This window comes from Onychostoma macrolepis, chromosome 23, assembly GCF_012432095.1.
Source record: "Onychostoma macrolepis isolate SWU-2019 chromosome 23, ASM1243209v1, whole genome shotgun sequence".
Taxonomy (NCBI): Eukaryota; Metazoa; Chordata; class Actinopteri; order Cypriniformes; family Cyprinidae; genus Onychostoma; species Onychostoma macrolepis.
Genome location: NC_081177.1, coordinates 21,985,652 through 22,129,830, shown reverse-complemented (window position 1 = coordinate 22,129,830; position 144,179 = coordinate 21,985,652). Strand labels below are relative to the sequence as shown.

The window sequence follows — 144,179 nt, the reverse complement described above, 5'->3', positions numbered from 1 at the left end:
TTTTTTTTTTTTTACAATGAGTCGCATATTGTGTGTGTGTGTGTGTATGTAATATGCATATTATATTATACAGGTTGAGTGAGTGGTTTCATTTGAGTCAATTTTTGGTGGACTGATTAAATGATGTCAGTTATTTTTAGTAAAATTGTGATTCTTAACCCCCGCAAATTCTAACATTGTTGATTTCCAGATGGTTTGAATAGACTGTTGGCTTTGTTTGGCTGAAAGGAGGCATGGGCAGCTTGGATCACAGTAAGTCCTGGCAGAGGCATGCTGTCAGACTAAAGGAAGAAAAGGTCAGGACTGCAATATGTGAGGAAACATGTCTCTTGGAACACTGTGTGGGATTTCTAAACCATTTAATCGAGAGGAGCAAATGGCGTGCTGAAATAAATGACATGCAGGTTGCATTTGTGAGGTTGTTTTTAGGCAAATGCATAAAAAGTGACAGCTTCATTTTTGGAAACGCACAGCAATGAAGGCTAAAAAACAATATATGTTAATGCTAACAACAACAAAGCACTGGGAAATGTCAACGTGAGTTCAGCAAGTTGGGAAGATAATATCACATGGATTTTATGACATTATCTCCATCCTCAGAATGATATTATCCCATAATCACTCGCGAACCTCGTGATCTGCCGTCCCCTAATAACTCCTTTTATCATATTAATAGCTGGGCTCTTGTAGACAAAAACTGACCACATGTTCTAATAACAGTGGGATGAATAATTTATGAATGTGACGGGCTGAAGTAGTTCAGACTGGAGAAAAATACATAAATATGTAGAGCTGAGTGCATGCATCATGGCTCTAATGTCTTAGACATTGTTTGCATTGTAAATATGTTTCATTGTTTAGGATCATTCCAGTGCAGACATACTAATCTTTGCAAAATACCAAAATCTACACTAATATTATAATGAAATCAAATATTGAAATAATAATACTAAACACTTACAAAACCACAAGACACATACAAACAAATTCAAATTGATGCATATATTTAGATTCAATTAAACAGTATACATTTAATTAAACAGTACATAATTGTGTTCTATGGTGACAAATGAATACATAGACTACTGTTTGAAATCAGTGAGAAGAAATAAAAACTTGTTTTCAGCATAAATGTATTAAATTGGTCAAAAATGGCAGTAAAGACTTTAACATTGTTACATTGTTCAAATACAAAACTGTTCTCCTAAACTTTAAATCAAATAATCCGCAGACAAATTTTTTATTTTTATTTATATATTTTTTTTAATTAAGCAACTGTTTTCAACTTTAATAAAAATAATAATAATTAAATCACATCAAATCAGCATATTAGAATGATTTCTGAAGGATCCTGTGACACTGAATGGCTAATTAAAGTTATGCATTAATATATATTCAAATATAATATATTCAAATATAATCAATTATTAAATATCCTAAATTATACAAAGTTCTAAAAAATAACAAATTTGAATCTTATGTAAACATAGAAATTACTAAATGAGTGTAATTAAATAATTGCATGTCATTAAACAAACAAACAGTGTTATGGTGTGGTGGCATCCTTTAGACTAGGTCAAAGTCCTGCCAAAAACCAGCATAAATTGGGCCATGATACATGTGTATCAAACCCGTATCAAATGAGGTTTGACAGGGTCACTGATTTGTCAAAGAGGAGCGCTTTAAAGAGTTCAGAGGAGATGTGGGTCAAGTAAATCTCTTTATAGGCTATAGCTGTGCAAAGCATCTCCTGAGGAAGAGCTTAGCCTGAGGCCATGGGTGCTAAAGGAAAACGCTTCAGATGAACGGAGCTCTGTCAGTCCCTGCCCAGCAAACGTATGATAATGCCTGTGACGCTCAATGAGGCAGAGCTTCAGTAACGGAAGTAAAATACACAAAAAAGCAAAATGCCCTGAAGCAAAGCCGAGAGTAGGACAGGATGACAAAGTCTATTTAGTAAATTTAGTAAAAAAAAATTGGAGACGTATGAACTGCAAATATTTTATATATATTTTATATGTAAGAATATTGCATTTACTCTCACTCTCATACACACACACGCAGATATATGGAAGTGTATTTCTACCATGGAATTAAAATATTAAAAAGGTATTTGTGAATTTTTTGAGTTCTGACTTTTTTGGAACTTTTGAGTTTAAATATCTCAATTCTTACCTTTTTTCTCTGACTAATGAGCTTACACCTCACAATTCTGACTTTTTTTTTCTTGAAATTCTGAGTTTACAGATTGTGTCTTGCAGTTCAGGGTTTACAATTGCAATTCTGACTTTTTTTCATGGGATTCTGAGCTTACATCTCACAATTCTATTTTTATTTATTTATTTATGTATGTATGTATGTATGTATGTATGTATGTATGTGTGTGTGTGTGTGTGTGTGTGTGTTTGTGTGTACGTGTGTACCTGTTTTTCTATTCAGGTGGGGACTAAAACCTGAATACACACAGACGATAGGTGGCGATAGGTGTAAACCGAGCCCTGGGTATCCTGCTTCGCCTTTGAGAAAATGAAAGCTCAGATGGCCCAATCTGGAATCTTCCCTTTATGTCGTCATATGGGGAAAGGTTACCTCCCCTTTCTCTGATTTGCCCGCGCTTGAGAAAATGAGCTACTACCGTGTGAGGCGAGCACAATATTTTTTTTTCTTCGAGAGACATCATGGCTCGCAAACGAGTGAAGCATGGCAGTTGCTCAGTGTTTGGATGTACAAATGAACACCGAAGTATTTTTTTAGTTCCTTCATCCGAGCCTATGAAGAGTAACATGTGTAACATGACTTCAATATACGTGGACATGGGCAACTTTGTCATTAAAAAAATTATCCAGAGTACAGTCTTCTCTAAACTACAAAGATTACTGATATATATGCTAATACAGCTTTAGAACCATAGCAAATCAGAGCAACATGAAAAGCCAACAATGTATTGTTGCATTAGCTACATGATAATAACTGTAACAGCATACATAAACAAACCAACTAAAGTACCGTATCCAGACACAATATTTTAAACTAACCATTCGGAGACTCCTGCTGTAGCCGCTGAGTTGCAACTTCTTCATCCGGTGCTTCTCCATCCGGATCAGATTCTGAACGACTGCGTGTCATTGCAATACATCCACTGTCAACATTAGCGCATGGTAGCGCATGGTAGCGCAAGCTGGTTAAGGCCACACACCCACCCTCCACCTTGCCCCGCCTCTCTCCTCCTCATTAGCATTTAAAGCTACAGACACAGAAATGGCACGTCCTAAGGAAAGCTCATTGTGGGACTGGCTCATAGTGGCTGAAATTCTGCACCAAGGCTGAATTTCGGGAAAGAGACTTCAGATACAGTACTAGGGACCACTTAGGCCTATATAAAAGCATCCAAAAAGCAGCATGTCATGGGACCTTTAAGTTAAGTCAACTTATCACTTTTTACAGTGTAGGCTTATGTGTAGGGTTGGTGTAGGGCAATAGAATATATGGTCTATACAGCAGAAAAAGCATTACGCCTATGGAGAGTCCCCACAAGGATAGCAAACCAGACATGTGTGTGTGTGTGTTTATTTATTTATTTAGAGTTTACATCTTGCAATTCTGTCCACCCCCCCCCAAAATTTGACACCTGACCTGACCGCATACACATGCACAATTTAAAAAAAATGTTTCAGCTCAGAGGTTTTCATTATCTTCCACTTAAGAACAGGTGATCACTATTGCCAGTAAAGAGTATGAGTGAAGTGACCGCAGTTTCCCTTTCCAGCTCAAAGTGCTCTATAATGACTCCGCTCCCACTCCGCTCCATGTTTTACATTACCCTTGTAATTCATTTTGAGTAAACATTTGTAATTCTTCTCATGAGTTTGCACTGCTCACATATTCTGCACAATGTTAAATAAGGCATAACAGTATTTTTTGATGAAGTGGTTGAAAAACTTTATTGTTGGCCAAATTCTGAAGGCCATATATTTCTTAGAGCAGAGATCCATTTATTGGACCAGAATATCAGTATAATAAATGAAATGAGTCACATCACTATGGCTTACCAGCAAATGATGATTCTAATAATAGCTTTCCCCATTTATTTGTGATGTAAAATACAGTATGTTTTTGGATAAACATCCTCACTTTGCCCTGGTACGGCAATCCAGTCAACCAGGACTCTTTTTAGGTTTATATATGTGTATTATGTGCTTTCTCTTTTTAGATTTAGAAAACTCATTATGCTCCTGTGCTTTGCACATTTTTAGGGTTTTTGTTCTCTATTGCGTAAGTCACTAAAACATAGACAGACGGAAATATAAAAGCACTAAGAACAACAACAACAACAACAACAAAAAAAGGAAATTAAGAAAGAAAACGAAAGAAAAAGAAAATTGTTGGTTCACAGCACCCGAAAAATCACTGAAAGTTAAATGATATTTAACAGACCATTTCACTTCATGTGACATGAAAAGGTGCTGAAATATTTCCAGCGTCTTTTCATCTCTGACGATTTTCTCAGACGCCCATGCAAGTTCACCTTCACACGTAAGAAAATGTAGAGAAGCTTCAAAATAGCACCTAACAACTCCTATTGAAATAGTATGTTACATAACCATGCACCAACGGAAGATAAACCTGTTTCATGAGCTAAAATAATTCATTTGATTGGTATTAATCTTGGATTAGGTATCGCTCTACAGTGCCTTTATGTAAGTGATTATATCCCTGCTGATGTCATTTAGACACATCACAGGGTCAAGAGGGATCTCAAATCTATCTGTAAAAGTTAGTAATAAAGCAAACTACTTGGGTGCATTTTCAGAACTTTTGAATATTTCAGTTCACTCCAGTTTTTCCCAAATGAGAGAATCATATCTTTTTTTTAAATAAAGTGGATAATTCTGACTCTGAAATTTCACATTCAAAGCCATCAGCAGTGTGTGGTTTCACATAATTAAGGCATTTTAAGTTTAAACTGTCACTTCTTGCTAAAATTTAGTCCATAATCCATAATAACGCTTCCTCCACTGAAAAGTCCATCCCCTGTTGTCCTCTCATTTCACAATCCACCCACATATTTGTTTAGAACTGTTCTGGACTGTTTTTGCTTGTAAACGATATTTGATCTGTGCGTATTTTTCTCCTGTTTCAGATGACTTTTTCACTAGAGAAAGCAATATTATGGATAGTCAACTCATATTTTACCCAGAGGCAGCTGTTTGAAGTTAAAACCGTTTAATGATGGATTTGTTTCTTACAAACAGTCTCTAATTCTGACGGTACCCATTCACTGCAAAGGATCCATTGGTGAGCAAGTGATGTAAAGATACATTTCTCCAACTCATCTACATCTTGAATGGCCTGAGGGCGAGTTTTCAGTTTTGGTTGAACTATTTCTTTAATGCAGCAATCTTTTAATAATTAATATTATTGAACATATCGGTATCGTTTATGCTACCGCTTGTAAAAACAATAAGCCATGTAAGGTTGTGAGAAACAAAATGGATTTACCATGGTTAAGGGGGTTTAGACACTTTACATTGTTCCTTGGATCATGCAAATTTCACCTGTACAAAATAACTATAATGCAGAGCCTCTTTTGCTGTAATACAACATGCTGTTCTCACAGAATTAAACAAAAAGCATCCATTATTTATGTTGTGCATGAGACGCAGAAGCATGGCTCAGTGTGAGAGCTCTGCCGGGGCAGCCTAAGGTTTCAATGAGTGTGAGCTTTACCTTTGATGTGTGTCAGAGTGCTATGACAGTAAGCTTTGATAGTGACAAACTCAAATGATCCTCCCTCCACTGGGTGGCATGTGAGGAAGAGGCCATGATAAAAAGACAACATGTGAAAAGCAACGTGGTAAAAGGGTTTAGGAACGTCAGAGACGACATAATGAGGACAATAGGGTTCATTTGCTATGCCGCTTTAGTGAGAGCATAAGGCAGAATGCCAAAAGTTAGTTGAAGAAACCTTTTTGTTTTTATTATAGTTAACGATTGCATTGCTACAGTGGCTTTTAATAGGTTTTAAAGCTTTATAATTATTTTTTTAATACTGCGTTGTAAATAATCTGTAACAATTATTGTCTATAAAGGATGTGTTGGATTAACATACATTTTCAAAAGCGCTTTTAATGTTGTTGGCTTTATGTATGTTACACTTAGAAACACAGAAAGGGTGGTGTAGCAGTTAGTGAGATTAAAACATTAAGCTGTGGTGTGCATGTCATGTGCAAGTCCACATCCCATTTTCTTTCTCTCATGTTCTATCACTTTCCATTATATCAGTCTGATGAAAAGGCAAAAGCTCCCACCTAAAATTGAAAAGCTGCTGGTAAAGGTTATTGTTCAGAAGCTTAGATGCTAATTACTGGCAGCATTTGCCCCATTGACTTTTAAAGAGTTTGAGCCTTGTGATGTTTTAGAATAGATTAAAGTGTGATGTGAACTAATGGAGTGCTCTAGTTAGGTTAAAAAATAAAAAAAAATTGTAAGTAAATAATCACTTAGGGCAATAGTAAGTGAACACTGAGTCATAGTCTATTAAGATTATTTTGTTCAGTGGTTTGCACATACTTGAACTACAATGTAGCCTCTTAATGTTATAAAGCCTACTATTTGATACACACATTTCTTAGTCTTCTAAATGATCAATATGATAAAAACCTGCTGTACACAACCTACTACATGCCTTCTGTCGTCTGATTGATAGTTTATACTTTTTCACTAAGTAAAAGGACAATTATTTAGTATAATTGTAAAAATGTCCACCTTCATGGTACATGACTTTTTGCGGCAAAATTTTTAATGGCCTTTATAAAGTATAGTAACATCTTTTATATTGTTAGTAATCTAGATGAACTGGAGTCTTTACTGGACTGAAGCAACTTATGTTGACTTGATTATCCATAAATAATTTTTAGAAAACTTGTGTTAAAGTGTATCAAATGTGACACATCAGGAACTTTTTTAGATTATGTAATGTGTCAAGGTTAAATTATTTATTTTATACATTTTTTTAAATGTGAAGTAGTTCCTTCACCACTGATAATAATAATAATAATAATAATAATAATAATAATTATTATTATTATGAAAGAAGTGAAAGTGTAAGAAAGAAACTTTCACATAAAGAAATGATTATTATTATTATTGTTGTTGTTGTTGTTGTTGTTGGTGGTGGTGGTGTTAATTCAATTTACGTTTATTTGTATACTGTATTGATTTTCACGATTCACATTGTTGCAAAGGAGCTTCACAAAAAATGAAAGTTCCTACATTACCTCTAGAAGTAGTTTATCAAAGTGATATCCAAATAGCAGAAATGTACAGTTCTAGTAAAATCATGTAGTTAGTTGATGACATGTATTGAAACAGAAACTGTGAACACGATTAATGGCAATGATTATATGTTGAGATCAAACTTATAGTAATGTAAGGAAAACTTGGTAGTTTTATTTGTTGGTTCAAGGTTGGCATCATCTGAGGTCCTCGGAGTAGACGTCATCTCATAAATGTTGGGACATTTCAAATCTTCATAAAGGGCTGGATCCTGCCCGAAGCGCATGTAATTATTATTATTATATTGAACATTTTCTGGCTTCCTAAACACTGATTCTCAGCTGTCATTGGTCAAATAACAGCCATTGTTCTCATGCCATTGTTTGGGTCAGTGTTGTTGTGGTGCATTTCCCAAAAGCATATTTCTATCATGACAACAATCAAATGATTTAGCATGGTTATATATATGACAGTGTTAATGTGTTTGGTCTTGGCGGAATAAATCTGCTATGCTGCTGCGGCAGAGCAAGTCATGCTACTGCCAACACATCCACAACATGCTGCTGTGAGCATGTAAGAATTACTGCTGCTGCACATATAACATATATGAAATGCCCCATATATAGTATACATGATCACCTCGTAGCAGATCTATACAGGTGGAGCTGGGGAAGGTGGAGAGTTTCTGAAGTGCGCTGCAACTGCTACAGCAAGCACTAGTTGAGTATTTGAATGTTGAGCAGCAAGCTCATTGGCTGCTGATTCAAAAGAGAACCAATCAGCTGCGCTATGTGATAATGATATCATTATGTCAGACTGAGTTAGACCTATCAGACTGCGCCACCTAGAGTTTCATGACAGAACTTTGGATTTAGCCAACTAAAGTCACAAATTCTGTTGTTATCAACATATTTTAACCATTTTGTATTTACCAAATCCATACTTCCAACAAACATTTGCAAACATTGTTGGAACTACAGCTACCAATATATTTTATGTTCGTATGACATGTGGACCTAAAAAAAAAAGGGAGATCAACAATAGAGAAGTCCTCATATAAAATGTTTGTTACAGCAGAATTTTTGCAGAAATTATTGCGATTTTGAATTGATTCATTTGTATAAGTTATTACTCCACCCCCTGCGCATGTCTTTTGGTAGTTAAGTAGCAAGTTCAACTTTGAATTTAAAGTTGCCTCTGCATATTAAGCTGGGATACAATAGAGTATGTTGACGAAGATGAATGTGTCTTGGTAAAAATATTTTTTTCATTGGCATACTTTCTGGCAGTGGAGTAATATATGATACATCTGTCAGGTCATGTTGTGTAAATATCCATGTGTACCATTCTGTTAAGATAATCAATAAAATAATCTGTTAAAATGATGAATGCCTATCGATCTCCCAATAAAACATTTGTCTTACTGCTTTTATTGGATGCAGTCTCACGCAAATGAATAGCTCTCTGCAGCCAGTCAGCCACATGGTTAACATCACAAATCCATTTTTCTCTTTCTTATCCTTTGATTTGTGTCAGTGGTCGACTGACTGCATTTCCTCAGAGGAAAAGAGGCAGAATCAGGCTGTATTTGTTTGTTCAGCAAAACCTCGCTGTGCCAGTCCTCCACTTTGACTGCTCTGCTCTCACCTCAGGTTTCTGTCAGATAAAACAAGATGGAGAATTACCAAGCCACACAATTCAAAAAAGAAAACAAACTCAAACTGCTTCATTCTTATATCTGTCATTTACACACCGTTCCTGAAGATAGAAATATACCTGTCACTGTGCCCGCTTTGGTTTATTTTCAGCTTATTTGTTTGTAAAGGCGGCATTGTTTGTAAATGTTATGTCAAGCAAAATGTCTAAACAAAGAAATGTTCATACAACATCCAATGATTAAAAATATAAAAATGCACATACAGTATTCGCTGAAATGGTAAAATATCATTAAATGAAAGTGAAGGCTTTTATTTTTAATTCAACAGGTGTGGAGTATACTATTTTTTTTTTTTTTTTAGAAGAATGTTTCTTTCAAGTACTTTGTTCTTTTGAGACAGAGAAATTTTATCCATCAAAAAGACATGGCCTATTTCTTTTTGCTTAAGGTTTGCTTTCAACTAGTAATCTATTTTTATTTTCTAGTTGTCAAATATAATTCACATCAAATTAATATGTTTTCAATATCTGAAAAAAGTTAAATCAACTACTAATTCAACCAATGTTAAAGGAATGACCGCAACCCTTCATTTAGTATTCTGATAACTTTTTTTTTTTTTTCGTCTTTTGACTAATTGCCATGTGTGAACCATTTGTGAATGTTCTACAACACAAGATTCAACATTTTGGAACTTCAAATTCAGGTTTTTGAGGCAATGAAGCAAATCTGGCTCACATGAGTGATTATATGATGGCACTGATTGATGATGTTGATGGCAGCTGAAAGGGACCGAGGGAAAGTCTAGACCATTAAAACTGTGTTAGATAAAAGCTCTCTTATTGCAATTATTACAGTAGTCAGTCACATCTCTTTGTCCCATCTCGTTTGTCTCATGCTCAGTTCACAAACTCATCATATGAGGGTTTGGATTGTGAAGTCAGATGACAGATGTAGGGCTTATTTCACTACAAAGTTTCCTCATTTGACACCAGAGGTGACAGCACATCATATTTCTGTTTGACAGTTCGATTACGTTAGTGTGGAGGAGTTTCATGGTAGATGTTTAAGTTTGTCTGTTGTTCTCATGTTAACTGTCTGATGCTGTCGTTATGACTTTAAAACAAGCAAACCAAAAACATTATATACAAAATAGTTCCCAGATCTTTCTTTATGTTTATTCTATGCATTCATTTATTTGAGAACCAATGCTTAAGATGAAGGGTTTACTGTAACAATTTATAACAACTTTAACAAACATTATTGCCTACTTTAAAAGGAATAGTTCACTCAAAAATGAGAAATTCAACAAAATGTACTTACCCTCAAGCAAAACAAATCTATCATTCATTTGTCATTATGGACTATGGACTGGTATTGTGCCTATAAATTATGGTTTAAAGTTAAAACGTCTTAATGATGGATTTGTTTCTTACAAACATGCAACTTTTCGCTTAACAAGATGTTAATTGATGGACTGGAGTGGTGTGGATTACTTGTGGATCATTGTGATGTTTTTATTAGCTGTTTGGACTCTTGTTCTGATGGCACCCATTCACTGCAGAGGATCCATTGTTGAGTAATATAATGCTATTTTTTTTCCAAATCTGATCTGATGAAGAAACAAACTCATCTAAATCTAGAATGGCCTGAGGGTGACGAAATGTTTAGCAAATTTGTATTTATTAGTGATCCATTCATTCAATGCTCATCAGCTCATTAATGTACAACATATATTTTATACAACATCTTTAATAAACAATGAGACCAGACTGTATGACTCCATGCAGCCACTCACTGGACCCCTGGCTTTATGATTATTGAGTAACAATTACAACCAAACTAAAAGATCAACTTTTTGACAATTTTTGCTGAAATGGTTGACCTTTTGATGAAAAGTTGCTTTTTGACTTATTTAAAATGTAGATGTTCAATTAGCAAGTAAAATGACATTTCATCTTATTAAGGTTTCCAATTTAAGATTCCTAAAATAGCCTGAAATCTGACATCTCACTCTGGAAAGAGTTGGAAGTCCCAGTCTATTTTCACATGTATTGGAACTCTCCAAGCTAAATCCGTGATCTATTTGACTAAGCCTTCTTAGTGTAGAGTACTCCATAAGCCTCCATCTGCAACTCCATGAGTAACATTTCTCCCTGTCACAGCAGATTTTTTTTTTTTTTTAATCCATATGTCTAGTATGTTCCACTGAGGTCCCATCAAGTATCATCTTCCAGTAAATGGTTCTTATACCTGCACAATTTTCCTTAATTGCTCATATAATCTTCAATTCTGATTGACTTTAGCACTGAAAACATTTGGTCAGGCCTGGCATCTGAAAACGGTTTAAACTTTTGATTTTCTCTAAACCTTTTCACTTTATTGCATTAAGTAACATAGGTTGTGGTATACACACACACACACACACACACACACACATATATATATATATATATATATATATATATTATTATTATTATTATTATTATTTTTTTTAATTATATAAATACAAAAAGTTGTGGAAGAAATGTACATGACTTTACTTGTGCAACAACTGTATAAAAACTCCAAAACAAGCTTTCTGACTTGAATAAATCTTCTGAAGGAAGGTGATAATGACTGCAAATCCATCTATACTGTAAAGATAAAAAATGTTCCATGTCCTTGACCCCAGTACATTGTAATATGTTTTTAATCAAGAGTGTCACCACAGCTGTTGATAAAGAGACAATGCTAAGATTACTCATGCACGCTACTGTCGATCTCACACCTTCTATGGGTAATTACATTAATATTTTTAATTAAATAAAATACACCCACTCACATCTTTGTAACTAGGCCACTAATAAAAAGAGATTAACTATTTAATTGCCAACTTAAATGCATTATTACTCCATCTAATTACTATTGAGTCTTTTCACTTGCAACTTGTGCTCGAATGCAGTGATAATTTGAATTTTTTTGTAAATCTTGATGGTCTGACATTTAGGTCAGTGTCTTTACTTCTATCACTTCTATTTACTTCTATTTATCAGCTCCATCAGCAGTTTGAGAAATACATTTATAGCTGCATTTAATTTGATAAATATTTTGAATGGATGAGACACAAATCTTCCAGTATATTTCTCATTTAAAGAGTTAGTTCCAGTCCTCGGATCTGATTGGTCGATAGTGCTCAAACATTGCCGCTACAGACCTATAGGATTTCTCATTTTTTGTATCACTCCACTTGCTTTTTGCCTTGTCAGTGACTGTTTTTGTGGGTTACGTCATTACATCAGAAGGTGGAGACAAGTGTGTTTTTGTCTTTGTGTGAAACCGTGGTCACACTAGACTTTGAGCATGCAAAGTTTTTTGGACGCTACAACGCTTGTGATATGACATCATGCTCTGCAGCATCTTTTGGAAACATAAATTCAACACATAACAAATAATAGTAAGCAAAGGAAAGGATGTGACGTATGGCGTCCTATACTAGGAATTTGTGCTCAGCATTTCACCGATCCAAGTGCACACACACAGCAGTGAGTAGTGAACAACCACACACACCGTGAACACACACCCAGAGCTGTAGGAAGCTGTTCATTCAATCCTCCCACCTACAATCACTGCCGGTACCGAGACTCGAACCTGTGGGTTACAAGCAGGGCCGTTTCTAGCTATTTTGACGCCCTAGGCGAAATCCCTATTATTATATATATATATATATATATATATATATATATATATATATATATATATATATATATATACATTGTGACGAGTCGGTTGCCTCCCCCCTTATTGTCATCACCACCCCGTCCCTTATTCGCCGCCCTTCACCAGGCTCCCGACGGGAGTGGGTGCGCGAGAGAGGAGGGACGTGGAAACAGCGAGGGCTGGCGGCGTGTGATGAGGCACACCTGAACTGAATGGAGCCTCATCACCGCCGCTGTTTAAATGCTGAGCGCGCATCTCCTCGAGAGACCGGTCTCTTCCCCCGTGCATGCACGCTGGTGTCCTCGCGGGTCCAGGAAGGGAGCGTGGAGGGACTTCCGTTCCGCCAGAGACGTGAGCTGCCGGACCCCCGGTCCGGACGAAACCGCACCCGTGTTACGGCCATCGGGTCAGGATGCTGGGCCGAACAAGTCCCGCCGAATGTCGTGGACCAAGAGGAAGAGCCGCCGCTATGATGAAGCCGCCGCCCATCGCGCCCTGGACCCGAGTGGGAGCGCGTGCGGCCGCCGGACTCCGCCCCTTACCTGGACCCTTTCTTCCAGAACACTGCCCTCCTTCACAAGCCCCGCAGCACGACGAGGACACCAAATCCCCTGTTTATTTTGGACACTTTATCCCCTTTGGACACTTTATTTTATTATTTCTGTTTAATAAAAGCCTCTCCGAGGCGCCACACCGACTGTGTCTGTCGTTTGCTCCTCCGTCACAATAAATATATATATATATATATATATATATATATATATACAATTTATTTTTCAGACATCAGTTTCTTGTCACATTTAAATTGGTTGTCATAGTAACAACACTAATTTGTGTAAATTCAGCACATTGTGAGTTCCACAAATCTGAACGCATTAGGCCTATTTGTAAATTGACTGTTAAGATAAAATATTTTGCACAATTTATTATCTGTGATACCATTATAGCCAATGGATGCATGTATAGCTCTATGTAACAATCCCTAGTTGCTCAGAAATTGTCATCACACATAAATTAATTTTATTACATTTGGATTTGGATACATGTTTAGATATTATCAATGGCTACTTTTTGACTTTATCTTTTTTTTTATCAATTGTTTTGTTGTTGTTGTGTCAGTTATTGCAATATTATTTCAGTCAAACCTATAAAACCCTTTGCTACCCTAAACTACATAGGCCTATAAAAGCCTGATTAGTGGCATAAAAGTAATCAGAAAGCAGCTACTTGTTCTTTTATTACTCACTGACGTGTGAACTTCCCCTTTAAATAACGCGACGCTCTGCCCTCTGTATGACGTTCCCTTTAAGTGCTGTTGGAAGCGAATTAATTATTTTTTGGAAGCGAATTAATTGATTCAGCATTTCAACACTTCCATAAGGATGCATTAAATTTGACAAAGCGGTTTAAGTATGTATTGATTTTAATTGTATTGATTTTAATTGGCTGTAAAAGTTTTATATGGGAATATTACACTACACACTGAACCTTTAACAATGCATTGGCGCAAAAACGCACACCTTTTACACCAGTTTCACATGAAACATGATTTCTCGACTGCCACAAATACTGCCTAAACAAAATACTGATTCTGTGCACTTTTTATGTACCGATATTTTAAATTGACCTTTGAACTTGCATGGCAAAAAAAAAAAAAGCCTTACCTTGCCAAAACGCTGACAGAACCCATTGATCTAATGGCGTTGTTGAGCGCTCCAAATCCAAATGCAAACTTTGCATGCATCAATCAGAGGCAGCATTGACAGCGCTCTGATCCAATGGCATACAGGCATCATCAGAATGACAGTTCTCTAGCCCAATGATGTTGGGGGATCCAGTGTGGGCGGCAAGTCAGACTCTCTAACCATTAGGCCATGACAAAACATAAATCCAAAATGTAAGAGCATACATCTACTTTACTGCAGCACTGAGGTTTCAAATTCATGTTCTTTTAATTCAGCTATGAGGTCATGCAGTAACGTTTCGATCTTCTGTTTGTCACACAGTTTCATGTGATATGAATTCGCAGGTCAGAGTTCACCAAACTTTAACTTTGGAATGCAGTGAAATGCAAAACAGCTTTGCATGTGTATGAATGGAAGTCAATGGAATTAAAAGTGTAGTGTGACCAGCAATTGTCTTTAATTCTGTCCCCACCAGAGTTTGTTTTATTTATTTATTTTTTTTTAGTTGCTAGCCAACGCCAGCATTTTGGACCATTTTCACATAAGTTTAATGGCACCCAGAATATTTTGTTGTATGAATATCTGACCATGCAATAATGTCAAAACAAAGAACAGAGCCGCTGCTTTAAAAATTTATTCTAGCTTCATGCAATAATTATTATTATTTATTTTTTTATCAACGCTTGAATGTGGGTAATTTCATGAAAAAGGCAACACTTTGAACAAAAATATGAGAAATTCACGTTTTTGAACATGATCGATGATCAAAATTTAGATGCAGTAGATCGCTTCCTTCAACACCACCAAAGCTTGCATGGTCCTATACCATATCCTGGGGTGTCATTTAATTTGGCAAAATTATTACATTTTGATTTATATGCTGTTTAATGCTTAATTTTTGCATTATTTTACATATGCATCTACCTACATAAGCAGTCGCTTGTTTCTGCTTGATGTAATCCAGATGTTCAATATTCTTTCAGAAGATGTGTAATAGCGCCTCCTACCATACACCAGTGAAAACATGGAAAGCTGGAAATTTCTGTCATTGGCGGGAAAAGAGTTAATAATGAATCGTTTGAATCATTCACTCTAAAGAATTGTTCAAAATATCTGCATTCAAGAACGAATTTATGTCACTGAATCATTAATTCAACACATTTGTAAAAAATGCCGATTCATTTAGAAATATTTGTTTTTGTTGGAGAATCTGATATTGCAAATCAGCAGTTATATATATATATATATATACATGCAGGCAAGACTAAATTAATACCCTGTGGCTCCTGACAATATATTGAGGTCTTATGAAGCAAAATGATCTGTCTGTGCAAGTAACTGAACATTATTTACAACATTAAAACATACAAATAAGATTTTGAATTCATAGCCACCATTTCACCAAAACACACTAAGCTAGACGACATGAATAACTGCTTGTTACTTCCTTGCTTCAACTCATGGAACGACTCAGGTGTCGTCTGTAGATCCACCAAATCCAAATGCACTGTTGAAAAAAACATGTCCACAAGATTGTGAAATCCATATCAAGGACTACACACACAAGGTTGTAATGTATTTGCACCTTCAATGTCACCATCTGTTCATCACAACACTTTAAAAGCGATTTCCCCTTAGACAGTGTGTTGAACATCTAATCGGATCTAATTTTAGCATAGCAATTTTCAGTGTCTTCCTCGCATTCCCCTGCCATTACACAGTTATCGCAACCTTACAACCTACATTTAATTAGCTGCTGCAAGTCAATTAGTGTCCTGGAGAAATCACTATGTGCTTATCAAAATTCTGAACATTGAAGGAAAAACTGAAAAGACTGAAAATACATTGAGTGGAATTATGTCAGATAAAGAGGGAACATAGTCATGAATGTGAAACAAGAGGGGGGAGTTTGATATTCCCCAAATGGGTCGCTGTTGTCTTCAATATCAGATAAATAGGAAGGAAAAATTATGCATTATGCTAGAGGCTTTGTCATCGGATTGCCTGCCAAAATCATGATAAGCACAAGCTTTCAAAGTAGGAGATTTGAAACAAATACTTAGCTTCATGATTTAATCATTTGCTCTATAAAAATCCAGACATGTTGCATAACATTGTGCAATAATAGAAATTGTCCAGACAACTTTGTAGGATGCATCTGACAGCTTTATTTTTTTTTTTTTTTAGGATGAATTAACTGGGACAGATGGCTCAGACCTGCACTAAGCATGAAATATCTCAAACATGTTTTTCTATTACGAATTAAAGAAAATGTATGATAAACAGAAGCAGCACAGACAAACCATTTGCTCCATATTTGCAGACCTAAAGGAATAGTTCTAAACTATGTATAATACATTTAAACTAAAATAAATTATTTTATTTAGTACAATTTGTGAATTTAAGCACCAAAACTTTATAGTGTAGCAAATTAGCTTAAAAGGGAATTGTGATTAATTATAATTATTTATATCGGCTGACAGTAATAACTGTAGTGGAATAAATTGCCATCAACTGATCTGTCCGTCCAGCGAACATTCAGTGTAAGTTCATATCAACTCTAAGAAAGGATATTTCCGTGGCCACAGAAAATACTTTCCTAAGTATTAATGCATTAGAGCATGTAGTAATAATCAGAATCGTAAAGAGACATTAATTTGCACGGCAGAACCAGAAACTCATGTAATTTGTGCACAAGAGTTTTATTAACTAAACACTAATGCAAACTAGTCTAACAAACAAACAAACAAACATACAATCACTCATACATGGGGAAAGGCAAATGAGAGTTGATGGATAAAACCATCATGAAACCAGAGAATGAAGCTATGAAAAGAGTCAGTTAACCACCTGAATAAAACCATCAGCGCCGTTTATAACGGGGTCTATAACATACTAAACCTCTGTTTTGTTTAGGTAAATGTATGATACTTGCATTTCCTTTGTGTCCGGATGCAGTCTCGGATGAAAGTTCTGATGGTTTAAAGGTTTGGTGGTGTTGGAGGTCTTCAAGTTCTTCCGGGTTTGAAGGGTGATGAACTCCAAAAGATGTTATTCTGGCTCAGTGGTGATTGGGAGTTCCTTCCCAGATAGAAAGTGAAAAAAGAGCTAAGAAAGAGATCTGCTGAGGTCCGAGAAGCTTTGGTTGAATGGAAAGTCAAGGCCGCAAGGCCTGGCACAAAAACTTAAGGGTCCAGAAGAGTTCTAGCTCACATCCTTCTAGGATCTAACAGATTCGCATACTGAGGGGCGTCACTGATGTGATAGCTTTGTCTGCTATAGAGGTCGCACCTCTGGGGTGTCAAAGAGCCAATAGTGTCTTGAACTTTTGGAGGGAAATTTTATGACTCTTTGTCTCTGAGCATGGTAATTTGCAAAGGGGTTGGATTAGAAGTTGATATACAAACTATTAAAGATTCTTGGGACACTATGTTGCAGGTATCAACATGTAATATTCACTCTCAATTAGATCATCCGAAGACGAATTGATAGAGACCAAACATGGTATGAGTTAAAGTGATATTAACAAGCGATCTATCATAAGCATGCATAAAACAGTATACAATACGCAAAAACATATACAAGAACAGTAATAATATACACAATGACCTGAATGATATGTGTGTTCATTCAAAGAAAGGTTTTTCTATTAATTAATTAGAGAAGAGTCCATTTTAATGGCATAATGTCTTAGGAAAATAGTAGTGCGAGTTGCTCTGCTTGCATTCCTTTTAGCAATAAAACTAGTGTTATCTGATGGGTTGCCATGGAACCGGGGGCCTGAAGTCATTGATAGACATACTGGCACCAGAGTATGTGTATTGAGTGAGGGGTCTGTGACTATTTGTTAATCTAATAACTAATTGATTTGTTAAATCAAATGCAAAATTGTGTGTCTGATTGGTTCAAATGTTACAATAGTGTCCTCACTAAGTCTAAGGATTAAATGAGTGTTAGATGACGGCAAACTAAAAACAAATTAAAAACTGACAAATTAAAAACAAATAATATCTGATATGGTAACCAGTATGGTACTTCTAAATTGTGCATCTCTAATTTTTGGTTTAACATTTAAAATGCCCCTATTGTGGATTTTTGAAAATTACCTTTCATACAGTGTGTAACACAGCTCTAAGTGAATGAAAACATTCCGCAAAGTTTTAAATCTGAAAGTGCACCGTGTATAAAGTTATTGTCTCTCAAAAGAAACTCTGAATCATTGAAAGGAGTCATTTTTAAAACGAATCTTAAGCCGTTTCATGTTGTCATCAACATGAAACATTAGCTTTTGTTATGCATATTAACGTATGCATAGCACTTATTGGGCTTTTCACATTGGTCTGAATGAAAATGCAAATTCATTCTTTGCCACTATCCACAAGTTTCTGGGGGGCACTACTGTTAAAAAGAACATGGGTAAAACTTCTGGTGAGGCGGCGGAAGTAGTATACCAATGGTTTTTTGTGTGCTAATTAGCAAAGAGGCTAACCCTGTGTCCCAATGTTCATACTATCCATCCTAAATAGTATGTGAGATTACAATAAATGTGTCCCAAAGCATAGTATGTTGAAAAGAGTATGCCAAAAGTCCCCGGATGGTCTATTTCAGGTCGATTTTTGAATTGTGGATCCGTGCACACTCTAATAGCTAAAATTGCCCACAATCCATTGCACTTTGGCTAAGCATTTGGTCCAGAACTACAAACACGAATAACACGAGTTAGAAAAACTACAAACGTGGCGGATGCGCGCGATCGACCATTAGGTAGGTTTACAAAAAGGGGTTTGAGTTACTAATAATCAACATTTAACCTGGTAAAAATTATTTATTGTTATCCGTGTTATATTTCATCTGCAACAGCAATGTGAACTTTTATAAACATCCATTTGCTCGTTAACTTTTAAATGCATCATTATGCAGAAAATATGAGCAGAGTTCTCAGCATGAAAGACCTGCGACTGGCAGATCAACGAACTACTTCTTTTCTCTCCAATACGGTAGGAAGTTAAATGAAATGAAATGTGGAGGATGCTAACTGTGACAAAATGATTGACAGGCCAGTTTACAGTGACAGGGTGCATGTAACTGTGCGACAGAGACCGTTAAAGACCAGTTGTGTGACGTGATAGTATGTCCCAAAGCTTGCCTACTCTTCTACTACACACTCAAAAGTGTGTACTTTTTCTTCACCAAAAGAGTACATACTTTAAGGCCGTAGTATAAGTAGGCACATTGGGACGCAGCATAAGTGTTTTCGGGTCTTTTCCACTGTCGGGCCAGTGCGAGCCAGCCAGTATGTTTTCAGTAGGCTGGGCGGGGCTAATAGCCTCGGACCTGTAGCACCGAGCCCAAAATCACCATGCGTTTCCACCTTCAGGCCAGAAGCTCCGTAGCGCTTCACTAAAACCCACCCTTTACACACCTCTCTGGAACAGCAACAGGCAACCCCATCATTTCACCAACAAAGAGAAGTTATATAAGAAATAATTCACTGGAACTAGCGAGATCACAAAACGAACGTGATAAAAGCAGCCGTTTGTTTGCGTGTTTTGTTGTTTAGATTTAAAACCAAAGCGATTTACCAGTTTTACAATAATAAGTTCTGATTAATTAGTTTGTGTCAGGATTGATAATTAGTCACACAAAAATAAAGTGGTATTTAGCATTATATCACAAAAGAAAGACACACATAGCCTGTTATTCAGTTGCATCTGTTTCTGTTTGTTTGTAGTCACAGACAGTTTAGGTCTACATCACAGTTAGAAAGAATGATAATTTCTTATCATTTTCCATTAAAAATACACAATGAGTAGCTTTAGCACTCTCTCCAGTCCCAATGCATTGTTATATTTTCAGTCAGAAAAAGAGGGAGCTCCCGAACAAAAACTAGGTTAATGATTTATGACATACGCAGAGCTATCAGGTAACGTTATAAAGACAGGAGACTTATTGACAGATAAAATATATAAATAAATACATCACTTGTCTGATTTTTCAGGCGGTCGTATTTACTATGTTTAATGCGTGCATAGTCTTTTGCATCGCATATTTCTACTTTGTTGATAATCTACATAAGATCTCAAACAGAAGTTATTTCAAAAACTCGCTGCAGTCTGAAAGTGAGTTTTGAGCTAAAATTAGTCTTTAATGTTTATGTTAGCTGGTAACTATATGAAATGATCCGTGGCGCTGACGCTCTCCAGATGCAGAGAAACTCCGACAGTCCCGCTTGTTTACTTAGAACCGGAAGACACTCCCACTTTTGACACAAGGCCTCATGGGGCGTAGGAAACTTGTGGATAGGTGCCACTTTTGGAGCGGTAAAATAGCTGTTTCCCCAGTAACGCTGTACACAAATCAGCACTGTTCTCACAAACACTGCTTTATCAGGCATTACAGGCATGAAAGGCAGGCATGAAATGAAAATGAGACCAATCACCTCAGATTAGCATCATGCAAAGGAGGGGTTTGGAAAAATGAATCGTTGAGCGAATCGTTTGGGAGTCGTTGAGAAAATAAATGCATATTATAAGACAATGAAAGTGTTTTTTGACCTTGCATGCATGTCAACCTGTTGTTGGGGACTCCCAAAACCAAAATATGAACCTTTCATTACCCATTATAGGGGCACTTTAAAATGTATTTCACTTTAAAAATGTTGCATGCTGCATGCAATAACATCTTTCTGTTTGTACTCTCTCAGTATTCACACTCACTCTTGGGACTTATTTATATTCTTTTTGTGCCACTTTTTTGAGATTGCAGTGTCCATAAGAAGACATACAGAGGAACCATCAGACCTTTTACTCTCACAGTGAGCTTTTAAACATGCAATCTTGTCTTGAATTTTATGACGCAAAACAATTTCTTACTCACACAATATGAAGTATTCAGCACAGAGATTAAAATATAATAACGGAACGTCACACATCTCTACTCCAGATGTCACTTGTACATATCTAGGATACATTTATGTTTCTCAGAGGACACTGCTTTCATTTTACTCCAGCACTCTGCAGTCAGACTTTCCTCTGCTTTCCTTTAGATTTCGAGCTCTTGTGTTCTGAATCGCATCTAATTTTATAACGGGAGTCCCAGTGAGGGATGATCATCTGAAGTGTCCAGCTGTGCTTACACCCTACCCTGCTCGCTTATTAACGGCCTTGCATCAATTACCCAAATGCACAGTGGTTTTATGAAATATTGAAGTGAAGCAGAAATCCTTCGCGGTCTCAGGCCTCTTGCCCATATGTTTCACAGCTTGCACATTCAGCTTCTTCAAAAAGCTTTGCTCTCACAAACAGTTGTGCAGATTGTAGTGGACGGATGGCTGCTGATTAAATCTGATTGTACAAAGGTCTCTACCTTGTTATTCATGAGTGTTTTACATTTGAATAGCCTCGCTTTTCTGTTGTAAATAACAATGGCTCATGTGATAAATACGTTTGATGGAGAAATGATTGTGGTTCATTGGGCATAATTTCTCCAACCGAAAATAAAAATACACCACATGCCTAATAAATAGCAACTGAAATGCTCCATGTTTTAATGTGTATTAGAGGTAGGGATTAGTGGCGATGAGTCTTTATGAGTGAGTCATTTGAATCATTCACTCAACTGGTTCGTTCAAACATTCAGATTCATAAACACTTACTCTAGAAGGTACTACATTTGATTTGAACCTTACTTCATGACCATTAAAAAAGTATATTCTATGTAGTATGAATCTGGCTTGTATAAATGTAATTTTGCAATGCGGTCTTGGTGATGTAACCAGGGTAAGTTGCAACTCTTCACTGCCACTCACAATTCTTTTGCACCATGGCAAAATAAAGTGTTCATCAGATGTGCACTTCAGAATATTTGTTGTAAATAGTAGGTAATCTGGGTTTAATTGTTTAAATAATGCTAAAAATTAAGACATACTGTTTTTCATCTCACGAGAAGTAGGCAAACTTTATAAATATATCACTGAATCATTTACTCAACCAATTTGTTCAAAACTCAGTGAATCATTTGGAAACCAAACACTGCTATGCTGCAAGGCTCTTTTGTGGCCTCATTCAAACTATTTTCATTGGTGGCCCGAAAACAAACTGGCAATGTTATGTGTAAATGTAAGTTACTCTATGTTAAGATCTTGATAATTGATCTGTTGTACAAAGTAAAATCACACAAAGCGCTGCCTTCTTGCTACTCCTCTAACTTCTCATGAACAGCTATTTTTGCATGTTCTAATGTGACAGCTATCAAATTAGTAAGGGCAGAGATGGAAACTACTCACCTTTAGGAAACATTCGGTCAAAATCGGTCACTTACCTGGTTTGTGCATGTCCAAAAAGATTGTTGTTTGGGCCAGGGGTTAGTAAGTGGATATTACGGACCAGGGCCCGTATTCACAAAACATTTTATCTTACCACTAAGAGTTCTCCTAAATAGCAGTAAAAGTTTTTAGTTAAGCGTTTTCTCTTAAAACCTATCCACAAAGCTGCTGAGACAAACTTTTACTAAGGAATAGAGAGAAGTCTTAAGCTAAGAGTAAGAGCGGGGTTGACCTCGTTGCTATAGATGATGTCAGCATGCTTACTAACTATGTGATCACAGAGTGATTGGCTGATAGTCTGATAGATTTATTCATAGAAATATTGTAGAGCACAATATTATGTTTCCATATCCAAATAGAAGTTTAAAAATAATGTTAATTGCCACATTCAAATAAATATTTTAAAATGCAGGCTAAGTATCACTAATTAAACAAGTATATAATTGTCAGCCTCTTACATGTATGCTTCTCGTAGCGGATATGCATAAACCTCCTTTTAATTAACAGAGTAGAATAATCATGCCTGATAGTAAGACATGCAAACGTAAAAGAAAACCAAACTGGACTCAAGAACAGCTGTTACTTCTTGCCCAACTGGTTAATGAAAAGGATATAATCAAAGAAAAATAACCTCCAAAACCTAAAGGTGAAGCCTAAAACCTTTTTAAAAGCTCATTATCGTCAAATGTTTTTAAAATGTTTATTTTCCAAGGCAGATTGCCGGCAACAGCCATTTTAGGATAGTTGTGAGTTGGTCTTAGTGACTTCATTTCATTTCATTTATTTAATCAGCGACAATGCACATTAATAATACATACAATATGTAAAATGCACCAGATTTAGCCAACACTGGCTAATTTTCATCTGTATTCCCTTTTGGCAAGTTGAAGTTAAGGACAAAATTTTAGGAGTCCTTAGGAGTTAGGAAAACTTAGGAGTCCTCTTCACTACTCCTAACGTTTCACAGATTTAGGAGCTAGTTTTAGCGCTAAAATGCTTTGTGAAATACTCTTTGAGCAACAATTTGGGAGTCCTAAATTTAGGACTGACACGCCCACTTTTTTTTAGATTTTCTCCTAAATTGGCAAGTTAGGAGCTACTTTTAGCCTTAAGATGTTTTGTCAATACTGGCCCAGATTCTTAACACAGAATAGTCTGCACATATTTCACTATAGCAGCAGCCAATTATGTGCCTGACAAGCACACTTCTGACTGCAGTAGCAGCAAATCGCATGCCAGATACGTACACAGCTGACAACAGCAGTGGCCAATAGTGTGCCTAACAAAAGTGTGTCTGACTGCAGCAGCAGCCAATCACATGTCTGATAAGGGCATGTCTGATTACAACAGCATCCAATCACATAACTAACTACAGCAGAGGATACACAGGGAACAAGGTTTTTGATTGATATATGAATATTTTTTTCAAAGAGATAAATATATAATACAACATGCACAAAAACAAACATAAAGTTGATTTTTAAAGGGATAAATCACCCAAAAATAAAAGTTCTGTCATTAATTACTCACCCTCATGTCATTCCAAACCTTCATTCATCTTCTGAACACAAATTTAGATATTTTTGCTGAAATCTGAGAGCTTTCTGACCCTGCATAGACAGTAATGCAGCTACCACATTAAAGGCCCAGAAAGGTATTAAAGACAACGTTAAAATAGTCCATTTGACATCAGTGTTTGAACTCTAATTTTATGAAGCTATAAGAATACTTTTCGTGCGCCAAAAAAACAAAAGAGTAAATAATAATAATAATAATAAAAATAAATAAATAACAACTTTATTCAACAATTTCTTCTCTTCCGTGTCAGTCCCCCCCACACTTTCAGGTACCATGACATGTAACAAATTGATTATGTAATAAAAAAGAACATTTCCTAATTGTGAGTGCAGAATATTTGATAATAAAAATATTGTTATTTTATGTTAGGCTATGTATTATTATTATTATTATTATTATTATTATTATTATTATTATTACTACATGGTTTCCTTTGAAAACACTTCCAAATAAAATAGAGCGAAAATATTATATAAAATATTGGCTTAATTGTAATTCATTAAACATTGCTTCAGTCATAGACTCTTAAGAGTTGTTTTTTTTGTTTTTGTTTTTGTTTTTTGTTTTTTACTGTGTGTGAAGACGAATATGAGCCAGTGAAACAAATTTAAAAACATGCATTGTTAGATCATTAAATCCTATAAACAAATATGAACTTAAAGCTCATTCATCTACACAAATTCCCCTGGATCCATAATTGCTTTACCTTTTCACAAATCATGAGTTTGCATTTGAAGACTTGAAGATCCTGAACTAATGAACTAACGAATATCCTGAATCAGTGGCAAAAGATAGTTGTTCCACACACAAAGAGGCTTTGGGACACTTATGAATTCCTGTTTATTTACATATTTGCACATATAACTGTCATACAAACAAGCACTCTTGCTTGTGTGATATTACTTTACATTACTTTTAAAGTATTTATTGTTACCATTAAAGCAGTTTTATAGGCATTCAAACCATAACAGAAATGATGATGACTACATGCCCTCTCTCCATCCCTTGTGTCAAAAAGGTTGCCGCATTGCTCAAGGGCATGTGGCTTTGATATTTCACTATGTAATTATAGTACATGACTCAGCCTAGCTCTTCTTTGAAGAAACAAAAGTGTCATTCTCAGACTTAATTAACCTTTGGTTGCGCTGCACATTTACCTCATTACGAGCAACAAAGCATGACAGGTTCCTTTTCTGATGTTCTTTCTGAATGTCACTTTTTGTTTTTCCCAGTTCATTCGACTTGTTTAGTTTCCTAACGAAGGTAATTCCAACCTATTTTCAGTCACAAGTTCATAATTCAGATTCCGATTCTGTTTCAAATAACTTTCAGTCCAAACGAGAGCTACGTTTTCTATTATTAACAAAGAGAAACTAAAACCATGTGCAATAAAACTTTGAAATGGCCATTTCAAAATCGTCTTAATAAGCTCTGGAGTCTTTCGTATCTTTCGCATGGCCTCCAGGGACACGTCACGTCGAGATCTACTGATCTTCGGCAACATGCGAACCAGCACAGGGGGAAAAAAGCCCAGCATCCTCCTCTGCAGAGCTCAGAGAACAAACACACATACAAATCAACTCGACTCAAACCGAGACCCCAGGGACACATGAATCATGGGCAAACGGCCGCCCTGCCTAGTGTTTTCTCCTTGCCTATGGCAATATTTGTGTGACTGAGTAAAAGTCTTATTTGTAGATCTATCATAACTTTATATAGCCGGCACATACAATCCTACTGCTCTTTTTGGAATTATAACCATAATAAGAGTGGGTGTTGGCTTTTCCTTCCATGTAATCAAAGATAACTGACCTGTGTGCAGTACAATCACGCTCGGCCCATAATGGGCTCTTCACATATCTGCCAGTATTGGAGCAGATTACAGCATGGCGTTTTAAAGGCCCTACCTGATGCAGTCATTTGCTCGGTATGATGGGATGCAGTGAAAGGAGCTAAATAAGCATTGAGAAGCAGATACGGCACATTAGGTTTATAAATTGAAGTGCGGTAATGATGAACTGAGCTGAGGGCGCCTGATGGACAGTGATGGCTCCCCTGAGTGAAGGCTCTGCTGAGTTTTTGTTGGTGTCTATGGCAGTGATTGAGGGTGTATCGGGCCTTTGTTGTTAGAAGATCTCATGCTGCATTGAGAGAATGGGAGCAGGGCTGAACATTGATAGCACTTAAGTAGCTTATCGCATCTGTGGAGCGTTTTAGCTGATGCACAGTGAAAGAGGGCCCCAAGAGCGAACACTTATCTCACGCTCCAGTGAAATATTGTCGTAGCTTCCTCACTCAAGGGCTTTCTTACAATAGATCACCCCGTTGCCCTCTTTTCATGGTGTTTGTAGTATTGACTGACTCTAATTTAATATGAACCTTGTCATAGAAATGTAAAACCATATTTCTTTCGTTCACAATGCTCAAACTGCCTTTAAAATTCAGTCCAGATTCAAAACTGCAGATCATTCTGAAATGTCTATGTTGTATTTATGAATGTACTAGAAATGAGCAATATGTATGGTATGTAATTATATGCTGATTAAACTGGTTATTCTTTATTAAGTGAATAATTACTCAATGATTAGAGGGACATTTCTCCCAAAGCAGCCCAGTTTTAAGTGCTTTACTTAAGGGCACAATGGAAACTCAATTTCATGGATCATTCTTTCTGGGATCTGAACTTTGTAGATTGCCATCTTTAACAACAACTCTACCATCAGTACTGTATACTTGTAATGCATCACAGGGTTGTGCAACATTCAGAATTTAACTTAGACTGAGAATTTGAATTGATTTAATTGGATTTTTAATTGGGACTGAGGATCTGATTTTTTTTTTATTATTATTATCAGTTTGCAGAATCAAATGTAAATGTAAGAACGTGGAACTAAATTTTAATATTTCATTTTTAAAAATATTAATGTACATATTATGAAAGAATGGTTTATTTGCCATTGAGTTTTTTTTTTTTTTTTTAGTTAATGTTATTTCCAATGTTTGCCTATGCATTATTCAAATCAATAGTTGTATCTGTAAACATTTAATGGATTTAAATAGTGTAACAAATGTATTGCTCATTGTTAGTTACTGTTAGTTAATGCATGAACTTAAGTTAACTAATGGGAACTCACTGCACTTTCTAAACAATAAAACAATAAAAAATAATAATTTTCACTCTAATTTCTAGTACATTTTAAAATTCAAACATGATTTTTGTATTTTAATCAACATATTTTTTATGCTTCGATGAAGGCTGCAACACAGAATTCCTATCTGACACTAAGTGCCTTGTACAAGTGTTTGTTATAAATATAAAGATATCTGAAAACAATTTGGTAGACATTTCAAATTAATTATATATTTTATTATTTATTATTTATTTTATTTTTATACAGGGACAATGCACAACAAAACTGTTGTGCCAGAGTTAGCTATAAAGCTAATTTGCATCTGCAGTCCCTGGGCAGGATGTTGTTACAAAATTACCAAGTTCAATCAAAACAATACAATACAATACAATACAATACATACAACACATACAATATCACATCATACTCCATTAAATAAAAAATCAACTCAATGATCACATATTTGATTTTCCTTAAGCCATACTTTAAGCGTAATTTTAAAAATACTAAATGTTGCACACGCTCTAATATAAACAGGTATTAAATTCCATCTTTCTGCTGCTCTAACTGAAAAAACTGATTGTCCAAAAACAGTTTTCTTAAATTTAGTTGAACAATCACCTCTAACTGATGCCCTAGTCTGCCTGATATTGTCCTTACAGAAAGTCACACATTGTTTAAGAGACGGTGGTGCAAAATCATGAAATAATTTATACATCAAACACACATCAGCAAAAAATTTAAATTAGCAAACGTCAATAATTTATCATTTTTAATAATATTGCAGTGATGATAACTCCTTGGCTTTTTAGCTAAAATTTTCACAGCTCGTTTATAGATAGTATATAATGGTTTTAACGTAGTTATACTTGTATGGGACCAACTTGTAGCACAATAAAATAAATGAGGGAGGATCATTGTATGCATAAAGAGTTTAGCAGCAGCCACAGGTAATTGGTGCCTAATTTTTTTTTTTTTTATGCATTTAGCAGACGCTTTTATCCAAAGCGACTTAAATTGCATTCAAGTTACAGATTTTACATTTTATCAACTCTTGCTTTCCCTGGGAATCGAACCCATGATCTTAGCGTTGCTAGTGCCATGCTCTACTATTTGAGCTACAGGAAAGCCCCTGATATTTCTGAAGATCATCAAACTTGCTCTAGTACTTTTAGACACCTTTTTAATATGTTTTTTAAAATTTAAATTGGAATCCATAATCATACCCAAATATTTAAAATGCTCAACAATATTTATTACCTCTCCTTTAACTAAAATATCTGGACAACACTCATCAACTTTCCTGATCGAAAAATACATTCCCACAGTTTTACTCGTATTAAGAGTGAGGCAAGAATGACATAGCCAATCTGAGACTTTGTTCAATGCTGCAGTAAGTTTGATAGCAGCTTGTTCTTTTGTCTTAGCATAAGTATAAACAACTGTATCATCTGCATACATCTGAACCTGGACCTCTGGACAAACTGTAGGCAGATCATTAATGTATAATCTGAACCAAATTGGTCCAAGAACCGACCCCTGTGGGACTCCAATATTACAATCAAGAAATGGTGAGCATACATCATTAATTCTTGTACATTGTTTTCTTAAACTTAAGTATGACTCCATCCATGTTAATGTATTAGTAGAAAAATTTAATCTTGATCATTTAGACAAAAGAACACTATGATTAACGGTATCAAAAGCCTTTTTAAAATCAAGGAAGACAGCACCTACAACACCTCCCCTATCAAGACTGGATTTAATTTGTTCAACAAAATAACAGTTTGCTGTCTCTGTAGAGTGATGTGCCCTACATCCAAACTGCATAGGATGTAATGGAAAATGACCAAGATTTAAATGCTCTACTAACTGATTACAAACAACCTTCTCAATTACTTTAGAAACAACTGGTAAAATATTAATATGTCTATAGTTAGTTACATTAGCAGGATCACCAGTCTTAAATATAGGTGCTATTACTGCTGACTTCCAAGCACTTGGAAAATAACACTGCTCTACTGACAAATTAACCAAATGGGTAATAGGTGTACTAAGAACATTTGCATACTTTTTAACTAATACAGAATCACAATCAAAAACATCCTTGGCCCTAGAACTCTTAAGTTGGCTTAAAATTTTTATTAAACAGGACTCAGATACTTCAGAAATATTAAAAACAGGAAAATCATGATTTGGTCATATAATATCCTTGCTTCTCACACTAAATCCTTGTGTTAAATCTTGGACTGAATCTATAAAAAAATTATTAAATACACTGGTAATTTGATGTTTATCTTGAATTAAACTTCCATGAACTTGTAATTCAATGCCTTTATAATCTTTATTATTTTTATTTCGTACTCTATTAATATTCTCCCATACTTCTCTACTATTCCCCTTAGCATCATTTATAAGGTCAATAAAAAATTTTGCTTTTGCTTTTCTCAATTCCTTTACAACTTTATTACGTAAGTGTTGAAATGTCCTTCTATCATGAGCTAACCCTGATTTAAGCACTATTTTTAAAGCATGGTCCCTCTGCCTCATTAACTTCCATAATTGTTCATTTAGCCAAGGCAAATTCTGCTTTTTTCTGGAAAAAGTGACATTTTTACTAAATTCACCCTTAATCTTGTTAATTGTTACCATTAAACACTCAGAGGCAACTTCTAAATTATCAGTAGAGAGAATCTCATTCCAATCTAGTTTTTTAAACTCCTCTTTAAATTAATTTTTAAGTCTTTTCGGTATAATATTTAGCGCATTTTCTTTGTCTTGTTGATATAAAAACCTACGTTTTGTTAATTTTCTTACCACTAATATAAGATTATGATTTGATAGCCCTGTTAATAAATTTATTGACTTAGTTATTCTTTCTGGTTTGTTGCTAAATATTAAATCAATTTGAGTTTCAGATGATGAGGTGATTCTAGTAGGGCCCTGAATTAACTGTACTAGGTCAAAATGACTTACTATCTCCTGAAGCTTTTTCCTATTTGACTTCTCATTCCAATTTATATTAAAATCTCCAACCAAAATTAACTCTCTATTTCGATCAAAACCCTTAAAAAGATTTCTCAGATGATCAATAGAACATACTATTTGATGAAGGAGGTCTATATATGCCCACAACAGTAAATGTCATACATGGAGATAAAACAATTGTTACAGCAATATATTCTATATCCACTAATGTATTAAATTCAATTTCCTTACATTTAATGCAGTCCTTCACGTACATAAGCAGTCCACCACCTTTCCCAAATTGTCGATCCTTTCTGAAGACTTTATATCCCGGGACCAGATATGCAGTGTTTGGTGATGACTCTGTCAGCCACGTTTCTGACAAGCATAGCAAATCAAAGTTCGAATTTATAAGTAGCTGTTCCAGTTGTTCAGTTTTTGAGGCAACGCTTCTGATGTTTAAATGCCCCATAAGTAATCATTTGGGCTTTGAACGCAAATCCCATAAAAGTTTCTCATGATTTACTGTTTTAAACAGATGAAAATCCTTTGTCTCATTATGTGCTCGCAGTTTGAAAGTACCTTGTAGTCTGTTAACTCCAAAAGGCTGTGCATCGTCTTTATTAAAATTAGGTCCTGGATTTTGATGAATGTCACTCGCCAGAAGAAGGGTGATGGCTAAATAGCTGATTGTTCTCCGAAACAATTGAGATGGTTTTCTTCTCTCGATAGATCGCAAGTGCTTTGTTGGAAAAGCCACTTTTCCATCATTTAATATAACGGAGAAAGAAGTGAATTGGCTGCATAAATCAAAGGTAGTAACAACAACTTGCGTGTCTGTCCACCGCTGATGTATATTTGTTTCCCAACAGCAGCGTAATGATAGAAACAAAAGGATAGCAATATAGCCAATAACAATGATTTTCTTTGTCCTCTCAGCAGTATTTTGGCTTTGATTGACTCTAGTTTTAAAATCAAAGTAATACATTTTTAGTTTAGAATTGGCAGCGTTTACACCTGCAGCTCCTGCCCTGCCGCCAGTGTGCGCTGCCATTTTCCCTGTCTGAGAAATGTTTGTGAATATTTAAATGAAATAATTATCTTAGTAGGTTATCAATTAACTAAATTCTTCTTTCTAAATTCTGAATTAAAAGTGAACCAATTCTTAAATTATGTATTTTGTCCAACTGTGGTACAGTGTGCATCATTTAAAACAGCATTTTTATGTATTTCTTTACAAGTTTATAACTTTTATGGTTTACTGAAGCAACTGGTTTGAAATGTGCTTTGATAGACGTTTTAAAGACCAGAAGCCATTACAAGCATGTGTGCTGCATTTGCGCTGAACTGTGCATTTCAGAGTGATATAAAACAGCCTTAGTCCACCGCTTGTGTCCATGGACATCAGTCTTATTTGTATTTAAATGCAGCTCGCTCTCATTTACTGTGACTCTAAGGAGCTGTGACTCAACCTCGACAGACAGCAGAGCTGACTTACTGTGAAAGTGGAAATGGCACTTGTGGGGCTTTGTGCAGTATTTATACTGCAGTATCCTGCGCTGGGTTCATATATTTGCGTCTTCCTTAGTGTCTGCTCATTTCATTGGCCCGCTTAATGCAGGTAGGTGCATCCGTGCTCTGTTTATAATGTGGATATTACTTCTGATAGATGTGTTATGCTTTGCAATATCAACAAAGAGGGCAATTTTTGCAGACTAGCGCACAGTACAAAAGCACAGTAGGTGTTTCATGCTGCGCATTACAACAATGTTTAATGTGACGTCACTCCATTTTGCCTTCAGTCCAATGCTATTTCAACGAATGAAGTATTTCAGTGTCCTTACATTGTAAAGTTTCGACCAGACAGGCTATTTTTAATACTTGATTGTAGCAGGAAAATCACTTGAATTTAAAGGAGTCATGAAATGGAGAATCACAATGTTTTGTAGACAAATAGGAAGTTACTCTACAGTAAAACATACTGCAAGTTTCAGAACTAACTCCCCAGTTTAAAATATTAATTATTTTACCCTTCTGAAACACCCAGATTTGAAATCAGGAGAACTGTGTTGTCACAATTCTCCTCACCATTATGTAATCAAGGATCAATGTTCTAAACAAATCATGCCTGTGTCCAGGTAAAGAAAGTTAGGCAAGGAAAGACCTGTTAGGTAAAGAAAGACCTTTCTGGTGCAAAAAACGTTGCAAATTTTATAAACTAACATTGAAAAACATAATATAAAAACGACCTGTGATTGCATGAAAAGGCTCAGAAACATTCTTGCATAAGAGTATTAAGCCAGTGACTAAACAATCAACTTTACACTGTTCCTGTTAATAGCGTGAAAACATCTGTTATCTATATCGTGATTATTTTATATACAGAAAGCGATCAAAGATCGTTGTCAGTCGATTAAAGATCACAGTTTATCAGTGATTTGATTTCTGCATTTTCATGAAAACTTCCATTATAATCAATGGCACTGTTAACACTGCTCAAAGAGTCTCTTATTTACATCATGCTTTAGTTATGATGAAAATATTGGTGAGACTGCAGAATTATTGCAATAAGGAGATCATTGTGATTATTGTGTGCTAAGTAGACATGAGTGTGTTCGGCTACAGGGCAGCATGAATATGCCATACAATTTCGGACCGTTGCTGCAGGGAACGGCTGGAATGACGAGGCCCTCATGGTGTGTTTCCTGAATGGTCTGTCTGAGGCAATCAAGGATGATATGGCTACAAGAGAACCGGCTTGTGATCTCGAGACCTTCATGGATCAAACAATTCGGCTGGATAATCGCATGAGGGAGAGAAGCCTGAACCATCTGTTTCCACATTTTCTGCCAGTCCAGCTCTTGCTCAAATGCTACCAGTTCCCCAAGATTCTACGGAACCCATGCAATTGGGTAGGACTAGGCTTTCCCCATCAGAACGAGACCGTCGTATGAGAGAGCGATTTTGTCTATATTGTGGATTGTATGGTCACTTTCGCTCTGCCTGCCCCGTACAGGCAAGTAAGGACTGTAACGGGAGTTACACGCACAGCTTCACCTTACAACTCTGGGTTGTTCCTTCCCATCACACTCACTTGGGGAGATCAAAAACACCAACTCCAGGCATTGATTGATTCTGGCGCTGCTGGGAATTTCATGGATATTTCCCTTGCCAAAAGTCTCCAGATCCCTACTAATTCCTTTCCTGCCCCCCTAACTGTGATAGCCTTGGATGGAAGACCGTTAGCTCCAGGGAAAATAACCCACCTCACCTCTCTCCTTTGTCTCGTCACTTACCGACACCAGGAGAGAATGTGCTTTCACCTTATACAGTCTCCAGAGTTCCCTGTTATCCTTGGTCACCCCTGGCTCCTCCAGCATAATCCACACTTTGACTGGTCCACTGGCGCTGTTCTCAGTTGGGGTCCCACCTGTCAGACTACATGCTTGGCCCAGAACACCCCTGATCCTGTTCTCGAGTCCCAAGAACCCCTAGATCTGTCTCAAGTCCCTGCTCAGTACCACTACCTCAAAGCATGTCAATGACCCTAAGCACACAGCTAAAATAACGAAGGAGTGGCTTCACAACAACTCCGTGACTGTTCTTGAATGGCCCAGCCAGAGCCCTGACTTAAACCCAATTGAGCATCTCTGGAGAGACCTAAAAATGGCTGTCCACCAACGTTTACCATCCAACCTGACAGAACTGGAGAGGATCTGCAAGGAGGAATGGCAGAGGATCCCCAAATCCAGGTGTGAAAAACTTGTTGCATCTTTCCCAAAAAGACTCATGGCTGTATTAGATCAAAAGGGTGCTTCTACTAAATACTGAGCAAAGGGTCTGAATACTAAGGACCATGTGATATTTCAGTTTTTCTTTTTTAATAAATCTGCAAAAATGTCAACAATTCTGTGTTTTTCTGTCAATATGGGGTGCTGTGTGTACATTAATGAGGAAAAAAAATGAACTTAAATGATTTTAGCAAATGGCTGCAATATAACAAAGAGTGAAAAATTTAAGGGGGTCTGAATACTTTCCGTACCCACTGTATATATAGGTTTTGTAGCCATAGACTCTTGAAGAGTGGAGGCATTGGCTTGAGGGGGCCAAACACCCATTCCAAGTACTCACGGACCACAAAAATCTGGAATACATTCAGCAGGCAAAGCGACTCAACCCCTGCCAGGCACGTTGGTCCTTATTCTTCAACCGATTCCAGTTCATTTTATCCTACCGCCCCTGCTCTAAGAATCTAAAACCAGATGCATTGTCCCGGGTATATGTAAACACTCCTCAGGAAACTTCTATTGCATAAATTATCCCCAGGGCCAACCCACACTCCTCTCTTGTCCCAAAAGTGGTCCACTTCCAGGCCCTCCAGTGGGGACACTCCTCTCGTCTCACTTGTCATCCTGGTACTTCTCGCACTCTTGATTTCCTCCAAAGACGCTTTTGGTGGCCAACTATCAAGGAGGATGTGACAACATTTGTAAACGCATGTCCCACGTGCAACCAAAGTAAGGTCTCTTACCGTTCTCCTCAGGGGCTATTGTGCCCTCTCTCTATACCTGATAGACCTTGGTCTCATCTTTCCATGGATTTTATCACTGGACTTCCACTATCACAAGGCAACACTACTATCATGGTCATAGTTGACAGATTCTCCAAGGCCGCCCGATTTATTCCTCTGCCCAATCTACCCACCGCTAAAGAAACTGCTGAATTGGTTATTGATGTCTTTGGCATCCCACAAGACATCGTCTCTGATCAAGGACCCCAGTTTTCCTCCTGATTCTGGTGGGCATTTTGTCAATCTCTGGGAGCTACAGTGAGTTTATCTTCTGGGTTCCACCCGGAGTCCAATGGGCAAACGGAGACGCTTAACCAAGATCTTGAGACTACACTGAGGTGTATGGCAGCTAACAACCCAACCTCTTGGTCTCTCTTCATCATGTGGGCAGAATACGCTCACAATACCCTTCACTCCTCTGTTACAGACCTGTCCCCTTTCGAGTGCTAGTTTGGATACACCCCTCCACTATTCCCTGAGCAAGAAGTGGAGATTGCTGTTCCCGCTGCTCAACAGTTTGTAAAAACGCTGTGGCCAGACATGGAAAAAAGCCAGACTCAAGCTCCTTAAGGTCTCTCAGCAAGACTCTTGCACCATAGACCCAAGTTCGAATCCCAGCTCTGACACACATGTAATGCTCATATCATATGCAAAGATGTTAGCCAATCATAGCAGTGGGCTTTAACACTGAAGTCTCAGCAGACACGCCCCTTCCCATGGATCGTTCAGATCTGAGGGATTAAAGGGTTAGTTCACCCAAAAAATGAAAATAAGTCCATGTTTTATTCGCACTCAAGGCATCCTAGGTGTATATGGCTTTCTTCTTTCAGACGAAAATACATCCTCTTGGCTTATATCGAAATCTTTCGACATCTTTCCTTACAAATCCTCGTTTTGTGCTTCTAATTCGTGACCGGCGTTTTGTTTTGTTCTCTCTCCGTCGCGCTTCGCGTTTGCCACTAATCACTGGCGCTTATGCTACGCATACATCCCACGTTTCTGCGTAGCGTAAGCGCCGGTGATTAGTGACGAACGCAGAAGCGCGATGGAGAGAGAACAAAACAAAACGCCGGTCACAAATTAGAAGCACAAATCGAGTGTAATAACTTTTATTAGCTCTCATTTCAGCTTTAATCTAAATTTTGCTTTTAGGGAATCGAGTCTTGAAGACTCGGTCTGATTTGATTGAATTCTTATTTATATAATTGATAAACAACTCGTCCAGCGAATGGTTAAAATCAGCATATCTTAACAATTTTGTTTATCTTACTTCGTGGCCAACTATCAAAACAAACAAAATCGTAATTTATTAATTTTGAGCAAGGTAGCAAGGGCTCGACAGCTCAAGGCAGTAACTGATCAAATATAAAACAGAAACACTGCTCTGTAAAATGAAACACGTTTATTTTCTATTCTACTACAGTACTAAATTAAAACGCATACACACACACAAACATACAAACGTTTCGGAAATTAGTTATTGCGATTTGAAGAAAGTTTAAGGTTCTAATGCTCTCTTCCAAGAGTTCAGTATATTCAGCCTGAGGAAGTCACAAGAAGAGAATTTTACTATCTTTTCTTTTAAAGATTAAATCAATCAGTTCCCAGCAGAATTATGGAGAGAGAGTTTGTTACTTTCTCTGAGTTGAGTTAACAGCTGGCTTGCTTTGGGTGGCTGCATGAGGGAACCCCGAAGGCTGATTGGCTGCTGTTGTTTCGTTGTCACGTGACGTCTGTGACGTGCCTCTGGGCCCGTTCTATTTTAGCCGGCTGAGGGGCGGGACTTGGGGTGTAATCATTATGTGAAACACCTGCAGAGTGGTTTAAAAGGTTTTTTGGACCTCTGTTTACCCCTCTCTGGTACTCTCTTTGGTTCTTGTTAGGTTGGGCTGTTTTGTTGTGATTATTTGTTTGCTTTATGTATTAGTTTAATTTAGCTTAGCTTTGGTTTTGTTTAGGTTTGGCAGGCCTGTTGGATTGTGATTGTTACTTTGCTTTAACTGAGTGTTATTTTATTTATTATGAGTTGTAATCTTTATTTCTGTGAATAAACATTTGTTGATACATTTCGCGTTCTCGTTGCCTCCCTCATTTGTCGTGGCTTGAGCCGGCCGTGACAAATATGGGGGCTCGTCCAGCCGTTGTAATTAGGAACACCGGTTTCTTCTTTGTCATTAGTTCTGACTCCGTAAGCGAGTGCTCCGCGTGTGTTGTGTAGTTTGTTTGGGAGGCTTCGAGTAGCGATTGTTTGGGAGGTAAAGTAGATGTTTGATTTAGGAAGTTGAGTTTTGTAAGCGTTTGAATTATCGTTGTGTGTTGTTTGAAACGTGTAATATGGTAAGTTACATGAATTGAATGCTCATTGAATGTGTAGAATATATAATGTAGACATTTATCAGTGTGTTTTGTGGATATTAGAATTTTATTCGTTTGGTAATTGGTTTGAGGTAGCAGAGATATAAATCATGACCTCCAATATTGAAGAGTTTATTCGTAATCCGTCAGAAGATCTTTTAAATGAATATTCGAAAGATCAATTGTTAGCGCTCGCGAATCATTTTGATGTAAGATTGAAAGAGAGCTTGAAATCGATTTTGATATCTGCTTTGGTCGAACAAAAGGTACTTCAGGCTGAGCAGATGTCTACTGTTCAGGTTAGTAGAAACTTATGAGCAGCAGAAAGATTTATTTTTGATAGAAACAAACTCGAAGGAAAAAATCGAACAGAAAAAAATAGAAGTAATGTTCGAAATTGAAAAGGGAAAATTAGATCTGGAGCGCTATAAATTGGATTTGATTAAAGCAGGGAAATTTTCTAAGGAAACTAAAAGATTGTCGGCTGAAGGTAATGAGGATGATTGGCATGATTTTGATGTGGTCACAAATTTGCGACTTGTACCCAAATTTGATGAAAAGGATATTGATACCTTTTTCTCTTTGTTTGAGCGGGTAGCTGATGTTAGAAGGTGGCTAGATTTAGTGTGTACTTTATTACTGCAGTGTGTCTTTACGGGAAGAGCTCAGGAAGTTTTTTCTTCTCTAGATACTCGGGATTCAGAGAACTATGATTGTGTAAAATCAGCTGTTTTGAAAGCTTATGAATTGGTGCCGGAAGCATATAGACAGCGATTTAGAGGTTGGCAAAAATCGGAAAAACAAACACACGTGGAATTTGTGAGAGAAATTCAAACTCATTGTAATCGCTGGTGTACTGCTTCTGGTGTGGAGACTTTGAGTGATTTACGGGAGCTGGTAGTGTTGGAGCAGTTTAAAAATTCAGTGCCACCTCGTATTGCTACTTATGTAACTGAGGCTAAAGTTCATATAGCTTATGACGCTGCAGTTCTTGCTGATGAATTTGCTTTAATTCACAAAAATCAGTTTGGACAAAAAATGTTCAAAGATAGGAGACGCGAACCATATGGGTTTGCATATGATAAGAGTAGGGAAAATTTTGATCTCTCTAGGTCAAGGTCGTTTCGTTCTCCTGGGAAAAGTGATTTAGCAGATAGTTGCAATTACTGTCAGGCTAAAGGTCATTGGAAAAATGAATGTCCAATGCTTAAAGCTAAAGCTCAATATTCAGTAGAAAACAAGAAAATAAAAAGTACTGCTTTAGGACTGAAGTCTGTCGTATTGGTGACGTCTGTTCAGTCATCCCTTGAACTGGCTGTGGAAACTCATTGTGAAAGTCAGAAATCTAGCTTTTCACCTTTTATTACAGAGGGTTATGTTTCGCTAGTGGGTTCTAATCAGAGTAAGCGAGTAAAAATCCTCAGAGACACAGGTGCAATGGAATCGTTTATTTCTGAGACTGTCCTGCCCTTTTCTAGTGAATCATATACTGATGGTAATATCTTAAATAGAGGAATAGGACTAAATGTAGTATCTGTTCCTCTGCATAAAGTGTTGTTCGTTTCAGACTTGGTGCAGGGAGAGGTAACACTTGGTGTACGTCCCTGTTTGCCCGTTGTGGGTGTTGACATTATTCTCGGAAACAATTTAGCTGGAAGTAGGGTTTGGTCAGGTGGTTTGCCAGCTTTGGTGGTGTCTCCCTCTTTATCTGCGTCAGATGGGTTTGATGAGAATGCCAAGAGTTTTCCAGAAGTGTTTGTTTCTTAGGTTGTGACTCGGGCTGGAAGTAAACTTTTGTCTGTGACTCCGTCAGATGTTAAGAAAGAAGTACTGACTAAAATACCATCAGTTCTGACTATTTCGCGTAATGACCTGGTGAAAGAACAACGAGAGGATACATCGCTTGTTGACTTATTTGACAGAATTCTTTCTCCAGAGGTGCTGTCAGATACACCTTCGGGGTATTATTTAGATGGAGAAATGCTGGTCAGAAAGTGTTGTAAAGACTTTGTAGGAGACCCAATTGTTCAAGTTGTGGTTCCAGAGAAATTTCGTGATCTTGTTTTGAAAACGGCGCATGATTCTTCAGGCCATTTGGGTGTAAAAAAAACCTATCAGTTGATTTTGAGAAGTTTCTTTTGGCCTAAGCTAAAACGAGATGTGTCTGCATATATTAAGACCTGTCATACTTGTAAGGTGACTGGCAAGCCGAACCAGACCCTGAAACCTGCACCACTTTTTCCAATCGCAGTGGTGAACCAACCATTTGACTATTTGATTGTGGATTGTGTGGGCCCATTACTTAAGTCTAGGACAGGCAGTAAGTATTTGCTTACAATAATGTGTCAGACAACGAGGTTTCCAGCTGCTTATCCGTTACGTTCAATCACTACAAAGACGGTGTTAAAAGCTTTAACGCAATTCATTGCTCTGTTTGGAATTCCTAAAGTTATACAAACGGATCAAGGTTCGAATTTTACTTCGAAAATATTTGCGCAGACGTTAAAACAGTTGCATGTTAAACATCAGAAGGCCAGTGCTTACCATGCTCAAAGTCAGGGGGCCCTAGAACGCTTTCATCAGACGCTGAAGTCTCTGTTTAGATCGTATTGTACACAAATGAAGGGTGACTAGGAAGAGGGTTTGCCCTGGCTTCTTATGGCTGCTAGAGAAGCTTCTCAAGAAAGCACAGGGTTTAGTCCAAATGAGCTTGTGTTTGGACATTCTGTGCGTAGTCCAATGTCGCTTTTGTCTGAGGATTTGAAGGGTGTGGATCCTCCAAAACACTTGTTGAATTATGTAAGTGACTTTCGCAGGAGATTGTATGAATCTTGGGAGCAGGCAAAAGTGAAGTTGGGGCATTCACAAGATAGAATGAAGCAGTTATTTGACCGTCGAGCAGAGGTTCGGGTTTTTCAGCCTGGTGATCAGGTGCTTGCTTTCGTGCCGGTCGTGGGTTCTCCTTTTCAGGCAAAATTTGTGGGCCCTTATACGATGTTACGGCAGGTTTCAGATTTGAATTATTTGATTGAAACTCCTGAGAGGAGGAAGAAGACACGTGTGTGTCATGTGAATCTTTTAAAACCCTATTTTGCACGTGATTTTGTGAAAAACCCTAATTCTGTTTTAATTGTTGAGAGTCCAGAAAGAACCCGAGTGAAACCTGTGCTATCGGCTAGCACAGGAGGAGAAACCTCTTTAGAAGGTGTTCCTGCAACGCCTGTTTCTGATGACGAAGGGTTGGATCCGGGGGAATCAGTTACACAAGGTTGTTTAGCAAATACTGAAGCCCTTAGGAACTTAGGGGTGATGTTGAAGCATCTTTCTGACGTTCAACGTCTGCTTTAATAAATTACTATGTGTTTCTTTTTCCTGATACTCCCACACAAACAACTCTAATTGAACATGATATTGATGTGGGGGACGCTAAACCTGTTTGTCAGCGTTACTATCGCGTTCCTTTAGAGAAAAAGCAACAGTTGGAAACTGAGATTGCATATTTGCTGGAAAATGGTTTGGCTGAGCCTTCTTTTTCAAGTTGGGAGTCTCCGTGTATACTGGTTAAAAAAGCTGATGGATCTCATCAATTTTGCACAGACTATAGGAAGGTAAACGCATTAACTAAACCTGATTCTTACCCTTTGCCTCGAATTGAGGATTGCATTGATAAAGTTGGCTCTGCCACCTATGTTAGCAAATTTGATTTGCTAAAGGGTTATTGGCAGGTGCCGTTACCATCTAGAGCTCAGGAGATCTCTGCATTTGTCATTCTGTCAGGCCTATTTTCTTATAAGGTTATGAGTTTGGCTTAAGAAATGCCCCAGCTACATTCCAATGGTTAATGAATAGAGTTATTGCAGGTTTGGAAGGTTGTGCAGTTTACTTGGACGATGTAGTCGTCTATAGTGACACTTGGTTGGAACATGTATGTCGAATTAGAGCTTTGTTTGATCGTTTTGCTGGGGCTAACCTTACGGTAAATTTGAGCAAATGTGAGTTTGCTAAGGCCACTGTCACTTACCTTGGAAAAGTAGTAGGTCAAGGTCATGTACGTCCTGTTCGAGCTAAAGTGACCCCAATTGATCAATTTCCTATTCCTACTACAAAAAAGCAATTAATGAGGTTTCTTGGGATGGTTTGGTTTTATAGGGGGTTCTGTCAGAATTTTTCTACTGTGGCAGCTCCTCTTACCAACCTCCTTCAATTTATTAAATGTTACAGTCCAAGTGTATATATAAATGCCTCATTCATTCAAGTAAATGCATGGGTAATTTTACAATAAGTTAAATATTTTATATACACATTGTATAACTGCTGTTTTTTTGCTGTACTTGGTTTTGTAAATAAATTGTTGTGTAAATAAATTGTCCTCATGGCAGCTTGATCAAGCTAGTTCTTTAATGGACTTTAAAATTACTTTCATAATAATATGATGTTTATAGATTTGTTAAGTCATGTTATTTATGTATTCTAATCTATATAATTAAAATTAAAGTAAATGTTTTGGCTAGGTAACGTTATCAAATTTAAATGAAATATTAATGAACAGTACAGTAACTATAGAAATGAAACTGGGCTAAGTATGGCATGCTGTGCAACAAATCTGGCAGTGAGTAAACAGTCATCCAGTTCGGGTAAGGCAGATAGGTAAGTCTCTGGCAGGTGAAAATTTAACTGATACTGACCCGAATGTATGGAGAGGGATTGTGTATGAGGTAGTTGTAAATATCAGCAAACGTCAAATTGGTAAGTTTTCACTAGACTTTAGTAGAGTCAGCAGTTCGCTTGACAGTAAATAAGGATCTAATCCTAAAGTATCTATATATTTAAAAAAACAAACAAACAAACAAACAAAAAAATGTTTTTCGTTGTTGGCGAAGTGTTATTTTGGTTTACGATAACCAAGGAGAGGCTATGCATTAGTACGCAAAGTCCTAAAGATGGCGGCTGCAACAAAAAAGTCACGTGACTGAAACCCATGAATAGGCTACCTATATAAATAACTACAAGTCAAGCTGCAGTACCAAGCAGGACCACACGGAGACGCCAACAGACCACTATCTCAGTCGCCTTAGTTATATAAATATACACGGATCTGTATTCAGAATTATTAAACATAGCAAAGCACAAATTAAAAAAAGTAAATAAAAACATTATGAATTTTTTGAGTGTGGTGATCTGAAGGCAGCTCAACATAACCGGTGAACAGTTCCTGTGTCAGAGTGAATGTTGATACACCACTGTACATAGCAAACTCCTATAAAAACACCCTTCTTCAGCGAGTGTCCATTACAAAACACTTGCCAGACATGCAATCATACTGAAATGTGCTCATAAATCTATCAGAGAGTGCACATACATGGTTTGTTTATTTGCACACTAATAATAACGGACTTGCGCACATCTAATAATGTAAGTTACGATTCATGTATATCACTGATTATAATAGTCTTTACCTCTATTACAATAGTCATCCATCAAAACTTCACTGGTAAGATACTGGTTTGCTTTATTCAGCCCATACAGACTTCATATTTCTTCTTATTTGCGGTATGTTGGTTCCGACCAATCACTGCACAAGTTAAGGTTACGCATGATGACGAAAGCACGTTAGTGCTATCCCTCCCGGAACCCATAGAGATTGCATTGCAGTGCCTGCAGTTTAAAAAAAAATTTTTGCATGGAAGTCTATGGGAACGCTCGGGGCGATTCTCAGTCTGACAAAAATTGCCCAAAAAGGGGCGGTACTACATAGAACGTGACTCAACTCTGATTGGACTATATTTCCAGAGGCAGAACAAACAGTAAAGAAGAGTGAAAGCTAGGATAACACTGTGATTGAGTGTGAAAGAAAAAAAAATACCTCCCTTTCGCGCTTTAGTGGTGCGTCGCCCGATCGCCCTAATGGAGAAACCGCCCCTGCACTTAGGATGCCTTGAGGGTGAGTAAAACATGGACTAATTTTCTTTTTTTTGTGGGGTGAACTAACCCTTTAATTCAGTGTAGAAAATGACTATTTATATCTAAATTATGACTGTTTGTGAACATATTAAGATGAGTGCACCTCATGAAAAATAAAATAATTTTAAAAATGCTTTTCATGACATTCTTTAATACATTTCCCTGCAAGTTTTTAGACACTGCATCTCAATAAACTGTTTTTTCCATCATGTCTACCTGCCAGGACTTTTTCCCCCCATCATAAACAGGCATGAATAATGTTTGTGCATGTTCACAGAAATGAACTGCAGCTGAATTTTAAAAACTGCTATAATTCACTACTTTCCTCTTTCTTGGTTATGTTAACAAGAACATGAAAAGCTCTCAATTTGCTTGAGATAAAATGGGATACAGTATATTGGAAAAGTATTTCACGTAGAGCTAGCTGATGTAAATTCATATCTCGCCTCCATGTAAGCCACCTTTTTGAAGTTCTACAGCTTTAAGCATAATCAATGAAAAGGCTTCGTTTTGTACCAAAATGATACTTTCCTCTGGGGCGCTGCAGACACGCTGGGAGTTGTATTACCATTTTGCTTGAGAGTATAAATCATCCAACACTTGTACATTCTTTCCAATACTGCTGATGAATATTTCATGAACGAAATTGCACTTTCACTGATATTCAATTGTGCCAACCTTCCCCCTCCCCACCCCATTGATCTCATCCACTAGGACTGAAGAACACCTTCCTTCAGGCCAAGGCTAAACTCGTGGTGAGTTTGCTGCTGTACATCACATCTGATGTAATCAGAATCCGAAAACTTTATTCTCCATTTGCACATTTGTACCTTGCGGTCAGATCTTCTGACTGCTTTCTGCATGGTGTTTGTCATTATTGTGGATGATAACTGTGGTGTCATCAGCGGTTTAGTGTGCTTCTGCTGAGTGTACGGTCATAAGAGTTAATACAGGCAGGGTGTTAAAAACCGCCTGGAGGATTTCGAGTATTTTGAATCACTACCATGAGACTTTATTACCCATTACCCATTTAGTAGTGCTTATGGGCTACCAGTCTGACAATCCTGTTTAAACGTTTAGACAGTATTGCACACACTGAGATCTGAGTCTGACGACGATTGCAGAGCCTGTGTTGGTGTTAAAAAAAGAATCACAGCCAACCACGACATCCTGATATAGATGTGTCACTTACAGTGAGATGTTCATACAAGAGAGTTGACATTATCTGCAGATATCTCTGTGGAGAATAAAACCAAATACACTCTGACTAGAAACAGTAGTGGAAGGTCAGCTATTGTGTCGCTTGGGATGGATTTGAGTTGGAATTTGGCTCAAAATAAAGGATTTGTAAGATTTATATAGATAGATGTTGTGACTTTTGAATCTTGTACCATTGAGCTCTAACCCCAGGACATGACTCGCAGGTCTCTCGGTTTAAGGCAAAACATCCTTACAGTATAAGCAAACCAAGCCACTTAACTCTGTTATCCCCTGTTGCCACAGCGATTCTGTGTCACATAAAAACACAGTGTGACCCTGCACTCAAGTCACCACTTTTCTGGATTTTGGATTTGTAGGCAACTAAACATTACTAAATACTAAACATTCATTTTTTTTTTTTTTTTTTTTTTTTAATTTTTTTGGGCCATGCCAAGCAAACATAAGCATTTCATATAAACATGTGAACATAATAAACAAAAACAAAACTTCTGGATAGGTTTCCTGAAGTACTAGAAAGTTAGTAGTGTGAAAAAGGCTGGTCAGTGGTCACACTGTCGTTCCATTGACTTCCATTCATACACATACAAATGAAGGAAAGACAATCTCATGTGAATTTTGTTACGTTTCAATTTTGGTACACTCTGCCCTGCGAATTTGTATCACGTGAATATGTATGACCAATAGAAGATTGATATGTCATAGATATGATATGTTACCTGAATTAAAATAATGCAAACCTTAAATCTGCAGGATTGCAGCACTGCAGTAAAGTTAAGTAGACTGAATATTTGAACATTTTGGATGTATTAGGTGTTAAATTATAAAAAAAATAAAAAAAAAATATTAAAAAAAAGATGCCAGATACTGTGACATCATTATATGACCATGTTTCGCATGCTCAAAGTCTAACACAGTTTAGGGTATATTTATTCTGGCAGTTTTCCAACAGTAATAAACTAACATGAACAACTTAAATAGATTGTTCCATTTACTTTCACAATGTATTGAGGAAAAGGGACACTTCAAAGCCAAATGATTAATGCACTTCAAAGCCATTGTCTGAAATTTATATTCCAGACAAAAGGGCAAAAGTTTATGGATGCCTACTTTGATAAGCATAATTACAACACAGAGCAAATATTCTGGTCACACTTTATTTTGAGGTCCAATACTTGCTATTAACAAACCATTAACTACGACTTTTGCCTCAATAAACTCCTAATGTAGTTGTTAATTTGTATTGGGTAGGATTAGGGATGAGAATATGGTCATGCAGAATATGTGCTTTATATGTACTAATAAACAGACAATATGTTAATAACAGGCATGCTAATAAGCAACTAGTTAAAAGTGAGAATCTGTCCCTATATTAAGGTGTTACAGATATTCTTAATAATAATATAATATCAATATATTTACACTTTTATATAAATATAAATATATTTCCCAATAATGAGATCTTGTAACAGTTTTTACTCCAACCTAAAACCCCACATGGATGATATGCATTTACCTAGTGATCTACGCTATATATTTGAGCATTAACATTTCTGAAACCTAGTCTACCAAAATTATTTTCTTACTATATTCAGTACTAATAACTTGTCATCAAAAGTGATATGCAATTTTGTGTGTGTGGGTGTGTGTTGAGAAGCAAACTATTGGAGATTTTGAGTGAAGCCTTGTTTTTAGTTAAGGCCTGAAAGCTCCTGTATACCTTTAAGTTATTAACAACCTTATTTAAGTGACAGTTTTGGGGGAACAGTAAAATAACACACATCTTTAGTGAAGATGATTTGAAGAGAAGGAGTTGCAATGTTATCAAGAAACCCAGACTCTTTCAATTAACATATCTCTAATTAACATATGCCGCAACTCATTCTGCTTATTCGGTCACTTTCAGTGCTAATGCCCCAATATATATTTTACAGTTACAATTAATGTCACTGCTAAATTGTGATTATTTATGAAGGAAAGACTTACAAACTAAACAAAAGAGATTTGTGTTGTCACTGTATTCATTTTTCTGACATTATCACATATTGCATGATATTTATGTTGTGATATTGGTTCAGCATTGCCTCATCCTCAATGTTGAACATTAATGTCCATAGCAAACAGCTAAACTTTCTGTACGTCCAGGTTTTGCTCCAGGTTTAAAAGTTTGGGTTAAAAATGCCCAGAGTGGCATAAATCCACAGGGATATTTACAATCATCTGCCAACGTTAAGAGCTTTCTTTCGGGTCTCATTCGGTCTGACAGATGCTCTTTTAATTCCTGTGGCTCTATCTCCTCAGAACAGAGCGAATCCTTCTGCTGCAGTCAGCGGCTTTGGCACCTCATTTACACTTTGAACCCCCTGCAGTAAGTCTCGACAGGTCTCCGTCCCGTCCGCTCAGATAACTCTGTCTTTCCAGCCATTGTCTACACATGAGTACTAACTGATTTCAAATCCTCCGCAGGATATAAGCAAACAGGCCCTCTCCAGGCTTGATGCAATAACTGAAAGGTTGATGAATTAAACATGAACATCTAGGCTATGTGCACTGTAAATATTTCAGTCTCATCCAGGTTGTGAGACTGATTGTATAGAAATTCTTTTTATCTACATAATAGATGTTAGGCTATATAGTGCTTTTTGAGTCACAGAAATACTTTGAATCTACATTAAAATGTATGTTAGACCTAAATTTGTTCTGTAAACAAAATGTTTTATTTATTTAATATTAATAATATAATATCTATTATAATAAAATATAGTATAAATATAATTTTATTTATTTATTTATTTATTTATTTATACATATAGTTTGGTCTAGGGGTATGATTCTCGCTTTGGGTGCGGGAGGTCCCGGGTTCAAGCCCCCAATTTATTACATACCTCCCCATTCAATACTGTTGAATGTGAGCTCCCAGCAAGTCCTGCAGCATGAACAGGCTAAATTATTGTTCTGCATTTTCTTGTTGTCACCGTTAGAGATTTGTGTGTTGATTGCTGAGGTCATGTGTGTTTGTATTATAATGCATTTATGTTCTTTTCTTCAGAAGCTGTGTTTACTTCATATATTAATTGTTTAGTGAACATTCTTGTTGCTAACTGGTCATTATTTGGACTAGAAATATAGTTATTGTGACAATAATTTATGATGTTAACAAGACATTTTGCATTCAGTGAATAATCATATTGGCTATGTACAAAGTAGCATTAACAGAAGCAATTATTAAAACAGTTGAACTTATCATGCCTTGCTTTTTTAATTTTAATTGTGTAAACAGAGGCACAACCTTTCAAGGTCAGATTCACTATTTTATGCCTCCAAAATAAATAAATAAATGAAGTCTTTTTACAAAAGTAGCATTTAACTGATCAAAAATACAGTGCATATTATTATCTGTTTAATATAAATATAAAGTACATGTAAATGATTTACTTGTGATGGCCCCATTTTCAGCAACACTGACTCCAGTATAGTAAAAGAATAATGTGTTGCATAACCCTTTCTCGTGTGCTAATTTAGTTCTCATGAGACCTTTCGTATTGTTTTAACACAGCTGTGCTGCTTAACGAAGTGTGGAAATCACATACAATGCCCTTTTCAGCTGATGAAGTACATGTCAAAAGTCCAATTTTGATTCCAAAAATGGACCTTTTTTTTTTTTTCTTTAATTTGTCAGTTTTTTGTTCTTTTAAGCAAGGCTATTTTGCAAAGTATGCATATTCTGTCTTGAAAGAAAAAAGCAAACTGGATTTAATCAGGACAGCAAAAGAAATCAGATGCACAACTTTGTAAGCAGACAAATACTTCAGGGTCTCTAGTTTGAGAAACAGATGCTCAGCAGGCAGCTCCATTGAACAGAACAGAACACAACAAACATCAGCTTCATCTGCAAAAAATCAAGAGAAGACACTAAGAATCTGGCAAATAAGAAGAAAAGGGTTGGACGGGTTTGAAAATAAGTTGAGTATTATTGAGTGATAAAAGTTTGAGGTGTCGTGTTGTTGTGGGAACAGTTTCGTTAAAGTCTGTGAAAATTGCCCAAAAAGGCAATCACACCTATGTGAAAGTGCTGCGAAAAGCATGAGAAAGCATTCAACTGAATGCCTTCTTAAAATGCCAGAATCTACAAGATAGCAACAAATACAGTCATTTATATAATGTCTTTACAGTCATTTTGATCAATTTAATGCATCGTTTGTAAATACAAAAGTTCATTTAAAAAACATAATTCTTGTAGTGATTATATTAGAATGATTTCTGAAGGATCATGTGACACTGAAGTAATGATGCTAAAAATTCAGCTTTGAAATCATAGAAATAAATTACGTTTTAAAATATATTTAAATAGAAAGCAGTAATTGTAAATAGTAAAAATATTTCACAATATTACTACTTTTGCTGTATTTTGGATCAAATAAATGCAGGCTTGGTGAGCAGATTTTTTCAATCTTTCTGTTCAAAAACTTTTGACTGGTAGTGTATGTTATCTGTTTCAGTGACACTTTAAAGCACTATGAAGTTAAATGGGATGATACAACCCAATCTAATGAGAAACAATTATTTTACAAGTTAGTGATTACAAATGCATTTGTTTGATTTTATTTGTTCTGAAAAGATTTATAACACGAAAATATTAAAAACAACAACAACAAAAAAAAAAAACATTTCATGAATAGCTGTACTTATGCAATAAACCATAGCGACAACAATAACATTGCAGCTGTGATTTGATTGCAGGTTTTTGCAAAGTAAAGAAAAACATAAATAAAATATCTATGTATAATTTCAAACATAAGACGCATCTAGAATAATTTCTGAACCATAACCGAAAAGAAGACAAGGGTGGTGGTTATAAATCATCACATCAAATCAGATTATGTCAGACCTACTTCTTGTATATGCCTTGTAAAATGCCTTCATCTGACTCTTTAGTTTGGCAACACAAGTGAGCACAAACACACATAACAGCGTTGTATCGATTGATTCTGGCAAGCTTTGGGTGTTCCAGAGTAAATCTGTGGGAAAGTAGTTTGTGAACAACCAAACAGTTATTGAGTGTGATAACCGAATAGGACAGTGGTGCAGTCAAGCTTATGGTGGCTGTAAGTTACATCAGGGGACTAATGCTGGTCTACATTGATGCTCAACTACAGTATAGACAGTTATGAAAATGTATAGTGTATTCAAATAGACGCCTTCAGCAAATGGCACTGTGAATAAATAGCTCCAGTGGGTTGATCATCACTAAAAGCTTTTCAGAAATGCTACACGGTACAGCTTACTAAGAAGAAGAGAGAACGGCACGCTTCCTCAAAACGCCTTTCTGCAGCCCACATGTCTGGTTTTCTCTCACGCTGCTTGATTTAACCGGAGCTCAGCAGCTCTAGAGATTGAACAGTCAGTTGAATCTAAATGTTAGGTGACCGTCATATAACTGAGAATGTTTTAGGGGATAGGCCCCTTTGACCTAAAATATTTACTATAAGTGCCATCTGAGATTTTAACTTTTTTTGATTAAAAAATATCCAAAATCAATATTTGAGCAAGTACATAACCAGTCAGTATTCAAAACTATCACCATACTTTAGCCTGATTCACATGTTTTCTAACTTGAGTGGTACGGGTAGGTTTTCGCAGGAAATTCAAGCATGGCACTGCGTCATTACGTTACGTCTGTAAACATAAAGAAGTTGTCCCGACTAGGCTATCGCATGTGAGAATGCTGCAGGTGGTGGATCGTTTATAGCCTTTTCTCACAGCAGCTGGAATAATTCAATGTCAAAAAATCATTTTGATGGCAGATTGTAAACCAGCAAGGATTATATGAAACTGACATTAAATTATATTCCAGTTTTAAATGTGCTTCTGATTACAGATAGCCTGGGATTACGCAAGATTTGTATTTTAAAGAAAACCAGTTCGAAGGGAGCATAGTTTGCTTTTTGGGTTAAAAGAATTTCTTAATAGGAAATTCGAATGGTATGACAATTAGAGATTAGACTGTACATAAATTGAAATCTGCACGCTACTACACACTATACTCATATTCACGCAATGCTGATGTTGTTAACATTAATAATTTGAGAATAAAGTATAACAATAATAATCATTTGCACATTTTGATGTGATATGAGCTAATCAATGGTTAGATTAAATCACCATTGGTAGCGCGATTTATTGTAATTCTTTTTTCCTCAGTTGGTCAGAACAAACGTGGCAGACTTGTTACTTACTTGTTCAGATGGCAATAAATGGTGAAAATTCTTATTTGGGTCACATATTCCATGACATAGGCTAGAATCTGTGATTACTAAATACAGGATTCACACCGGCTCGGTCACTGACAGCCACACATTCACCTCAAAACATTAGATTAATCTGCGCTGGACATTTGAACATTTGCTGAACATTCATTAACCATCAGGTCATCCAAGATGTAGATGAGTTTGTTTCCCCATTGAAACAGATTTGCAGAAATTAAGTATGATATCACTTGCTCACCAATGGATCCTCTGAAGTGAATGGGTGCCATCAGAATGAGAGTCCAAACAACTAATAAAAACGTCCAACATAGGCTCATTGGAACTACGTGCCTCCACCTACATTTCTGCAAAACTCAAAAAAACATAGGCTACCTATACATACGAATCACTGCAATTTCCAGTTGAAATGAACACTAGAGGCAGTAAAACTAAAACAGTAACAACTTTTATTCCTTTTCACACCAAACATGATTTGCAGGTCCACAGTTTCGATTAATAAAGCATAATTTTTGCATAATTACTTGAGGAATATATTTGGAATTCAAAACTGATACTTTTGAACATTGTCGTCACATATACAGCTTCACATGCATGAGTTTTCTAATTCAGTAGGTTTGTTCGGTAGCTCACGCGATACAGCGTTGCACTTGAGAGAAGAGCTCCGGTATGAACCCCGGATCGACAAAACAGCTCAAATCCGTAAAAGGAAGTTAAAATAGCACGGCTAGATCAACAAATGTATTTTTATATCACTTTTGCATTTGTTTTCACTATCGGGAAGGTTTATGGTTGGGTTTGGTGTAGGGGACATTTTCAACACGATATAGAGCATTAACTTTTAGCGACACTCATCAGATATTTGAATTATGAACCATCGCAATACGTACCTGAAGCAGCGTAATAAAAACACAGCAATATGTGCCTATATCAATGTAACAAAAGCGTGCCAGGGTAACGTAATGAACCCGCGTTTTAATATCACTCACTGGACGTTTCAATCTGAAACTGCCGCGAAACGTGCAGTAAGGAACGTAATAACAGTGTTGTAGAAATGTATTTAGAGGCACGTATTTCGAATGAGCCCGGAACGTCACAATAATCCACAAGTAGGCCTAATCCACACGACTCTGTGACGTTTACTGTGTCGATGAACACGCATGAAGATGAAGGTTTAACAATCTTTAATTAATCCACACACAAAGGTAAAGCCACACAGAGGAAATAATGGTGACACACACTGACGTTAAAATTAGCATTAACAATTGACAAACTCAAACTGAAACGACAGGAACTTAAGTACACAGACCAAACGAAGATAATTAACTAGACACACCTGAACTTAATGAACTCAAATCAGAAACCATGACCGCTAACTAAACCGTGAGCAACGGAGCAAACAAAGTCCAAACAATGCCATGGTGTGACAGACTCCAATCCATCAGTTAATGTCCTATAAAGAGAAAAGCAGTGTGTTTGTAAAAAAAAAAATAATAAAATCTTATTCTGACGGCACCCATTCACTGCAGAGGATCCAGTGATGTAACTCAAAATTTATTGTATTCTGATGAAGAAACAAACTCATCTTGGATGGCCTAAGGGGGAAATATTCAGCAAATTTTCATTTTTGGGTTAATTAGTAAAGCATGGTTGGAAAAATCAAATAGATGGATAGATAATACTTTGAAAAAAGGTAAATAAATCTGCAATTCTTTGAAAAAAAAAAAAAAAAACAAGAAGAAAAAAAAGGCAGGTTTCGAATTATCATGCTACAGTCTATTGATGTTGCAAGCATGATGCAAAATGAGTCTTTCCTGAGCAAATGTGGCAGATTTTTAAGTGCTTTGTTAGCAGCATGTGTGCCGAGACAGATTCACAGTGACTCATTTTAATGAGTCAACCTGCCATAAGGAGATTTGTTCTTTCTAGGTATTTTGGGCCCAGTGTGTCACTACTGTAATGTTTTCCTTATTGGCTCACACATGTTTGAAGTGGGTGACCAGAGAATGCTCACCAAAGGGACTCTTGTGGTTTCTCCATCAAGCAATCATTGTATATTCATGCTTACATGGGAAGTCCTAGGTGCGCAGAACAGAATATTTAAATCTGTGGTATTAACACAGAGCCCTTTACATGATTTTAATAACTCTGTATTTTCAAGAAATAATTGTGCAGTGATACAGACAGTGGAACGGTAATCCAGTGTTGTACTAAATATCAGTATTCTTGGAACGCGCTCGACCAATCAGATTAAAGGGAACTAAATGGAACTGTTGTATAACGTCTCCTTATGATTAGTTCTAAAGAATATTAGAGATCTCTGTGGTTTAGTTTATTAGTCTTCACTGGATGATATTATATTGAGAATGACTGCTACATTTAAATGTTAATTTTGCATAAGGATAAATGAAATTAGAGCGACTTATCATCTGATTCTTCCTAATGTTTCTCCCAATACTTTTTTTTAATTTATAGAACAGGTTGAGAATGGTGGGTAATTCCTACCACGCAGTAAAATTATAATATATAGGATGAAATATTAAATTCACAAGCTTTACTACTTTGGTTTGAGCAGATGTTGAGTTTATATATGAAATAAAAGTCCTTAATGATATCATCCTTCAGGAAGTGACATCAATTTAAAACATCCATCGTGTTTGATAAAATTACAGAAATCATGCATTTATATAAAAATTTCAAAAGATGGTTAACGATGATTAGAATTAACTTCAAGTTGACGTCCTCATGTATATTCTCAACCCTCATCAACCAATTGTTAACTTTAGCTCTTTAATTCCATCATGTTAATCCTTGTAACTTTCTTTCCAATTTGTAAATAGTCAGTTATAATTATAATATTAAAAAGTGTGAGAGCTTCATCCAGATTTACATGCAGTGTTATTTTAGAACCATTGATGTGCTTTTATAAATGTTGGTAATATTTTGAATTAGATTTTTTTTATATTCTCTGTTTTCATTTTAGTTAAAATTTTAGTATCTTTTGTGTTTTTGACATTATTTATTTTAAATATGTTCATATAGTATAACTGAAGTTTTAGTTTTTAGTTTTATTTGTTTTAGTACTTCAACTTAAACTAAAAAACAGAAATAAAAATTTGAAATGTACTGTGGTTGAAATAGTTTAAGTTTTGTATTTATTATATTTCAGTCAATGTTTATTTAATTAGATGTTTTTTTTGTTTTTACTTAACGATAATAACCCTAGCTTGATCAAAGCATATTCAAATTCTGATATATCCACTTATATAATAATTCTTCCCTAAATTACACAAGTTAATTCAAAATTCACTGCACAAAAGCAATGGTGCACACAACACAATGTCTAACATCTGTACACAGGAGTATCACTTTATTTTTGTTTACATCTGGAATGTGTGTTGACATACTGTACAATGCAATACTGTAAAAATGTGTTAGATCAAGTGGAACATTATATAAGGGGAAAAACATGTCCAGTGGATGGGTTTTGCACAGTTAAGACATTACATGTGGGCATTTCAGTGCCAGACAGAGGAGTGAATCATTTATAGGTGTTATTGTGAGACCATGAAGGCTGTGTTTCAAAGGTAAATGCTTTTTGACGGAGAGAGCTTTGCGGGGAAGATTGTACAGACCCTATTACTGCGTTTTAATGGGTGACAGTGGTGCAATTAACTGCATTTTATTCTACCTCAACATTACAAGCAGTGAATCCCTACGTCTCTGATCCTATTAAAACTGCTGGAGTGCAGTAGATTTAAACACAGCCGGCCAATCTGTTATTAATCTTTTTGATTAAATCTCAGCTTTGCTGTTTTCCTTTCCCTCCTCTGATCATCATGACATTTCTCCAATATATAACAAATTATTCCATAACTATTCTGAACCCACAGGTTTCTAGTCGGTGTCTAAAAAACTAGACCACAAATTGAAAGTGTTAAAAAATACACTAGCAATGCTAATCCTGAAAGGGAGAGCATTTTGAAAGTAATGTAAGCTCATAAAAATATAAATAAATAAATAAATAAATCCAAAGTCAGCATTCTGAAGACACTAAATATCCACATTACGGTTCTTTAGTCATACAAGACTTATTTATTTGACCATTTGTCTTTTCTGTTTTATGTTCGATTGTGCAATTTTATTTTCTGCTCCCATTTCCCCATTTACCTTGCTAACCTCAGCCACGTCAAATAAACCAAATATATAATGATCAAAAGTTGTGCTTTGCGTCATATGCAAATGATCGTGTTTATTGATGCCTTCATGCATTTTTAATGAATGTTATCTGCAAACGCTGCATGAAATATCAAAAATGCCTGCATGCATTCAGACTTGAACACTCACATCTCATTGTAGGATATATATCGTAGCATAACGTTTTCCTCTCTCATTAGTGTCTGAGGCACTTTGAAGTAAACTCTTTTTCTTGTAATCTTCTCATCGTCAGATCTCATTAGGTCCTGTTAAGAGTGACCACATTAAAATGGAATATTGGCTCGTCCATCCAGCCCCTTGCTGTTGAGTATTTTTAATTAGCCAAACACATTTTGGCAACTTTAGTATTTGTTAATTTGCTAGCGGTTGCTCTGTGAAAATCTGCTATGAATAGTTCACCCAAATTTTACAACCTAAAACCATCCATGATGTAGATGAGTTTGCTTTTTCATGGAAACTGATTTGGAGAAATTCAGCATTACATCACTTGCTCACCAATGGATGTTTTTTGCAGTGAAGTTTATTTACTAACTTCTGCCACTTCACTCAAAGTTGTTTAACTCTGATTTTATTCATTTTTGTCTGTATTTCTTCATCGCAAACTGCATACATCTATAAAATAGTCATTCTTGAATTCAGTCCCAACATCAGTGCTGGCGTGCGGCTTATTCAGGCGGTCAGGGTTTGGCTGTTAGTATGGACATGGTTAGCCCAGCTTTTTCTAGAAGACTGATCGCATGTGTACAGCAAGGTTATTATCGTTAACTATAACTAAAAGTAAAACCTCAAAAAAATGTATATGTAATATTAATATTTCAGATTCTCATTTTCGTTTAGTTGAGATACTAAATTAGCTAAAACTGAAAATGAAACTAAAACTATACAGAAATACTTTTATTTTTTTAATCTAAAACTATTAAAAATGACAAACACAAAACTAAATTATTAAAGCGTTTACAAAAATTAAAACTACTTTAATTCAATACAAAAATATACTAATACAAAAAAAAAAAACTAAATAAAATAGAATTGAAAATATTAACAAAAACTATAATATTTATATCAAGTAGTAATAATAGTATATCAAGGCTACTAAATTAAACTGGTGTGTTTGGAGGGGAGGATATCTCGGCCATGGATTAAGAGTTTGTTCACGTTATTCATGCTATTTATTAAGTTGTGGCTATGTTTTATTTTCTCAAAAATAAGGCCTGTTTAACAAAACATTATTTTCTGTTTTCTTTTAGCCTTCAGTGTATCCAAAAGCAGTGAAAGATGCACAACACGTGCTTGTCCATACTGTGAAGTACCTCATGAATACTGAATGAGCGATAAACAGTGATAGTAGAGGTTCTCACTCCATTACCCAGTCGTGCTATGTAAGCTTATTAACATCGTTCGGCTCTCATTATTTCTTTCATGGCTGAGAGTTTCCTCGTTCCTGCTGATGCCACAGCGTTCACTCTGATTGGCTTGCTGACATGTGCGATCACGCAGTCACTATCTAAAGTGTTGTACCAGGAAGTAATGACTTCTAACAGGCGTCTTTGCATAATTGCCTTTCTAGTGGGACAAATTAAGTTTCAGTCTAATGTGAGAACAGGACCAACAGAGGGACTGAGATCCCTAAAGGATGTGGATGTTTCTGTAGGACACTCTTAAATGTCACCCAGGCTCTATTCTAAAACCTTGTGAGCATTTTAAGATATTATTGGCACTCCTGATTTAAAGCTTATGGATGATGTCTTCTAGATACCAGATTCTGAGACATTATCATATATCTTTTGCAGAGGAGGCGATTCTAATGCATCGAAACTGTGAAAATGAAGTGCGCTTAATTGTATTGAATGTGCACTTGCAGAGTGCTTCAAAACTTAAGTGTATATATATATATATATATATATATATATATAAACTATGCTTGCAGATACTATAATATGAATGTACTTAAAGAGAGTTCACTTTCATGACTTTGTAATAAAGTCAAATTAAATGTTTTACTTTAAAGTACATACGTCATTGTTTTAACAGTAGTTTGTCATGCTTTAAAGAAGTACACTTCTTGTGATGCGTTAAGATGCATATTAAAGCATATGTAAAGTACATGATTATATTTTAACTGTAATGTGTTATTTGATTTAATTTTACATTTTAAATTAATAGTTTAAATGTACTAAATAGCACAATTGTCTAATTGCAAAAACAGTATATTGAAATACATTACATACATGTTTAGACAGATGACATTAAAGCATTTTAGTTTAAGTGTTTGTCAGTAGTTCAGCAGTACACTTACCATATTCCAAACACAATAGAATAAAGAAATTACATACAAGAATGTTCTAAATTCCTACTTAAGTGGGTCAAAAAAGCACTCTAAAATTGATCTAATTGCATTTAATGTAAATTAAAACAGCATACAATTCCATTTAATTGCAAATGCCATTAAGTTTCCAAAAACATTAGATTCAGTTTAAGTATATTAAGTACTTTTTTCAAAGTATGCTAAAGTGTACTGCTTTTTCACAAGGAAAGGTCTTTGAAAACATCCATTAAAAGGATACTGTACCAAAAACATTGTCATAATTTCCTCACTGTCATGTTTCTGACGGAACACAAAAGAAGATATTTTGACGAATGAAGATCAAAAAACTGTTTTAGTCCAAAAATGAAGGTCAGTGGGGTCCAAAACAACATTGTCCCCATTGACCATCATTGTATGGATAAAGACACATTTTTCTAAATATCTTCTTATGTGTTTCATAGGCAGCAGCCTACATAGACAGCAAGGCAGCTCACTTCACTATTTTATTTTATCATATCGTATCGTATTTTATCTGTTACAATTGTCACCATCATTGACTTTTCATATTTCACTATAAAGAGATTATATCTTCCACATTTGTGTCAACTGGCTTTAAATAAAATATATTTATATCTATTTATTCTAACCAATTATTAAAGGTGCATTAGTTTGGTGTGCGAATTTAAAAAAAAAAAAGGATTTACATAAATGGTGTTTTAGTTTAATGATGTAGTTCCCCAATGATGGTAAGTAAGTATTAGTGAATAAACAAGCGGAATATTAGTGAAAAAAAGTGAATTTATTATTGTGAAGACTGATCTCTAAAATTGACTATTATCAGCATAATTTACATAAAAATCAGAGATGATCATGCTGATCCACTTCGATATTTGGTAGTGCAGTATCAGTACTTAAATTACTCTGTTTAATGATAACAGTGAACAGCATCTGTAACCATATGACTAAAGTAAATATCAAAGACGGCAACTTTTTATAACACCAGTTAGTCTTATTACAACTGACCTGCTGTTATTTAACGAGTCCAATTAAGGCACAAGTTCATCTGTCTCACATTACCGAAAATGTGGTTGTAAGCCCTCAAAATGTAAGACAGTCAGTTTGGTTATAAAATGTGGTTGTTATCCTTGTTTATTATGTGTGAGCCTAACATTTAGGACTCCAAAACAACACTGGCAACCATATTCTGCAGCTTTGTGAACAAAGACAATATTCACTACGGTTTTCTCACTGAACTTGACAACTTGACAGTTTTGCTTGAGAATAGTTCTCTTAAAAGTCCTCTGTTTTATTAACAAAGCAACTCAGGAATCTTGAAATATGACACCTGTCATATTTTACCTCCCCGTGAACTACGCGTTCATTATTAATAAAAACTCCATAGCATTGTGTCCTCCACATTTTTGTACACTCCGTGACGGCATTGCTGCTCTCTGGAATAATTGGTCGATCAAACCTCGTCTTCAGCAAGCCCTGGTGTTTTTATTTACAAGCCGATTTCTTTCTTTGTTAAAGCTTTGAGAGCTGCTGCATCTAAATCTAATGGTGTTAGGGTCAGGGTTAGGGTCTATGTTTATGTTCGACGTGTGAAAACAGTGATTGTGTTGACCAGAGAGAGGGTCATTGTGCATTGGCTCAGGATCACCTACTGCGGTACTTCCTAAAACATTTTAACTACAGCTTTATGTGTGGTAAGCGTAACCTCCTGTACCTGATGCTATAGGGCTTTCACAGCATCTGTTCACATGGTCTATGCGCTCACAAGTTTCCTTAACCTTGGTGCTTTCTTTTGAGACAGCTTTTGCATTGAAAGTGCTTTAGATGGTATGTTACACTTTTGGGAATTTTTCCTTGTTTTATGACATCTATGAGAGCAAATACTCAAGCTTGACCATGTATTTCCGTAATGTAATTGACCAAACAGTCCAGCTACATGTTAATATCACTCTTTTGTGGTATAAAAACCTTGAGATTGCCTGGGCTTCTGTGATTTCATGTTCTCATTTATCAGATCTAACAGAAATAGTCCATCAACAGTGTCAAGTTATCAAGTGTCATGGACAGGAAAATAAAGGCTAAAGATTGAATGAAGATGTAGGTATGCACCACTCTCACTATTGCTAATACTAGAAGTATTAAACCTTCATGAACTGTTTTTTCTAGTAAATGTGTTGGGAAAGCTAAAAATGCTTAGAAAATAGATAACAGTGCACTGCTACTCTAGCATTCAGAGATCAGAAAATCTTTGTTTTTGAAAGAAGTATCTCCTTAATACAAATACAAATTTCTTTTAAAAAGTCTTAGTCTTACTGACTGTACATAGAGTACGTTTGCTATACTGAAGTTACCTTTTTCTGTGTGATATATAAAAAATTGTAAGCTTAATTTTGTTCAAATGCCTGTTTATTGCAGTGTTGGTGAAATGCATTACAAAGTAATTAATAATTAATTACTGTTTATTTTTCCCGTGAAAAAGTAAAGTAAGGGGCTTCTCTTAACCTATCTGTAATTTAATTACAGATATGATATAATTACATACTGTATAGACTGTAATAAAGTGTCACCACATAATTTTATACAGTGTAATTATACATTTAAGTACTGAGTAATATTAATTAACTATATATACTTACTATATGGTTTGAGTTAGGATTAGGGTTTGGCTTGGGACTACTTGCATTTAATAATGCTTAATTTATTATGTAAGTGCATGTTAATGTGTAACAAGGACACCTTAAAATAAAGTGTTAGCAACAAATCTATATGAAATAATATGGAATTTAGAAAGTAATTAGTAATAAGGAATGCAATACTTTTTAGACAAAGTAATTAGTACAGTAATCCTGTTACTCTATTGAAGATTTAATTAGTAACTAGTAATTAATTACTTTTTTAGAGCAACTTACATGTTTATTATAATAATAAGAGTTTCAAACTATTCTGAATTGTCACTTGAGTGAGTAATTTGTTAAAACTGACTGATTCAAACTCAAAATAATTTGTGACTTGATGATTCATGCCTCATTGAAATGAACTGAATGAAAAGTGATTAATTCATGCCATATCTGACATTGCTCTGATTCTGATTGCTCATAAAATAATCCAAATACCAAAGCACAACTCACATGTTCTTCAGGGGAAAAAATAAAAATAAAAATCTAGTAAGTCTCAACTCAAAATGACAACTTGTGATTTATTGATTCATGCTGGTTTGACCGATCATTGAAATTAACTGAATCAAAAGTTAATTATTTATGCCATATAGGACATTCATTGATTGTTCTAATTCAAAACATCTGGTAGACTTGTTGAAGAGAGGTGTGCTATTATTTCTCTAAGATATTAAACTTTTGAATTTTACCTTGCAGAGGAAAACAAAGAAAATAATCCCAATCACCAAGCACACATTTTCTTCAGGAAAAAAAAAAAAAAAATCAAAATTTAGTCCATCTCAATCCTAAAAACGTGCCTGTGGTAGTCAATTACATCCATAACAACTGAGCAAAGCATATCACCAAAAGAACTGGAAATGGATGGAAATATTATTGACACGGGTTAACAAAATTGAGATTTATGTCATGTATAATTCAGGTGCACTGACTTTAGGTGCTCACTGTGTTTCACTATGGACTTACACCTGTGTGTTACATGTTGAATCTGATAGCCTTAGACGAGACGATTCATTTTGACAAGGCCAAGGTTTACTGATGGGTGATTGGGTGTGGGGGTAATCTTTTGTTGTTGTTTAGTGGGTTTCATTGCTCTACAGAGAAAGCAATTTTAGAAAGGATAAAAGAATAATCCAGCACGAAGCAGGGATTATCGCTGTGAATGACCTTTATTTCAGCAGTAAGCATTGGGTGCTTTTCAAGTGCTTTAGCCATGGAGTCATCTGATTATAGCTGGATGCCTATTTAATCTTGAAGAGCTTTGGATGGAAGAAGGGCAATTCACCTGCAAAATCTGCATGAGATCAGATACTCACATGGCTAGAATAGATGAATACAACTGAGGTCATTTTCACTCAGAAATTGCTAGTAAATTTCACAAATAATTACAAAGAAATGGCAAGTAACACAATTAAAGGTAGAAAGATATGTATCCTGTGGAATAATTATTTTCATAGAATATAACTTTCTTGATTTTTGGGGCAAACTTTAGTTTGGGGACCAATTCTTTACTATTAACTGACTTTTGCCTCAAATTCTTAATTTGCTGCTTATTAATAGTTAGTAAGGTAGTTTTTGAGTTTTGGTATGATTAAGCGATCTAGAATATGGTCATGCAGAATAAGGCATAAATACAGTCATGCCCAAAAATATCAGCACCCTTGGTAAATATGATCAAAGTAGGCTGTGAAAATTAATCTGCATTGTTAATCCTTTTGATCTTTTATTTAAAAAAATCACAAAAATCTAACTTTTCATTGGATAATAAGAATTTAAAATGGGGGGAAATATCATTATGAAATAAATGTTTTTCTCTAATACACATTGGCCACAATTAATGGCACCCTTTTATTCAATACTTTTTGAAACCTCCATTTGCCAGTTTAACAGCTCTAAAGTTTCTCCTATAATACCTGATGAGGTTAGAGAACACCTGACAAGAGATCAGAGACCATTCCTTCATCCAGAATCACTCCAGACCCTTTAGAATCCCAGCTCCATGTTGGTGCTTGTTCTATTCAGTTCACTCATTTTCTATAGGGTTCAGGTCAGAGGACTGGAATCGCCAGCAGAAGCTTGGTTTTGTGCTCAGTGACCCATTTTTTTGTGTTATTTTTGCGATTTGTGTTTGTATTATTGTACGGTTGGAAGATCCAAACATGGCACATAATAAGACTAACAGAGCCAGTCATTTATTAATTTTTTTATCTGTTGGTATTTGATAGAATCCATAATGCCATGTGTCTAAACAAGATGTCCAGGACCTCCAGCAGAAATATAGACCCACAACATCAAAAATACAGCAGTATATTTCATTGTACACATGGGGTACTTTTTATCCCTGCGTTCACCAAACCCATCTTGAGTGTTTGCTGCTAAAAAGCTCTTTTTTTTTTATTTTCATCTGACCATAGAAGCCAGTCCCATTTGAAGTTCCAGTCATGTCTGATAACTGAATATGCTGGAGTTTGTTTTTGGATGAGCGAGGAGAATTTTTCTTGAAACCCTCCCAAACAACATGTGGTGATGTAGGTGCTGTTTGACCATTTTCTTTTTTTTTTTAAATGTTTTCTGACCCCGAGACTCAACTATTTTCTGCAATTCTCCAGCTGTGGTCCTTGGAGAGTCTTTAGCCACTCAAACTCTCCTTCTCACCGTGCATTAGGACAATATAGACACACGTCCTCTTCCAGACAGTTTCGTAACATTTTATGTTGATTGGAAATTCTTAATTATTGCCCTGATGTTGGAAATGGGAATTTTCACTGCTCTAGCTCTTTTCTTAAAGCCATTTCACTAATTTGTGAAGCTCAATTATCTTTTGCTGCACATCAGAAATATATTATTTGGTTTTTCTCATTGTGATGGATGATTAAGGGAATTTGGGCTTTGTTTTCCCTCCTGTTTATATTTCTGTGAAACAGGAAGCCATGGCTAGATAATTTCATGTTCATAATCACCCTGAAGTGCTCAAAATTGTGAATATGAATGGGAATATACTTCAGAGATATTTTACTCATAAGAATTTCTAGGGGTGCCAATAATTGTGTCCAAAGTGTATTTGAGAAAAAACATTTATTTCATAATGATATTTCCCCCCATTTTAAATTCTTATTATCCAATGAAAGGTTAGATTTTTGGGATTTTTTTTTTTTTTTAAATAAAAGATCAAAAGGATTAACAATGCAGATTAATTTTCATGGCCTTCTTTGATCATATTTACCAAGGGTGCCGATATTTTTGGCCATGACTGTATGTGCTTTATAATGAACAGCCAATATGCCATGCATGCTAAGCAACTACTTAGTGAGAATTGGTCCTTAAAGTGTTACTGATTCATTTTTTAAAAAGCCCATATTGTATTTTAAGACAAATTTTAAGATCTTTAAAATTTTTGACATTTCTGTTTCTAATTTATTTATTTTTTCAGTATGCAATGGTTCTTTTTGAATTATGTTTCTCATTTTTTTTACTTTAGCTGTGACACTTATTCCAGCCTGACCATAGAAACCGTAGGGTGGATTTACTGTTGACAGCTTCCTTCTCCAATATCCAGCATATCCACTTTGTTAGAGAAATGAGTCACCTCTAAGGGTAACAAGAACATTGCGAAATTGCCCTTGACATTTCTTTGAAATTGGGATTTGTGATGAAGGGAAAAGCATTTCTGTGATTTAAAAAAACAAAATAAAATGAAATAAAAATAAGTAAGGGCCATAGCAGGTATTTTGCCTTATTTCCGTTGTCATAAACATCATTAAATTCCCATAAAGTAAAAGTCTAAGACACTGCAGTAGGCAGAGGTTACCATGACGGTTTGACATAGTAAATCAAGTATTTATGCACTGAAACACAGCAGAATTTATTTAATCCTGGACTCAGAAATGTAATTCTCAGTCCTCTGTCGTGTGTTTCCCACCCTCTTGTGTTCTTATATGGGTTTTTCTGTCCTTGTTAAGTTTGATTATGATTTCGTCCAGCTGTGTGTCTTAATTATCTTGTGTATTTAGTTCCTGCCTGTTCCTTTTCGTCTGGTCTACTCGTTACTCCCGGTGTTCCTGTGTGTCTGCCCTGCCTTGTCTTGCCTTTGTTGGATTTTCATTAAAGACTGTTATTTTGAGCTCATCCTTGTCTCCTCGCTTCCCTCGTGTGTGTGCGCACCTGTCAGCCCCGTTACAGAATACTTGGCCACACAAGGATCCAGCGGCTTTCATGAACAGTACTGGCCAGGTATGTACACTGCAAGACTATTATTAGCCCTCAAGCAGGGTAGGCGATCACTCGAGGTCTTTATTCTAGAATATCTAGACATTGCTAATAATTCTGATTTTCCGGACAATGTCTTGATAGATTTTTTTTGTGACAGCATTAATCAGCCACTAAAAACTAAGCTTATTTGTGAGGGTCCACGTTCCTCACTCAGTCTGTTTTTGGATTATGCCCTTCTGTGTGTTGGCTCTTCATTTACTGTGGGTGTCGCGGAAGAGGAACGCAAAACCGCATCTGTGACTGAGATGGCGCACGCACCAGAATGCACTCACAAGATGGCGGACGCGACGATGCCCCGTCATATCATTACTGCCATTCATTAGCCAAGTCATGTCACAGTCAATCTACATGAGCTAAGTCAAGTCACAGGTGATCTTAAAGGGCCAAGTCAAGTCACAGCTGATCTTCATTTCGCAGTTGATCTTCACGAGTCAAGCCAAATCGCAGCTGATCTTCACGAGTCAAGCCAAGTCGCAGCTGATCTTCTCGAGTCAAGCCAAGTCGCAGCTGATCTTCATGAGCTAAGTCAAGTCGCAGTTGGTCATCATGAATCGAGTCACGTCTCAGCTGATCATCCAGAGTCACTTCACGTCTCAGCTGATCTCCTAAAATCAAGTCACGTCACAGCTGCTCGTCCAGAGTCACAGCAGCACGTCACAGCTGCTCGTCCAGAGTCACAGCAGCACGTCACAGCTGTTCGTCCAGAGTCACAGCAGCACGTCTCCGCTGACCTTCCAGAGTCGGGTCACGTCTCCGCTGACCTTCCAGAGTCGGGTCACGTCTCCGCTGACCGTCCAGAGTCTCGCCAGGCCTTCGCTGACCGTCACAGCCCGTCACGGCTGATCTTCCAGAGTTACGTCACCTCCAGGCTGACACACCCAGATCATCAAGGTCAGTCTTCCATTATCCCGGATTGATGTCTAGTTTGAGGGATGTACCGCTGGTGTCTGCACACGCAGCTGGTATCCCCAAACCCACTCACTCTAACCCTCCTGTTCTTATGCATATTCCCCTGTCCGAAGCGCTTCCCCTGATTGGAATCGCTTTGTGTTGCGTTTGGGCTGCGTACACCACAGCAGAACTGCCCGAGGTGGCGGCGCCCGCTGTAGCTTCTCCAGAGATGGTGGTCCATGCTGCAGAACCTCCAGAAGCGGCGGGGCTCGTGTCGGCCCCTTGTATGGTGGTGGCACCCAGCAATGAACTCTCCCTGTGTCCTGAGTTAACCACTGTAGAACCTCCAGAGGTGGTGGCACATGCTGCAGAACCTCCAGAAGCGGCGGGGTTCTCAGCCCCTTGTATGGTGGTGGCGCCCAGTAATGTACTCTCAACCTGTTGTGTTGCGGTCGAAGAGACCGTTACTAAGCTCTCCCTGTGTCCTCAGTTTACCGCTGTAGAACCTCCAGAGGTGGCGGCAACTGCTGCAGAACCTCCAGAGGTGTCAGCGGTATCCGTCTGTGAACTCTCGCCCTGTCCTGTCACGGCTATGGAGGCCGTCAATGAACTCTCGTTCTGTCCTATCACGGCTATAGAGGCCGTCAATGAACTCTCGTGCTGTCCTGTCACAGCCACGGAGGCCGCTTTTGAACATTGGCCCTGCTTTGAACCGGCCGAGGAGGCCATCTTTGAACATTTGCCCCGTTCTGAACCAGCCATGGTGGCTGGTTGTGAACTACTTGCCTGCTCAGTTGCCACCAGGGAAAACGTTAATAGACTTCCCATGTTCCCTACCTCAGTCCTTGTGTCTGTGCATGTTCTGTCTCCTCCTTGTGTCTCAGTTTCCCTTAGGTCCCAGTCTCTGCTGTGGGTTCCTGATCCATCATGGTATGCTCCTGCTCTGTCTGCACTGCCGTGGAGGTCTTCTGCCCCGTCTACTCCGCCCTGGTCTCCGCCTGGGTTCTCTGCTTCGCCGGTTCTGCCTGGGTGTCCTGCTCTGCCGGCTCTGCCTCAGTCCCTGGTCTTCCCACTCCCACGTGGACCTGGCCCTCCGTCCCTCCCCCTGTTCTGCCTCCGCTCCACCACCCTCCTGGATTGTGTAATGTTTGGAACGTCTAGAAGCCGCTCCTTGGGGGAGGGGCTCTGTCACGAATCCGGTCTATGAACTTCCATTCACTCACCACCAGAGGTCACTCGCTCACCACATTGACTCTCACAGCACACAATTTCCCATCATCCATTGCACTGATTGCACACACAGCTGATTGCACTGATCACACTGCTGATTGCACTGATCACACACCCTACTTAAGCCATGGACTTTCTCTCCCTCTCCGCCGAGTATTGTATGCACGTATCCCTCTCCTAGTGATAGCTACTCTACGGAGCCCATGTTAGTTATCCATGCCATTCCGTGTTCCTGTGGAGTTCCTGTATATTCTAACCCGTGTTTCCTGGATTAACCCTTTCCGTGCCATTCCGTGTTTCTGTTCCGTTCCTGTATTGTCCTGCGTTTTTCACTCCCCTAGTGTCAGCTGCTTTATGGAACATTTGTTATTTTCTAGTCTGTGTTTCCCTGTATTTACCCCTGTCTCACTGTTCGGACTCTGTTTATTCCATTGGCTGGATTATAGCCTGTGTACCTGGATTATCTCTCTGCCTTTGCCCTTTTGGATACTGTTCGCCCATCATCGACCTTCGCTTGCCCTAGGATTACTCTTTGTCTTGTCCCTGCCATACCTGTTTGCCATTGCTCGACCCTGCCTGTATTTATGACCATGCCTGTAAATAAAAGCTTGCACTTGGATCCGCACGTCTCACGTCTCGTCATCCCCGTTACAGCACCGAGACGGTAATTAAATGTGACTTTATTTTCTACTTCGTTGCCATTTATATTAAATTATATTGTATAGCTCTATGTTCTACTTCCGGCTTTGCTACTGTTCGGACGCTCCTGCTTATTGCTCTGCGCTTCGCTCCCTATTTATGCACTTTTCTCTGATTTCTCTAAGATTTTAACTTCAGCATATCAGCACAGTGCTCAAACAACACAGTTTTTAGAAAAAGACTCTTTGCCTCCCACTGCCACCAGTTTACATTCCGGAGACAGGAAAACACAGCTACCTACATTCAAACAGACGGGAAAGAAAATGCCCCCTGTGGAATCTACTTGCTGCATGAACTGCCACAGACTTCTACAAAGGATTGCGGTTCTTGAAACAAAGTTACTTGCTGGACCTCCAAAACAGGTGGAACACACAGCAGATCGTCATCACGGACCCCCGCAGCATACAGCCGGTGAGTCCTATGAATCTAGTGAATCTCAACAGCTTATACAAAGTGTAGAAGAACAAGCTGATCGACAGACTAATCGATGGCACAAACAGGGAGCGAGACCCAAAGGCACTCGAAACATCAGATTGTCACGAGTATCTCGTATTGCTGCGGTAGCATCCTCTACCCCAGATACGGCTATGACAAGACTTGTAAACACTGGCATTTTACAACCCCCTATACTTCTTGAGAACCGATTTGAAGCATTAATGAATGTGGGTGAGGAATCCCCAAATGTGACAAAACATGGATCGTGTCAGCCAGCAGCTAACATTGCTACTAACAGACGCTCGAGGTTGAGCAGACAGCGGCACACAGCTCAGAGCACAGCCGAGCCCAGGACTCTGATAGTGGGCGACTCTATTATCTGAAACCTCAGTAGCAGGACTACAACTACATGCTGCTTTCCTCAAGCAACCGTCTCTGATGTGAACAAGGAACTTCGGAACATTCTGATGAAGCACAAGACTGCAAATCGAATCATCATCCATGTGGGGAAGAACGATATTCGGAAAGAGCAGTCAGAACTGCTTAAGAAGGATTTCAGTGAACTCTTTGAAACACTTCAAAGACTTGAAGTTCAGTCGTTCATCAGTGGACCACTCCCAGCAAGGGGAACTAACATGTTTTCACGGCTGCTTGGGCTGAATACATGGCTACAAAGAACCTGCAGTACAAAAGGAGTCAACTTCATCGACAACTTCAGTATTTTCTGGGGCCATAGACAACTGTTTAAACTGGCCGGCTTCCACCCAAACAAACTTGGTGCGAGAGTGCTAAAGGACAATATCTATTTCTCCCTCCGTCATCCTTCAGTGGTGTGTGCCAATCCACTCGACCTCAATGGCACACACACACCTGGACAGAATATGAGTGACCACAGGACTTCATGTCAGCCTCAGAGTCATCTTGTGGTTGACACATCCCACAAGGACACTGATAACACCACGCAGCCAAAACAAAGTTTCCTCATGGAAACTATCCCAGCTGAGCCCTGCCCAACGAGCTCTTCACAGACAGACTGTGATGTACTACAACAGCTCCAAGACTCAGCACCCAAGGACAACTATCTGGAAAACAGCCAGGGAAGCCAGGACAACATTTCACAGCCACCGGAAACACCAGAGCCGCTCACCAGACACACTATCCCTCTCTCCAGAATCTCCACTTCTAAGCTTCTCACAGAAAATGGAGGAACTGGTGTATGCTGGGACCAAACTCTCCCACTCGTTCGCTGCAAGCCCCCAGATATCAACTAAAAAACGGCGGGCCCCACAACCACCAAAGACAGCAGGCCCAGGTCTCCCTCCTCCTCCTGTGAGAGCTCTCCGACCGCTGCCACAACGCCAGGGCCCAAACCCTCCTCCATCGGCTGTAGGTGAACCAAAAACAACTGATAACAGCTCTCAGTGATATGTGTCGGGTCCCCGCTATATTAGCAGCAACACTCCCAAATGTTTACAGAACAAGCGGGAACCCAGTGTGCCTGTAGCTTTCTATATTTCTGTTTTATCACGTGATAGAAAATCTAAGGCCTTCTCAAGCCGTACGGCTGACCCATCTAATCTGCGGCCTTTAATGCACCAATCTAAGATTGCTGTAGAGACAAAATGTAATTCCATCAAGTTAGCATTTTTAAACATTCGCTCACTAAAAAATAAATCATTTCTGATCAATGATTTTATAACCACAAACAACCTGGATTTTATGTTTCTAAATGAAACATGGCTTGAAGACAGCTGCAGTGCAACAGTCCTCAATGAAACAGCCCCTCCTAACTTTAACTTTACAAGTGTCTGCAGGACTGTTAGGAGAGGTGGAGGTGTAGCTGCTCTATTTAAAGATGTTTATCAATGCAAGCAAGTGTCATTTGGTTAGTATTTGTCCTTTGAATATCTAGGTATTGTGCTGAAAGGTGCTCCACGCATTCTGTTTATCATTATTTACAGGCCTCCAAAATACTCTCCAGCCTTTGTTGAAGAGTTCACAGAACTGTCATCAATGATTTCCTCAGAGTTTGACTGTTTTACTATTGCAGGGGATTTTAATATTCACATAGATAATGCAGAAATCAAAACTGCAAAATAAATTATTACTGTTTTAAACACTTTTGATCTGATCCAGCATGTGCATGAACCCACACACAACCCTGGACACACTCTAGATTTACTCATCAGTAGAGGTCTAAACATTTCATCCATTGTTGTTAAGGATGTAGCACTATCTGATCACTTCTGTATTTTCTTTGATATATTGATCTCTGTTACCACTGAATCTAGATCTGTCTCTGTCAGAAAGAGATGCATTAATGAGAACACTAGTGCGCTATTTATGAAGGCTATATCTTTAACACCAAGCATTTCTGCAGACTCTGTTGATCTTCTCCTGGATTCTTTTAACTCAAAAGTTAAGAATGTTATTGATGATATTGCTCCGACAAGGGTCTGCAAGAAGAATGGCAGACAAAAATCACCATGGAGAAAATCAACAGCAGTTCAGAGTATGAAAAGACAATGCAGAAAAGCTGAGCGGATGTGGCGGAAGACAAAACTTGAAATTCACTATAGCATCTATAAAGACAGCCTTCATGCTTTCAATGTGGAACTAGCCACAGCTAGACAGACCTTCTTCTCAAACCTTATAAACAGTAACTTAAACAACTCTCGCACTTTTTGTGCTACTGTGGAGAGACTGACAAACCCAGTGTCAGATACCCAGTGAAATGCTCTCCGACAGTAAATGCAATGAGTTTGCTTCCTTCTTTTCTGAGAAGATCAATAATATCAGAAAGGAGATTGGCATATCTACTTTTGCAGAGGTCACACAGATTCGACCGCAATTTCAAAAGAAGTGACTATGTCTGTTTTTGAAGCAATTGATTGCAAAATTTTGAAAGAAATAGTACAGCACCTTAAATCATCAACCTGCTATCTTGACACACTTCCCACATCTTTTTTCAAAAGTGTGCTTAACTGTTTAGAAGCAGATCTCTTAGAAGTGGTGAACGCTTCACTTCTTTCTGGGACTTTTCAAACTCCTGAAAACTGCAGTTGTTAAGCCCCTTCTGAAAAAGCGCAATCTTGATAACACAATGTTGAACAACTATAGACCAATATCAAATCTTCCGTTCATAGGTAAAATTATTGAAAAGGTAGTTTTAATCAGCTGAACAACTACTTAAACTTAAATGGATACCTGGACAATTTTCAATCTGGTTTCCGAGCACATCATAGCACAGAGACAGCACTCATTAAGATAATAAATGATATTCGCTTCAATTCTGATTCAGGCAAAATATCAGTTCTGGTACTACTAGATCTTAGTGCTGCGTTTGACACTGTTGATCATAACATACTTCTAGAGACTGGAAAACTGGATCGGGCTTTCTGGGATGGTACTCAAATGGTTCAGGTCATACTTAGAAGGAGAGGTTATTATGTGAGTATAGGAGAGCATAAGTCTAAGTGGGCGTCCATGACATGCGGAGTCCCACAAGGCTCAATTCTTGCACCGCTCTTGTTTAGCCTGTATATGCTCCCACTAAGTCAAATAATGAGAAAGAACCAAACAAATTTTAATATTCAACAAAGATATGCAAGTAAATACAAAATGCAGTTTTTAAATTATGATTTCATTTATTAAGGGGAAAAAAGCTGTCCAAACCTACCTGGCCCTTCGTGAAAAATTAATTGGCCCCTCCTGTTAAATCATGAATAAACTGTGATTAAGCACATTATTTTAGAAAGCTGAGTTAAATTTCACTAGCCGAACCCAGGTCTGTTGACTCAAGACCTGTTGACATGTTGAATCAAGAAATCACTTAAATAGAACCTATCTGACAAAGTGAAGCATGCTTAAAGAGCAACACATCATTCTGCGATCTTAAGAAATTCAAGAACAGATGAAAAACGTCACGTCGGATGACCGACGAATTGGGATCTCGCCAGAGAGACCAATCCACTTCGAGTGTAACTAAACGAGCCAATGGACATTAGCATGCGATCATTGCATCCAGCTGCCGCTGATCGCAGCGTGAGTATAAGAGGCAGCGGGTGCACCGCATTAATTCATGCTTTCGCTGAGGAGCCGAGCTGGTGACCCGGCCGCTCAGCGGTGGTACAGCGACTGTGGCGACGGGACGTGACGTCTCCGTTCCCTTCTTCAGGGAACGAGGGTTACATACGTAACCGAGACGTTCCCTTTCAGTCGGCCACTCCGAGTCACGTCGGATGACCGACGAATTGGGATCCCTACCAAAACGCCACAGGAGCTGCCCCTTCCAGTGCTCTGTGTAGGCCTCCTGATCCTTCCTATAAGGTAGACGATAGGACCAGGCTCTACACAGAGAAGGTCAACTACTGTTGTTCCTTGGACAACCCAGACAGTAGGACTTGGATAACACTGGGAAGTGTGCCCTTCCATTTGGAAGAGGCACACTGCGGAGTCACCTCCTCCCCGAGGGGGTTAAGTGGCATTTAGACATGTGAAGTAACCCCGTAGGGCCCTATTGCACATGGAAGTCTCTGAGATGGCACAGGCTGCATCATTAGAGATGGCAGAACGTGGCCTGCCAGGGGAAACACGGCTCTAATAAGCATACCGTGGAATACACATATGGTATCCCGGCAGGGTCTCTCATATGGGCACTAGCCTCACATCAGATTTCAAGAATTCATTGGCTGAAAGGCCTGGCGCTGGACGCTCCGCCACATCCGGACGCTGGAGTGCTGGAGGACTCGACAGGGTTTGCCTGGTTAAGGGACTCTCTGGAGAATTAGGCGAAAGAACGCTGCAAGCCGACTCTGAGCCGGGCCTCTCAGTGCCACTATCCGTTTGAGGTGAGAACACAGGAGGAAACCGGTTCGACACGTAGGCTATAAAACCTAGCGAACGTGTTAGGAGTCGCCCAACCCGCAGCTCTACAGATGTCTGCTAGCGAGGCACCACGAGCCAGCGCCCAGGACGATGCGACACCCCTAGTGGAGTGAGCACGCAACCTGAGCGGGCAGGGCACACCTTGTGCTCCATAGGCCAAGGTGATGGCATCCACTATCCAGTGGGCCATCCTCTGCTTGGAGACAGCCTTCCCCTTCTGCTGTCCTCCGTAACAGACAAAGAACTGTTCTGAGGTCCTGAAGCTCTGAGTTCTATCCACATACTGTCGCAGTGAGCGTACAGGACAGAGCAAAGCTAGGGCTGGGTCTGCCTCCTCCAGGGGCAGCGCTTGCAGGTTCACTACCTGGTCCCTGAAGGGAGTGGTAGGAACCTTGGGCACATAGCCGGGCCGGGGCCTCAGTGTTGCACTGGAGTCAGCCGGCCCAAACTCAAGGCACAATTAAATGGGCCGAAAATGCCTGCAGGTCCCCAACCCTCTTGATCGAGGCCAACGCAGTCAGGAGTAGGGTTTTCATGAGAGAAACTTCAACTCGACTGACTGCAAAGGCTCGAAGGGGCAGTTTGTAGGGCTCTTAGCACCAATGCCAAATCCCAAGAGGGTAAGGAGGGAGGCCTAGGAGGGTTTAACCTCCTGGCCCCCCTAAGAAACCTGACAACCGGATCGTGCTTCCCCACCGACCTCCCCTCTACGGGGTCGTGGTGAGCGGAAATAGCAGCAACATAAACCTTAAGGGTGGAGGGGGACAGCCTACGCTCCAACCCTTGTTGCAAAAAGGAAAGCACGGCTCTGATCGAACATCTCCGGGGGTCCTCACGGTGAGAGGAACACCATTCGACGAACAGGTTCCACTTCAGCGCATAGGCCTGTCTTGTGGACGGTGCTCGTACTGAAGTGATAGTGAGAGCTACCTCCTGGGGCAGATCACCTAGAACCTCCGCGTCCCGTCCAGGGACCACACATGGAGTTTCCACAAGTCTGGACGCGGGTGCCAGAGGGTGCCCCGTCTCTGAGAAAGCAGATCCTTCCTCAGAGGAATCGGCCAGGGAGGGGCTGTCGCAAGGAGCATGAGTTCCGGGAACCAGGTCCTGTTGGGCCAATATGGAGCCACTAACAAGACCTGCTCCTCGTCCTCCCTGATCTTGCACAGTGTCTGTGCTAGCAGGCTCACTGGGGGGAACGCATATTTGCGCAGGCCCTGGGGCCAGCTGTGTGCCAGTGCGTCCGTGCCGAGAGTTGCCTCGGACAGGGAGTAGAACCACTGGCAGTGGGTGGTTTCTGGAGATGCAAACAGGTCTACCTGAGCAACTCCGAACCAACTCCAAATCAGCTGGACCGCCTGGGGATGGAGTCTCGCCCTCCGATGCAGCGATCGACATCTGGTCGTCAGAGGGGGCACCGAAGGAAACGCGTGGTGCACTCTGTCCAGCAGAGGGCCCAGCGCGCTCCTTCGGCAGCTCCACCGGCTGCGGAGTGCTTTAGGGGTGAGTAACTCCTCTTGGGGAAGCCCTCACTGTCACCCTCAGATCACCTCTGACTCCACCGGATACAGCGCCGCCCCAGGAACGAACGCTGGATCGCGGCAGAGGCAGAGGGACTCCGCCATGTTTGACATAGCGGAGTCTATTATGCAACTCCGAGATGGTCATGTCCCCACAAGAAAACATGAACCATCCACGAAAGCTTCCTCAGCGTGCTGAATGCCCAGACACGTGAGGCAGCGATCGTGACCGTCCTGAGGCGCCAGGAAGCGACCACACCCAGAAACGCACGGGTGATAAGACATCTTTAAAAGACGCGATCACCCGTGTTGCTCTTTAGAGAAATTTGCTCTTTATTAAGTGCTGAAGCACGCAGGGAGCTGGCCACCACACACTCCTAGTGTGACTGTCCTCACGGAATCGACCTCTTCTCCCGTGAGACCGCGACCACCGCTGCTGCGCTGTAACGCCCGCACTCGCTCGCTCTTCTCACTCGCAGGATAGGAGAGCAGCAGTGATTCACCACCGCTCGGCTCCGAAACGAAAGGATGAATTAATGCGGTGCACGCTGTGATCAGCGGCAGATGGATGCAATAATCGCATGCCAATGTCCATTGGCTCGTTTAGTTACACTCGAAGTGGATTTGTCTCTCTGGCGAGATCCCAATTCGTCGGTCATCCGACGTGACTCGGAGTGACCGACTGAAAGGGAACAAAATAGTTTACATGTATCAGTCTGGAAAGGGTTATAAAGCCATTTCTAAGGCTTTGGGACTCCAGCGAACCACGGCCAGAGCCATTATCCACAAATGGAGAAAACTTGGAGCAGTGGTGAACCTTCCCAGGAGTGGCCAGGCTATCAAAATTACTCCAAGAGCACAACGACGACTCATCCAGGAGGTCATAAAAGAACACAGAACAACATCTAAAGAACTGCAGGCCTCACTTGCCTCAATTAAGGTCAGTGTTCATGATTCAACAATAAGAAAGAGACTGGGCAAAAACAGCATCCATGGGAGAGTTCCAAGGCAAAAGCCATTGCTGACCAAAAATAACAAAGGCCTATCTCACATTTGCCAAAAAATATCTTGATTACTTGAAGACTTTTGGGCAAATATTCTGTGGACTCATGAGACAAAAGTTGAACCTTTTGGAAGGTGCGTGTCCCATTGCATCTGGCATAAAACCAACATAGCATTTCATAAAAGAACATCATACCAACAGTCAAACATGGTGGTGGTAGTATGATGGTCTGGGGCTGCTTTGCAGCTTCAGGATCTGGACGACTTGCCATAATTGATGGAACCATGAATTCTGCACTCTATCAGAAAATCCTGAAGGAGAATATCTGGCCATCAGTTTGTGACCTCGAGCTCAAGTGCACTTGGGTTATGCAGCAGGACAATGATTCCAAACACACCAGCAAGTCCACCTCTGAATGGCTCAAGAAAAACTAAATTAAGGTTTTGGAGTGGTCAAGTCAAAGTTCGGACTTAAATCTGATTAAGATGCTGTGGCATGACCTTAAACAGTCCTTTCATGCTTGAAAACCCCCCAATGTGGCTGAATAAAAACAATTCTGCAAAGAAGAGTGGGCCAAAATTCCTCAACAGCGATGAAAGACTCATTGCCAGTTATCGCAAACGCTTGATTGCAGTTGTTGCTGCAAAGGGTGGCACAACCAGTTATTAGATTTAGGGGGCAATTACTTTTTCACGTAGGGCCAGCTTTTTTCCCTTAATAAATGGAATCATCATTTCAAAACTGCATTTTGTATTTACTCAGGTTATCTTTGTGAAATGAAAATTAGTTTGATGATCTCAATCTTTTAAGTGTGACAAATTTGCAAAAAAAAAAAAAAACAGGAAGAGGAAGAGGGCAAACACCTTTTCATGGCACTATATATATAAATATACTCTCTACCTAGGTCTCCAAGCTTTTTCAGTACAAGGACTCCCTGGTTTATAGCGAGATCCATATTGTATAAATTGAGTGCTGAATTTTAAGCTTATTGTATTTTATGATGCACTTTAATGTACATTGTTACTGTATATACTATACATCATATTTTTATTTTACTTATTTTTATGTCAGAGAGACAATGAAACATTTTGAAACTTTAGCATATATAGTATAGCTTTGGTTAAAATGATTAGTTTTGTTTTGTATACATTTGTTTTTTCACCCCCTTTTGAAGATTTCTGATCTATACACTATTACAAAAGTATACCAATATGCATACCAATATATGCAAAAGAATATTGAATGGCTAAACAATGATCAAGCTAATTACTGTCTACTTCACTGAGTCTTGGCCAGTGTGTTTTATATGTAGTAATCCTGATCTGCTGACCCTCTTATACATGTTTTAGTTCTTCCCAGTCAAATTGGGCGTGTTCAGGCCCATCAGGATATGCTTTAACACTGGCTCTGATTGTAGAGGTTGTGCCCTCAAAACCACTGTGTGTCTTTTAATTGGTACGCCGCTGTATTGTGGAGACGTGCAAATTACAAGGTCAAAGGTCATAAGGTACTCTCCATAAGAACGTGTGTCAGCTTATTACTAAGGAAAAATCTTTATCCACAACTCCTTTACAAGAAACAGTTTACCTGGATTTCTGATGCATACTTCCTAGTTGTGCTGGAATCACAAACTGCTAAATGCTAATAGAAAAAAATCTCTATTACTGTATATAGAGCCAAAATGTTTCTATAAAATGAAAAATGCTTCTATAAATTACTTAAAAATAATTTTTATTGCCCTGTGTGTTTCTGTGGTGAACACTGAAATCATTTAGGTTCATTGTAACAAAATGTGTCGTGATGGTCAACATTTCATTGTATCGTGCATGACAAATATAGCAAAACAGCAAATGTGGGAGTAAACATTTTCAGGTCTGAAGATACAAGGATGAACATTTTGCACAGAATATACTATAACAAAACCTCCTGAGTCTTTAGTATAAGCAATATTTCAGGAAGAATGAAATGCAAAGTAAAAATGCAAAAAGAAAAAATTACAAAAAATATCTACAGATATAATATACAGTGCAAGAACAGAAGAGCATTTTAAAAATAAAACGGTCTCTACAGTGGAATCTCTCAACTAAACCTTTCTAAAAATAGAAAAAAGAAAATGCATGTCATATATCAGCAGAAGGGCTCTCTTTCTCTCAGTAATAATAAATATGTTAGCGGGATTTCAAGTTGGATTTACATTACACTGGATTGCGGCCCAGAAAATATATATTTTTAGGATGGATTTTGGAGACAAAACAGAATTAGAAAATGTAAAGGATTTGCTGAAGACATCAAAAGTATATTGAAGGACTTGATCATACTCAAGTCTTATAGTTTCAATAAGCTAATAAGGCAATCTCAGTACATTATTGATAACCTAATCCCCCTTATGGCGGTAGCTTGCATGCACTAAAACATATTTTTGCATATTAGTGCAAGTAGAAAATTATGGGATCTAACCATTCAGTGTTGACCTTTCTAACCGACTTCTTTCCCATGGCAGCGCCAATGTCATTTTTAATCAAATATGTGGTTAAACAGAAATATGTTTTTGTAGATATACTGAAGAGTCAGAACATAATTGTTTTGTTTCATTGTGTCAGTATCTTGCTGAGAGGCGTGCAGAGAGGTTACGTGATTACCCACACAAGCGAACATGTAACCGAAAATTGTGCTGTCAAGATATCAGTTTTGTGACAGGCCATGAATTATTTATTTATTTTTTCAGCAGGAATAGTGAAAACATTACCTAATCCAACCGCAACCATGCAATCCGCATTAATTCTAAGGTGCACAAACCTGATTATTTTCTTGTTGGGCAAATAATGTTTCATAAAACCAAAAATGATGAAATTATCTGCTCCTCCAACAATGTATATTCTGTCTTCATCTACTCACCGTCAAGTAAAGCTGTATGACTTCTCTCATCATTGATATAAATCCTGCCGTGATATGTTTTGTCGTGCCATATTTGAATATGCACAAATGTGAATGAGATTTGAGAGGTGCAGGAGATAATCAGTGAGTAATGACTTAAAATGTCATATTGTATTGAAGACTTTGAATACCCTTGTGAAAAAGAAATGTGCTTAATTGTAATAAATGTGCACTTGTAGTATACTTCATATCTTAAAAGTACATTTAAAAAAAAAAAAAAAACAATTCTTTAAAGTTACATTTAAAGTTAATATGTTTTAAATATATTTAATTACAACTTTATCATTACAAATGTGTAATTACAAATATATTGAAATACATGACAAACAAGTTTCAAAGGAAATGACATTAAAGTACATTTTAGTTTACCATAAATGCTTGTCAATATTTTCAACAGTACACTTTAACCATATTTCAAAGAAAACAGAACTCTGAAATTACATAGAAAGATGTACTACTTAAGTGGGTCAAGAAACACTCTTAAATTTAAATAGATTTAATATAAATTTAAACTAAAACACATTTTATTTAATTGCAAAGAACATAAGTGTCCATTACAAACCATTACAGTCAGTTAACACTTAAGTATTCTTTTAAAGTATATTATTTGCCTAGTAAGTACTTTTTTAAAGTATGCTAAAGTGTACCCTTCTTTTTCACAAGGGTATAGACATATTTTTGTCCTTTTTTTGGAGCTTTGCAGTCCTTGGTAACCATTTATTTTTATTGTAAGAAAAGAGCAGCATGAACATTCTACTAAATGTTTTAAAAAGTCAGTTGTACCAGTTTGAAAGAGCATAGTGATGAGTAAATGATGGCATAATTTTCATGTTGGCCGGAACTATAACCTGTCATCACCCTTCATATTAATACTGTAAAGAAGTGGTTATTCATGCAAAAGCAAACTCTGTAAAAAACATAGGCACATTCATGGCACATCTTACAAACAAACTTTTCATTCTCGCTGTAAAATAGTATAAAAGTTCCTAAGGTTGAACCAGCATTAAGAAGTCACCGGGCCATGTCCGTTCACCTCTGTGGACACCCTACGCTTGTACACAGAGTACTCGCCAATGAACGACCCGTCTTCGTTGAACTCGCAGTCATCGTCCTCCGATATCACAGAGCTGTCCTCGCTGCTATCATCCGCTTTGATGTCTGTGAACAATTGCTGGCTGCTCTTCAGCGGCTTCTCATCATTGTCACTGTCAAACAGCAAGAAAAATGAGTCAAATTCAGCGCAGAGTGACTAGAATGATGATACTAGTCGAGGCTGGCAGACAGAGCGGGTGGGGAAGAAGGATGCAAGGGAAGGATGCAATCACTGTTTTCTGCTAATTACTAATTGCAAAGACTTCAAGGCCTGATGGCAATTCTCAAAACTAGAGAGAGGGAGAAAATTGCAGTGCGCCGGTCATGCCAGCCAATGAGAGGACCGACTTAAGAGACGCTTTGTGTGCCTGTAGACAAACAGCCTGTCAGGTTACTTTAGTCCCTAAGGAATGATGGGACAAACCAAAATTAGCTGCCAATTTGAGAGCAGGCACACTGCCAGCAAGCAGGTGTCTGTAAGGAGACAGGGGGTCACCTCGTAAGCTCCCAATTACTATGAGATGCCACAACATCTCGGATAGCGATAAAATAAATCCAGACAGAACATTTATTAGGATAAACTGACATTTTGTCCTCTCTTAATTTTGGAAATAATAGTCCTGCTGACCACAAGAGAACAATTCACAGCAGGGAATGTATTGCACCATCTCTCCAAAATATTTAGAGTTAACAACGTGTAGAAATGAGATGCTTTTGCCAATTAATTGGTGCAGATAAAAACTAAAATAATTTTAGCAGAACTTGTCATTAAATATCTCTTATGCTCACCAAGGCTGCATTTATTTGATCAAAAATACAGCAAACATAGTAATATTGTGGAATAATACTATAATTTAAAATAACTCATTTTAAAATAACTCCAATTTAAAAAAGTTAAAAAATATTTTTTCTCATAATATGCTGATTTGCTGCTCAAGAAACACTTCTTCGTATTGTTGAAAATTGCTTCAAATTTTTGTGAAAACAATGATACAGTTACTGTACTATTCAAAAGTTTGGGGTCATCAATATTTGTTTGTTTGTTTGTTTATTTTTGAAACCAATACTTGTATTCAGCAAGGATGCATTAACTTGACCAAAAGTGACAGTAAATGATTCATTCAACTAAATCGGTGGCTTTTCCACTTGGAAAATAAAAAAAATAACAAATAAGTTTAATCAACATTTTTTTTAAATATCCATGAAATGAAGACACCTTAAAATGACAAGAAATTGTTTTGCGCCATCTCAGGCTATGTAATTTATTATTATTATTTATTATTATTAACTATTTTTCTACCTCATGTTTTCATATTTTTGTCAACCCTGTTAGATACTAGATACTATAGTTTAATTAGAACTATGTGATAGGGTTCACATATATGAGCAGCATTTTTGTGTTTTGTTAGTAAATGTTTCATTATATTACTAGTGTTGCCTCCTTTGTTCACTATTACACTACTGCAGTGGTTCTCAACCCACTGCCCGTCACGAATCCAAATGCTGAATCAGGGCCGGCGCCAAGGGGGGGCATTCACGGGCCGTGACGAACTTGATCGATTTCGAAAGCGAAAGTGAAACCGGTAAAACAGCGCACATAAGAAAGCGACTGTACGCATTAGCGAGCATCAGCAACTGCACGCGATCACGGATTGCACGCTTCCCACCCGAATTTGTCGGTTTGCCCCGCCACTCACTTGAAGATGTTCAGGCAAAAAGAAACACCCATACGCTACTACGCAGCAATCATCCTTAATGACAGAAATGTGGCAAAACATCTCTCGAGAGAACCTCAGATTATTAAATTCGAAAATGCTTTCCATATTTGGTTCAAGGCTACATTTGTGAACGCACACTTTCTGTAATGTCGCATGTCTTACAGACTGCAGCTTACAATCGCAACTTCATTGTGCTGTTACTCCTTTCGAGCAGAATTTCACAAAATTGGTCAGCTCCCGACAGCATCAGGTGTTTTATTAATGGTGAGTAGAATTATTTATTTATTTATTTCAATAAATGTAATCGTTTAGATATCATAATATTTAGGCTATAAATAATGTTATAAATCTGGTTGGTTTGTATTGATGACGTAATATGTAAATGACATGCGTGCGGCCCGTGAGACCTGCACTTGGACCATAGTGCGGCCCGGTGGGAAAAAAGGTTGTGAACCACTGTCTTAAAGGAACAGAACTAAACATGCTGCCGATTATCATTAAAGGGATAGTTCACCCAAAAATTTATATTCTGTCATTATTTACTCACGGTCATGTTGTACCAAACCTGTATTAATTTGTATTCTTATGCTGAACACCAAAGAAGATATTTTGAAGAATGTGGGTAACCAAACAGTTGCTGGTCCCCACTGACTTTGATAGTAGGAAAAAAATACGGAAGTCACCAGCAACTATTTGGTTTCCCACATTCTTCAAAATAACTTTTATGTTCAACAGAAGAAAGCAACTCATTCGGGTTTTAAACAACTTGAGTAAATGAGTAATTGAGTAAATGATGACACAATTTTCATTTATGAAATAGTGTGAACTATTCCTTTAATGTTAATAAAATAAAACACAGAGACAAGAGAAAATAAATCAAGAGAAAAATAACTCGCTGCTCTTGACTGAAGAACTTTAATACAGTTGCTAAAGTTCAGCAGTAATAAAATAACTAGAAAATTTCAATAACTTTTCACATCATATCTTTTTGCACCAAATAGTATCGATAAGAGTATCGATAAGTACCGGTATTGATAAGCAGTATCGGTATCAGTATCGATAAAATGTAAACGATACCCATCCCTATTTCTAAGAGATCTAATGTTTTAAGGGTATTGTAATTAGACAATCTATTTGTCTGTGTCCCCTCAAAGAACTTCAGATATACAGATCTGGTTCAATTATTAGGCAAGGAAGATGATCAGATCTGGGTCTTTCTGTGATCATCTGAAACCAGACCAAGGTCTTGACTTTCTTGAACATTGCAAGACTGGGGTGAAGGTCTGCAGTCACCTTGCTGCTCTTGTTTGTAATTGAATTTACATGGATACATTATTGACAATGAGCTATGAGGAAAAAAGTTTTGAGACTGATCATCCTATCCTGGTGATTAAAGTAACAGGGATGAAAAGTAACAGGGATGACAGTAACAGATTTGACGATTTCAAACTAATGTGCTCATTTCTAGCTATAATAGCCAAGTTCACAAGTTTACTTGTAGATATTGATTATATTAAATGTAATAAATAATTGTTTAAATTAACAATTTAAAAATGGTAACAGTATAGACACTGCATGATGCCCCCTGTCAAGTCTCATAAATCATCAAAAATAGAACATTATAGAAGTGAGAGAGAAACATGTTTGTGTTTAAGTGTAGAGAGATGGTTGAGAGATGTTGTAACCTCCTAGAAATGATGTCACTTGAATTTACATTATTTTACAAGGGTTTTTTTTATGAGGGTAACAGGGATGACATGAAATCAGGGGACACCAATAAAAAGATTTAAATTTCATACAACCCGAATTCCGGAAATGTTGGGACGAATTTTAATTTTGAATAAAATGAAAACTAAAATACTTTCAAATCACATGAGCCAATATTTTATTCACAATAGAACATAGATAACATAACAAATGTTTAAACTGATAAATTTTACACTTTTATCCACTAAAGTGACGTGACGTGGCCAAGTATGGTAACCCATACTCGGAATTAGTGCATTTATACCATCCAAAGTTCACACACACAGCAGTGAACACACACACTGTGAACACACACCTGGAGCAGTGGGCAGCCATTTATGCTGCAGCGCCCGAATGAGCTCATTTCAAATTTGATGCCTACTACAGGTCTCAAAATAGTTGGGATGGGGGCATGTTTACCATGGTGTAGCATCTCCTCTTCATTTCAAAACAGTTTGAAGATGTCTGGACATCGAGGTTATGAGTTTCTGAAGTTTTGGTGTTGGAATTTGGTCCCATTCTTGCCTGATATAGGTTTCCAGCTGCTGAAGAGTTTGTGGTCGTCTTTGATGTATTTTTCATTTAATGATGTGCTAAATTTTCTCAATAGGTGAAAGATCTGGACTGCAGGCAGGCCAATTCAGCACCCGGACTCTTCTACTATGAAGCCATGCTGTTGTAATAGCTGCAGTATGTGGTTTTGCATTGTCCTGCTGAAATACACAAGGCCTTCCCTGAAATAGACGTTGTCTGGAGCGGAGCATATGTTGCTCTAAAACCTTTATTTACCTTTCAGCATTCATAGTGCCTTCCAAAACATGCAAGCTGCCCATACCGTATGCACTTATGCACCCCCATACCATTAGAGATGCTGGCTTTAGCCTCCTCTTTAGCCCGGAGGACACGGCTTCCGTGATTTCCAACAAGAATGCCAAATTTGGACTCGTCTGACCATAGAACACTTTTCCACTTTGAAACAGTCCATTTTAAATGAGCCTTGGCCCACAGAACACGACGGCGCTTCTGGACCATGTTCACATATTGCTTCCTTTTTGCATGATAGAGCTTTAGTTGGCATCTGCAGATGGCACGGCGGATTGTGTTTACCGACAGTGGTTTCTGGAAGTATACCTGGGCCCATTTAGTAATGTCAATGACAGAATCACGCCAATGAGTGATGCAGTGTCGTCTGAGGGGCCCGAGGACCACGGGCATCCACCAAAGGTCTTCGGCCTTGTCCCTTAAGCACAGAGATTTCTCCAGTTTCTCTGAATCTTTTGATGATGTTATGCACTGTAGATTGCACTGAATGCAATTTGACGTTGAGGAACGTTGTTTTTAAAGTATTCCACAATATGTTTTCGCACTCTTTAACAGATTGGAGAGCCTCTGCCCATCTTTACTTCTGAGAGACTCTGCCTCTCTAAGACATCCCTTTTATAGCTAATCATGTTACAGACCTGATGTCAATTAACTTAATTAGTTGCTAGATGTTCTCCCAGCTGAATCTTTTCAAAATGTCTTGCCCTTTGTTGCCCCTGTGTCAACTTTTTTGAGACCTGCAGCAGGCATCAAATTTGAAATGAGCTCATTTAGTGGATAAAAGTGTAGAATTTCTCAGTTTAAACATTTGTTATGTTATCTATGTTCTATTGTGAATAAAACATTGGCTCATGTGATTTTTAGTTTTCATTTTGTTCAAATTTAAAAAGCATCCCATCATTTCTGGAATTTGGGTTGTAGAAAAAATGCATACTTGTACCAAAAACATTGCTTAACAATTAGACTATATTTAAAACAATATGCAAATGTAATTTTTATATCATTTTGCCTTCATTTTGCAAATTAAAAGTCCTGCTGAAAAAGAAAAATCACAATGAGGGACAGGCCAAAACCCTTACCCTACATAAATGCTATTTAATTATTTAAAATAACATTTGACTTTATGTAATATTGATGAAAGAATGCATAGTATCGTTATGTTTTTAAATTACAAATTTATTCGTTGTTATATTAAATCTATATTTGATTATTTCTTAGGGACACAAAAGGCACCGGTTTCGTGGAATGACACGAATGCATTTATGTTATAAAAGATTTATTATTTAAATAAATGCTGTTCTGTTCATCAGAGTCCAAAAAAAGTATCACTGTTCCAGGAACAGTGTTACTACAAAAATATTAAGCAGTAAAAACAGTTTTCAAAATTAATAATAAATACTAAAAACCTTTATTAATAACTAAGCACCAAATCAGCATATCAGAATGATTTCTGATGGATCATGTGACTCTGGAGTAAGGATGCTGAAAATTCAGCTTTACCATCACAGGAATAAACTACTTTTTTTTTTTTTTTAAATATAGTTTAATAGAAAACAGTTTTCTTTTTATTTGTGTATATATGTGTTTTTTCAGTAACTGACTGACAGACTAATCTCAAATTTCTTACCTCAGTTTAGTTATCAGTATCTGCAAAATCCTTTATCAGTCATTATGTAATATCTCTAATATCTTAGGATCCCAGGATTCAATGCACTATATTATATTTCAGTGCATCAAATGAATATCACCAATGGTGTAACATGATGAACCCACACTTCTATTCCCAAAAGTGTAATAAATCAGTAGCCTCCTTGTGTAAGCCAGAGTAAAGCAGTTTTGAAAGCCTCTGAGGCTACCGTCATACTCCACAGCTGGTATGGAACTCACTTCCCTATCTGGTTTCTTCAGTTAGCAGATGTTTGAGTGTATCTGGTGCTGTAACTCCCCAAACAAGGGTAGCGAACAGATCAAACTCCGAGCCTCTGCTGAAGCTGCATTTCTTTCCTGAGGGAGGAATAAAACGGGCATCTCTGTGTCTAAGTGTAATGAGATGGAAACACATTTATGGATTCAAGCTACTCCGTTTGCAAGTATACAAGTTAACTGCACACAGCCCCCCTTTTCACTCGCCTCTGGTCTGTTTTCCACACAGGTTTTTAATGTGTCACTTGTCACTTTGCATCTGGTTGGTTGTTGTTTTTCCAACATTTACTACATTAATTTTTTTATCCAACAAATCTCCATCACATTTCCAGTCATTTCTGATTATTGGATGGTTTAAATGTACCTCTATCTAACTATCTATCTATCTATCTATCTATCTATCTATCTATCTATCACCAACAGAGCATATGGAATACCACAAAAAAAAAAAATATTAAAACACTAGCAAGTACTGCAACATGACAATACAAACAACAATAAAATCAGAAATGGACGTTAACTGTCAGCGCTCCCGCTAAATAGAGACCGTCTGGGTTTCGTGATTCTGGTTCAGGCGCCTCAATACATGCAGGGCTTTTCAGAAAATCAGCGCGCACCAAGTCTATTTCAGAGTGACCGTATGAGATGAATATACAACGTGTTTGCTCAAAACTCACTCTACTGTGACCTAATGCAGATATTGTATAATAAACTCACGCATAAGTGTATTATGAGACAGAACGCCGAAGTTTACCGTCACCATAATGTGGGAATTATGATCACGCAGTACTGACTGATCAACAGAGAATCGTCTTTCTGTAAGTCATTTAGAAATTATGGTTTTGTAACAGCTGCCAAAAATAATCTATATATTTATTGCTGTGAATTGTGATATAAGGGGAAAAATATTATTATTTTTTAACACCCCCCATCCCCCACCACCACCTCTGGTTTGTTCACAAATCGCACCCTGTATATATATGTATGTGTACATATATATTTGAAAGAAGTCTCTTATGCTCACAAAGGCTTATTTAATTGAAAATACAGTAAAAAACAGTAATATTGTGAAAACCTATTACAATTTCAAATAACTTTTCTATTGTTATATCTTTTAAAATGTAATTTATTCCTGTGATTCAAAGCTTAATCTTTGGCATCAATACTCCACTTTTCAGTGTCGCGTGATCCTTTAGAAATCATTATAATATGCTTATTCAATTATTAAGCAACCTTTATTTTTATTATTATCAGTGTTGAAAATTGCTGTGCAGTTTAATATTTTTGTGGAACCTGTGATATTTTTTTTCAGGACTATTTGATGAATAAACGATCAAAAGAACAACATTTATTTGAAATAGATTGTTTTCCGACAAGCACAGTCTGCTCTGATTGGCCAAATGGTACAGTGCATTGTGATTGGCCCGAACACCACAAGCACTCGTCGGAAATGTAACGCCCCTTTCCATAATCGTGAGCTTCAGCTTTCAAAATAAAAGTAAAGACAGATAATAATGTCCGTAGTTTTACAATCAATTCAAGCCCGAGAGGGGAAAAGAGTCACGTGACAGACAGTGATGAAGCTCGTATGTGTTTGCACACAAGCCACGATTAAGAAAGCTGACTCCACTGTGATGTGACCCCCCCCCCACCCTCTCTCTCTCTCTCACACACACACACGACGCACAAAACTCCGCATTTGAACAGTCAATAGCAAATACTTAAACTAATAACAAAACATACTTACAGTCGCTGATTCAGAAGCACCAGATTGTCATAGCAAAGTCAGAATTACCTCCTCTCCTAGGTACACGAAACGGTCGTCCATAAAATGTGTTGTGATAACATCTGCGTTGTGATGTTCTATTTTAAGTAATCTTAATGATTCCTAAATGCATCTACTTTCGGAAGGCCAAATAAAGTGCTTTTTCTTTCGCCTAGAAACACACAGCGTCTCCCTGACATGACTGCCTGCATCAACACTACTGCAGTTACTGAAACCACACCTTCTTTCTTTGCGTGAACATTTGGGCGGCATTACGCAAATATTTCCACATCTTGACGTAGACATGTGGGGGCGTGTTTGAATGAGCCGTTTTAGGAGGGGAGGGGGGGGGGGTGGCAGAGTCTTAACTTTGACAAAGAATGTCTCTTTGGTTTTGAGACTTTAGTCTTTGCAACTTCAGGGATCTTATCTATGCACAAACAGCTTGTAACACTCCAAAGAGAAAGGAAAACTTGAAATCGCATCATATGACCCCTTTGATGACGCGAAATGCAGCTGGAGGGCAGGAAGTGATTTTTTTCCATAGGAATCACTAGCAGAAACTCAAAATTCCTGTGTTTTGCACTGTTTAAGGATGCTCAAATCGGCCAAACTGAGAAACCACAAGGAGCTTTCATCGTGTACGAAAATGTGTTGTTCATAAAGGGGGGAAAGTCAAGAAATTGACTGAAAAACACGAAAAAGTGGCTTGTAAACCTTCGTCTGCGGTCGGGAGGAGCGAGTCGGATAATGCTCGTGTGTGCAAATGGTTAATATAATATAAGATATAATAATATATTAAAGTGATTAACGTTATATATGAAAGTGCTATTTGCTCGCTTTCTATGCTATAATCGATTCAGAATTTAAATAAGTTGCTTTTCATGCTGCTAATAGGACCAACAGCCACATCCCAGATAGCAAAATACACTCAGGCCAGCTCCGGTTAGATTCTCGCCAGCCGGAGACTTAGCCTACCCCTTGGCCGAGTCAGTCGGGTCAGATGCGGCGGCCGTTAGCGAGCCGACACTGCCGCATCCGAGCTGGAATCAGCCCGACACTGAAGTGCACAGCGTTCCGGACATGGCCGTTTAGCATTGAGTGAATTCTGACTGTCTCACGCTGAATGCGTGAGTGGTGGCAGTCCAATCTATTTATATCTTTATTCATATTTTAATATATTATTATATCTTATATTATATTAACCATTTGCACACACGAGCATTATCCGACTCCGCTCCTCCCGACCGCAGACGCAGGTTTAAAAGCCACTTTTTCCTGTGTTTTTCAGTCAATTTCTTGACTTCTCCCCCCTTATGAAGAACAAATTGTTTGGCCGATTTGAGCATCCTTAAACAACGCAAAACACGGTTTCTGCTAGTGGTTCCTATGGAGAAAAATCACTTCCTGCCCTCCAGCTGCATTTCGCGCGTCATCAGTGACGTCATGTGCAAACAACCTATAAATTCCTAATTTGCTGGTTATTTATAGTTAGTAAGGTAGTTGTTAAGTTTAGGTATTGGGTAGGATTAGGGATGTAGAATAAGGTCATGTAGAATAAGGCATTAATATGTGCTTAAGTACTACTAATAAATGGCTAATATTCTAGTAATATGCATGCTAATTAGCAACTAGTTAAGAGACCTTAAAATAAAGTGTTACCTCTTTTTTCTAATAAAGCAAGTCTTGTCACTTTTGATCAATTGAATGTGTCCTTGCTAAATCAAAGTATTAATTTCATTATAAAAATATTGGCTCAAATATGTTTAATATATCAATGGATTTCCATTTGTATGTGAGATACTAATCTTTTAAAATTATAGCAATTAGCAAATCAACAGACTCTGACTTAAACACTCTCAAAGAGCTAAATTTAGCATATTATGTCATATTTAAATTTATCTAGTCCATGAGAAAGAAAAAAAAACATATTTACATAGTTTCATTAATTTGCCTTGACCTGGAAGTAAATATTTTGTATTTACTTCCATAACATTTCCAGGCCTGGAAAAACATCTTAAATGTTTACTTTTGAAAATTGCCAGATATTTTCAGGTATTTTTATGACTGAGGAACTCTTTTAAAATTCCACTACTGGCTAAACACAATATAGCAACTATCAACATACACCGCTACACTAATAATCGTACTTATGCTAAACAAAGCTGCTGTTCACTACCTGTGTGGTGGCTAGTGAGCACAGAGTCAGTTCAAGCTTGCAGAGCAATGCTTTCCATGTGGCTCCAAGTAAATGGCGTACATGTAGGGTTTATTTGCAGGAGATAAAGGCATTAAGAAATGATTTTACAGGAACTCAGTGAGATGAAGAACTTGTGTCATGATCTATAACAGAGCTAGTGTGGCTCTCTGACCTGTACTCGCAGGGAGATTCTTCACTCATGACTTGAGCTTCGGGATCAGCGGTAGTTTCCTCCTTTTCCTTCACTGCAAAGAAAAAAATGCAAAAATGTTATTTATCATAAAATAGCATTATACTATTTTGGGAGATTTGATTGTAGTGAAATTACAACATGCACGGAGGATGCTTTGTGTACCGGTTTCTCAGTTGCTTTTGAAATTTGTTGCCTTGATATCATTTTAAAAATGACAATATGATATCCATTTGTTTTGCAAATGCTGAGCAAACATTCAATACTTCATATTCTCCAAATTTGGGAGAATATTTTCTATTTTGCTGTGTGGAAGCACATCAAGGACACTGACTGCCTTTTAGATAAACTACTTTGTGCTGAACTTGAATGTAAGACATGGCCTTACTGGAGAAAACATGAATTCTTTTCAGCTTGGTAAATTATAAATAACCTATATGTAAAGTATAGCTAACAGCCATAGTGATGTAAGAACAAAGTGTTTAAAATGGTCTAGAAATGCCTTAGGCTTTATTCCATAAGCTCCATAAGAGTTCTTATGCATTTTAATGCATGCAAGTGTCTGTTGCAATAATCCAGTCAGGACATAATTTGTTCTTGAATCCATTAAAAGCATTTCATATCGGTTAAATATACATGTGAAGAACAAAGGAAGACCAGTAGGAGCAGGTGAGGACAGGCCAATAAAGCTCACTGATCTCAGGTTATCTTTCTGACACTGCTAATAATAAGTCTATGGGTTGGTGCGACAGAGCCACACAACACAAAGCTAACTAAAGCACCAAGCTAAGGCGTAAACGTTGAGACCTGTGTGACCTCTGAAGCCGTTTGTGTCTTACCTGCGTACTTGCCGCCTTTGTTCTTGAGCACAAAACAGCCGATGAGGACAAGCAGAGTTAGTAATGCCACCATGCACATCATCGCCACAAACCACTCCTGGGATGCCATGAGTTGTTTACTAGGCACTGCAAGGACAAGAGAGAGTTTTTGGAAAACAAATTTATTCATGTTGCCTTTTTTGGGTTAGAAGAACTCATTTCAAATGGCGTTTTTAAATATGGTTCCTGTGCCAAATTCTAATCTGGTTTGTCAAATGGGAACAATTAGAACACAAAAGAGTATTTAAATGGATCATGAACATTTTTAATTACTTGAAGTTTACTCCTTATAGCAAAAATAGTTCACTTCTGAACATTTGATGAATTGAACACATTTGCCACCAATTCTCTGGCATAAATGGCTCTTCTGTCTCAGAGGCTGTGGGTTTGCTGACAAAATGAAATGATCAGGAACCCAGTTGCAAATAAATTTCAGTCACTTGTCCGTGGCATTATCATTAGTTCTTCTGGTGTTTATGAATAACATTATCTACTCTACTTCCTCTGTATTACCTCGCACTGAATAGATGGGTCAAATACAGAGTAGGCATTGTTGACATGTAGATGTTGGCCGTTATGTACAAAGGTCTGTCTGTCTGATATCAGAAAGTTGCAGGTAACAAGCTGTTTTACAGTCTTCAATGACCTTACAGTCTTCAGGTCATTTATTCTAGAGGGGAATTTGAGTTTTGCTGAGATTTAGCTACTTGTGGTGAACTCTAATTCATCACGTGTCTCTTTTACTGCCTCTATTATTACAGTATTATTACTAGTTCAGCCAAAAATAAAAATTCTGTCATTAATTACTCAGCCTCATGTCGTTCCAAACCCACAAGACCTTCGTTCATCTTCAAAACACAAATTAAGATTTTTGATGAAATCCGAGAGCTTTCCGACCCTGACTAGAAAGAAACGCAACTACCACGTTCAAGGCCCAGAAAGGTAGTAAGGACAAGTCATTATTTTTGTTTTCTTTGCGCACAAAAAATATTCTCGTAGCTTCATAACATTACTGTTGAACCACTGGTGTCACATGGACTATTTTGACATTGTCCTTACTACCTTTCTGGGCCCTGAACAGTGTCGCTGTCTATGCAGGGTCAGAAAGCTCTTGGATTTCATCAAAAATATCTTCATTTGTGTTCAGAAGATGAAAAAAGGTCTTACGGGTTTGGAACGACATGAGGGTGAGTAATTAATGACAATTTTCATCTCCAGAGAACTATCCCTTTAACATTATGTAATTTATTAAAATATACAGTTTTTGTTACCATGATGTACTGTTGCGACTATTTTGTTGGGTAAAATTCTGGCAGCCACAGCTGCTGTTTTTTTCCCCCTGTAAATTTCACAGCTTTATTTTTACAGCACGTTCTATAAACCTACAATTGTGAAGTACAATATTTAAAAAAAACTGCTTGCTCAATGGAATGGGAGACCTTTTTTATATACCCTGGTATATAATACACCCACAGAAAGACTATTACATACTATACCATGTCAGTGATACCTCAAATGCTGTTCTACAGGCTAAATTCTCTAACTTCTCACCTTTCCTGGTCTTGAAAACCTCTTCAAAAATGCTAGGGACATCAACCCTGTGTGAAGCCTGCAGCCGGACTGTGTACACAGTTCCTGGGCTGAGCCCTTCAACAAGGTGGAAACCTTTAGATGTATTTAAAGCCTCTGAAAGCTGCCAGATACCATCACCTGAAGGAATAACCGAATAACCAGATAGTGTTAGCCCACAACCCAGCAGAAAGAGGTTATATCCATGATAGTGAAAAGCGACACTTTGAAAGGTTAGACAAGTTGTCAGAATAAGATTGATAAAAGGGCTGCAAATAAAAATCCAGAATGAATTTCATTATCAGCTGGTCTGGATTTTGGGCTGTTTTGCGATTTTTATAGTCAAACCGCAGATTTTGATACTGCTGAGTGAACTCTTTTAGCTCCTCAATAGCAAATTGTTAAGGAGTTTCTGTATTAATTATACACAGGTATTTTACACATATTTTGAATTATGCATTTCATTTCATTGCATTTTAAACCAAACTGAAAAGGTACTGATACATTTCTGCTAAGATATTATCCATTTTCTACAGATTTTTCCTTACGGCGTATGTTTCTACAACACACAGCTCATTTAACCATAATTCATTAAAACAATCTTAAATTTATTTAAAATCATTAATTGAACATTACGGGGAAAAAAAGATGGAATAATATATTTTCTTCAATATTATTTCTGTTTTGGTAATTTAAACTGTTAATTTCAAACTGAAAACCTTTAAATTGTCATGTAAATTGTAACCTTTATATTTGCATGTTTGCACACAATATTTACAGTACATTATACATATTTAAATTTGCACATCGATCAAAATGTTGAAAAGCCAATTAATGTAAGAAAGCATCATATTAATCGATTTAAAATAGTTCAAATAGTTTTTAATTGCAGCCCTCAATGATACTTTCCAAACTACGCTACAAATATGTCTACAATTTACACAATGCTGCAAACATTGGATCCTGACAGATCAGTTCGAAGAGTAAGATCCTTACTGTGATTCATTATGGCAACATAGAGTTGTGAATCAGAACGTTCTCCTATGGTTCTCCAGCTGATTCTTGCATAGGTGTCAGTTACAAAGGTGGATATGTTGAGCACAACTGAGAGAAATACATAGAGAAGGAGATATAGAACAAAAGACAGGAAAGGCTCTTGAAAGGTTAGTTCCTGCAAAAGAATCCAAGTATACCCTTAACCACAGGAATGTGTTACAGAAATAATACAGTGATAGAGAAATCTGAATGCAAACACTGTTAAAGTCAACATGAAACAGCTCTTTTGTAACATTTCAGAGTGAAAGAGGATATTTATTTTAGAAAAAAATATAAGGCAAGTTTTCATGTTGACTCTAAATGTCCATTTCACGTAAGTATGGAGTTATGAAAATGATTGTTTAGGTAGATGAATGGATGAATACCTAAGGTAGGAAAGGTGGTATTGACAAAGGGTATTGTGGTATTGTCTGTATTAGATGAGGTGAAAGAGAAAGGTTGCCCTGCAAGAGAGAGAGAGAGAGTTCAAACCACATTCATTTCCCTGTAGAATTGACTGCAGCAGTGGAAAATTTTAATGTCCCTGTCCAGACTGTCCAGAAGAAAAAAAAAAAAAGAAAAAAAAAAGCTTTTGCATGTCATGAAATCATTATTTATGGTGTCAAATCAACATGGATAGGAATTGTTTATATCAGGTTATATCAACCAGTGGGACTCAAAAAGGGCCCATGTGTCTGATAGGGTCATGGACAGCAGGGGAAAAAACAATGCTAAACGAAAATACTAAAATGCAAATAATCATTGATGGGACAGCAAAATAAATGGGCCTAACAAGGGAAAAGTACTGTCAAGGCTTGACAGTTACAAAATGTTGTTGTTTTTTTTGCATTTGTACTACGAGTATACAGCTGGTCTTTACAAAATGAACACCGTTGAGTGATATGTTCCTCTCAGCAGCGAGACCGGTTTTGTCAACCCTGATAAAGACAGCATGTATTTGCTGTCTTTAGCAGGGGTTCAGGGACAGTACTTCTGCCTCACAGAGGAGCTCTTAAAAGACAAAAGCAATTGCCAACAGCAACCAAGCTGAGGTAAACTTGAACCAGCTGTCACTATGTGGATTTCTGATGGAAGACTATGCTCGTTTTGCAGAATGTACACAATTATCTCCTTCACTGAATATGAATTATGCTGGGCCTTTTGAATTTCAACAACAATAACTGATGCTATTTATGTGACTAAAATTAGTGCTACAACTACTGACACTATTACTAGTATGACTAATGTTAAGACCTAAATATTTTTCCATGCTGTTATGGGTTTATGTAACTAATAACTTCATCTGGAGTTATTCTAGACATTAGTTAATGTACTAATTCATTTTTCAGTTCACAGAAATAGCTACAAATCTGCTGGTACATACTCAACTCAGAAGATGTCACCTCAGATGTTGACAGATCATCTTAAAAAGACAGTAGAGACATGTAAAAATGAAACAAATAAAAACAAGATAAATCACTTCAGGTTTTATGTCCATAAAGTTGACTTTTTACTGATAAATTAGCTTTAAATTCCATTTATCTGACTGAAAACGTCCGAAGGCATTTGAAATGCTTCAAAATGTTACATTTTCGAAATAGAAACTACTACTATGTAAGCTGCAATATGCTATAAACTACAGTATGTGATACATACAGCTCTCTGTAGAAGTTTCAGCTGAGACTGTAGAAACTTCAGGAAATGAATGTTCGGGCATTGTAACTAGTTCATGAGAAACAGAAGTTGGTTGAGAAGAAGACAGATCAGTTTAAACAAACCCATGGAGTATGAGAATATGAGCATAACAGAAAGAAATTCGTAACAAAATTGTGGCCTGGAGAAAAACTGTGACAATGATGCAAAATCAGTTATACAGTAAGTAAAAACACATCAGTAGGCAGTTGTTTTTACTAAGGCACCTCATTGATTGGTCAATGTATTGGTCGTTACACCCTTTTGTTCTTCAGATCACTGTGAGTTTTGCATTTTAGCAATAATCTAATCATTCTCCTTTATGCAACAAGATCTAGCCAACAGCAACTCAAAGTTCTGTAACTGCTGCTTAATCACTTTCGAACACCTTGCGGCTGTGCTAATTAGAACACAACTAACTTTGCTTGTATCAGATGTTTGTGTCTCAGCATGGGCACTTCAATTCAGATTCTGATACCAGATCCATTATAGCTCTTGGGACTCTGCTTATAGTTGCTGCCGGGCACACTTACATGCTTCAGAGACGGTGCCTCCTTCCTCACTGATAGCTGACCCGCAGCCCACCTGCGTGCACGCGCTCAGGTAGAACTTATACCAGTTGTCCTCCTGCAGATCACGCAAGACCCACTGTGTTGTATCTGGCGCACTGATGTTCACAGATTTCAGCTCACCCAGAGTCTTATTAACTACAAGAACAACAAGAAAATTAATGAGTTTTAAAAGATTTAAAACATTCAAAAGTGTGGGGTCAGTAAGGAGTTTTTAAAGAAAGTGATACTTTTATTCAGCAAGGATGCATTAGGTTAATCAAAAATGACAGAATTATTTCTATTTCAAATAAATGTATAGTTCAGTCAAGAAATGCTTCTGAGTAGGTGACTGGCACAATCTGCCAGTCGATCTCTATTTTCTGTCTACGCAACCTTATATATTACTGTCCAGCATGGTGACAATTTTCTTTAGCCTTCCTCCTCCCCAGCACCACTTGTCTACATCTGTCATGGGGTTCTTCCTACTTTACGTAATTAAAAATTATGGATTTATTATCATATCTAGTCAAATCAAAAACCTACTCCCTATCCTTATCAACAAAATGCTGTTAATTCAAGATTCAAGAAAGCATCGTCATGTTTGAAACAATGTTCTTCAAACTTTATGCTCATCAAGGAAATCTAAATAAAGACACTGTAGTACTTTTTCCACACTTTTGTTAAGCAGCACAACCTTTTTAAAAACCTGTGATTTATAATTAGAAATCAACAAATCAGCATATTAGAATGATTTCTGAAAGATCATGTGACACTGCAGACTGGTGTAATGATGCTGAAAATTCACCTTTGCCATCATAGGAAAAAAAAAACTACATTTTAAAATATATTATAATAGAAAACAGTTATTTTAAATTGTAGTATTATTTCACAACATTACTGTTTTTGACTGTATTTTTGTAATATAAAAATGCGGCCTCTGTGAACATAAAACTCTTCTTAAAAACATCTATAAAACATTAAACAATGTTATTGACCCCAAACTTGAAGTATATACACCAGAATATAGTACAGTTAAACACTGATTATATAAAATTCACTGAGACAGATGATGTAACATGAGATAAATCTATGAGAGTCATACTTGTCTGATATTGCAGCAAGTATCCCGTGAGAAAGCCGTTGGTTTCATGCGGAGGCGCCCACACCAGCGTGATGGAGTCTTTCTGAAAGTTTGTGGCTTTCAGGATGGGAGGTGGCTCAGGAACTGTGGGAAGATGTCAAGTGCTATACTGGTCAGTATGTACCTTAAATTAGGAATATAATTCAGTGCAAAAAAGTCTTTATTTGATAACCACCTACAATTTAGTTCAACTGCTGAAATAGCATTGCATTTCAATTAAGTCAATGTCATTCTTTTCACACTTCCTTTCTATGTTAATTAGTCTTATGTTCAGCAGTGCATTTGGGTGAATAACAAACTGTGTAAAATTCAACTGAATCTACACAAGAATTTAGCAAATGCCCAAACCACTGAATTTCAAAACGTGTCTACTGCCAAAGCATTCTTGCCTCCCTGTGGAGTTGTGAAAGAGATGGGACTGCTGCTGGGCCCATTCCCTTTCCGGTTAAAGACGTTGACAGTCAGGCTATATTCAGAGAATGGCTTCAGTCCCGGCACCATGGTGTGACTCCTGTTTCCAGGGATGGTGAGAGACTGGCTCTCTGAGGGAATTCTCTTAGAGGTCAACAGACTTTGAGTTTGCCACCAGTGCACCTGGGAGCAAGAGACGGAAAAAAGAGAAAGTGGGTGTTTATGAGGAGATATATACACTTATGGAAAATAAACCAAGAGTGAAAATAGAGGCAGAGAGAGAAAAAAGGCAATAAGAAAACACACAGTGGAATCTATTAAATGCTACAAACAGCTTGTTTGTTGCTGAATGACCATCAGCTTTTGTCCAGTACCACAGGACCTCTGAACCGGAGGGGTTGGGAACTCACAGTGTATCCTCCAAGATGGCCCCTCAAGGCGGATTGGGGCACCGGTGACCAGCTGACCCTCAGCAGCGAAGAGTTCAACACCTCCACAGATACGTCTTCGGGAGTCGCCAAGGGCACTGGAGAAGGCAACAGAACGCAGATCTGTTTAAGGCTAAACTTTCCTAACTGATGCAAGAGGGTAACAGCTCACAAATTCACATATACACAACCATTTCCTCAAGCAAGTAGAGCCACTGAGGAAAACAAACGGACTGTAATTAGATGACACACTGACTGTTTCCAGGAAAAGCGCACATGCTAACATGAAGCTATCCACAGAGACACGTGGGTACATAGGAAAGGCTCCTTCAGGGATGCAAACTCATCGGGCGTAAAAAAAAAAAAAAAAAAAGTGACAAAGATGCAACCCCCTTTAGCTTTAAAATATGGATTTACAGATATAGTGGATATAGGATATAGTGAAAAACTCAACCTAGACTATTTTACTTCAGTTGTCTCAGGCCACATTCACACTGTTTTTATGGAACCCATTTAATATTACTATACCATAATAATAATAATACAATTAAACCAATAAATACATTTATTACTACTGTATTGGAAAATAAAAATGAGTTGTTGTTGTAATACTGAATTACAGTGCTAATTTATTGTATGCCTTCATTTATTTGCTTTTAAACAATAACCCAAAGATTTTTTTTTTTTTTTTTTTTTTTAAACTGCTAAGAGAACTTTATTGATTTATAAACAGATTTATAAACAATTTTAATAACATATTTAGGAAGATGGTCGCATGTGTTGCATTTTAAAATGCACGTTATAAGCGACAAACTCACTCACTTGCAGAGATGTTCATGTGGGGCAGCATTTGCATTTTTAAGCACAGAAGCTACAGTAGGTCTTTTTTTGCTTTTACTTTTTTGACAACTCAAAAGTAGTGGTTCTCATTTCATCCCAATTTCAAAAACTCGTCGGATTTACATGAATCACACAAAGGACCTAAACTGGCTGAAAAAAAAAAAAAGGAATACAACTGCTTGATACTGGCAGTCCCTCAAAGGGATAGCTTTGTACCTTCTTTACCCATAAAGGCTGCATAGTAGTACCTTACAGTATAGTATGCACCCTTTAGAGGTAAAGAAGGTCCTCCTTTAGGGGTAATATGCACCCTTTAGGGGTAAAGAAGGTACAAAGCTGTTCCTTTGAGTGTACTGCCCCAGTGTACCCCTAAAGGTACAATTTTTGCACTTTTTTTTTTTTTTCTGAGAGTATTTTGGATTCAAAACAGCAATTATCACTGAAAAGTGTCAAGTTTGCATCCCTGCTCTTTGCAACAACTGCATGATAACTGTCAAGATCTACCTACAGCTAAAGCAACCATGTTTCTGTGTATCTACAGTGAGGCAGGAATATAACAGGGACAAAAGCAGCCCAACCTGTTGCATCATCCTCAAGACAATGCCAAATGTCGACTAGGGCATGAGATGGAAAAATATGAAAATGGAATAAAACAAAAGATAATCACATAAGTGCTTGGCAAAGAATGTGTCTGATCCCTAAAAGCACAATGTAAAAGCTCAGCAGAAATGACCGATGCTGGTAAAGAGTGGATTAGACCACTCTCCCAACTAATCTTCTAATCTTAAGTGTTTATTTTTGGCTAATCGTGGCAGTGACTGTGAGATGAATGCATTAACATGCTGTTTGACTCACGGTCTTCTCCAGAATAACCAGTCACCACTCTGGGCTCTGGTGCCCACCCGTGACGGTTGAAGGCCTGGATCTTGACCTCGTAGGGGACAAATGTTGGGGTGTCTCGCACCACAAATGAGTGTCTCTTCACCATCTGTTCTTTCCAACTGTCCTCGACACCCAGGAGCCTGTAGCTCAGTTTGTATTCCAGACCGGGACCGTTGTGCTCCACAGGCAAGAGAGGCTGGTGATTAAAGGGAAAAGTGGGTCAGTGCACTGCAAACATTACCGAGAATTTGGAAAGAATGGAAGAGTTCGAGAGACATTTGCTGATGGGTTTGCGAAATCTGGCGTGGGAACCTAGTTTCTGGGGTGCCTCGCTTGGCTTTCTTTCAGACTTGCAATATGAAGGAATTTTGACTCATAAATAGAGCATAAATTGGCTTGTGAAAGGAGATTTGCTCATATACTTGACTGCCAGTGCAAATTAAGTTGTTACTGCTTTAAAAATACAAAACACCAGACTTCTTAGGTGCTCCAGGAGCATTTAGTCTCCTTGCGTGAGAGTATTTGCTTCTAAACCATGCATATATGCATATGCGTTAAGGTTGTTTGACAATGCTGTTTGCATTTTATTACCTTCCAGCTGATGTCCATCTGATGTGGCAGGTGACCCTCAATCTTAATGTTTTCTGGGTTCCTGTCAGGAGCTGTACAAATGTGAATATGAATTATTTAACATCTGTCTCAGTCAATAATACCATTGCCCTCTAACACTGCCAATGTGTATCACACATAATGACGAGCATGCAGTCATTGATAGTCTGAGGCAGCGCTCGCTTAAAAGAGCATTAAAATTTATGGAGCTTTTATAGACATCTGTATAATTTTCTCAGGGTAAATCCCCACAAAGACACGCTTCAAACAAATCCAAGGTGAACCGAGGACAGCCTAGACGTTGGATGGTAACACATAACGAAAGCAAGTCTTCAAGGATCACAGGTATCCCTACCACAGGGAGGTGTCTTATATCTTTCGGAGGACATGCTGGGACGGCTTCTCCCAATAGCATTGACAGCGATGACTCTGAACTGGTAGTTAATGTGGCCGTAGAGCGTCAAGGGGGCTGAGAACTGGCTGCCTGCAACTCGTAGAAGCTCCTTCCACTTCTCTGGCTCCCAGTGGTTCTCTTCATACTGGATGATGAACTCTAGTCATAGGAACAGAGCGCAGCGGTCATTGAATATGCAGAGCGCACACTCTCAATACACTGTGGTTCGGCCCCAGTGGGAGCCCTCTTGAAATATTGTAGAGCAATGTTTGAGTACGAGCAACGTCCATGAAAACGACTTCAGAGGAATCTGCTTAAAGCAAAAGCCAGCTACAGAAGCAATGAAAATGGGTACCATTAAATATGAAGGGAACGCTAATGGAAGCGTTTTGCATTTGTTCTGTAACCCTGACAGTACAGTACTTTTATAAGATGTGTTTTACCTGTTATGGGACTGTTATGATCACTAGCGGCTGCCCATTGGAGCCTCACACTGCGGTCTTTCAGATCAGTGAGTGTCAGTTGAACCGGTGGATCTGGGACATCTGTGTGACATTTAGGACACAAACACTATAAACAAGCTTCATATCATAACTTTTCAAAGGGATAGTTCACCCAAAATTGAACATTTTGTCATCATTTAGTCACCCTCATGTTGTTTCAAACCTGTATGAGTTTCTTTCTTATGTTGAACATAAAAGAAGAATAATGCTGGTAATCAAACAGTTGATGGTCCCCATTGACTTCCATAGTATTTCTTTCACTGCTATGGAAGTCAATGGGGACCAACAACTGCTTGTTTCTTCAAAATTCTTCAAAATATCTTATTTTACATTCAACATAAGATAGAAACTTATATGGGTTTGGAACGACTTGAGGGTGAGTAAATGATGGCAAAATGTTCATTTTTGTGTGAACTATTCCTTCAAGACCATTCAACAGGGAATCAGAATCGCTTAAAGAAATAACTGGTGCAATAATGATCACACAGTCTACACAATATATTTTGTGTCTTCTGTACAATATTTGCAAAGATTGATATATTATTATTTGAATACTTTTCCAAGCAGGTTTATTATTGTGGTATTAAAGTAATATATAAACATAACAACAGAATCTAGTTGGCATTCATTCTGGCCTCAAAAGGTCCTTTAATCGTACCTAACACAGTTATGTATGCAGAAGCTGCATCTTGGTCCAGTGATGTTCGAACAACGCAGGTGTAATTCCCTTGATCACTGTGGCTCACATTGACAATCTGGAGAATTCCATCATCTGTGTAATAGCTGCAAATAACCCAAAATACAATATAAAATAACAGTTAGTTGATAGTTGATTGATAAAATGTTGTCAAATTAAAATTCATGAATTCCTAAATGAGACTCACAAATACGTTGTTCATGTAGTAGTTCCAAGTCTCTAAATGTCTTTCACAAAGTTCAAAGTATCTTACATTGTTTCAGATCTTGAATGAAATAAGCAATGTGCTTTCCAAGAATATTTATTCTAACTTTCTATGTTGGCATCAATAGTCAATGGTAAAACAAGGCAAGAAACAATGAGTCATTGACAAATAAGAGTGTCCAGGATGAAGAAAAAAAGTTGAAAAATATGTACCAAGTTCTTAGAAATGTATTATTCGTCTTTAATGTGGTTCTAAAAACTTTTACACTATTTCCAACTATATTTAAATGGAATGCCTCTAAAATGTGATGTAACCAAGTATAAATTAAAGTATAAAATAATAAAATATTTTACAATCATTGTTTTCAATGTAATCAGTATTTTTTTAAACTAAATAATCAGTAGGTTCTGTGGGAGTCGCACCACATGACCACAACCTACATTCTACAACATGATCTAACATTTTTTTTCATCATAAAAGGTCAAATAACCTGATATTTTACAAGTCTTATTGACTATGAATCACAGATGAACTTCAAAGCAAAATTCAAAGCAATCAATTCCCAAATTTCCAGGCAGACCGGGAAAAATAAAGTGGTTGAAGTTGCTATGCAGCCTTATAAAAATAGAAACCAGGCATCCGTCGAATGAAGCCACCACTTATAGTGCAGACAGCTCCATTGATTATAATGGAAGCGATCTAGTTTGTCTCAGGACGGTATAGACACATTGTCACAGGCGGATCTGTGGCTTTTGTTATGTTTGAAATGCCAAATAAAAGCTGTGCTAAATGTTGTCATGACAATCAATGCACATCTCTTTTATGTTCGCTAAGTGTTTTTCTCCAATTTTTTTAATTAATAAAAAATGATTTGCGGTTCGACTGGAACTAATCTGCGGCACAGAACTGAATCGTGGCCTGCTAATTGGTGACCTGAGGTAGAGATGCAAACATCATTTGCCTGGAAGCAGTCACAACAACAAAACACACTGCATTTACACAAAAGATCCTTTGGGCATCATATTCCAGCCAGTAGAAAAGAGGTTAAAGCTCCTGCTCATTAGCTGGAGTACCTTTTGATTTTCAAGAGGGACATTTCGCCCATAAGAGCTTACTATTACTGATAAAAGCTTACAATTACATCTAGCTCGGCTCTGTTACACGACTACAAAGTGTAAGTACTTAATCCATGATTCCAGCACTGATAGAACTATAAATAAAATGTCTGCACTTCAAAAATGTCATAGCTCATGCTAATCCTTCCTGTTTTGACAGCACAACCCTTTTTGAAAGCAGGATTTACTTAAATGGCTTCATTGAATTCAAAGTTGAACCATTAGGGACAATCTATCTCATCCTACTACTTAGGGAAAACAGGTCACCCACCCTTCAGAGAAGTTTGAGAGGATATTCATCCCATCTTTCATCCACAGGATCTCCAGCTCTCTTCTGAGGGTGGAATCGCACTCCACCTGGCACTCCAGCTCTGCCATTGATCCTTTTTTGACCTTCATGTCTTGAGGAGGTTCGACAATCCTCGTTGAATCTATCAACAGAAGACCTTTGGTTTCAGTAATGATCAGGAAGCAGAAAGCTTTTTGATTAAGGAAGATGGCTAACCTTTAATGAAAAGTTCAGTGGTGAGGCTCTCGGCGCCTTCGGAGTTGTTTGCCAAACATTTGTACTGGCCCATATCTTCCTCCTCGACTTTGTGAATCTGCAGGGAGCCATTCTTCAGGAGAGAATATCTCTCTCCATCTAGAGAGCCCTCTGGGTCTTCTCTTCTCCTACAAAACAAACATTGAACCCTTCAGAGTTCTTCTGAAATAAAGGCCCATGGGAAGGGCCTTTACTGAAATGACTACAGATGCTCTGTTGATAAAACCGAATCCAATGTAGCCTAGTTTTTTATTTTTTTTTACCATGACTTTCAAAATTGACCAAAGGTTTTTGAAAGGAAACTTTTCAAAGAAGAAAAGAGTATAAATACGTGTGCAAAAGGAGGATACCCTAGAGAGAACAGACATTTCAAAAGGCCTATAGATCTTGCAGTGTCTTTTCTCAATGTTTTGTCCCTTTTCCTTCACTTAATTCACTTGACCCTAGTGGGTCTCTGTACTGCTGTTATCAGGCACTCTGTGCCCAACAACTATCATTCACCCATAATCTGGAGACCAGCTACAGTAAAACCATGCTAAAAACCCTGTCAAAATCATTTAGTATACTTCTAATAAAAAATTAATTAAAATGTAATTTAAGAAGTATATTTTAAGGATGTTTAGCTAGATTTATTGGACAATAATACAGACAACAAACTTCTTTTTTTTTTTTTAGCCTTGTAGGCAGTTATATAAAAAATAATTACATTTATTAAAACAGAATGGATATGAAAAATCATGGTAATTATTCTGTACATATTATTTGAAATAGAAATCTTTTGTACATTCTGTGGTAATCATTATTATTAAGTGATGAAAACATTATCCCTAGATGTCTCATATCTTATCCCATGCTCTTCAAATTGCTCTTACACCCATCCCTCAAACAATGAATAATGGCAAAGTTTATTATTATTATTATTTAAAAAAATATATATATATTAAAATTCCTTAGAATCATCATAAATCTATGTGAAAACAAAATGTCAAAACTTTTGAATTGAATTGAATTGCATTTTATTAAATAATGTATTAATTTATTTACGGTAACACTTTATTTTAAGGTCTCTTAACTAGTTGCTTATTAGCATGCATATTACTAGAATATTAGCCATTTATTAGTACTAATTAAGCACATATTAATGCCTTATTCTACATGACCTTATTCTACATCCCTAATCCTACCCAATACCTAAACTTAACAACTACCTTACTAACTATTAATAAGCAGCCAATTAGGAATTTATTGAGGGAAAAGTCGTAGTTAATAGTGAATAAGTGTTCCCTATTCTAAAGTGTTACCTTATTTACTTTTAAACATGAAAATGTTTTAAATATGGTTAGCTGTGGAACACGCAAGACTCAGTTTACATTTATGTAATTAGCTTACATATACATTTTTATTCATGATTTGTCAATGATAAATGTATAAACCTGTTACTGTGCATTTAAAACGCATCCAGTTTATTTCATTTATGTATAATTGGCAAATATGCATCGCAATATGTTTATATTAGGTTAAAACAATGTAATACAAATCAATGGATATTTTATATGCAATTAAAATACATAAATCTTAACTATAGGCCTAAGTATTTTTTTTTTAAATTGATGGATAGGTACCATAAATTAACACATAATTTACACTCATGCACCGTGTCCTAACCAGGCGTGATGTGACAAGACTCCTGTGACAAGAAACTGAGCATGAAAATGGTGCATGACGCAACACAACCAAGCACAAAACAGCCAATCAGAGGTGTTATCTCTGTTTCACATGCACAACGCACTGAGCGAAAGAGCGTTAAACTACATTCAGTATCTTGTATTTTCATGACTATTTTCGGACAGCATGCTTTTAATGGTTTACATTTCATTTGTTTTATAATCTCTGATTCTTTTACAGTTAGTCTCTCCTCGTCCAAGTTTGATGTTTAATATACATGAATACGTTACTTCAGTCCCATGAGACTTCAGTGCGTACAAATAAAGAAACCAAGCGACCGACAAAATGTTGCATCGCTCGTTACTTGTCGCGTAGACCAAAACTCTGATTAACAGAAAAGAGACAGCTCACTTGTGGCTTATCATATTGCGTCTGGTTATGACACGGTGTTAAAATCGCAACGCTTGTTACCAAACTCACCAGTTAATGGTGGCAGGTGGTGAACTAAAGACTTTGCAGTCCATAATCACACTCTTGCCGAGCATGGTCGCATACTCCAGATAACTCGGCGTCAGAATCAAAGGGGGATGATCTGAGGGAAAGCCAGACCATTAGTCAAAACATTTGTGAGCACAGACAAACATCAAACAGCCAGAACAGCATATGGCTCACTTTCTGCGCTGTAGTTTGAAACCGAGGCACACTCCCGAAATCACAATTAAACTGTAAAAAAGCTATTAGCATATAAAAGAGCTTTCTTCTTCTGCCAGCTACAAACAAGAAACAGTGACCGAAGTAGTTCATAGACACACACTCATGCACACATTTCATGTTTTTCTTCTACGTCAATTACGAAGCAACAGCTGCTTAACCCTTAAGCCATTACATGTCAGCAAGAGCATCATATCATAATCAAAGGCAAGAAAACGTCAATGAGGACCACAAGCCTCTCTTCTGGTGCTATGATTAATTGATACATGTAAATTAGGTGGGTTGCGCATCAGTAGCGCTGACCTATTATTGCGCTCTGAAAATCACAATATGATATTCATCTTCTTCCAATTTACACAGGTAAGTGAAGTACTCACTCATGACAAGCACGTTAGTGTTGACAAGCAGGGTCCCGTACTTGTTGGAGACCTCACATTGGTACACGGCAGTGTCTTTCTGCTGCACTCCGCGGATCATTATTCTGTCATCAAGCACTTTGTAATTGGTAGAAGGAAAATCTGGGGAGAAAACAAACTTGAATTGGCACCCAAAGTGTTTAGGAGAGACTGGGGTTAGTTGTCACACGGGCTTTTACAGTACACTACCGTTCAAAAGTTTGAGGTCAGTAAGATCTGTAATGCTTTTGAATGTCTCTTTTTTGCTTACCACGGCTGCATTTATTTGGTCAGAAATACAGTAATATTGTGAAATATTTTTGCAATTTAAAATAACTGTTTTCTATTCGAATATTTTTTAAAACGTAATTTATTCCTGTTATGTAAAGCTGAATTTTCAGCATCATTACTAATCACTCTAATATGATGATTTACTGCTCAAGAAACATTTCTTATTATTATCAGTGAAAAAGTTGCAATGGAAATCGTTTGCACCATTATAAATGTTTTACTGTCTTAATTTTGAAATGGTAGTATCTTAATAAAATCTTACTGTTCACGTAAAATCACAAAAATGTTATATTTTTTGAGGGGCAATAACAGTGGAAATGTTCAACAGCCAAGACTAGAAATTATGCATCTATACACAAACTGACTTTTAAAAATAAACCCACTCTGATAAATTGAGTAAAAAAAAAAAATGTTGCAGCTAGCCCCGGTGTTGTCTATTTTGTAATATTTCACATCATTATAGCAGCAATAAACTTCTGAGGTACATATTTAGAAGATACATCATTGAGTGTTTTCATCTGCTGCTGAAATATCATTTTTACCAGAGCATGCAAATTGTGCATAAATACAGAGGTGGCCACATATTCACTGCTGTTTACAAATTCTAACGGAAAGGAACAACAGACTGTTCTCACAGCCAGTAATTGCACATTTGGCAGTGGCTTTGAGCCGACAAATTCAGTCAAATGGGCATGATAAGAGTGGGAGTGGAAGGGGTTTAACACACCATCAAGAGGCTGGCCATTTCTCTTCCAGGTGATTGTGGGTTGAGGTTTTCCTGTAGCAGAACACTTGATGTGGATGTCAGATCCAATCTCTGCTAACTGACTCTTCACTGGCTCCTCCTGCCAGCTGGGCGGCTCTGAGACACACAACATATGAATTGAATATGGATTAAAGCAACTTCCTATCTAGAGCAATACTGCCCCCCTGTGTTTATAAGTGATGTGACTTTAAATTTTGTCAAATAATTATGGTCATGCAGAATAAGGCATTCATTTATAAATAAGCTTCATATAAAAATAGTTCAGTTAAGTAACTTTAATTAATGCATTAGCTATACAGTACAGTGAGCAATATGTTTGTCACAGTATTTATAATCTGTCTTGATGTTAGTTATTAAAAATCCAGTTGTTCATTTTTAGCCAGTGTTATCTCAGGTCTTTAAATAATATTGATGTACAACTTTTGATTTTAATAATTATTAGTAAATGCTTTAGAGGTATATTTCCTTGTTTCATTGTTAGTTCATTGTTAGTAGTACGTGTAATGTTAACAACTGAAGTGTTACCAGTTATTCCTGTCAAACAGCTTTACTAACTAGAATAAATGGGAATCGTCAAATATCCAAATCAAATTCAGACTTAAGACCTTGTAAATGTTTGCATACCCTCCACAACAACTTGGAAATGATGCACAGCTTCATCAAGATCATTCTTGGCTTTGCACATGTATTTCCCTTCATCCTGATCTGTGACGTTTGGTATAGTCAGAAGCTTTCCATAGTTCTTGATTTGTGTACGCTTCGGTAAGTTGTCCCACATCTTGATCCATTCTATCGCCGGTGTAGGCCTGACAAAAGATCAAAATAAACCGCTGTCACTCTCCCCGTCAGTGGAAATGCATTGCCGCCATGTAGCGTTTATCAACCCAACATGGTTATAGAGAAGTGAACTCACAGTCCTGCTGCGATACACTCCAGCTCCAGCTCTTCTCCTTTTTTTAGGTATGTTGTTGAATGACTGGAGGGCACCAAAATGCTCGGCTTCCTCTTCTGAACTGAATGGGACAAATGATGGTAAATGGCCTCAACATGGATAAAAACAGAAACACACTTTCATGTCTGAACAAGAATAGACCAAAGCCTGAATAAAAATTCAAGATATATTCTCAGAGAACAGGCCATTATCTCACACAATTTTGAAAGTGACAGTAAGAAGTTACTTTGTCAAATTTTAATGATTCTTATAAAAGCACACAGCTCAAGAAAACTGAAGAAAACTCCAGAAATAGCTGACAAACTAGCAAGTGCTAAAGCCTTACAAAGCTTTAAACTTCTTGTGGCATAAAGTAAAGCCCTTACATAAATGCATGGTAATAAAAGCCACAAAAAATGGTTAAATGAAGATTTTTGCTTATTTAAACAGCACATTTCACAAAATATGTTACTCTGTGACTCACCACTCGTCATGTCATCATCCCCCTGGCCTAAAAATAAAGAAAGAAAGAAAAATAAGAAATTGAAAGAATTGAATTTTCAGCAAATTTAAATGGTAATATATAGCACATAAACAGTACATATATAGCATATAAACAATAAATACTATGTAACTGTACTCGGGATAAGTCAGGGTGGTCAACTAATCGTAAAACAACTGAATTGATTAGTTAGGTTTCGATTTTTAGATATATTTTAATATTCATATTATGCTATTAATATTAATTGCTATTAATAAACTACAAAGTTTGCCTCAATTAACTCCTAATTTGCTGCTTATTAATAGTTAGTGAGGTAGATTATTATTAATATTGGTAATACTTTATTTTAAGGACCAAACTTTTAAACTAGTTGCTTATTAGCATTTATATTTCTAGCATATTGGATTTTTATTAGTACTTATAAAGTACATATTAATGCTTTATTCTGCATGACCATATTTTAGCTCCCTTAATCACACCTCATACCTAAATTTAACAACTACCTTACTATTAATAAGCAGCAAAATAGGAGTTTATTGAGGGAAAAGCAGTTACTGTTAAATTATTACCATGCTAATCGCCACTATACAGCCATTTAAGCATTGATTTTGGAAGTAATCTAATACATTCAAAAATGTATTTAGACAATTAAAAAAAAAAAAATGTTATTGTTAAACTGCATACTTTGTTTATCCATTGCTATGCATCTCACAGTTTGTTTTTTTGTTTTGTTTGTTTTTTGTGTGTCACAGGAGCTGCAGTTTCATGACACTTTGTCAAGCTAAAAGCACTTTTTAAAACAAACTTGTCACATTCTGCTTTGCTTTTGTCCAGCTGTTCATGAAAGCAAGAATGTGTCCTACGTCACCCAAAACCAGCACAACAGGTCTTCATTGATATGGTGATTAGGTTAGTTGTGAAAATATGTATATACACACACTACAGACAACAATTCATTTTAAACTGTTTGGGGTCGGTAAGACTGTTTTAAGAAATAAATATTTTTATTCAGAAAGGAACTGATCAAAAGTGATAGTAAAGACCTTTTTAATGTTGCATGAATGCTGCTCTTTTGAATCCTGAAATATCTTTCCACAGAAGCAGCAGCAACTGTTTTCAGCATCGATAATAAAAAAAATGTGTCTCAAGCATTGAATCATCATATTAGAATGATTTCTGAAGGATCATGTGACACTGAAGACTGGAGTAATGGTGCTGAAAATTCAGCTTTGCATCACAGGAATAAATTACTTGTTAAAATATATTACAATAGAAAACAGTTATTTTAAATTATTTTAATATCTCTTTTTTTTTTACTAAATAAATGAAGCCTTGGTAAGCATAAGAGACTTTCAAAAACACTGAAAGATCTTACCGACCCTAAACCTTTGAAGGTTAGTGGAAAAAAACAATGTTCTGTTTCATTTGCTTTACATGCTATCATGTTTATGAGATTCTTGCCACATACTTGGCTTGACCTTCAGGATCATGCGGGGTTTCTGAACGATTGTGCGTATCCTGGAAAAGGAGGCAAAACAGCAGTAGTCATCGTGGCTATCTTCCACCAGTGTATTAGAGAAGTACAGATTCCCATTGAGGCCCATGGACACCCTCTCATTCTGCTCAATGTGTCGAAGATCTGAGAACAATACAGAGAGGAGGGTTAGATTAACATGAGCAACAGGACATCGGAGAGGGCAACCATCCAAACCGCCCAGAAACAGTCCCATCTGACAGACTGCACAGCAGATAACAGGCATCATGGGTAGAGCTTTGAATGCTCAGGCATTCTTGTTCCTCTCAAGAAGTGTAGGTGGCTCAACATGATTAAGCCGCCTCTTCAGCTCAAGAAGTGCAGACGTGTACAATAATAACGCTCATTGCTTTTTTTAATCAACTGTCTTGCTAGCTAGGATAAATATCTAAAACAAAAAAATGACATACAGTAAGTATTTCCTTAAAGTTAATGAAATTTAGAGAGGTCCATGCTTATAACAAGGAAAAAATAGATTTGCCAATGTGGGTTAAAAAATTAATTCAATCAGATAATTCAGGTTTATATTTCTCATCCTCACTAAACCCAAAGCTGATTAGATTTCATTAGATTACTCTGAAATCTAATATTTCTGTTCTTCTCAAGTAAATTTATCTTGTTTTAAGAAAGTTTTTATTTATTTAGGAAAACAAAACAAAAAGTAATATCAATTTGTTTCTTCTTTTTTCTTTGTCTATGTCTAATAATTAATCTAAATTAAAAATAATATAATTAAAGGGATGGTTCAACCAAAAAAAAAAAATTAATTTGCATTCTGTCATCCTCAAGTTGTTCCAAACCTTCATGAATTTCCTTCTTCTGTTGAACACAAAAGAAGATATTTATAAGACAGTTGCCGGTCCCAACTGACTTCCATATCATTTTTATATACAGGTGCTGGTCATATAATTAGAATATCATCAAAAACTTGATTTATTTCACTAATTCCATTCAAAAGGTGAAACTTGTATATTATATTCATTCATTACACACAGACTGATATATTTCAAATGTTTATTTCTTTTAATTTTGATGATTAGAGCTTACAGCTCATGAAAGTCAAAAATCAGTATCTCAAAATATTAGAATATTTACATTTGAGTTTGAATAAATGACCATCCCTACAGTATAAATTCCGGGTATCTCTTGTTCTTTGAAACCACAATACTGGAGAAGACTGCTGACTTGGCAATGATCCAGAAGACGAACATTGACACCCTCCACAAAGAGGGTAAGTCACAGAAGGTCATTACTGAAAGGTGTGGCTGTTTACAGAGTGCTGTATCAAAGCATATTAAATGCAAAGTTGACTGGAAGGAAGAATTTGGGTAGGAAAAGGTGCACAAGCAACAGGGATGACTGCAAGCTTGAGAATACAGTCAAGCAAAGCCGATTCAAACACTTGTGAGAGCTTCACAAGGAGAGAACTGAAGCTGGAGTCAGTGCATCAAGAGTCACCACGCTCAGACGTCTTCAGGAAAAGGGCTACCAAGCCACTTCTGAACCAGAGACAACGTCAGAAGCATCTTAACTGGGCTGTGGAGAAAAAGAACTGGACTGTTGCTCAGTGGTCCAAAGTCCTCTTTTCAGATGAAAGTAAATTTTACATTTCATTTGGAAATCAAGGTCCCAGAGTCTGGAGGAAGAGTGGAGAGGCACAGAATCCATGTTGCTTGAAGTCCAGTGTGAAGTTTCCACAGTCAGTGATGATTTGGGCTGCCATGTCATCTGCTGGTGTTGGTCCACTGTGTTTTCTGAAGTCCACAGTCAACGCAGCCATCTACCAGGAAATTTTAGAGCACTTCATGCTTCCTTCTGTTGACAAGCTTTATGGAGATGCAGATTTCATTTTGCAGCAGGACTTGGCACCTGCCCACACTGCCAAAGGTACCAAAAGCTGGTTCAATGACCATAGTGTTACTGTGCTTGACTGGCCAGCAAACTCGCCTGACCTGAACCCCATAGAGAATCTATGGGGTATTGTCAAGAGAAAGATGAGAGACACCAGACCTAACAATGCAGATGAGCTGAAGGCCACTATCAGAGCAACCTGGGCTCTCATAACACCTGAGCAGTGCCACAGACTGATCGACTCCATGCCACACCGCATTGCTGCAGTAATTCAGGCAAAAGGAGCCCCAACTAAGTATTGAGTGCTGTACATGCTCATACTTTTTATTTTCATACTTTTCAGTTGGCCAAGATTTCTAAAAATCCTTTCTTTGTATTGGTCTTAAGTAATATTCTAATATTTTGAGATACTGATTTTTGACTTTCATGAGCTGTGAGCTCTAATCATCAAAATTAAAAGAAATAAACATTTGAAATATATCAGTCTGTGTTTAATGAATGAATATAATATACAAGTTTCACTTTTTGAATGGAATTAGTGAAATAAATCAAGTTTTTGATGATATTCTAATTATATGACCAGCACCTGTATATATATATATATATACTATTGAAGTGAATAGCTACCGAAAACTGGTTTGGTTACCAGCATTCTTCCAAATATAGCATCTCAACTCATAACTCATTCAGGTTTGGAACAACATGAGGGTGAGTAAATGATGATAGAATTTTCATTTTTGAGTAAACTATGCCTTTAAAAATAATAAATTAAAAAAACATTTAGAAACCAAAATTCTCACTTTAGAATTTTGCATATTATTGGGCCTATATGCATATTATTGCATTTTGAATCAATTTTAATGTTTGGTTTTAATGGCATTTTGTTTACTTGTAAAGTTTTGTTCTGTTTTCAGGTCTGAGCTTTTGAGATTGACTGATTTATTGTTTTACTGGCTTGACGGAAAGAATCAAATTCTTTAAATGTCACATATTCACAGAATTCTTTACAAATTGCAACATGTAACGTTTATCATTGAAAGCCTGTTATTAGCGGAGGCGGTAGAACTCCAGTCTGGCGCCAGAAAAGATAGTTATATACAGTTGGTTGAAATATATGCATGCATCTGTTTATCCGTTTAGCCAAAAACAAGGAGATGACTGACATATCACAAACAATAATGTTTGCTGTAACAGCTGAGGAAATCTGAAGCAGTGATATTTTGGTATCATTACTATACTATTATATTTTCTGTTAATATTTTGAATTAGATTTTATTTGTATTAATTTTGTTGTATGTTTCAGTAACTTTTTTATGGTTTTAATTTTAGTTTTGGTCAACAATGACCCAGATCTGGGTGATATTCAGACTAAAAAGAAATTCACAGCATTAAAATGATCTGCTTGGATGCCTCTATTTGGCAAATGTTATGTGCAGGAAACTGATTTAAAGTGTTTTGAACTACCATTGGTCATCCAGTACAGCTGCCAAGGTGGAGTTCCTTGTGGCGGGTTACACTCCAAAACCACTGAATCGCCCTCTGTGACCACCACTGGCTCTGTCTTCTCTTTGGGAAACTTGGGTACCACTTTGAGCAAGCACAAAAACAACACAAATAAACTTTAAATTCATAGCAGTCACTTTCTTACTAAAGCATAAGACAGACAGCTAACTAGTGAAACTGTGAGTAAGATCAAGAGTAAAAACCAGTTGAGCAACTTCATTTTGGACATGCTTAAGGGTTCTGTGGAATATGCAAATTTCTTGGAACAGATCTGAGGAAATTCTACACACTAGAATTTCTAGATTTCTGCTATATTCATTTCATCAGCAGCAGCCGAGATAATGTGTAACAGGGGAGGGGATATATGAACTGTGACTTACTAGGCACAATGAATTCTGATTCTTCTGATATTGCAGTCCCGAGCTTGTTTGAGGCATAACATCTGTACTTTCCCTGGTATTTCACTTTCTCTTTAGTGTTGGGTATCATAAAGGTCCCACTGCTTTCTTCTTTAATGAGCCGAGGGTCTTTCTGCGGGTCGAAATCCATCCCATCTTTCGTCCAGCGGTACCTGTTCAATTAAAAACACACAACAGGCACCTATTAGGCATGCACATAAAAAAAAGAAAAGAAAACAAAAGTGAGAGAAAGGTTTCATGGATGCTAAAGGTTTTTCATGGAACCATGGATGCTCATAATTTTTTTTTCTTTTTCTTTTTTCTAATTTTAACTATTTTTGTATTATAGTTGGTGCATATGTTTCAACTCTCTTTCCGCACACCTCCTCTCACCAAATTCATAAATTACTGTATATCCATAAAACAATGTGTTTCTTTAGATGTGAATCTACAGTTAAAGTCTTGCTGACACTTATTAAATAATTTATTTTTTTTTTTTAAATAAAAAAAATAAACGTTAAAAAAGTTGGAATCCAAAACATAAATTCATCTTCACTGTGCAAATGTTATCTGCAATGTCTGTTTTACTCTGTGGGTGATTAAAAAAAAAAAAAAATGACAGAAAAAAAAAACTTATTCTTATTTTGAATTTTCAAATGTTGCACAAAGAAATGGCTAAGCTTCTTTCAGCCCATTAGAGGCAATTTCATTTGGATATTTCTTCAGTTTTTCTGACATCTTCTGACATCTCACTCACGTAGGTCTTGGGTTGCCTTTGGCTTCACACTTGAACAGGAAGTTCTCATCATACGGCAAGGTAATGAGAGAGCCTGAGGTCTGAGCGGTGATGGTCGGCAGCTGCTCCACTACAGGAAACATATCACAGGATAAAAGAGCTGTTGAGATGGTCATCTGTGCTAAAAAGGATGCTTGTTTCAGGAAGAGTTTACTGGATAATAACGTGTAATACTGTGGAATAATGATCATAGCCTCAAGTTGAAGTTGCATTAATAAGAACAAACACCTGAGAACAATTTAACTGTCCTGGCACTTACCGTGAGGAGGGAAATAAAGACCAAGGGCAGTGGAGAAGAAGGCCGACAGGAGCCCGACAATACGGCTCCTGAGCCCCCTCATCCCAGCCAGCAGATAAAGACAAGGGTGAAGGAAATGCAGAAAACGCCCTCACAGAGTTGTTCTTTTAGCAAGCGCTCTTCACTGACTCCTCCAAGGAAAAGATCTAAAGAGACATAAAAGAGTGCAAGAGTAAGAACAGAGAACAAATTGTAAAAAAAATCATTTACAGCAAAATTGAGAGGGGATTTGAAGAGCTGTTCGCTTTGAACCAGTAGTCTTAGGTGTTTTACAACATTTTGGATTTATAGCAGGTGAGATGCTTTTAAAACATTTTCACCTCAAGCAAAAGCAAGATTATATTGATGCAAATCATCATCGCAGTCTGCAATAAAATATAGGAACTGGGTCAATGATGTGACACTATTTTCCCCCTATAGCTATTAAATACATTAAACTTGCAATTCATATACAGTGACTTGAGTACACCTTTTCTATGATGAATGTTTTTCATTTCTGTATTAAAACTGATTTTGATATTTTGGGGGTACATAAAGCCATTTTTTTTTTTTTTCAAAGAAATAAAATTAACAAAACTGCTTCACGGTTAATCACTGCTATTTATTAATATTTAAATGCATTTGTCTGCAAAATCAAGTCATGTGGTGCAAAAAAAAAAAAAAAAATACAGAAAAATACTAACAGGAAACCTTCATTACTCATTGGTGTCAATAAGTTCCTAAAATATCAGAGAATTTGACCTTTTTAGGACAGGCTGAGGTCAGTTCAGGTTATAAAATGTCACGTGATAGACAGTCACTTGCTCCATTTCTAAATGAATCAGCCTATTGAACGAATCGGCTAAATTAATGACTCAGTGACTCACTCATGACTGACTCACTCAAGACAGTTACTTGCTGCCAGCTACTGTCCGTTTTCTTTTCATATTTAAATTTCATTTTTTAGCATTTCACATTTACATATTCAAAATGTTATTTTTAAAACACTATTCTCATAGCATGTTATGCAATTGTAATTGCAGTGTAAATGCATTTATGCATTACACATTTTATGCAAATTTACAATTCAGATGCAACCTCTATGGCACTTTTTCAGTGCAAAAAATAATTAAGCTGATACTAATTTCATTTGATTGGTAATAGCTCTATAATGCCTTATTATTAAAATTGAATTTATTGATTGTTTATTGACATTGTAAAAAAAAAAAAAAGATGTGTACATCTAATAAGGTTAGAAAAATGCCTTTATAAAGGTAAAAATGCCACTGAAAATCCATTCAAGGTTGCAAATATTAGGCTTTAAAGTTATTTTACTGGCGTTAACCATGCAGCAATTGCACAGAATATAAAGAATCTGAAAAGCTTTGTGTGTCAGCTGTCCATGACATGCCTAAACCAGCCAAGGTATGAGCTCAAAAACTCAACAAAATACTGCCTCATTATCATTAACAAACTCCCAGAAAATAGCCAGATATCATTTATTTATAGTCACATGTAATCAAGGTGTATGGAAAATATGTTAGAAAGTTTAATATGTGCAGCTTCAAAAAAAAAAAAGCTTCAGAAAAATGTTTTGCATGTGCAAAGTCAAGACACTAAAGGTCGCAAGGCTATCAGCTGAGAAAAGAATTTGACGTTGTTTATTTCGCTGACTCGTGTGCGTTGTTTGCCTTCATGCCTCCATGAAGGCTGATGAACCGTGAGCACGCTTGTGCTGCAGGCTCATTCCACACATAATCGTTTACACTCACAAGCTGCAAAGAGTCAAGCCGCCTCCACAAATTGCCAGCATCAACCTCAGATTAACTCTCCTCATCCAGGAGTGGCCAGAGGTGATCGATTGTCTCACTCTCGCCCCTAGCTCATAATTTGGAGGCTGGGTGGATAAGTCTTCCCCTGTCTCACGAAGAGCAAACAAAAAACCTGGATGGACTCAAGGAATCAGCACACTAATTGCACTGATAACTGTGATGCCCTGAAATGCTGAAATTTTGCACAAAAGGAAATTGTGTCTTCAGAATGATAGTTTAAAAGGGACAAGTGAAATTATATAAAACTGTGATGGTTGATATCGAGATGAATGAGAATTTTAGTCAAAGATAGTCATCCATCTTGTGCATGTTTACATAGAAAAACAAGTAAACAAAAATGCAGAGAGACTAGGCCCTGTGTCAATGGCCCTTATAAGCTTAGTTGAATATTTATTAAATACTGTAATAAATTATTATGCAGTAACATGTGTTTGTAAGACATATTAATGTAGTTATCTGTTTTAAAAAAAGTTTTAGATATCACAATTTTAGGCAGCTATATTGCGTTATTAACTGAAATCACATATATTTTCAGAAAAAGTCTGGCTTCATGGTTTTTCAGTAGCTTTCATAAATGAAAAGATATTATTTGGGATATAAAGACCATGTTGGAAGGGTGGAAAGCTGTCTGAAAAAAAAAAAAAAAAAGTGACGTGACGTGACGTGTCCAAGTATGGTGACCCATACTCGGAATTTGTGCTCTGCATTTAACCCATCCAAAGTGCACACACACAGCAGTGAACACACACACACCGTGAACACACACCCAGAGCAGTGGGCAGCCATTTATGCTGCGGCGCCCAGGGAGCAGCTGGGGGTTCGGTGCATTGCTCAAGGGCACCTCAGTCATGGAAGAGAGCACTGTACATTCACTCCTCCCACCTACAATCCCTGCCGGACCTGAGACTCGAACTCGCAAACCTTTGGGTTACGACTCTCTAACCATCAGGCCACGACTGCCCCTATGAAAGGACCCACTATGGTCAAAATGCCTCTAAAATTATTTCAGAACATGTATAAATTGACAGATAATAAAAACATATACGGTAATTAATAAAATTTGGATGTAAAGGATGAAGATACAGAACATGGAGATTAATTTGCAAAATTAGTAAAATAGCTACTATCCAAGACGTGTATTGTACACGATTTTTCATAAAATCCTTAAGGTTATGAAATGGCAAACAGGATTACATTGGTGCACTATTTCCTGAGATAGTTATTTTAATAAGTACACTACCATGCAAAAGTCTGGGGTTGGAAAGTTTTTACAGTGAAACAGCAATACTACGAAATTTGAATATATTTTGAAATAAATTTTGTAATTTATACCATGATGACAAAGCTAAATTTTCAGCATCATTACTGATCCTTCAGAAATCATGCTAATATTATGATTTGCTGCTCAAGAAACATTTCTGATTATTATCAATGTCGAAAACAGTTGTGCTGCTTAATATTTTGGTAGAAACCATGATATTTTTGGATTAGCCAAATGTGTTGAACAGTAGTTGATTCTTCAGTGTTGCAAAAAAAAAAAAAATGTATTTACAGTTTCTTTTTGTAAAAAAAAAATTAATCAATCTTCCAAAAATAATAATAATAATATATATATATATATATATATATATATATATATATATATATATATATATATATATATATATATATACTCAATATATTTAAAGAGCCTCAAATGTTGTTGCTAGTCAATTAAATCTGTATCTTAAAGATTGCAGATCCTCACAAGTGCCTGATGCTTCTCATAACAACATGGAGTAAACTTCTGACACCACTGACAAACACAAAACCACTGAGATCTTTAATTCTGGCAAACAAATGTCACATTTATCAACTGCAACAGCATAACTGATCCAAATACATCCACTTCAAATCATACTGTAATTATTTACAGATCTATTTCAAATGAACAAATTAAAAACAACACGTGCAGCAAGTTAATCAAACAATGAACCTGAGGAAGACAAACTCACTGAAGCACATGACTGCATATTTCATCCATTAATCCTAGAGGATGAATACAGAAAGATACCACAGACTAACATCAGAGAAAACTGCTGAGGCTTACAGGTACATCTTTCTCATTTGCTTCACTGTCACCACACACTTTAACCATTAAACAAACAGCCAACTAAACAGAACAAGGAAACTCTGCTTACTTACAAGTACACACTCACACACATGCAGTCAAGACAGTAATTCCCAGAGGTGGCAGTGATAGCATTAAACAGCATTCAGACTGAGCATCCAAACTCTCAGCATGCTCTTCAAATTCCTACAGAGAGAGAGAGAGAGCGAGAGAGAGAGTCCGAAAACATGCACTCCAGCAAAGCACTAAAGGGGATCCAGTGAGGAGACATATGTCGGCAAAGCCTCTCACCGGGATAGGAGGTTTGCTAAACCTTTAACAAAGATCCAAATAAAGCCTGATCCGCCGAGCTATTCACAAACCATTAAAGAATAGTGTGGAAAGTGCTGGAATTCCTGCCTACACAACTCAACTCATCAGAACAACCTTGACATGAAAACACAGCAGTCTGGAGAGACGTTGCCACTGAGCTATTTGACTGAAAAACAAACCTTGAAATCATTTTATCCTCCTATAATCATTCATAAACACAAAAGTATGGTTTGATGAGCAGTCAAGTAGGAAACTGCTTTGATTAGTGATAGTAGCATGCAGTGTGTCAACAGTGAAAATCCTCTTAGTATAATGAAGACTATTGTCTTAATTCCTAATGCTGTCTTATAGGGTCGGCGGATGCATGCCGGTTGCATTGTGCCGAGACACAACACACAATTGCTTGTTGATAAAACACAGCTTGTGTTGAAATCACAATCATATAAGGCAATTTTTATGTTTATGCTCAATTTGATGACTAGTGAGTGGAGTATAATGATTTTTTTAGTGCTTTGTGTCATTTTGTGGTCTGCTCGACCTGCCTATTGCACTTAATGCTTTCTACCACCATATGGCATGTAGAAAGTACAAACAAAGCCTTAATAACAAAGTGAAGGACACACTCACTATGTCTCGGTACAGCTGAACATACATAATGCAACAACACATGATTCCAGACTGAGACAAATACACACAAAGCAAGCAAAGTATAAACAGTGGACACAAAGTTCTATACGTTTTGCATGTAATGTGTACACCGCAATGTAAACGTTATATAAATGCACTTTACAACTAGCAATGCTGACATAAGCTGTTTGAGTAACAAGCAGGGGAAACGATTGTCTGGTAAGAGTTCAATAAACAAAAAGTTAATAAAGAGTAGCCTAACTTATGTTTTAGATACAAAATTGCCAGTTATCTTGTTTTTGCACCGTCGGTGAACGTTGTTCAAAATGGAGCAACAGTGGAAAAGTTGGATTGCGTGGTAGTGGTGTTTAATTTCTAAATGATTCAGTGTTCTTTATCAAATCAGTCGAGTAAACGATTCAAATTATTCAGTCATAGAATTTAATACTTTTAATACTTTTAAAAATTATTATATTCAACAAAGACACATTAATTTGATCAAAAGTGACAGTAACAGTAATGACTTTTATATATATCCAATCAATGCTGTAAAAAAAAAAAAAAAACATCAAAGAATCCTGAAAAATCAATCGATCAATCAACAGTTTCCACAATAAAGAAATAATACAAATTAAGGAGCACGACTGTTTTCAACATTGATAATAATATGAAACTTTCCTTGAGCAGCAAATCATAATATGAGAATCATGTGACACTGAAGACTGGAGTAATGATGCTGAAAATTCAGCTTTGAATCAGAGAAATAAATTACATGTTAAAATATACCAGAATATTAGGTATATAGGACTTATCTACTCTAAGTTTAACCTCAAACTGTTTTGAGGTTTATAGATGTTGCCTCCAACAGGACATCATTTAACGATTAGCAGATGCTCAAGATACACATAATGAGTCATATGTTCCTAAATTAAGCCATGTCTCTCATTAAGTGGCCAGCTAGCCTATATTGTGCCAGGACACTGCCTCTAAATTCCAAAGACTTGTCAACTTCAACATGCTCATAGCATGCCAGTGTCACTGCAAACAAAACACAGCCTGCTGCGACAGCTGCCTTTTGACCTTTGTCTGGAGCAATCACACTCATTAATCCATCATGATTCACGATACTACAAATGTAACTCTTTATCTTTACACCGGAGGTTTTACGACATCATTAAAATATTTAGACAACACTAACAAAGATTTAAAAATGCCAGAGAGGAAGTAAAGACAATCCAAGCGGCCTAGAAAGACAACTAATAAGCCCTGACACAGTAACATTCATTCACGCTAGATGCCACAACATAAAAGCACCTGTAATTAGAAGCATGTATGTCAGCCCACAGATGGCCTGTACGTAAGTCTTACAACCGCAGTCTTAGAGTTACATTAGGACACCTGTCACATATGAAACCAATTTTGTGAGATTCGTCATGTTGTGATTATTTGTGTTGGCTGGTTTCGCATGTGAAAACTTTGAGGCTTTTGGACAAGTCACAACTCATACACACATTCCCACTCTCTCTTTTCCATTTCCTCTCTCTTTCTCACTAATATACAGTATATGAACAAGCTACAATTAAAAATTTACACTACTGTTCAAAAATTGGGGGCAGTTTTTTTTTAAGTTTTAAAGTTTGCTCACCAAGGTTGCATTTATTTGATCAAAAATACAGTAAAAACAGTAAGAATGTGAAATATTGTTGCAATTTAAAATAACTGTTTTGTATTTTATTATATTTAAAAAATGTAATTTATTCCTGTGAGGCAAAACTGAATTTTCAGCATCATTACTCTAGTCTTCAGTGTTACATGATCCTTCAGAAATCATTCTAATATGATGATCTGCTGCTCAAAAAGAACAGATTTTATCTGAAATAGAATATTTTGTAACATTATGTTTTTACTGTCATTTTGACCAATCTAATGCATCCTTGCTGAATAAAATGATTAATTAATCTTTTTTTTTTTTTTTTAAGATAAGCGTGCTTTTCAATCAAAATATTTTACCAACAAGATTTAAATGCTAAAAAAAAAACTACTGTTTAATATGAACACATATATAATACTATAACATTTTCCAGATGTAAAATCATTAGTGGATCATGTCATCATATGCCTTACATATTCAAATACTTTTGAGGCTACTGTATGCACACAAATGCAAACAAATCAAAACTAATTATCAGACCTTACTGATATTGTCATCAAATGTCAAAGCAGATCAGTCACGAATCCTGCATGCAGATCAAAATGTAACAGCATTCCTTCTGAGACAGGACAGTGTTGAAATGCACACATGTGTGTATGTGCAAGAAACATGTTATTTGCATGTTGAAACATGCAAATGACTTCTATGTCAGCTTCCAAGCATTTTTTTAGTTTATAGTTTTACATTCTTTCCCCATTAATATAATCAGCATGTGCATGTTTGCTACCAAAATTCCAAAGTTACACTGTCATACCATACGTTTTATAGCATGCTCATCGTAAAGGAAGAAATTACACCAAAAGAGACACTATCTGTATAGTAAGCAGTAAAATAACAGTTCCACAAAATGCCTAAGATGCAAAACAGACAGATCCAATTACCTTCAGATATCCTCGTTCTCTCACACACTATGGTCCCTCTGACCTGCACCGATACAGTCAGACCAAACAAGCATGAACTCCACTCGCTGGAGCACAAACACTCATGTACATTATAACAAACCTCTGACAGCTCACGGAAAGCTAGAACCAGTAATACCAGAAGTAGGGAGGTGACTCCAGGGCTAACAAACACAGAGGCATGGCAAGTCAATGGGAAGCGTGTGGCTACCTATCCTATTTCCAGAAAAAACATTTCAAAAGAATATCATTGAATCACGATAAGCTATAGTGGCTTACATAATAGGGAAGCATTTGGACTACAAGTCCATTTAATTCATTTTAATTCAGTCTGACATGACCAATGGGACTTTATGCAAAGACATTAATGTCTTTCTTCATCTTATAATGGAGTTAATGTTTAAATGTCGGGATAGGAGACCAAACATCCCAGTTTCATGAGGTGTGTCCCATTATCCAGTCAATTCGCTAAATCCTTTCATTATTAAACATTTTCCAGATGTTAGACTCATTAACCTAATCGCTGTCCTTGTAAATATAATAATATTGCAGAGAACACAGTAAAGTAATAAATAAAAATAAGTTGTAATAAATGAAAGTTACAGAAAATTACTGAAATATTTAACTAACATTTTTCAATTAAACTTTAGTTTGAAAATATTACAAGTAATTAAATAATAATATATTAAAATAATTTAATCAAGTTTATTTCATTATTATATTGGGAAATAGTTGTTAAAAGTTAAAATAATTATGAAATGTATGCCTAACATAAGAAGAAAAAAAATCAACATCAATAAAGATGTACACTGCAGGTTGGAACCTGCGATACTCACATGAGCACCACAGCAGAATGCGTCTTAAGCATATGAATGAAAAAAACTAAATGCTGATGCCAACATGGCTGAGTGCCATTTATTCATGCTCATAAAACATGAACAAAACAATGCCAGATAACAGAAGATCGTTCCATGAACCATGATCTTACAGTAAATGCGGGTTCACTTGAATGGCAAAGCTTGTGAGGATTACGGTGTGTTTTGTGTTAAATTATTGGCTGCTGAGAGTCAACAGAACTGAAAATATTAAGAAGCCATTTAAAAATGCATTTATACGATTTTATATATTTTTTCTGCTTAGTTTGTCATTGCATTTAAATATATACATTTTTAATTTTTTTAAATCCTATATTATAATTATAAAAAAACATTTATAAATGTAATAGTTATTTTTTATACTATTTAATAAATTTAAAAAGTCTGTTTCATTTTAAGTACTTTTTCTACATACCATTTACTGTAGTACTGTGTTAAATTTGGATACTAAAGCAAAACCACTTTTGAAAACTGCTATGCTACATTACAGTTCCAACAGCACAATTAAAACTGCCTGTGATGGTCTGTATTACTTCGCTGTATTGGTCCATGTGTTATTTCTCCCAAATGGCCAGACCTGCTGCCATTTTTGCACATCTTTCCATTCACATACAGTTTAGTCAACACAGCATTTTTAATGCTAACTGCAAAATTTTGTAAAATGCATCAAGCATTTCTGTCAGCAAGCAATCGTTTAGGATGGCAGGATGGAGAGAGATGATGGGGCGAGAAAGAAGGAGAGAGGAGGGGAAGGAGCTCTTAATCTGTGCCTCACAGCAACGCAGTGAAAGTTGGGAAGTATCTGGGACAGACAGGAAGAGAGTGACGGAACCTCCCATTCATCTCGCTACCATTCAGAAACATCCTGGGCTGTCAGCACTCCTGCACAGCACCTTGTCTGCTTTAATCATTTTAATAACACACAGCCAGAGAAGAGAAGACTCTCTTATGCAACTACTGCCACATTTCCATACTATTGTATGCAAGTTCACATTAAGATGCAGAGATATTATAATCTCAGTCTTGGTAGAGGAAAAAAAAGACACCTAAAAATGAGATACTACCCTGAGGTAGGGCAATGCTAAGTCTGATTTTATTCATAAGTTAAATGATGTTAGTTTATGAAATGTGTGGTAATAAAATCCTTACTGCAAAATACATGTAATTCATTGATATTATAGACCTTTCCCAAATGCACAAAACTGCAAAAAACTAAGGTTTGCTTTAGGAGATTTGGAAGGGCTAATTAAAGGAATAGTTCACCCTTTTACTTCTGGACAAAATATGAGTCCATAATACATAATAATGCTTCTTGAAAAGTCCATACACTGTTGTCCTCTCACATCAAAATCCACCAACATATTTCTTTAGAACTGAGTTAAACTGTTTTTGCTTTTAAATGGTGCTTGATTTGTGCATATGTCTCTCCCGATTCAGATTAGATGACTTTTTCATTGGATAAAGCAATATTATGGATAGATGTGTTTCTTCGGGTTTCAAATGATGGACTGGAGTCGTGTGGATTACTTGTGGATTATTGTGATGTTTTTATCAGCAGTTTGGACTCTCATTCTGACGGCACCCATTCACTGCAGAGGATCCATTGGTGAACAAGTGATGTAATGCTAAATTTCACCAAATCTGTTCCCATGAAGTTTGAATTTTCATCAAATTTTCATTTTTGGGTGAACTATCCAACAACAAAACTTCATTTATGATATAAACACGAATATATTAATGACAAGCACTTTTCACGTTCCTGAGCATGCATTCACTACAAGGTGGAAATTGTCCAGATATAATATTTTTCAATCTGATTTGGCCTATTTCCAAATATAATTAGTATCAGATTTAGTCGGATTAAATATGTAAATAAATAAACAGAATAAGACTACTGTTTTAATGTAGCTTCTAAAAAACAATAAGTATGTGAAGAAATCACAAGAAAGGAACTTTAATTAATAATGGGCCAGATACTTTGATTTGAAGATAGACACACGTTACTTAGAGATAAGAATGTAAACTGTGAAAGCAGAAATATCAGATCTGGCTTGAGGTTATGAAACCTGACTCTTTAAAAGAAACTCTTAGTTTTATTTCTTCATTTGATGGGTCTGCACTGTCTGTGTACACAAAACAAGACTATGACTGAGAAATGAACGTTTTGTGTGGATCAGGAGGCCAGATTCAGATCTCATAAACATTTGGTTCATTTCTCAAATATAAAGGAGTACAGGTGATAAGAATGGGCCTTTCAAAGGATCCTCCAGGACTAAGTTCCAGAGAAGCTGTTGTGTTGTGCTGGTGTGTTTCAGATAAGAGTGCTATATACAGAGAGAACAAAAAGAACTTGCGTGTTAGCTTTGAACTCAAAGCTCCTTGTTCTATGATGGAATTAAGATCATCAGCTGTAAAAATCTGGATGCCAGCATTCTGCCCCAACTTGCTAAGCATTTCGTTCTTGATTTATCCCAAACATTAATTTTTTTTTTTAAATTATTATCTTCACAACATGTTATGACGGAACCCCGTAGCAGATAAACAGGAAACCACTGCCTATCAATCAAATTCACGCAAGACTCAAGAGTTAAAACCAGATGTGTCTCCACAACACTGAAGACAACGATAAATTCAGTACATAAAATATTTTAATATGGTATGCATTATGTTCTAGCCAGGGAATTTCCACTTTTTTTAATATTAAATAGCCCCAATAACAACAATAAAAGTCTTATCAAAATAGAAATATGACAATGTAGAAAAAAGAATGTTAAAGCAAAGATTACTGAAGTATAGGGTTTCAAAATTTCACTTAAAATTTGAATGTTTAATTGAATGTGTTACTTGCTGTGTCTTTGTAATTATAACATTATTACACAGAGTATTTCAAATAATAATAATAATAATAATAATAATAATAATTTCTGCTCTAATTAAAGAGTAATTCTTTTATGAACTGATATATTCAAACATTTAGAATTCAATTATTAAAAACTCAATATTAAAATTATTAATATTGTGCATTCTTTTTCTTGGCCTCTCATAATTATATTTAATTCTATAAACGCTTGGAAATTAATAAATAACTGCATTAATATAATTGTGCAACATTAACTATAAAATTCCCATTTTTGCAGTTTCTTTCTGGTTTAGAATTGACACGTGAGTTGCTATATAGTAATTTCATATAAATTCCAGAAATACCTTCGGAGTCTTAAAAATACCTATAATGACCAAAAAATAGCATATTATTGAAGCCCAAACAACAATGCAGTTTGATGTAGTTTCTCTGACTAGAAGAAAAGGAAATTGTGTGCTACAACCTACCGTAAAGGGTTAATGCTGATTAACCACAGGATTATCGTTTAGTGACTTCTCTACTAAAAGCAACTACTAAAACTCCCTTGCACCATTATAACCTTCAAGCACTTAAGAAATAGAGCTGCATTTCCTTGTCTCTGCCAAAGGTGTTTAGGTGCCTGTTTACCAGGGGCCACTAGGGCCAGTCTATGTCAGGGCCTTGTTGGCCACTGGCTGCCTGCACTAATGGCTGTCTATGTGAGGAATTACACCATGCCATGACATGGGAACTCCTTGAAAATGTGTCGGGAACCAGCCGCATTAGCATTTTGGAAACGAATGAATGAGTGTGTTTGTTCTAGTCTGGGTGGTTTGCTGAAAGACCCCATTAACAACAGGTCTAGAAGGACTGCAGTGTGTCAGGTCAGACCCAAAGTGAACAGAGAGAGGGGGAGAGAAAAGAAAGAAAACAAAGCAAGTAAGCAGGATGAATAGAGAAGGAGATGCTGATGAAGGTGTTAAGTTTAAACAATCACTTAAAATAGAGCCATAAAAGTTAGAAGCCAAATTTACCCCATCTATTCGGTAATAAAGTAAACAGTCAGCAAATTAAAAAGAATAAGAAACTAATTACAAGCAATAGGACAAAAAAAAAAACTACAGTAGAACATATAAGAAACGCTAGTATATACATTGTATGAAGTAATTAAATGTATAAAACACTGAATATTCTTCACTGTGTAAATTACATATATATATTTCTCCTTATTAAAGTTACAAAAGTGATTTAGTCAAGAGCAGTGACACATTTTCTCTCTTTTGTTATCTGATTAACATGAATGGCAGACTACAGGAATATTAGACTGCTGTCACTTTAAGAGCTGCCCGGATCCAATATACTGTTACAAATGTGCTTTCTTTCTCAGCTGTTTGCTTTCACTTAAGCCTAAATTACTGTGTGTATAAGGATACTTGCAAAGACTGGCATTTTGACAAAGACAGTGCACGTATATAGCAAAATGAGTTCTCTTTCGCTGCTGATTGCATTGCATCAACTTCTTTTTAAACTGCGGGTTAGGGTTAGGGCTGCTTAAAAGCACTTGCAAACAGTTTTCCGTTTCATGACTGCTTTTGTGGCTGTGGTTTTCGTGATCATGTAGCAGAGCAACGTCACATGAGCGTTGAACCGCGATAGAGATGATAATCCAAAAACACCGGTTGACCAATTTCTACCAGTTAACGTTCGTGTCTAACGTTATGTCGTCCACCCCTACTCAAAAGAAATGAAAACTTATTGAAAAAGTTGTTTTCTAAAAGTGATTTTACATGGAGCTGGGGCCCGTTTCAGAAAGGAGGTTAAGTGAAAACTCTGAGTATATTAACCCTGAAATAAGGGAAACTCTGGGTTTTCCGTTTCAAAATGGGAGGTTTTTCAATCAGTGTTGCCAGATTGAATGGAAGATTTCCAGCCCAAAAGCTCACAAAAACCTGCCCAAAAACCGCCCAAAACTTTAAATGTCTATGTTTAAAATAATGTGATCGAATGTAAATCAAGGTTGATAAGAACCATTTTTAACTCCTTATAACGAAATAATGACGACAAAATAATATAAATATAATGCTAGATAAATTTCCCATGGATCAAATCGGGGCAAATACATTAAAGAGAACTACCAAATATGATTAAAATATGCAAGCAGACACTGTCAAAACGTCAATCAAGAAATGAACCGATACCCTCAAAAAACACATGCATCATTTTCAATACAAGTAAGAATTTAAATGCAAAAAAAGTGCCCAGTAGTGATCAGAATAAGCAACGTAATTCTAGCCTAGGTATTTCACACTCCTTCATGCACACACCATGACAGTCAAAACTGTGTCATTCTGTATGATAATCCAACAATAAAAAAATTTAACAACAATAATGCTCTTACCTTCGTGTCGCTAATTTCACACAGAACTAAGTCTTTGTGAAGTTCATATTGAAAATAATATAGAACTTTGCACAGTCAAAACAAGTCCAGCAGCTTTAAAGGATATACCAATATGGACTGTTTAAAAGATAAAAGACAGGATCGTATAGAATAGATTTTGATTAAATAATTTAACTGCGCTCTGATTTCAGAGTTGCAGTGATATCCTTCGTGTCATCTCCCTCAACGGGTGTAATTCACGTTTTGAGAGTTACACAATCAAATTCAAAACCGCCCAATCTGGCAACAATGTTGTCAAACCCGAGAAAGCAGTGTAAGTCAAGCCCGTTTCTGAAAGAGAGGTAACTTATACTCAGAGTCAGTTACCATGGTAACTTACTCTGTGAACCTAAGCTGGTCGGGAGAAGGTTTTCTTCAATAAACCCAGAGTTTCTTTCGGTCTCCTCCCCCGTTTTAAAGCGTAAGCGATGTTTAAATAACTTAAGATATTTAGTATTTAGTGTTTAAGATATTTAGTATTTATATATAACTCTAAGAGTTGTTTGTACATTAATTTGAAGATTGAATATAAAACTCAGAGTTGAATGAACTAACACAATTCAGCCGTCCTGAAACCGAAAACTCTGAGTTTCCCATCTCACGGTGAGTCAACTCAGAGTTCAAGTTCAAACTCAGAGTTGGTTGAACCTCCTTATTGAAACGGGCCCCAGGTCTCCCAATCAAGGGAGCCGCCATATTGAGATCACATGACCAAGCAACAGTCCAAATTACTAATAACTAATTCTTATTTTTATCAAAATATGTTCAGATTTAATCCAAAAATGTCCACATGAATGTGTGTAATATGGAGAAGAAAAAAAAGATGAAAAGGAACTAAACAGAAGACAAACAAACAGCTTCAGTGTGAAGAGGCATCTGTTCGTTAACAAACTTCATGCATCCAGGCCAGTAGATGTCAGTATACACTTCAAAACCTCTGATATGAAGAGAAGCAAACTAAATTTGAGCAAAAACTAATTTCAGAAGGTAATTATTAAATATGGTTAGAAATTATAATATGGACCAAACCTGAGAAGTCAGGTGGGGAACAGTGAAGAAATCCTCTTAATTAGCATGAGAATGAAGCTTAAACTTTAGTTCACACTACACCTTGAATCTTCCTTTCATTTTATCACAGAAACTTGCCTTTGAATAGCATAGTTCAGTGACAATTCTGCTCAGACAATGGAAGAATATGTGTTACACACTCCAACTCAAAAGGTATTTCTATACCTTTGTCTCAAAATATATTCTGAACGCACGTGTGTTTCAGCTTGAATCTGCATGCATTGTAAATGTGAAGGGTGTGTGTCTGCGTGCGTGAATGAGACACTGTGGGAGAGAATGAGAGTGGTGAGTAATCAGAAATCCCTGAGGCTTCACACAGTGTTATCATTTTTGCCACATGTAACAGCTTGTCGCGGAAAACACCCAACCCAGCAATCATATTCCCAAACAACATCCACACTTCACCTACTTAATCTTTCAAGTGGCAAGGTCTGTGCCGAAACAAATCTACACTTATTGTGTAATGTTGTTCCCATAAGTGCTGCAGTATGCTATGATTCAAAAACAAATATGCAGTGTTTATTAGGAAGGTTAAATTGAATGGAATAATTATAATAGTAAATGGAATGGAATAATTGCAATACAGAATAAGTGAAAAATGTTTAAATGGTTTAATGATTAGCTAAACTATGAAAAGGCCCAGTGTTGTGATAAGTCCAGTCTTTCATCTAAATCTATACCTTCAGGACATATTTATTTTAATGGCAAAAAGAGCTTTAGACAGAAAGTCTTTTTTCTTTCTTTCTTTCTTTATAGGAAAAAGATGTATTGATCATGTGAAGTTGATTGAATTTCATCTTCTTTTCTGAGTACTGAATTAAGCATGTGAATTTAATGCATATTAGCATACTGAAATAACTGAATTCAGAAGGTTAAAAGGTCAAAGTATCAGCCATGTTTGAAGTGAAATAGGCTACATTATTCAGAAGGGTTTGGGGTTTTTTATGTTTTTGAAAGAAAATCCTCTTATGCTGTACTTATTTGATCAAAAATACAGTACAATCAGTAATACTGTGAAACATTATTACCATTTCAAATAATCAATTTCTGTTTGAATACATTTTAAAATGTAATTTATTCATGTGATGGCAAAAAAATAATAATAATCCTAATATTTTTGTGGATAACATAAAAATATTAAACGGATAACAATTTTAGTTAAAAATCAGCATTTACTTAATATAAATATTTTGTAACATTATGATTGTCTTTACTTTCACTTTTTATCAATTTAATGCATCCTTGTTTGAATGTCTTGAAAGTTTTTAAATATACTTTTATATTGCAATAATTTTATATCCAATCTTCAAATTAATGTACAAACAACAAAGACTGTATATTTTTAATATTTGTTTATTTTTTTTATGACTGAAGGCCAGTATTACTGATACCTCTATAAAATTGTTTTTCCCCCTAATATTTAACCATTGACTATAGCCATTCAACATAACAGTATAACTGAGATATCAATTTTAACATTTATTAGACTTTTAAAAAAACTTCTAATTTAAGTGTACTTAAAACAATCTTCACATAATCCCATTATAATAAATGTCATATTTACCTGTGTCCTTCAGCAGAAATATACAGAAATTGAAATTTAAGTTATCAAACATTAAATCGTAAATTAAATATAGATAAATCCTTACAGCTAGAAAAGTTATTGATTTCCTCTTTTTCTTTTTCTTTGATGGACAGACATCACAGCAGCTGGGTTATTTATTTGCCTGCTATTGGTTTAAATCCCGAGACACACAGCACAATTTTCGGCTGTCCCAGACCAGACGAAAGACTGGTATCGTGAAACAATCGTGGCAATTTCTGATTCACCACAATTGTTTCACGATGCCTATCTTTCGTCTAGTCTGGGACAGACGAAAATTGTGCTGTGTGTCTCGGGTTTAAGAGCTGCCACTACTGAACGTGACGCGGATCTGACAAGCATCTATTTTCTCTCAAGTCTCTTCACCTTTTCTAACCCACTTCAGGTCTTAAAGTCTCTACTAATGAACTGACGAGTTGAATTGGGTGTATTAGATGAGGGAGACATTGCTGGGCTGCTCCAGGACAGTTTTGAAAACCATTTCAGAGACATGTTCTTAAATGTGACTCATATATAATATATAACATGCATGCATAGTTTTAAGGAAGCTTTAACCGCCCTTTTGATAACTTAATGACTTAACTGTCCACGACATTCAAGTAGTTTCATTCATGCTTTCATATGAAAAGATACTTTGTGCAGGATGCAATTGAAGAGCACGCACTACCAGCACAGTACCGTTTCCGTGCTCGTTTGACTCGCGCCTGGTCCTGAAGTGAAGTTGGAGCGCGTATCTGAAACATCTCCCGTTTGATGTGCTCATTAAGACATTCTGTGACTAAATAAATGCACTTCTTGACAAGAAAAAAAGAGAGACTGAAACAGCAGAGTGGGGTGGCCAACCCTAGCCCCGCCCTCTGTTTTATTTGCACTAAATATTTTTAATGTGTTAAACTGTAAAAAATAATCGCCTGCGTTAACGCGCTAATTTTGACACCACTAATTTATTTATTTATTTGTTCGTTTGTTTGTTTTCTTGCATTGTGATAAAGACCAGCACTTAACCATGGTAAAAATCACTGTAAACATGTCCTCTCCTGCTTCATTTTAGATATGAATATATTTTGTTTGGAATTTAAAGCAATAGAACACATAAAAAACGTTTATCCAAACATTTCTGTTGAATAATTTTTTTAACACTGCTAGGTGTAAATTTGCTCTAACTGACTTTTCTCATCACATAATGTGGTCTGTTATGCGACAGGAAAGTGAATACAGGTGTTAAGGGGCTGTGAGCGACACACACTTCAGGAGGTGCTAGTGAGATTAGATTGAGAAGAGGGACCCCAAGAGAGGGGCCTCATTAGCATATGAATATTATTCAGCTTGATATAAAAGGAATAGATCTGGGGAACAGACCTGAAATGATAAAAGATTCACGAATGGATAAAAAAAAAGTTAGTCAGAAATCTAAGCAACATTTGCCTTCTTTCACACACTAAAACATCAATGCAATGTGAAGCTTTTTTGATCTAATATAAACCAGGTCACGCCTAACATAACCTGCAGTAACCTGTAAAAATGTCTCTTAGTAGCAGCCACGTTCTTTACTTTCCTATTCTGTGATGACTGACATCTTTTGTTGCTCCCGTTGGGCAATATGTGAGATAACTAGCATCTGAATCGACAGTCTTTCATTTGAACCAGAGTGTGACTATCAAATTATCGTCTCTGTACCCTCAATGGATTTGACTGAGTCATATGTATCACGCCAAAAGAGAAGAATGTCTTAGGGACAAGCGGAAAACTTATCTACTTCATGTTCCAGCGTAAGAGCAACATTGTCTATATGGGGAGGAGGGCGGTCAGGCGAAAAAGTGGTATTATTTTGAGAGTGTCATGTGTGTTCCCTCAGAGGGAAGTGTGAGTGAGAAAGGTTATTCTATATTGGGACACACAGTGAGAACTTCTGTTGAGCTGTGTGAGACAGACTGAATTGGACTGAAGTACACTAGAAGTGCCAGCAAACCATGTCCATACGCACTTAAAAGGAATGTAGGCCATTGTGCCTGTCAATGGGGAGGATGTTTTCCAAGTGGGTTGCAAAGAGTGTACAGGACATTGGGAGTCGGTGTCTTTTGTACGTGTGTGTATTTGTATTTGCGTGTGTGTTTGGAGACAGAGCAGCCCAGATCTCGCTCAATGGGTGGCATCGTTATAGAATATTGTTTCCTCTCCTCAGAAGTGCCATGGAAAGCCGTGGAAACCATGTGAGATGGTAATTACATTAGCTACGGCCAGCAGGAGAAGTCATGACCCCATTTCCATCTACTCACTTTGATGACAGAAAATCAGTATAATGCTTACTCCAAAGAGATTCAAAGCAAAAAATTGCTGTTCGTATATAATAAATGAAATGCTATTAGAAGCCGTAGGAATGTATATGTAATGTTTACATGTATATTGATGTACCTTAAGATAGACAATGAAAACTATGATTAGGTCATGATGGTTGACTAGTCATTGACTACTATAGGTTTTATCTTACATACTGTATTTAAACGCTATTTTTGAGCATCATGTCAAGTTAAAAACAGATATATCAGATATATCTGTCAATCCCATTGATAGGCCAATACTGCAACTACTGACATTGACCAATAACCTATTAACTGAAGTGTTTATCTCCCAACCCTGTTGAAATAAAAACAGCATTTGTTGGTTAGGTATGTTTTGAAGCATGGCAGCTGGTTTGAGCTCACTGTAAAAAAAATTCCCCGTAAATTTACAGTAAAATACTGGCAGCAGTGGTTCCAGCCATTTACTGTTAATTTACAGTTCAAGTACTGTTTTCTGTTTTACGGCTGTGCTGTAATTTTACAGTAAAGTACTGGCAGCAATGGTTCCAGTGATTTACCGTAATTTTACAGTTTCTGTACTGTTTTCTGTTTTACGGCTGTGCCGTAATTTTACAGTAAAGTACTGGCAGCAATGGTTCCAGAGATTTCTCATAATTCTACAATTTAATTACTGTTTTACATTTTATGACTGTGCTATAATTTCACAGTAATGGCAGCTATAATTGTGAAATACAATACAAGTTGTTTCCTATTTACTCTGTCTGATATCCTAACATCTCTAGTGTAAAGAAAATAAAAGGAGAAATAGACTGATATAGTGCTTCATTTGCCATTTATTAAAACAACTAAAAGCATTGTTAAATTGGCTCTTATTACAATCTTTTAACAGTATTTTAAGTGTAAACATTTAACAGTATGTTTAACAATAAAAGCAGCATCACAGAGAAAACGTGCAATTAAAGGAACCCCTGAGTAAAAAAAAAAAAAAAAAGAAAAACTACAAATACAAATACAAATACAGTAGAAAAAAAGAAGAAGTTTTTGTTGTTGTTGTTGTTGTTTTAATCTGGTATGAAACTAAGTGCAAGTCTGATGGGAACACATAGCCAACCAAACATTTAACCAAACCAGTAGTCGAAAAAAATGTCTCACTCCAGCTTCTGATGGCTCTGACCTGACAGGACATCCGGGTCTGGAGAGGGAAAACATTTTCAAAATGTTAGAGACAAAATATAGCACATGAAAAAAGCTAGTGCTCGTACACTCTGGAAAAACTTTTTAATTCCTCAGAAAATTAAAATGCTGGTTAATGAACTGTTTTGTTTTTTTTTCTTTTGTTACAGTAGAGGAGGGAAAAACTGACAAAACACAATCTTAACACAACTGAAGGTCAAGACATGACCGGACAGTTCAGCTGTGTGTAAAAGTTATTGGGTTTTCTAGTTAGCCAGAAAGGAGTGAATAATTAATTGATCTAGCATCTGTATATCTTGAGAACACAAATTAAGATATTTTTTATGAAATCTGAGAGCTCTCAGACCCTCCATAGACAGCAAGTCCATGTGACATCAGTGGTTCAACCGTAATTTTATGAAGCTACGAGAATACTTTTTGTTGCGCAAAAAAACACTTGCTGTCACATGGACTAATTTGTTGAAGTTCTTGGCACCTTTCTGGACCATGACAGTGGTAGTAACCTTGCTGTCTATGTAGGGTCAAGAGAGCTCTCAGATTTCATCAAAAACATCTTAATTTGTGTTCTGAAATGAACAAAGGACTTATGGGTTTGTAACAACATGAGGGTGTGTAATTAATGAGAGAATTTTCATTTTTGGGGGAATTATCCCTTTACACAGAACTAAAAAATTATCCCAAAAAGTTGTGGGTCATCAAGATAACAAGGTAATCCCAAAGTTTACATAACTTTCCTAAATCACTGTGAATGTTTAGTTGAAGCTCCTTGTGTTTTGTCTATGCATGTGATCAGATGCAATTTTAGGTAATATTAATACAGAAAAGAAAAAAAAAACATTTCCAAAGGTTTAATGTACACTCTTACCACTGAATATGAATGTAGATTAGAGATTGTAACTCTCAGGAAGCTAGAACATGTAAGTGGTAGGGGTCAATTAAGTTTAGTTACCTAGACAAAATCCCATTCGAAATTGATGAAGTTCTTTAGAAGGGATGCAACTTTGGGGTTGACAGTAGCTGTCTTCTTGTTCACGAACCTTGCCTCTGCTGGTCTTCGTGCCTTTTTCAGGGTTTATCCCAATGAATCGTCTAAGGGTATTAATAAATATACATGTATATTAATAGAAAAAACTTAAAAATAAAAAACTTACTCAGTGTCACTTCAATGTCTCACAACTAGCCTGACATAACTCAACATGACACGTTAGCTCAAACGAGGTGAAGGATGTTGAACTAATCTCAGTTTTGCCTTTTCCATGTCTATAGCTGTGACTCTTAAAAGCTTCAAACTTGTGAAATGTTCTGTTGCAATCAGGCAGAGCACAACTAAAAGTTACATTGGGAACATGTCTGTGTACTCGCATGTGCCTCACAAATGCACAGATGGTACTGCATGAGTGCTTACAAAGTTTGCAAGAATACATGTCCTTAAACGGAGGAGACTGGCTAGAGAAAAGCCTGACCCGTTGACTGTCAGCGTCTGTCTGCAAAACGTGATTCACGCTAAAAAGCAGTGAAAAATATCTGCCACTGCCTCGCGTTTCAGTAACGACCTCTTCGACTTTCTGAATATGCCTCTTGCATATAACTTCTAAAGGCCTTCGTGTAAATCTCGATAAAATACGAGTAGGTACTTCCACTATTAGATTAAACAATTTTTTTGCGTGGATTATATTGGCTTGGTGTAATTTATTGAGTAACATTTACATGTAAATTAAGCATCTGGTATCTAAAATTAGCGTCATGAATCAGAAATAGATGTGGATTTAAGGGTTTCTAAAAAATTAAATAGAGCTTATGTCGAAATAGTATCTTTATAACCAAGCAAAGTATATTCGTTGTAAAAATCGGAGGTCGGAGAAAACTAGTTAACTTACCTTAGCAGAATGGCTGACCTTAAGAACTGCCTGCAAAACGTGATTCGCCAAGTAGCACAATCACAAATACCTTTCGAAAGACGTGATTTAACAAGTTGTGGGAAAACATAATGAAACGACAACAAAAAGACAAACTTACCTCGAACCGTGTCCTTTAAAACAACGGAGGTGAAGGGAAGAGGCAAGCTGTGATGTTATCTTGTATACCGCTTAAAAAAAAAACGACTGTTAAAAAAAATCCCCACCCTTCACATGCTGCTTTTTACAGCGCAAGACAGTTTTTTTAAAGGCGCCAACGGGTTTACAGTTAAATGCTGCAAATTTATAGCAAGTGATTAATCTATGAGACTTTGGCTGTTAATTTACAGAATTAAACTGTTTATTGAAATAACAGTATTTAACTGTTGGAAATTGGCTGTTTTTTTACAGCCATTTTTTACAGTGCTGGTTTGAAGCCAATAGGACCAGCACATGACCAGCTACGGACCAGCATAAACCAACTCAAGCCAGTTGCCATGCTTTAAAACATACCTATCCAGCATATGCATAGTGCTTCTTGGCAAGTTCTGTTAACAATGGATAGTAAACAATAGATAGTTTCACAACACTTTAAAAGTTAAATGTCCAGTAAATTATGGTAAAAGAGCCTTTTAAATCAGAAACAGATTAATTTTGCAACATTTTATAATGTTCCAAGTTTATTAATGCTGCAGTTTGGGAATCAAATGTCCGGTAAGTGGCACTAAAAGGTTATTTAAGGGGAAAATAATATATCACCTAAACTAAACCCTACCCTAAACCTAACCAGTAGTGTTAACAAAAGAAAACATGAGAAAAAATCATATACTTAAGCAATCATGTATTTTTAGCTCTTTTATTGTGACTTGTGCTTCACAGGACTCATGCATGCACTTCAAACTGCTGTATCAGGTGAGCTGCTGAGCATATTTACTACATTAGAAAAGTCATACACATAGAAATGATTACGTGAAGCAAAAATCAATATGTTGCAGTCTAAAAGTCATGCACTATGGTAAAAGTGTTTTGAGGTGTCCTTACACCATACATTATTATCAATACTTTATTTAGTCTTTGTTAATCAATAATCTGAAATCATAATTTGACTGCGATTCAAATCATAATTTGAATGCAAAAATTATATTTGCTGTAGTTTCCAGTTACTACTATAGAAGTTCACCCAACTATGATGACTTCTGCTTTTGAGAACCCCGGAAATGTAACAAGGGACTATGAGACATTCTTAAGAAATAATGCTTTCTATTCCGTTCCATTGTGTGCGTCTTTGAATGGAGGAACAAATCTTATGTGTAGAAATATGTCCATACATATCAAACCATGAATGCAGTATTCCATGAAGCTCAATGGATTCATTAACATTTGCACATCTCTAATGTTATTCATTTTCACAAATACTAATGGGGATTGTGTGGATACATCAGGCTGCACAAGGAGGTTAGAATCAGTTTAGAAAGAAAACGTGTTTTATGGCTTCAGATGTGAAGAGAGAATGCTGCAAAACCAGTCTTCAAAACGCCCAACAGTAGCCAGAAAATATAATTGACATCCAAAGCATCCAAAATTTCAAAAGCAGAGATCGACAGTAAATGCAGGCCACGCCAAATCGCTAGTTCCACCAGATCTCAAGATAACAACCCCTTTCACAAACAGTTTGTTAGAGAGGCTCAGTGATGATTCATATTCATCTGAAGAATGAAAAATACAGAACCTCTTTATTGTTACTCACTGTCCTGTGGGGAAGAGTTCCCTAATAGGCCCCAGTGGACACAGAGCTCTGACTGTGAACCCCACAGCAGGACACTGTCAGCACTATACACCAGACCTGTCTGAGAGAAAGCCATATGTAAAAGCGTGCTTTTGCTCAAAAATCCTAAGAAAAACTCCCTCTTTTTGCTAACTTTGGAATACTAACAAGATAGAATACTTGCACTGTCTGAATATCAACAAGCTAGGACTTTCCTTTGTTAATGTGTCTCACCACAACCCATTTACAGTAGCTTAGAGGAAACTCTTTTGGTTTATATACAAATCAAGGACATTTTGAGCTTGATTTTACACTTTAACAAACAAGCTAACTTTTTAAAAATATAAGATAATACTGTGTACAAATTAAAAGGGTAGTTCACACAAAAATGAAAATTTTGTCATCATTTACTCACCACCATGTCATTCCAAACCTGTATGAGTTTTTTGTATTTTTTTTATGTTGAACATAAAAGAAGATATTTTGAAGAATGCTGGTAATCAAACAGTTGATGGTCCCATTGACTTTCATAGTGTTTCTCTACTATGGAAGTCAATGGAGACCAACAACTGTTTTGTTCTTCAAAATATCTTTTTTTTTTTGTATTCAGCATAAGAAAGAAACTCATATAGGTTTGGAACAACATGATGGTGAGTAAATGATGACAAAATTTTCATTTCTGGGTGATTCCTTTAAGGTGACCAGATTTCTAAAAAGGAAATAGGGGACATTTCCTTGTTTAGTGGTCATAATGTAATTGAAATGTCAATTATTATTATCTATTTATAAAATAGGTGAATATATATATTTTTATGTTTGTTTGTTTTTTTAAATTAAGGGATAATGTATGTTATCTCAGAATAAACCATGACATCACCAAAATGATCCCACTTATTGTACGGGTTCTTGCCACATACAGTAAGTAACGAAATATTGATTTGAGTTGAAATATTTTATTAGCTCAAGGAAAACAGTTCCTAGCAAGTAGATTTGATGGATAATGTGCGGGATAATGTGCAGTTGTATGGAAATATTGATGTGTTTTAAAATCCTACCCGTTTACTATGTTACAATCCCTCACAAAACAATTGTCCAGCCAACAAGATGAACAGTAATATTAATACTGAATTCCCCGATTTCATTTTATATATAGTTGAAAAGTGAGCCGCAATTAAGATGGTACAAGTTGTGTTTGTATGAAACAAGAGAAAGCAAGTCTGCAGTCTGATAAAGCCGATATGAAAGAAGGGTTGAGTTGAGATACTCAGAATGTTGCGAATGACCCGTCAGAATCAAGCATTTCAGAGAGATGTGGAATATAATTACTTGAGAATGAGCAAAAAGGATGGCTAACCGCACACTGTACCACTCAAAACTGTAAACATTTTTTTTATTTTATAAATTGCATCGTGCAAAAAGTACAAAGTGCATGTGAGTTAAAAACAGCTAGACACCAGCAAGCACCAGTTTCAGCACATTGCTATCTTCAGTGCTCTTCAGATAGCGATGTGCTGAAATGTTTGCTTGCTGGTGTCTAGCTGTTTTTAACTCGCATGCACTTTGCACTTTTGGCAACATGTTTTTGCAGACTTTTCCAGTGTTGAGTGGATCAGTGTGCGGTTAGCCATCCTTTTTGCTCATTCTCAAGTATACCATTTGCTCTACGCACCTGTAATACAAGGACATGCAGTACCAAGACTTTTTTCCTGTTTGGAGCGCTACAATTTTCTCTAGAATATAATTACTTGAAATTACTTTTTAATTACTAACTTAACAAGTGTTATTTTATGTGTGCTTTTGGAAATGGATTTTTACTCTCCCTAATTGGGCTTATTATTTTGTTTTTTATGCTCATTTTGAGCACAAAGTGTGCTTTCTACAAATATAATTTCTACACTATTGCTCTGGTAAGCAGAGGGATACAGTATGTTGGTCAAGTTTTTTGCAGTATATTTGCAGGCTGTTTTAGACGTGCTATAAACTGGTGACATTTTTGGGGATAAGACACCAAAAACTTAAGACTGTCCCCAGAAAACGGAGACATCTGGTCACTGCTGTATAAGTGATCAGGGGTTTATACCATGATGGTGGCTGAACAAACTCAAGGTTATTTACTTTACTTTAGAGTTGAAAAAAATCAAACCAATCCAATTATGTTTTGTTGTCAATATGACACTCATCAACAACTTTGCATGACATCAATAATAACCAGCCAATCACATGCCTTGAAACATAGAGGAACTACGACTGAACTACGATTCATTTCTCGTGAAAGTCATCACAATTCAATTCTCTCTTCTGCAGAAGATTGAAAGAGATTGGAAAATGAGAAGAATTTAAACGCACTAACACAGCAGGAAGAAAGGACTTCAAGGAAAGAGGATGTATAATTTCCGTCTTTGAAATTCTTTTTTGATGTAGTCACGATTCATTTGGAGCAAGAGAATCTGGAGGACTTTCATGGTGCCTAAACCTGAGCCACTTTCATGCTAAACTGAGGGTGTATTTGCACCTGTCTTGTTTGGTTCGATTGCATCGAACTCAAGTTCGTTTCCCCCCTTGGTGCGGATCTTTTGGGCAGGTGTGAATACAGCCATCGCACTCGGGTGCGGACCAAACAACCGTACCGAGGCCCAGCTGAAGAGGTGGTCTCGGTCCGCTTCCAAACGAACTCTGGTACAGTTGAATGGATGAACCAATGAATGGATGACCTTAAGCGCACGTGTGGTTTTGTTTACAGTTTCTGGTTCACTTGCAAAAAGGGCAGTGTGAAAGCGAACCGCACCAAAAAAAAAAAAAAAAAAATTCTAAATTGTATTTGGTCCGGACCAAAGCAGGTGAACTAGCGGACTTTCCTGGTGTGAATACACCCTGAAACTTACCTGGCTAGCCAGCTAAACAGGCTACGTGGCATAGGCCTCTGAAGACTTGGTGGTGGGCTCTTTTGACTGGGCCATTAAGCAACCACCTAACAACTACTAACACCCTCAAAACCTCCCCCACCACCCTATAAAATGCCATAATAATGTGCTAAAAACACCCACAACATCTCAGCAACTGCATAGCAAAGCTCTGTCAACCCAAATATCACAGTTTTGTTGTTATAAATAGGTTAAAAAAAATTTAATTACAAAATAGAACAAAAAGATATTTATCAATGTACTTAAAGACTGTTCGGTCTATAATGAACAGCCTGTGCACTTGGAGACTGGCTAAATGTTAAATGGCCATTAAGTGGGCACTCAGCCCTAGTGCCTCGTGGGATTAACTCTGTGTTTACGAAGAACAGCACAGTCTCCACTGCCCACTGACTTTTAGAAAATCACCCCAAATCTATTCTCACCACAGCAGGAATCACACAAAGAAGTTTATCCCTAAGACGGTGCAAGAATCCAAACACAGACATTACCTAGGAGAAAATCTGCAGGTGGCGGCAGACATAGGGGGATGTGTGGAGTTCAGATAGATGTTGATAAATTGGATTACAGGTTTATATGGTATTTATGTGCATCAGACTCCAGTATAGTGCAGCTGAAAGGCTTCAGAATATAATGGTAGAGATTAATCATTGTTCAAACTGTTTTGTTTTTTGTATGCTATGTAAGTGTTTATTGCTGTCTTGTCTTTAGAGGGTTATTCTGCAAGGGTTACTTCACCCAAAATGGAAATTCAGTCATCATTTTCTCATCCTTGCACTGCTCCAAAATTGCATTCATATCATGATCATATCATTTGAAATATTGTCACACATTAAAATATTGAATAACATGTTTTCACAAATGAATCACACATTAAATATTTAGAAAAAATGTTTTTTGAAAGTCAGCGGGGTCAATTACTGAGACATTCTTCAAAATACATTATTTTGCGTTCCACAGAAGAAAGGAAGTCATACATGTTTTCAAAAACATGAGTGTAAAGGACTTCAGAATCACACACACACACACACAGAGGTAGATAGATAGATAGATAGATAGATAGATAGATAGATAGATAGATAGATAGATAGATAGATAGATAGATAGATAGATAAAATGCTGATAAAAACGGCCTCATTCTCCAATGTTCTATAGAGTTTTGGTGTACTGTCGCATTAAAAGAACTGTTATAGATACATTTGTATTTCAGCATGTTTGTGGTGTCGATGTAAAGCTTGTGTCTGATACTAGGGTCTCAGCAGGGTATTTGAGTATTTCTGGATTTGCCAATTACCCATTCCCAGTCAAGTTGGGTCACAATGAAAGAGGTTCGACCTATTTCTCTGTGAAAAGCTGCAGCAGCCTGAATAGACAGATTTCAGAGAACAAACTACAGCCCCTGCCCTAAGCGACCTCCTCTTTCTCATGTGCATGAGAAGAGCCCCAACCTTCACAATACACTCACTGGGTTGCTCCTCCATGCAGCCTGGTTAACACACTATAAATTAAATTATTTTGCTATAAATACCTGGATTACTAATAAATAAATAGGCATACATAGGGTACATTAATAATAAATAGGCTAAATATATAAGACTACGCAGGTGTTTTGCAGTTACATAATTAAAGTGCACAGGCATGTTTCTTTTTGTAAAAGAGATTAATTAGAATAAACAAAACGATGTTTCTCGAGTCATGACTTAACATGCCATCAGTTAACTCTGAATTAAACTCATGCCCATGTGTGACGGATGAGAGTTAGAGAAGTGACACGCACTTTGAGATCAAGAATTGCGTAACAAATGATCGATCCTTTGCATTATTCATTCTCCCACCTGTTAATTAAAAGTGCCTTACCTGATTTCAGTCGGCGTTAAGCTCCAGCGGGCTCCTGTCACAAGAGATGAGCAGGATGACACCAACACGCGAGCCGCACAAACTTTTTCACGCACTCCGTGACTGAGCGCATCCCTCCCGCGCGCGCCCCATCAGCGTGCACTGACAGGAGCGCTGCACCAATAACTACAACGACCGTCGACCACTAAACAGACGTTTGTGAGAGGATTTTATTACTTTTTTGAAAGGAGAACTCTAATAACTTGAACTACTGTACATGTTACATTTTACATACATACATAGCCTAAATAAATAAATACGATTAGGCTAGATAATCATAAATAGTCTACTGTAATTCAAGGCATTACGGGAGACATTTTTGTGCCAGCACATTTTACAACTCATAACAGCATTTCATTAACTTTAATATAATATAATATAATATAATATAATATAATATAATATAATATAATATAATATAATATAATATAATATAATATAATATAATATAATATAATATAAACAACCTATTTGAGCAATTATATATAATTGTTTTATAATCGCAATACAATAAAATAAAATAACCATTTTATATAAACTATACTGACAACCAAGTGTTAAAGGGATAGTTCACCAAATAAATAAATTAATTAATTTAAATTAAATAAAAAAAATAAAAAAATTATGTCAACATTTACACACCCTTAAATTGTTCCAAACCCATTTCTTGATTTTGTTAAACACAAAAGAAAACACTTTAAAGAATGTGGGTGACCAAACAGTTGACGGTAGCCACTGACTTCCATAGTATGGCTATTGTCAACTGGTTACCCACATTCTTCAAAACAAATTTGGGGTAACAATACCGTAAAAGTACATATATTACCTTGTTGAATGTAATATCAGTTTTAACTGTGCATGTGGTGATTTATACTTTTTACTTCCAAAACCCATAGTACTTGACCACTAAATAACATTTTTGTCCATCTAAACATACTGTATATGGTAACAGTTAACATTTAGCATTTTATACACACACACACACACACACACACACACACAGAGAGAGGTAGGTAGATAGCAACATAACTTGCTTTATAAATAATCTTGGCTTGGTTTGACTCGATAACCTCCAACACTGTCAATCTAAGCAGTGGATACTAAACTGAAGTGAGTTCCAGTCATTTCCACAGCTTTCTAAACTCATTATAACTGTAGCTGCAGCCGTTAAGGTCCCTCTGAGTGCTCACTTAAAGCTGTTTAAACCAAGTTTAACTGCAGGGTCCGCGGGACACCAGCGAGTGCATGGCTGCAAAGTGCTTATCCCACTGGCTCAGAATTCAGAGGCCTTGATGTGTTTGTACGCCCATGTTAGGGATTTTATGCTCGCTTTTACAGGCAGGGGTTGGAGGTGCTGTTCACCGTTCATGTTTTCAGATTTTTCCTCCACCAGCAGGAAGGTTATGGTCGAGAGCTCCCTAAGAGATGTGTAATTTACTTTGCTTACCCAGGCTGAACATAAACTGGCAGAGGTCAACACTATGAGTCTAAGAGGGTTTTTCTGAGTGTACCTCTGTATTATCTTCCCTGAATTATTTTTATAAGTGAATATGAATGTCCTTAGAGTGTCA

General features: G+C 37.0%; 1 protein-coding gene across 4 annotated transcripts; it reads right to left on the bottom strand.

Annotated features, from left to right (window-relative positions):
* Positions 1 to 76,564: 76,564 nt before the first annotated feature.
* chl1a (cell adhesion molecule L1-like a) lies at positions 76,565 to 142,693 on the bottom strand. 4 transcript variants are annotated; one of them, XM_058764348.1, is made up of 30 exons: positions 118,561 to 118,577; positions 118,344 to 118,455; positions 114,310 to 114,494; positions 114,012 to 114,120; positions 113,237 to 113,427; positions 112,818 to 112,940; positions 109,437 to 109,607; positions 107,951 to 107,977; positions 107,449 to 107,548; positions 107,160 to 107,341; positions 106,497 to 106,631; positions 105,461 to 105,601; positions 104,853 to 104,964; positions 102,669 to 102,835; positions 102,435 to 102,594; positions 100,805 to 100,929; positions 100,087 to 100,188; positions 99,605 to 99,802; positions 99,232 to 99,302; positions 98,614 to 98,836; positions 96,901 to 97,016; positions 96,469 to 96,673; positions 96,041 to 96,163; positions 94,921 to 95,094; positions 93,082 to 93,159; positions 92,657 to 92,764; positions 91,643 to 91,801; positions 90,053 to 90,178; positions 89,196 to 89,268; positions 76,565 to 78,962 (listed from the first exon to the last, which is right to left on the bottom strand). In XM_058764348.1, exons 3-30 carry the CDS (start codon positions 114,389 to 114,391, stop codon positions 78,761 to 78,763), a joined length of 3,783 nt encoding a protein of 1,260 aa, XP_058620331.1. In that variant the 5' UTR covers positions 114,392 to 114,494; positions 118,344 to 118,455; positions 118,561 to 118,577; the 3' UTR covers positions 76,565 to 78,760. The 4 variants fall into 4 exon arrangements, with proteins under 4 accessions (XP_058620331.1, XP_058620332.1, XP_058620333.1 ...); XM_058764349.1 differs by lacking the exons at positions 118,344 to 118,455; positions 118,561 to 118,577 and adding an exon at positions 142,570 to 142,693; XM_058764350.1 differs by lacking the exons at positions 118,344 to 118,455; positions 118,561 to 118,577 and adding an exon at positions 121,801 to 121,940.
* Positions 142,694 to 144,179: the final 1,486 nt, after the last annotated feature.

Coding starts and splice junctions, on each gene's coding strand:
- chl1a (XM_058764349.1), bottom strand. CDS start 114,391: ATGAGGGGGCTCAGGAGCCGTATTGTCGGGCTCCTGTCGGCCTTCTTC. Junction 109,608..112,817: donor GCTGTACTGGATGACCAATG/GTAGTTCAAAAC, acceptor TATTGTTCTCAG/ATCTTCGACACATTGAGCAG. Junction 105,602..106,496: donor AAATGGCCAGCCTCTTGATG/GTGTGTTAAACC, acceptor TTTTCTCCCCAG/ATTTTCCTTCTACCAATTAC.